Source organism: Rhodamnia argentea, chromosome 1, assembly GCF_020921035.1.
Source record: "Rhodamnia argentea isolate NSW1041297 chromosome 1, ASM2092103v1, whole genome shotgun sequence".
NCBI lineage: Eukaryota > Viridiplantae > Streptophyta > Magnoliopsida > Myrtales > Myrtaceae > Rhodamnia > Rhodamnia argentea.
The window spans coordinates 10,018,676-10,141,935 of record NC_063150.1 but is presented as its reverse complement, the minus strand read 5'-3'; the positions used below and the strand labels follow the sequence as shown (position 1 = coordinate 10,141,935).

Genomic DNA, 123,260 nt, shown 5'->3' with positions numbered 1-123,260 from the left:
GCCGGAATGGCGACATGCATACTCGGAGATGGTTGTGTAAACAAACTTATCCACATGTTACATCCTCAATGTTTTGAAAAAGTTTTGGAAAAATCATAAAAAATCCTAAATTTATTGTAATTGTGCCAATTCAGTTCTAAATATTTATTTTTTGTCAATTGAATCATAAACCTTTTGCATCTAGACCAATTCAGTCCATCCGGCCTATTTTGGCTGGATGGCGCTGACATGAAATTTTTTTAATAATTTTTTTTAAATGTTTAGAATTATATATTTGTTTATTTATCTTTAGTTTTTTTCTCATTCTTCCTCCAACAGGTTCATGTCGGTGCCTGTTGACTAAAGTTGGTCGGATGGATTAAATTGATACAAATATAAAATTTTTAGAATTAACTTGGCTACAAAAAAAAAAAAAAAGGTTTGGCGTTGAATTGGCCCAATTGCAATATGTTTATGACTTTTTTGGTAATTTTCTCAAAAAATTTTACACCCGTAATGGACGTAATAATTATCCAAATAAATAATCTATGCACACATACAAAAATAGAGTTTTTATTCATTAATGATATACAATTAAATAGTTAACAATTTGTTTAAAAAAAAGTCATGTGAAGAGGCTTGTTGAAATATCCGATATGGCCATTTCAAGTTAATACAACCCTATGGCGGAGGGTCTTTGAAATTTGGAACCTGAGTTGCTTATGTGGACATCCAAAACGCAAACTCTAATCTATGCTTCCCAAGATCAGAGTAAAATAACAATCCCCAATTAATAATAAAATGAGAATCCACCATTATCTGGCTTCTAAATACATGCAAGTTAGAGAGTTCCACTGGATACAAAGAAACCCGTTTGACAATACTTTTGGAATGGAAATCCGTTTGGTTACATAACTTCATTTTTCTACTTTTAGGGCAATTTTTTTTTTTTGCTTCAGAAGTAGTTTTGGAGCTACTTGAAAAAGTACCAAAAATTTATTTCTCTCCGGAAGTACAAAAATCAACTTATGCTCAGAAGCAGAAATAGAAAAAATAAACTTTTGATCAAAAGTTGATTTCTAAAGTAGAAGTATTGCCATACACGCTCTAAAAAGCTAGTGGAAACTACACATGGTTGAAAGATTAACATATATTCTCAAAATTAATAAATTATTGTTCTTTAAATTTTATGTTGTGTAGATACTAATAGGTGATGTCCAACTTTGGCTCATTTTATATCGGCCCTCATGAATTTCTTTTGGTATTACCGAGGGGCAAGGAGGCACCATACTAACAATGCTCTCAACTTTAGCGAGATTAGCATTCGCATTACAATTTTAGTCCAACTCATTAGGTTCGCTTCCACATATATATATAGAATGTAGCCGGTAACACTGTGCGGGTGTCAAATATGCTTATTGACTTTGTCCTAGTCTCTCTACCATCCAAGAAGGTACCGAAAATCGCTGCACTTTATCCCATCTCTTCGATTGCGACAAACAAGTACTCTCTACCCTTGTTGGACAATGTTGTTACGAGCGTCGTCATATGGTGCTACGCATGGAAGAACTATGATATAAGGATAATTCGGGGTGCGAGAAACTCGGCCGTCTTTAGTTAGAGCTTATAATCTCAGATATCAGCTACTTGATCATTAACGCTTGTTAGCATTTGAGAAAGCAATATTTAGCTTATGACTCCTAAGCTAGTGTTTTTCTTTCTTCGGGTTTAAAATAGTAATTTCTGTATAGTTTTGACCATATTACCAGTCTTTCTTGTGCCTGTGAACCTTAACTTAGAGTATATCGACGGTCATTCCGGATCAAGATTAAACACCAGAAACAAATTCTTTTTTTTTGGCCAGAGACAACCTAGAATTAGGCTCAATTTGCACGTCATAGACTATTCTCCGGTCGGGTGAAGTTTAATTAACCCCGTTAAGTGGTCGGCCCAATCGTTCTGCTCTTGCGAGGCCTCTACAGAAAATCACGAAAAGTCATACGTCAGTCCATGAAAATACAATGACAAGCCCACGTACGGTAAATAGTTAACACATCATGCAATCTTTCGGGCCACCGGTCTATACTATTCACTCATCCAAATCAGGATCCCCAAGCTAGAAATTCTAGTGGGGTTTTGATCTAGATTAGTCTACCCGTCATACAGTCGATGCACGGCTAGCAAATTTGATCACGTTGGTTAGAAAGGATGCGAAATTGCCCCCACCCTCAAACTTAAAAATACAGACTATGCATAATCGATATGTTTGTCGAAGGGTTATATCCTCAGTTACCTTAATCAGATGACCATGTTTTTCACCATCTCTAGGGCTGCGTTTGATCGTCTGAAATTCTAACCAGGATAGGATTGAATAAGATATGATATAAAGTTAAGAGATTTTGCAATATCTTATCAACTGTTTGGTAAATCGTAGTTTTAAAGCTGGGTATATATATATTTTTGGTAAGGAAAGCTGGATATTTTCCTATCTTATTCTGTCCATTATTCCGCATGGACTAATATTAGTATAAATGAACTTGAAAATGCGCAAAAGAAAATCGTAAGAATATCTCATTTCATTGCTAAAGATACCATAAATGCGTAAACGAAGGTAACCTCCGTCAACCAATCCATGCCTGTTGTACGATCTAGATTTTAAATAGAAAGGAGCTTATTCAAGCATTCTAGAGCCACATGTTTGACTATGACAATAAATTTAAACAGGCTACAACAACATCAACGAGGTTGATCACTCAAACGAATGCCAAATCTAGTAAGAGTGAACAAATATGGTCATTCACCTTCATGATTCTGAAAAATATAGTTCTTCAGTTTTATTAAGGGTCAATACCACAAAGAATGGCCATTCACCTTCATGATTTTGAAAAGTATAGTTCTTCAGTTTTATTAAGGGTCGATATCACAAAAAACCATCAACTAAGCCCACTGTGACACAAATAGTATTGACTTTTTTTTTTGTCACTAAAAATCCTAAACTTGCCACTATGATACAATACTCCCAACTTTTTTGTGTCATGAAAAAACCCAAATAGTGATGTATATAACCTCTATTATGATTCCATCTAGGGTATATTTGTCACACCGGTATAAGTTCAGGATTTTTTATGGCACAAAAAAAGTTTGGGCTGTTTGTGTCACAATAGGCAAGTAGGGTTTTTAGTGAAACAAAAAAAGTTCGAGGTACGCGTGTCATAGTGGGCATAATTTGGGATTTTTTTTTTGTGGTATTTGCTTATTTAAGAAGTATGTTATGAAAACTAATTTTCATACCATGAATATAATAAATCCTATCCACCTTTATCCCAACTTCACAAGGGATATTTTTATTCAATTTATATAACCCATATATCAAACTTTATCCGGTCTTGTGCAGGAACCAAACATAAGATAAATTTTGTTCTATCCCAACTTTTATGTTAGCTACAAAACCTCGAGTAAATAGATAAAATTTCCGCCACGTACTTTAATATAACCAACATATTCTTTTGTTGGGTTGTTGAGTTTGGTCTCATGCATAACAAGTGCGCCGTGTATGTATTGTTAATGGAGAAAATAATGTGCAAGAGCGCCATGGCTTGTGCAATTCAATTATTACCTAAATTGCCGTAATTTCTCTTTATGATTCGGTCTGAGAGAAAGTTTGTTAGCGTTTGAAGCCATGGGAATCCTATGATAAGATTTTGTGTGTTTTTCTGTGAGATTGATGTTCACACGGGATAACTGTCCAAAATGTCTTAAAACTATTATACGGTAGCCAATTCAATCATAAAAATTTCAATTGTGCAAATTCAGTCTTAAAACTTTTGATGATTTATCAATTTAGTCATAAATCTTTTAATAATTTGTCAATTTACTCATTTCTTCAATTTTGGAAGTAAATCGCTGGCATGCCACGGTCTAGTCACCATTTACTGTCTTACGTGGTATGGTTGACACCGATGTGGATGATTTTTGCAATCTTTTTAATTTTGTTTAACTTTTATGGATTTATTGTCATTTTTTATTTTATTTTATCTTTTTTCTAGTTACGGGCCTGCGAGGGTCGCGGCCATTGTCCGGATCTAGGCGAGGGTTGCCAACCTTGTCTGTGGCCAACGAGTGTCAAATAGTGACCTCTTCGACCTAGGGTTGAAAAAATGAAAGAGAAAGAAAATAACAAAAAAAAAATTAAAAAGTTTAAAAAGTCACAAAAAATGTCCATGTCACTAATTTCTAGCAAAAAAAATGATCGAAAGGACTAAATAGGCAATTTGTCAAAATATTTAGGATTAAATTGGCACAATCGAACGGGTTTTGACTAAATTGTTAAATCGTTAGAATGTTTAGAACTATATTAGCATAATTGAAAGATTTATAACTGAATTGTCCCCTGTACAATAGATTTAGGAATTTTTGGACAATTTTTCCTTTCGCAAAGGATTGTGAGACTAAAAACAATGAGATCGTTACGTGTAATTGGAGACTTCTAAATACTAAGAGGGTTTGAATGACTTGGATATGCCTGTAATCTTTGTGACATTGCTTGATTGTAGTGGAATCTTGTACTGCTATTATAGTGAAATTGAGTACACAAATGGAATCATATAAATTTGATATCGATTTATTTCCTCGTTTTGGTTTATTGTCGTGTTCATCACTTATTTTCGCAACACCACGCACACTGAAAATATCATAAAAAATGAAAAGTTCGGTTAAAAACTGTATTTAACCCACTAAAACCCTTAGAACAAAGATCCAAATACTAATTGCATACGTTGGATGCATGAGAGTTCATTCTTTATTGTGTAAATTGAATCGACCTAGTCACCAAATATCGAGATATGTGGCTCTAACTCAAATTTAAAACATGTACGTGGGCCGCTTCATAAAAAAAGTTGCACATCTGGTTTTTGCCCGATCAATCGATGCTCCTTCTCTGAAATGGAATTTGCACAAGTTCAAAGTGAGTGATTGATACCGTCTTTTATAGGTTGAAAATTGTATGTCAAAGTAGCAATTGAAGGCAACATAGTGATGGTCGGGGCCCTGCTTAGATCTCTCTAATGCCTACAAAATTGTATGACATGTGCAAACATAGAAAGTGGAGGAATGAATCACACGACCTAACATTTTAAATTGAAATGCGAATTTTTCCATAAACCAATCAAGAAATGTGGTTACTACCTTTCTCAAATAAATCAAAACATGTCGTCACCACCTTCCTAAATGCGGAAATGCGGGTCGGAGAAAACCTAGGAGAACGGCCTCACCTCCATGACGCGTTAGCTTCCCTTCACGAAACCACCAAAAGTCGATCAGCTCTCGTACCAAAAATTAATCCTTTTCTTTCTTTGATTAGTATATCAATTTAGTGGTAAATCGAGTTTAGTACACCTAGTATTTATTTATTTTTTGACCGGGAAGAAAAGGAACCATTTTTTTTTTTTTGGGGTTAAATGGCCAACAAGCCTCTATAAATAAGCCCTTGAAGCCAAGTTCCAGAAGCAGCACAAGTCTCATCCAGAACAGCAAAAAGTACACAGACTCCTCTCCAATGGAAGAAGAAACCCAGCCATCATCTCTCTCGTCTTTGCCTCAAAGCCATGGCTTGTGACAAGAGTTTCTGCAGCAGTTACTTGCTGTTGAGCCCCGATAAAGCCGGTGCCGTCGATCTTTTTCACATTTTGACCTGCAGCGATGCGCGCAGAAGAAAGTTTGTGGACTCCTCCGAGGAAGGAGAGGAGAGCTTCGGGCGAAGACGGCTCATGTTTGTATCCGTTCTCGTGCAGAAGCTTCTGCTTCTTGTGGCCAAGCCCATGTATTGGATCGGGTCGGCGATTGTGTTTTGGTTGAATCTCTTGCCAAGCAATGGGAACTTCGGAAGGCTTCTCGTCAACTGCTTTCGAGATCAGTGTGCATATTTGTGCTCCATTTGTTTCATGAAAAAATGAATGATTTGAAAAATATTTTCCTAAAAACGATGGCTAGTATCACTTACGAAAATGAGTGAACACATAGTATTTTCATTGCTTACGAAAATTTTTAGATATAAATTTTTATCGATGATAGAAACCTTTGTCATTGGCTAGTTATTTAAGCCATACAAGCGATCATTTTTTCGAAAATGCTTTCTAAACCATTCATTTTTCATGAAACAAATAGAGTCTTAGTTATTACAAATACGGCACGACAGGGCTTTATTAAAACAATTCCCAATGAGTTTTTGTAGTTATATTGTTGCTTCACTAGTTACAATGGTTGCTTAAAAGTCTCTAGTTATTTTTGCTTTTAACGTCGGAACCCTGACTTTTTACTAGTTACTTAGCATGTAAAATGTTGAGGTGCATTCACGTACAATTGGTATATCTTAGTTGGTTAATAATTTACCGGTTAATTTTATATTGAAGGTGGGTCTAATTTAATATAATAACTAACGACTCATTTAAATTCAATTGATTTAGAGTTTTTCACAACTATTTCAGATAAAAATACATTAATAATTGTTTTTCAATTGGACTAGGTGAAAACAAAGGGACATTGCGCATATCTTTCGAAGCCTAGATTCGATAACCATAGGCATCAAAATGCCTAGGACTGAATTGGCAAATCGTCAAAAGGTTTAGGATTAAATTGACTCAATTGAAAGGTTTAGGATTAAATGAGCCATTGTACAATAGGCTTAAGAATTTTTAGACAACTATCCCGAAATTTAACTAAGAATGGCTAAGCTTATCCGGAACGTAATTAGACTCATCAACGCCCGTATATTGATCATGTCTTCAGAGAACAACTTCTTATGATTTAGATTAGCAACCAACAGAAGTTTTAAAAGACTCAGAGGAATTGCTGTGTCTTTTGGGAATCATATCTAGTTGGAGATATTGATCAAGCAGTGCCACGCTAAAAAAAAGAAAAAGGATTAGTCTCCCTAATCTTTTGACTTTCCGCTGGGAAAGATGTTGACTTACTATGTGGGGCTGTGGAAAGGGAAGGTGGTGATGCCGGACAGAGAGTCGGGGAGCTTCATATCTTTGGTCGGTAATTCGGACACGAGAGTGGAACTGGTCAACCGCATCAGGCCCTGCGACGGCGAGTACTATGCGGCTCTCACCATGATGGCTTCAAAAGCATGCTACGAGAGCGAGGCCTACCTACGAACCAGAGCCACCCACCATTGGCAGGTCGAGAGGTAGAGATCGAGTTAGAGAGAGAGATCTAAAACACAGATGAACATATAATTAGTTTGAGGTTAATCTGTAAATGAAAGCATGGATCATGTCGTGACCACGTCAAGTCTTAAAAGCGATGACTGGAAACAAGAAATGGTGTAAAAAAATTGAACATAATCTATACTGAAGAAGTTAATTGACTAAGTTCCTAATTCTGACTGAACCTGGCCATACGTTACTGAAAATAGTGGAATTAGCCCTTTAGAACAATTGTGTCCGCTCATTTGTGCAGATGGAATTCTTGGGTCCTACAACTTTTGGAATGGTAAGGAGCTATGCTGTCATCTCTAAAGCCGTGGATAATATGCCAAGATAAACAATTGATAGATGCCTGTTCGTCTTTCTTTTGCAGATTATCAAAGGAAAGCAACTACGCAAGCCTTCATGCTACGTGACCGGGACACCATCGTGGTCGCCTTCCGAGGCACGGAACCTTTCGACACATACGCGTGGTGCTTGGACTTGGACCTCTCGTGGTACGAGTTACCAGGTGTCGGAAAGATCCACCGTGGGTACATGAAAGCCCTAGGGCTCCGAAAGAACTTCAGCTGGCCAAAAGAGCTCGCCCCACGTCTAAAAACGCCTGTGCCGTCGGCTTACTATGCCATAAAGGAGAAGCTGAGGTCCTTGGCCGTGCACGGGGAGACGTGGCTGATGGAGAGATTGGAGGGGGTCTACACATTTGGTCAACCTAGGGTTGGAGATGACAAGTTTGGGGAGTTCATGGAGAGGGCCTTCAAGGATCATCGGATAGACTACTTTCGGTCCGTTATTGGGGATGACATTGTGCCTAGGCTGCCTTACGATGATTCAGCTTCCATGTTCAAGCATTTTGGGCGTTGTTGCTACTTCAATAGCAAATATCAAGGGAAGGTGAGGAACTCTCTTTCTCTTAACCTCACATAGCATGTTGTAATTGGATAAGACTACTCATTCAATTCTCTTGGTTGCTTGGCAGATTGTCAGGGAAGAACCGAACAAGAACTACTTCTCGCTTCTGCGCGCGATCCCGATGATGATGGACACCTGGTACAAGCTCATCCGAAGCTTCGTGATTGCTCGCGAGAAGGGACCGAGCTACAGAGAAGGGTGGTTGATGAGGATTTTCAGAGCGATTGGCCTGCTAATTCCAGGGGTACCTGCTCATTTCCCTCAGGACTATGTAAATTCTGCAAGGTTAGGAGCGTCGCAGCTATTCCCACACCAACAATGACTATGAATAGTTATAGCTTTACACAACGTGATATTGTCTCCTAAAAGATTGGATCGCCAAGGTCCATCAATCGCGTTGTAAGAAAAAGATAGAAATAAATACGCAACTACGCGGCGAAAACTGTAAGTAATAGTGCATCTCACTCTGTATATATGCTGCTTGCGCATTTTCTAATAATTTAAACTCCTGTAAAGTATATAGTCAATATTCTATTAAAATATGACTCGAGCTTGAGGTGGGAAACAAGACCCGACCCGAGATTAATTAAGGAAGCCCCAATTATTGAGTGGGAAACAAGGAAGTAAACCTCCTTACTTCAGTGGGCGCCTGGTTGATTTTGTGCAGAGACTTTACATCCAATTGAGACGTTTTCTTCGCGAAGAAGTGAAATGTTCTTAGCCGCAAGGTAACACTTCGTGATTTATTTTATCGAGAAATTACGTGAGGCTTAATACTGTGAGTACGAGCGCAATCTAGGTATGGGAAACATTTTTTTGATTGTATGATCAATTGTAATCCTGTGATACTCCGATTGATTAGAGGATATTTTGTTGCTACTCTTCTTTGGGAGTAGGTATCGACACTCGGATCAAAACACATAAATTCCCAACATGCTTTATCGTTATTTGTTGATTTTTTTCTATAAATTTCGTTCCTTTCGCACTTGACTTGAATTGCAACTTTTGTTAGTTTTTGTTCGGTAAATTGAAGAGAGCAAGAAACATAAAGGTACCTAAAATTGGAATTGACCTCATTATCCATACTTTGACTTAAACACATGATTTTACTTTAAGCTCATTTTGTTTTGTGGAAAATAAATTATTTGAAAAATATTTTTCTAAAAATAATTACTTTTATCTTTTAAAATAATTAGTTAATGAAAAATATTTCATTTTCAATAACAATTGATGTCTAATTATTTTTGTGGATAATGAATTATTTTCTTCTTTTTTTTTTATGTAAGCTATATAGGCGATTATTTATAGGAAATTTTTTTTCAAATTGCTCATTTTTAGCGAAATAAACGGAACCTTGATCGATGATCGACTGAAAAACGGATAGCCCGTTGATGGAGAGCTTAATCCTTGCCACATCTCGAACTAGCAAATCTCAATCGAAGTTCATGAAGATTGCATCGTGGAATCCTTACATATTATCAAGTTCATATTGTACACATAGACTCCGAGCTAAAACCACATTTTGAGTGAATTCTAAGGGAAACAAGCCTACGTTAGGAAAGCCCGAAGTTGACTCTTGCCAACAGAATCGCTGGTGATGCACGAGTGAAAATTAATTTCAACACAAGACTTCTGATCCTTATTGGAGTTGAAGTCGATTGTGACGCCGGACAATGGCTTAACTTTCATGCCAAAAAGTAAGATAAGAATACTGAAAAGAGTATATGGAGCTTATTTATAGGCTTTATTAGAATACTATCTAAATAAATTAAGATCAAGTGTGCATAATCGAAATAGATATCAAATATGGGAAGAAATATCCTAAAGAAGATATTTAGATATCTCTAAGAATTGAAATGATTGCCATGAAATCAGTCAATGAAAATGGTACTGCGCTGCATGGACATCGAAACTAGCACCGCACCACGTCGAGCATGGGATTTCAATACGTTGATCATCTGATGGTGGTGTCAGCTCCTCGAAATGTAAAGTGAAAAATTGAGGATTGGAGGCCAACAACATATGTCCTTTGCGGTTGACTTTGTTGTTGGAAGAGCAACTGAACAAATGCAGGCTATACCTCCGTGAAAAAGAAAAGTTGCTAGAAAGTAACTGAGCGAACTCAGGCTGTACCTCCGTGAAAAAGAAAAGTAGCTAGACTAGGCGACGTAACACGACCACCGTGGCACTTGGTCAGACACGAATGAGGCACTTGGCCTAGGTGGATGGATTTAATTTGCTACGGGTAGATTTATTTCGCTGCGGAAGAGAGGAATATGGAATGCATTTTCATAAATAGTACATGAGCCTTTATCTATATAAACATAATACTAAATATAATCAATCAAGATATGCTGTTCCAAAGAAGACATATGGACATACTGATTTTTATTCTTCAAAGAGAACAAAATCAGAGGGCCACAGAAAAATAAACGAGCATCAAACTACAGATGCCTTGACAAAAGCTAACTAAACCGCTTTGATGACCTAAGATAAAAAGCAATCTTCCCTTCCCAAACATCTACTAATCATCCTTATCCTCCTTCTCCTCATTGCCTTCCTCATCTTCCTCATTCATCGATCACCTCAGACCTAGACTTCTCAGACTCCTATCCATCTTCTTTGGTACCTTCAGCCCATTTTTGTTTGTAATCTTTCGTTGTAAGCTTTCATGTTCTTCTCGTACTCAGCCTTCCTTTCATCAGCCTCGGCTACACAAGGACCTTTCTCAGCATCGGACAATGACCACCACTTGTCTATCCCAGCTTTGCAAACAGCAGCAACGGATTTGATATGAGGGCGTTTCTGCTTATACTGCTTCCCGAACTCTTCCCTGAAGACGAAGAAGGCACTGCTAGGCCTTTTAGGCTCGTTAGGATCCTCCACTTTCTCCATAATGCAGAAGACAAAATTGTAATCCTCCTCCTCATCACTGCCTTCATGGCCTTCCTCTTTAATGATCAACTCAGACCTAGACTTCTTAGACTTCTCTGCACCTTCTTTGGTACCTTCAGCCCATCTTTTGTTGTAAGCTTTCATATCCTTCTCGTACTTGGCCTTCCTTTCGTCGGCCTCGGCTACATAAGGAGCTTTCTCAGCATCGGACAATGACCTCCACTTGTCTACCCCAGCTTTGAAAACAGCAACAATGGATTTGATATGAGGGTGTTTCAGCTTATACTGCTTCCCGAACTCTTCCATGAAGACGAAGAAGGCATTGCTAGGCCTTTGAGGCTTGCTAGGATGCTCCACTTCCTCCATAATGCGGAAAACCAAATTGTCATCCTCCTCCCCATCACTGCCTTCATGGTCTTCCTCTTTAATGATCAACTCAGACCTAGACTTCTTAGACTCCTCTGCACCTTCTTTGGTACCTTCAGCCCTTCTTTTGTGGTATGCTTTCATGTCCTTCTCGTACTTGGCCTTCCTTTCATCAGCCTTGGCTACGTAAGGAGCTTTCTCAGCATCGGACAATGACTTCCACTTGTCTCCCCCAGCTTTGCCAACAGCAGCAACGGATTTGATTTGCGGGTGTTTCTGCTTATACTGCTTCCTGAACTCTTCCATGAAGATGAAGAAGGCACTGCTAGGCCTTTTTGGCTTGTTAGGATACTTCACCTTCTCCATAATGCGGAAAGCAAAATTGTCATCCTCCTCCTCATCACTGCCTTCATGGTCTTCCTCTTTAATGATCAACTCAGACCTAGACTTCTTAGACTCCTCTGCACCTTCTTTGGTACCTTCAGCCCTTCTTTTGTGGTAAGCTTTCATGTCCTTCTCGTACTCAGCCTTCCTTTCATCAGCCTTGGCTACATAAGGAGCTTTCTCAGCATCGGACAATGACTTCCACTTGTCTCCCCCAGCTTTACCAACAGCAGCAACGGATTTGATATGCGGGTGTTTCTGCTTATACTGCTTCCTGAACTCTTCCATGAAGATGAAGAAGGCACTGCTAGGCCTTTTTGGCTTGTTAGGATACTTCACCTTCTCCATAATGTGGAAAGCAAAATTGGGCAACTAGTAAAGTGAGGCCTCGGTACACCAACTACTTCCTTGGTCTTCGATTGCTACAGAACACACACAAAATTGAAGACTGGACGAAACATCGCATGCTAAGTTTGTGCTGCCACTAGTTACTTTGTTAAGAAACAAAGGGCACGGAAAGATTGTACTAAGCCACATCAAGGGAATGCAGACCCAACGACTGATCACAATCAAATCATAGCATTCAAACAACCGACTCATTCACATTATTCACTTCAAGAAGCTCTTGTTTCAATGTTAGAACATAAAACACTCATAATTACTAACCTTTCAATTCTGCTGTGTAAAAAAAAACAAATGATTTCCTCAGATAATTAAGCAACATCAATGGAAGACGTAAATATGCAACATAATGCTTTCAACAGCAGAGCCATCAATGTAGTACAATGAATCAGTCTCTCAAATCATAATCACAAGCGTATATTTCAGGCTTCAAATGCGCACATATGCCCATATAAATTCATGAAAGCACAGGTACACATCCACGCGCATGTGCTTGCAAAAAGGATGATCACTGGAAATGTAATACTAGCTGTTGTAAGGGTAACTTCATGTGTTCTTACTCATTGTTTAATAAGATCAACTTTTCTCTCTACATCCTTTGAGTTCTAAATGCCTCCATTCACGACAAGTTTGACGAAGTGTTGTTTTACTTAATTTGGTCGGTGCAGAGAAAAAGTTCAGCAAGAGAGGAAGAACAATCCTCATGGCTGATGGTGCAAAAGTGGAAGAAATTGATGCCTTGAGAGAGAGAATGATCATTTGTATATCTTTTAGATTCATATGTAGATGACCAAGATAGTTTTAGCATTTCTTTTTTCACTAAGCAATCCTTACCAGTAGGAAAGAGACAAAAGTCTGATACAAAGAAAAGCAAGACAGCGAACTTAGACTTTGAGATAGAAAATGCCATCTTCTAAGCACGTACATGAATCAAATCCCAGAAAGAACATATTCATCAAAATGCCAATGTTCTATTCCAATAACCCGCACTGCTCGCTGCACCACAACTGACTCATAATTTCCAGAAATTCGCTAAACTTCATCAATCTGCGCAACCGGCTTGATTACGCAGCACAACTGAATCGAGCAATTTTAGTTCGAGTGAAGAAGCGCACAATCAAAACAAAAATAGAAAGAGAAAAAGGAATTTGCCCATTCGTCGTCCGCCCATTCTAATCGAAGGAGGATGAATAAATTAAGTCATCGCCCCAAGAAACCCACAGAAACCGAATACCCTCGCCACATCAAACCAATGTATGAGCATCTTCAGACACCCTTTCCTTCCAATCAGCAAGAAACAAAAGGGGATGCTAGATCAGGGCATTTTCTTTAAAGGTTTCGTCCGCCTCAGACAAGACCCTTTTGGTCTCAGACGACCCTTACTTGCGCTAGACCAGCGCATAACTCAAAATCCGACAGCCCTATTGGTCTCAGACAAAACGCAAATGGGAGAAAAGAGCACCCAAAGAGAAAAGAGCACGCAGAGAGAGGAAATAGCGAGGGGAAGAAGAACCTGCAGAGGAGCAGTCGCGATGGAGAGAGCGAGCGAGCAAGAGCAGTAGAGAAACGGTAAGCGAAGCGAGTGACGATAGGGTTTGTTTGTTTTTTTTTTTTTTTTTGGTCAATATAGGGTTTGTTTGTTTGTTTGTTTTTTTGGTCGAAGAGGGTTTGTTTATTGAAAAGGGGTAAACTTGGACTTCTAAGTTTTTTAGGGCAAAAAAGAAAAGTGGCCAAATTTCATTAATTCCTGATTTCAACATTATAAATAGCGAAATGTTTCCCCGAGAGTATTGTCAGAGATGACACAATCTCGATTATAGATTGACACACCATCACCTCGTGCTTTACATACAGCACTAATTGATTCGGAGATCGTGTAGTCATAAATAACAGACAAGATTGTTAGGCTAGCGACTTTCTTTCAAAAATGTTGAAAGCTCAATACTTGTCCGTACCGGTATTGAGCTTTCACCCCAAAGTCCTGGAGAATGGTTGCCAAACAACCCCAAATTTTCTCTAAGGAGGCTTTAGGGGACCAAAGAGTTTTCAAAATGCTGAATCAAACGCACCTTGTAAATAAGCCTTTGAAGCCAAGTTCAAGAAGCTACACAAGTCTTATCCAAAACAGTAACTACACGGACCCCCTCAAATCGAAAAAAGAAACCTAGCCATCGTCTCTCTCTTCTTTGCCTCCAAGCCATGGCTTATGACAAGAGTTTCACCAGCGGTTACCTGCCGTTGAGCTCGGAGAAAGTCAGGTGTCGTTGATCTCTTTCGCATTTTTGATCCATAGTGATGTGCATGATAGAGAATTCATGGAGACCTCCGAGGAAGGAGGAGAGAAGAGAGGTTTGAGCGAAGGTGGATATTGACCATGTCTATGCGAGAACAGCTTTTTATGAGTTAGTTTGTCAACCATAGGAAGTTGTAAAAGACCGATAAGTTGCTGTATCTTTTGGAAAACATATGCGGGTGAAGATATTGATAAAGCAGTTTTCCTCTGCTCAAAAAGTAAGATTAATCTATGAATGAGAGCATGGTTGAGGTTAATCTATAATTGAGAGAGAGAGAGAGAGAGAGAGAGAGAGAGAGAGAGAGAGAGAGAGAGAGAGAGAGAGAGAGAGAGAGAGAGAGAGAGAGAGAGAGAGAGAGAGAGAGAGAGAGAGAGAGAGAGAGAGAGAGAGTCTAAAGCAAAAAATAAACACTTATTTAGGTTGAGGTTAATCTATAAATGAGAGCGTCAACACATGCAAACCGATGACCAGAAACAAGAAATCACAAGCCAATCAATTCGATGTCGGCTTTGTGCAGCTTAACAGTTAGCTAGAATTAAGTTCAAAAGGTGTCGAACAATTTATCAATACTTGATACTAAAGAATTCAATTAACTAAGTTCCTAACACTAGATCAATTAGCAGTCGAATTACTCACTTATTAATAATTATGTCCCTTCTTTTGTATAGATGGAATTCTTGGGGTTCTACAACTTTTGGAATGGTGACGACATCTATGTAGCCCTAAACAAAATACCAAGATATTAGTTGCCATTATGTCTTGCTCGTTCTTCGTTTGCAGATTATCAAGGGAGAGCAACCACACAAGCCTTCATGCTACGTGATGGCAACATGGTTGAGGCACGGAGCCTTTCGATGCGGATGCATGGTGCTCGGACTTCGGCCTCTCGTGGTACGAGTTACCAGGCATTGGGAAAATCCATGGTGGGTTCACGAAAGCCCTAGGGCTCCAAAAGGACATTCGTTGGCCGAAAGAGCTCGACCTGGATCTAAAGATGCCCTTGCCGTTGGCTTACCATGCCCTGAGGGAGAAGCTCAGGTCGCTGCTCTGCGAGAACGACAAAGCGAAGTATGTGGTGACGGGCCACAGCTTGGGAGGCACGTTGGCAATCCTCTTCCCGGTGATCTTGGCCAGGACGTGGCCGATGGAGAGATTGGAGGGGATCTACACATTTGGTCAAACCTAGGGTTGGAGATGAGAAGTTGGGGGAGTTCATGGAGAGGGCCTTGAAGGAACATCGGATGGAGTACTTTAGTTACGTTTAAGGGAGCGACATCGTGCCTAGGTTTCCTCACGATGATTCAGCTTTTATGTTCAAGCATTTTGGGAGTTGTTGCTACTTCAATAGCAAATACCAAGGGAAGGTAAAGATCTCTCTCTACTATGTATATATATTCAAGCTTAAATTATTTTTAGCGAGGTTAATTATATTAGTTGGTGCACAAAATATTTCCTGTAGTCGATAAATGGATGCATTGCATGATTTACTGAATTGAGACGTGGATCAATCATACATCATTGTATTAGCATCGCTTAAGAAAAGGAATTTTCCATGCGCAGTGTCTATGCAATAAAATTCCTCCAAAGCAAGAAACATGGCCACGTCCATGAACTTCATCAATTGGAGCATCAAGAAACATTTTGCGGTGTTGTTTTTTTTTTTTTTTGGGTCGAACCAGTTTGCGGTGCTGTTTGCTAATTTGGATTAGTCTACTCATTCAATTCTCTTGTTTCCTAAATTTTTTTGGAAAAAAATGTCCGAAAAGTTGTGAATCTATTATATGGCGGCCAATTCAGTCATAATAAATTTTTTAATTTTGTCAATTAAATCCTATTTTGACGATTTGCCAATATCATCCTTCTAATCGAAAATGACTGACTTCATTGCTAGTCATCCTACGTGGCGATCGATGCTACCTTGAATAATTTTGCATTTTTGTATTATTTTTTGTGTTTTTTCCTTTTCTTTTCTTTTTGTTCTTTTTAGCTCTGGGCCGAAAAAGAAAGAAGAAATAGAAAAGAAAAGAAAAAACAAAAAAAATTAATCCTTAAAATTTAGAAATTTTGAAAAATGCAAAAATTATCTATATGACTTCGCCGTCGCCGTGCCATGTAGCATGGGCAATGTCCATGTCAGCTATTTCTAGCCAAAATTAGTCAGAATGACTAAAATTGCAAATTGAAAGGTTTAAGACTAAATTGACTACCACACAATGATTTATGACCTTTTTTTAATTAGTTTTCCCAGATTTTTCATATGCAGATTGTCTAGAAAGAACCAAACAAGAACTACTTCTCGCCTTTACGGGCAAGGCGAGGCCGATGATGATGAAAGCTGTGGTATGAGCTCATGAGAAGCTTCGTGATTTGCTCGCGAGAAGGGACCAAGCTATTGAGAAGGATGTTTGTTGAGGATTTTTAGAGTGATTGGCCTGCTAATTCCAGGCTTACCTGCTCATTCTCCTCCGGACTATTTTCAAAATCTAAACCAAGTAACGTAACGTTTGATAGGAAGTGTGGAGCGATAAGGGCGAGAGAATTCTGGAGAGGATTGTTAGGAGCTAATGGGAGATAAAAGAAACCAACTGCAAAGATGAGAGAGATTGTAGATAAGGAGAGTTTGAAAATTAAAAATGGTTGTTTAGTCGAGTAAAGAAATCAGATCTTTTTGAACAACTTCGTGGCCACATCTTTGTTATTCGAATTCTAAGTGTCTGTGCCTATAAATATTGAGGAGTTCTCAACGTAAACTGAGAAAGAAACACACGTACCATCACCATCAATCGCCCGCGAGGGAAAGCAAAAACTCTCTGTGGCTTGCTCCGTTCCACACCATCCCTTTCGTTTGCTCCATCTACTGGAATTGTCTCCCCTCCCTCCCCTGAGCCATGCTCTTCTGCATTCCCCCCCCACCCCGACACAACTTCCGGTGCATTTGGTCGCTTACTAGGCCCTTGGTTTCTCTTGCCTTTTCACATAGCGGGCTCCTTTCTTGCACAATCATGTGATAACGTATTCTTTCTTACTTGCTCCAATGGAATTATGGTCGAAAAGATCGTGAGCATGTCGAAATAGATACTTTGTTTCTCATTAGCCTATCAGATCGCATGGTAGGCCATGACGAAGTTTCTGCAATTACGAAGTAAACTTTGAGCGCCAATCTCCCTCCGGCCGAGGAAACCTTTGCTTTTTCTTTTTATTCATTTATCATTTCCAATTATGAAACATGGTTAAGTGACCCTGCTCACTGGATTCCGATTTAGAGTATGCTCCTATCTCTCTACTTTATCTGTGTTTATACCCGACCATTGAGGAGTGTATAAAGGCCATTTGGAGTATCCAGGAGCACTTCACTAGCTAGGGGATGGGATTCATTCACTTGCATTCCTGCTATCTTTCTTCATTCAAGTAAGATGGCTGTTCTTCATCTTAATTTACAGAAAAAAAAAATAAGAGTAATTAATCGTGACACATTCACTAAAAAATAATCCTTTTGATTTTTTATGGGCAAAGCAAGAAACCGCTCACATTTTAGCCAAAGCTGCTATCTTGTTCTAGGACAATGCCTCTTGATACTCCAGATTTCCAAGCATTTGAAAGGGTAATTTTTTTTTTCAAATTTAGAAGATCATTTACTTCTGATGCATCTATGTTATCACCTTAAGCTAAATCGTCATCTCTCCTAATTGTGTCGCACTAGATTGACCCTCACGTACTGAGGAATAACGTTAAGTTTGTACGCCTAAATATGATAATCGCGGCTCATCAAAATCCAAAAATTGTATTTTTTTTTTTATAGTCAGAGCACATTTCGCTCCGCAATGTTTGTTTGCGTGAACCACAATTATCATATCTAGGCCTACCATGTATGGAGAAGAGCGACAAGTGGCACTTGTCATCCAAAGCTTCCTTATCATATGAAACTTTTAACATTTTTTTTTAAGGAACTGGGTTGTTTTCTAATTTTTATGCAATAAAAGACTAAGTATTTCGTCAAATTTTATGTACTTGTAGCCGAAATTTAGGTGTCAAGACCATCTTACTAACTGTCTCAATCCCACACGTTTGCCTATAGGACGATGCAATTTTAATCTCACAAATTTGAGGGAAACACTAGTCCGCCGAGGAAGAATTAACCTCGAGAAAACAACTTGGTGACACATAAAATAATTTCGACCGCCCACAAATTACTTGTGCTGCCTTCCAATCCTCATCACTTGACGAGCATTTATACTGAGACTTAGGCTATTTTGATCATAAAACAGTCCAGTCAAAGCTTTTAGTTTTGCTTTTGGAACCTACTATTGCTGAGCCGGTATTGTTTGCGCATTCCCTAATTGTTAGCAAATTAATGCGGAAAAATATTGGATCTTACGGATTAATCAATGCGGATCGCCGGAGAAATAAACCAGGGGCATTAAAGAACACTGAAGATTTACATGGTTCGATTCGATTGTCGGCACCTACTTCATGGGGAGAGTCGGCGATAGATAATCCGCTAATTGATAGGAGAATTACAGAATAATAATTGCATACGCACTCGAGTGTTTTCCGAGCCTAAATTTCATCTAAATAAAAATGTAAATACGAGTGTTGACATCTAAATTTTGGCGATATATGTTAGTCTTCACTACATAAAAATTAGGAAACGGCCCCAGTTCCGATATAAAAAATCTAAAGTTACATCTTGGCATTATTAACTTATTTGGAGCGATAAGGACGAGAGAATTCTGGAGAGGATTTTTAGGAGCTAATGGGAGATAAAAGAAACCAACTGCAAAGAGAGAGATTGTAGATAAGGAGAGTTTGAAAATATGCTAATGATATTTTTGTTTAAGGGTCGGATCGATTCCCTAATTTTCTTATGTACTTGTAGCTAAAATTTAGGTGTTAATACCGTCTTACTAATTGTCTCAATCCCACACGTTTGCCTATAGGACGATGCAATTTTAATCTCACAAATTTGAGGGAAACACAAGTCTGCTGCGGCATAATTTGCCTCGAGAAAACAACTTGGTGGCACATAAAACAATTTTGACCGCCCACAGATTACTTGTGCTGCCTTCCAATCCTCATCACTTGATGAGCATTCATACTGAGACTTAGGCTATTTTGATCATTAAATAGTCTAGTCGAAGCTTTTATTTTTGCCTTTGGAACCTGCAATTGCTGAGCCGTTTGATCAAACTTTTCCTCTCTCTTTAAGTGTGGCTGTCCCGCACTTTCTCTAATCTCATCTATTCCATCACCAAGAATTCCTAACCCTTTCCTTAACAATCAAATTAAGTACCTTATGAGGTGGTTTTATGACTCCCAACTGTTAAGTACCACACATGTCGGTTGTTACCACGACTCTTCCTTCATTCCGACCCACCATTGTCGTTGCAATCTCTTTTGCACATTCGAAAACTTTCGAGAAATTGCTCTCCGATAGTCTTCCTAGTGACCATTTTGAAACGCGGATTGCACCTATTGACAAATCTTATAAATCCAGTGTGATCAACAACGGAAGATATTCATGCATGATTATCATTCTCGCAATCTTCTTTTGTGATGTCTCTTGAGCGAAGGGATTGGGAATGAGATTGAATTTGCCTATGTTCATACTGGCCTTGAGAACCCGCATCCTTATGCCCCCATTTTCCCTTTTAGAACATTTAACCGGATGATCATGCGAGTGCTTTGTCTCTTGCCTACTGTCTTCCAAGAGTTTCCTTCCACCATAGTTACACGCCGGTTGATCTTTGCATCTACTTTAATCTTGTGAAAATGCTCCCAAATAGGAGTGAGTAGTCCTTCTACCTTTTCTAGCATTTGGTGGTTCAATATCGCTTTGATCAAGAGGTGGAATTGGTAATGGTAACTCACTTGCGAGCAAATCGGTTTGTACAATAGCAGAATCCTAAAGGCTATGTTTGGTCGTCTGGATTTTTGTACAATATTAGATATAATAGAATCTAGAATTCACTACTTTGCTATATTATATCCACTATTTCATGAATCTCTATAATTTGACCAAATTTTTTCCTATCATATTCTGCCTATTATCCGGTGAAACTTGCGCATCAATGTAAATCATATAGATATGCCCTAATGTACTTCCCATGAAAAAGTACCATTTTTATCATTGGTTAACTCCCAAATCCGTAGACAAAAAACAGTCTCGGAAAACAACTTGGTGACACGTAAAACAATTTTGACCGCGCCCACAAATTACTCGTGCCGCCTTCCAATCTTCATCACTTGATGAGCATTTATACTGAGACCTAGGCTATATAGATCATAAAACAGTCCGATCGAAGCTTTTATTTTTGCCTTTGGAACCCGCAATTGCTGAGCCGTTTCATCGAACTTTTCCTCTAAGTGTAGAACCCTTCACCATGAATTCCAAGGCCAGAAAAATGGCTCCAAAGTAGCAATTTGAATTTGGAATAAAATTGATATATTGCCGGATTTTCGTTTTCAAGCATGGAGTATTGTCCACCTTGTCCGTAGCGTGAACTAATTTTATGATGTGGCTTATCCCCACTTGATGATTTTACCAATTCCCAATTTGTTCACCCGTTGCACTTAGATCCTTCCAAGCATGTCACTGCACTCGTGTTATTCAAGTTGTTCTCCTTCTATTGGGTTGTCCCAACACCTTGACGATCTCACATCCCTTGGTTCATCATCAAAATCCGAAGGGCCTTCAAACTCTAGTACTTTGCACTAGTTATTTTGTTCTCCATTTGCGGACAAATGAAGATCTCCAATAACACAAATGAACTTGTGTATGTAGAGGATATTTCATCTTTGCCCTCAAATACACCACTTTTGTTCACACAAGACGTTTTGTCATACTCGAAATGCATAAGAAGTTCTCTCGACAGACTTACGAGGAAGTTACATTTGGACATGACACTAATGGTGAGGTGAGAGTAACCAAACTTGTCAATTTTATTTAAAAGCTCTTCCTTTCCTCGAGTTACTTAATAGATTTCACTTAAATAATATTTTGTAAATATTTAGGTGGACACCAACTTCAAAAGTTGACTTGTGTTGTAGTATAGATAGATAGAATGAGATTTTCTTTTCCTTATTAGCCATATACTTACCTTTGTTGGTGACAGACCTTCATACATTTTCAATTGTTGAACTTTTCATGGTTCAAAGTTCGAATTTTTAGATCATTCTCGTTAAATTTTGTCATCGCGATAGATTCCCATGATTGTTTTCTTATATTGTTTGAAGTTGGATCGGAAAATTCGAATGTCATTCTTGTCTACAAACAAATTAAGAAAGTTAAAAAAGCGACCTTTGATGTACACGAAGATGGCTTTATATAGCTTGAAGAGACAAAGGGAGTCATATCTAGCCAACTTTTAAGGATAAGTGAGAAAATGGTTTGCACGAACATGGAAGACGCGCAGACACCATCGGGGAAAAATTGCTCGCGAAATGTATACGTAGTCTTCTTTCGGGTTGGGGACATGATCAGCCGTGCCTAGGACAGCGTCACGGGTTAAGAATCTCTCTACTCATCCCTTCATCTCCTCCATCAGAACAATGGCTTCAATGGGCAACCATCATTTCCAAGCCCAATCCCAAGACCAGATTCGGCTTTAGAGCCCAACGGGCAGCGAGTGGCCCTCATTTGATCGGGAGCTCCATTAGAGCTGGGGGGTGTGATCACGTGGGACGGCTGTTCCGGGCGAGCGAGCGAGCGAGGGAGGGAGAGAAGAGGAGAGAATCCGAGAGAGCTATCTAGGTTTTTTAGGTTCTTGAGAATTTGTATCAAATCCGAGGTCGGTGAGCGTCTTTTTCTCGTTCTCGTTGATTTTGGTACCTTGTTGTTAAACGTTGGTTTGAGTTGTTAATTTCTCTAGATGGAAAGGAAATGGAGAAATCCATGGGCTTGTTTTGGTATTCGATGATGATGATGATGATGATGATGATGATGATGATGATGATGTTTGTGTGTGAGAAGGAGGTGCTGTGCTCTTTACGTGCGGGAGATTTTTATGTCGAGTGTGAGGAGGAGAGGTATAGAAGAGTGTGTCTTGTGAGGCCGAGACGAGAGTGAGGTTAGTTTTAGGGTTTGTATATCCTGCTGCTGCTGCTGCTCTGTTTCTTCTTCGATACCCCTCATGAAGCGAAAACTTGTGGTAAGCACTTCCCGCTTTTGTTTTTATCGATTGTTCTTATGTCATTGCAAATGTTACATTTCAGTTTTATTTTTATCGCTCCAAGTTTCTTTTGATGGTATTTAATCTCAATGGAATTGCAATCTTAGGTTTTGGGTATCCCGTAGGAGGTTGACACGGACGGATTGAGAGAATATATGAGCAAATTTGTGGAAGTGGAGGATTGTGTTGTGATGAAGGTCTGTCCTTGCTTCCCTTTTGTGATGGAAATTTGGATGTCATATTATGTGGAATCTAGTATGAATTGCACTTCCATCTTTTTATCTTACGGGGTTTTGTGCTTGGGTTCTTTTTTCTGATGAAACTCCTACCTTTGTTATCTTGTTTAAGTTACCACTACAATTTATCTCTTTTTTTACTGTTGGTGACAGTGTGGCTGAGCATGGCCTTTGAGGGGTCAAGAGTAGATTGATGGTAGCTCAAACTTTGTAGGATTTCAGTCCAAGTTGATTGGACTCGAAGCTATCTCTTTCTTTGTTTTTTTCATTGTCCGTTTCTATAGCATAATGCAAAATTTGGTGAGCGTTCCACCGGCGGTGCCCTCGGGTTTTGCACTTATCACAGGATATTTTTCACTCTTTCTCTTCTTGTGGAAACACTAGTTTAAAGAATCTTTGTTTCCATGATTCTCCAAGAGAGGTCAATAGGCAGATCTCGTGGTTTTGGGTACATAACATTTGCAACAGAGGAAGATGCTCAAGTAAGTGTTTTCCGAATAAGCATATGTTTCTGAAAGCAACGACATACATTTGATGAGCTCTGGTCGTGTTGTCAATTGTCTGTAGAATGCACTGTTAGGCGAGCACTTTCTAGGAAACGGAATGCTAGAAGTGAAAGTAGCTACACCAAAGGTTGTCTTTTACTCTCTGTTACTCTTTGTTACATTTAATAGTCTTTTGTCTCCATAGAATGTCTCTTATTCTGTAAGATTTACCTTTAAAGTTTACCATCTTATCATAAGTTCCTTTTCCTCATCTAGGAGGAGATGAGAGCACCTCCGAGGAAAACTACTCAGATATTTGTGGCTAGGATCCCACCATCAGTTCTTGAAGCCACCTTTAGGGGGTACTTAACCTTTCCGGAATATTCATTTCTTTTCTCTTTCTATCCCCAATTTGATGATCAAAATGGACAAGCTAAGATATAACGAAAAAACTTATTTCTTTTGAATGTGCAGCCACTTTGAGAAATATGGTGAGATAACGGATTTATTTATGCCCAAGGTGCTCTCTCTCTCTCTCTCTCTGGAATATTCATTTCTTTTCTCTTTCTATCCCCAATTTGATGATCAAAATGGACAAGCTAAGATATAACGAAAAAACTTATTTCTTTTGAATGTGCAGCCACTTTGAGAAATATGGTGAGATAACGGATTTATTTATGCCCAAGGTGCTCTCTCTCTCTCTCTCTGGAATATTCATTTCCTCCTCTCCCCCCCTCCCCAAAAAAAAAAAACATGTGCTTGTGCTAGTGTGCTATCTACTCCTATGTTCTTGTGTATGACATGACCGTGCGCATGCGCATCCGTTACTTTGCCTTAGCATGCAGCTCAGCTTTTTCTGGAGACACCGCTTATTAGTGACAGTTACTAAACACTGGTCTCTATTCATATTCTGCAGGATCATGCCACAAAAGCACATCGTGGAATTGGCTTTATCACTTATGCAAGCGAGGGTGAGACCATGTTACATAAGCCTTTTACTTGCGCGCGGTTCTTCTTGTATCATGCTTTCTCGATGTGGTGCCGTTAGATTGAATTGTTAGAAGGAGCATTTGGTGCATAGCACGATTGTAAGGGCTGACACTTCGGTGATGTGTTTCTCATGCACTTTATACTATAGAGTTTATGTATTGTGTGAAGTGTGCATTCTATAAGTTGGAGTACATATAATTCCATAATTGGAAAATAACAATCTCTCTTGTGTGTATCTTGTCCATCTTGGATAACAACGTGTATAGGGAGAGACTGAGGATGGTATAGTGTAGCTCCTTTAAGATTTAGAATGTTGAACATCAATGGAGAGCAAAAAGGAAGAGAAAATTATGAAAAACCGAGGCTGTTCTTTGGAAACTTCATATGAGATTTTGTTTGTTCCGCCTTTAAAAAGCTTGTTTGTATGTATTTTGTCTGCTGAACTGGTTTCGATGAATCAATTTTGCATAAAGTAATGTGCGTTTGTGTTAGCTGTAGAGTAATAAAGTGAATTTATTTTAGGAGAAAAAGCAAGGGCATGCACAGTTGTTTAAGTTTCATCATCATTGTCATCTACGTGAATCTGCAAAAGAACAAGACAAATCAATGTTAATGATTATCTAACTATGTGGATTTAGTGGTGCTATCCAATTTTTTGAAAGTTTTAGAATTGATTAAGGTAGGAGTTGTAGCTGTACTGGTAGATATTACCTTTCAGAATGTTCTCTATGGCTTTTCTTGTGTTTCTCATAATATTTTCAGGAAAAAAGTAATAGCTCATTCTTCAACAATAGGCTGTGTAGTACCCCAAACCTATATCATAACTTAGATGTCCTTGGTACTTCTTTTTTGAAATTATTTATTGATCACTTGAAAAATTGTCACGTGATTCTCTTCAATGAGAAACTATTGCTTTGTGCAATAGGTACCCTATGTCGAATGTCTAGAAATATTGTGTACTTTTAATCTCTCGCTATGTTTCATGTGGGATTGAGGCTGTCATACTTAAACCATTCCGGTTCCTAGCTTGACAGCCAAAGTAGGAACAAAAAGTGCAAAAAAGTCTAATCCGAAAGCTTAAGTTGTTGGGTGAAGTGATGCTATTTACTAATAATGCCACGATAAACCCCGGAGACAAGTGATGTGGTATAACATTTGAACATCCTCACTCACTTGTGAAGTGAAGTAAAGCCAGGGGAAGAGCACTTGCGGAGCCAAAGAATGTGGAACCCCAAGGAAAAGAAACTTAAATGGCGAATGATGGATTGAAACTTGCTTTTGATAGTATGTTAGAAAGTCAAACTTAGGTGGAGGAAAGATCAAGTGCATGTGAGGCCAAGAGAAACCCCTTGAACAAGTGATGTGGGATGATAACACTTTACAAAAAGAAAGTACAAATTTCAGTCAATCAAATGTAGAGATACAAAAGATAATCTAACCTTTGAGACATGTGATATCCATGCTAGTGCTCTTGCTAACCCATCCTTAATCTCTGTTGTTACCTTCAATGTTAAGTGTTACCTTACATTGGTCCTCTTTTGTTGTGTATATTTGACATTTGAGACGCAAAGAATCAAGTTGATGCATTCATATGGTGCCTATATTTTTCAATTTTGCTTCCCATCTACCACTTTATCTTCATCTCTCCTCTTCGCAAATTATGTTCTTGAATCTTCTTGGGGATGTCTTTTTTACTTTGATGCCAGATGGATAGGGCAATGTGTATCATCCGGCTGACCCATTTGCTTATATTGATCGTGTTTACCTTCGGTGTTTTGTATTTGGGTGCTTTCATCCCGATTATGGTAATATGGAGGTCATAAAAGTCGACCCGCCTTTGATTGTACAGACTCTATAGACAACTTGATGGATGATACACATGAGCTTGGAGGTTCTGCAGTAGTTGTTGACCGAGCAACACCAAGGGCAAGTTCTTGTCATGATTTTGTCATTTGACATTTCCTTCCGGAAGAATTTTCTCTTTTATTTTGAAGAATTGCTTCCAAATATGTCATCTAGAGTCACATCAGGTACGGATGTATGTGCACAAGATTTTTGACTCCATTTACTAAATGTACTATCGGGAGGATGATTTCGGACCAATTGGCAGAAATGCACGGGGTGGATATGGTGCATATAATACTTACATTTCTGCTGCAACTAGATATGCAGTTGTTGGTGCTCCTACCTTGTATGACCATCCGGGCTCACTTTATGGAAGTAAGCTATGTTAAATTATTGCCTTGTATCTACTTGCTTATGGGGGCAATCATAACTCTGTTTGGTTATGTGTTCGGATTAGGAGGGGAACCCGTGCGAGGTCCGGGCGAAAAGATTTTTGTTGGCAGGCTCCCGCAAGAGGCTACCGCCGATGATCTCCGCCAACATTTTGGGAGGTTTGGCCGTATTTTGGACGTTTATGTTCCTAAAGTGAGCAGCTAATTAAGAAGTACAGTAAAAAATGTGAACTCAAATTGTCATCTAGCAATAACGGTATGTGCTTCATTCGGGACCCAAAGAGATCTGGCCATAGAGGCTTTGGTTTTGTAACGTTTGCAGAGGACGGTGTAGCCGAGCGCGTGTCTCGAAGGTCTCATGAGATCTCGTGGACAACAGTACGGCAAATGGATTTATTAGTGTCATAAACACATTCGTGTATCTCTTCTAATGAAATTTGTATTAGTAATTATGGGATTTACTCTTAGGCTTTGCTTGGAGAGAGGGGAGAGAAAATAAGTGGTGAGGATTCGAAAATTGTGAAAATTTTGTGAGAGTAAATTGGAGGGTAAGTGCAAAATCTTCTTCAACCACCTATGATTTTCTTCTCCCGTCTTCCAAACAAACATCAAGATTGTGTTGAGAGATGGATCAGCCTTTCTGTCATGACAAATTGTTCTAGTCGGATTGACTTAACAAAAAGAACAGTTCTTGTCTACGATTGCACATGATTGCATCTGTCCTTGATCTCCATAATTTGATACTAAAATTCTAGAATAGGGGGATGCCCGATTTCTGTTGCCAGCTACATAGGTCAGGTGGTGATTATTGGATGGTAAAAGAAACTCACCTAAGTCTGATTTAAATTTTAAGAGTGGTGTGGACTATTGGTGTAGGGACACTCGTTATTAGCCCTTTTGGATTCTTACATTTTCCCTGGCCTCAAGCTTCCGGATGTCTCTTGCAAAAAACTTATACGTGTGAAACTTTGCAATCCATGTTTGTGTGACAAGAATGTGTCAAGGAACAATAATTCTTTTGTTAAAGCTGTGAAATCTTTGGAGAGACACATTAATCATCAATTGGCCTCGAAGAGTTTTCTATGGCGACACTATATTCCTCTTTTTTTGCAGAATGCTCGAATTCCAATCCTACTGTTACTTGTTTTTTTTTTTTGGTAAGACAAGTATGTATAGATCTTTCAAAAAGCTAGATACAAAAGATACCGGGCACAAAAACCATGAACTCAATATGGCACGAGGGGTGTCATGGAGAGTTCAACGGTGACCGGTCGCAAAATACATCCAAAATACGGGCAAGAGCTAAAAGGCTAACAAGCTAACAGCGGAAAAGAAAGGCCAAACAAGTGGCCAACCAAGAAAACCAACCAACAAAACAAAGGAACTAAGCTGAAAGATAAAGGAGACTGCAGAAAGTGGCAGCTTCCGAAAGAAATAGCGAGAACAGATGAACACCGGGAGACAGAGAGTCGCCAAGGAGACTATGTGGAGACATCCGCAACAGCAGATCACGCGGGTAAAGTGTTGAGAAGACAGCAAGATAGGGGCAGCATCAATGAGGGTGGCATCCGTCGGAGGGATCAACATTACGCCAGCAGCATCCGTGGAGGCAAAGTTCCCCGAGTGGCAGCAGTAGATGGGCGGTACAGGTGGAAATATGTAGACCTTCAGAATCCACCCGGGTAGAGGGTTGGGGAAGCAGCGGTGGAGTCGGCATATGGTGAAGAACTCACAGGGAAACCAGCAACAGAGCAGCAACAATTTCCAAAAAAAAGGACTGGCTTCGAGGGAAATATACAAAGAAACAGAAAAAAACAGTGGTAGGTTCGGTAGATCAATGCTCGCATCGGCCGACCGAAACCAAGCTTGAGGGGAGCCACATAACATCGGGAGGTTGCTGAATCGATGATGAACTCCAAGACAACAGGTACCACGGGGAGAGAAGGCAACACCGGTTTTGGTAGGGCAACTTGAAATGTCCAAACAACAAGAAGGCCTGGAAGTTTGTGAGGTATACAAAACAACCAGTGAGGGATATACAAGATGCAAAACAAAGGCCAGCCTACAATCCCGCTGTTACTTGTTAGTCCCTTTTCTTTCATAGTTCATTGATAAGTTAATAACGGAGTTCGTCTTTTCCCACACTTGCTGTTTAGGTTGCAATTGATTCGGCAACACCTCTTGATGATGCTGGCTCCAGTGGAACCTTTATGATGGGTGGTGCAGAGCCCTTTGGGGTCTATGGAGGTCCCATGCGTCCTTACGGCGGGATGTATGGAAGCTTTGATTTCAATGATGTAAGTACCAACTCTGTTGTGTAACTCAATCGAGGCTTTTGCTGTTTATTGTGCCACCTTTGCTTTTTCTTTTTCTTTTTTGATTTTTTTTTTGCCGTGTTTCCGAAAGGGAAGAAAGTAGTGATTTTGATATGTTCGCTGATTCCTATTTATCTTTTGCAAATGACTATTTTTAAGCGATTAATCATGTGATGAATATTTTTTAGAAGAGAGGTATTCGTGTGATTTAAGTCGCTTTGCGGTCTTTGATGCAGTGGGGCAGCTATGGACTTGGTGGAGGGAGACCTTCAAGAGCGGATATGAGGTACAAACCGTATTAGGGCTTCACGGGGTTTTGGCATTGTGTGGTTGGGGATCAAATGAGGATGACATGCCATGTGTGCGGAATATCTTGGTTAACTTGTTGAGACCTTTTGAACATATAAGATAGCCATCGGGAAGAAATAGTGTGTAATTAACATCATGGTATTATTGCACCGCTACGGTTTGTGTGACTTGTTTTTGAAGTATGACAATGTTCATTACCCGATTGATCTAGTTGACAGTCTACACAATCAGTAGTGAAAAAAGGACATGGCCCTAAGTTTGGATGTTTGCATTATTGCCGGTATGAAATTTGGTAAAGATCTTGTTCTCAAGCGCCCTGAGGGCATTACTAAAAGTAGAAGGTGCATATTATGGTTTACCTTACAATCTGACAATTGGGAGGTAGACATTTGGAGAGTTCTATCGGAACGAAACAGGAAAGCATCGTACATTGCTAACGATTGAATAAGTTTAGAACGCCTCTTCGGTTTGAATTTGGTTGTTCAGCGGTGCATAGGGAAGGCATTGCATTCTCTTATACATGAGATGATTTGGTGTGTTGTCTTGTGTCATGTTTTGGATCCGAAGTACCACTAACCTTGTGACTAGCTAAATTTAGTGTTTTCAACAGAGTAGACAAGATGTTAGGTGTTGTTTGTCATCCGAAAGGGACTTTACCCATGGCTCCATTGTCATCTACGAACTGCATAGAGTAATCAATAACTCCTTATTTGGCTTCGAGAAATCCTGGCTTAGCCGGTCCTGGTACGTCCGATCGGACATTGCGAATTTGGAGAGACATAGGGATAACTAACTAAGAAATTAAGGATGAGCTTGAACAAGCTCTTGTTCTTATGCCTACATGGTGAAGTTGATCGTTGGCTATTCTCGAGAGGTCGGAGTGAATGGGCATGACTTCAATGAGGCAAATTAGCATATTGGTTATTGCTTCTTTCTTCTATACATTTGCTGATTTTAGGAACTCTCTTGCTAAAACAGCACCTTGCATATCTAGTCACAGCTGAAAATATTTGGAATGAAATGCCTCCAATCAAAAACTATTTTCTTCTTGCGTTTATGAACGAATATTTACTAATTCAAAGGTTTCAAATGTTAGATATTAAATTTCGAAGGCCATCAAAAATAAAAATAGCATGAAATTAAAGAACGTAAAAGCTATTTTTAATTGACGTTTTAACTTCACAAATTGTAAACACCCGAGGTGGTTAGACCATAATGTGAGGAGCCACAAAATGTTAGAAGTTCGAATCAATTTGCAGTGATTATTATTATCTTGTTCAAACAAATGAATAGAGATGCCTAATCGACTAGAATCGATAACAACATTCGAAAGAATTCAAATCCCAGCAAATTCAATTCTCATAATCAGTTTGGAACCCGAAACAAACTCATCAGCAATTTTTTTTTTTTTTTTGGTTGAATATCAGCAATTGGAATATAAGGAAAATGGAAATTGCATAAACAAGAAGTTATATATGTATGAACAAACAAGAACAATTTTACATTTTATCATTATGTTTAGATATAAATTGTTATGGCTGATAATTTTTTTATTAATTAATTATTTAAGTAATACAAGCGACTATTTAAAAAAAAAATCATTCCATTTTAGCGCAATAAACGGAACTGAAATCTGTACATCTTATTTAAGCACGTGTCATTGCAAGATTGAGAAATGGATCTTAAAAGCAAAACGCCGGACCCAACCTGGGTGGGTCCCTCTTGTCTTCTTTCTCTCTCTCTCTCTCTCTCTTTTTGGTCAAATCCTGTCTTCTTTCTCAGTCCCCACAAACAGTGGCAACTGGCAACATCGTCCCTCGATGTACTGTCCCTGGGCAAAGTTCGGAGCTCCTCTGTCAGATTTTCTCGGGAAAAAACCTCCGCATGCTTTCCCGATTTCCTAGGAAAAAGAGCATCTTCCTTTCTTTCTTTCTTAACCCTGTGTCTCCCACATTCTAACCGGCCTCTCAAAAGAAGAGACTTTTCTTTCCTTCCATTTTTCCCTCCAAGTCAACAGTAGCTTCCCCATTCCGGTTTTGGCGGAAAAAATGTTACCTGTCAATGTTATTTTTCTCCCCATCTTTAGTTTCACAGAAAACATGTAATGTGCAAAAAGAATCGAAGCTAAAAAGAGAATGTCCTCATCATATGAACGCTTGGAAGGTAAAAGGAAAAGGAAGTGCCCACTGCAATCCTGCTCTCAGAATTTATTCTTAAAACAATAAGTGTGAGGGGTTGAATGATATTTGACCTTTACTGTTGCCTGCGTGATCGGTGTTATGCGGCCTTGTTGTGTCCCCGTCCTTCGATGAGCACAGCCACCATGGTTAGGAGCACGACCACCTCGATGATGGTCACCGTTCTAGATTCGGGGGAGATTCCTCTAGGATTTGCCGCAGCTTGGCATGGTGATTGTGGCCGTCATCACTATCGTCCATAGGAGATCCTTGGCATAGTGGATAGCACATCCCGACATCTATGTTATATTTGGTTATTTATCAAATACATGATGGGATTTTTTACAATCCAGTTGATTTCTAATCTCCTATCATGTCCCAACCCGTATTTAGACAATCAAAGATAGCCTAAGTATTAACGGGTGCTCTTTGTATACTTATCATTCATATATGAATATATTTTTGTTTTCGATACACTGATTACATTTAATGCGAGATAGACAATGGATTGAAAACTATACATTTTTCTTCATTGATGTGTTCAAAAAATGTTCTCGAAACGCTCGTTAATAAAATCAAAAAGAAAAAGCTAGTAGAGACCGATTTAGAAATTGTCGGACTAAAATTCTCACACTTTGATTATTTTTAAATTAATATATTTAGAATATTTTAATATAACTAAAAATTGGTAAGTAAGAATTATCTCTAGTTCGTACTTCAGTAAACTTAGAATACATTTTATTTTTTTAAATCTTGATGCAAAATATTCGCAAGACCAATATGTAAGAATAGAGGGCAAGATTTATTTATAATCCTCGCTTCGGCCGCTCTCATGATTTTGGGCCTTGCTACATGATACAACTCGTTTTAATGAGCTTTCACAGTTTTTAAGATGGTTCTTTTATAAACATCTACGATCAATGTCTTGGAGACAGGTTCTGTGACTACACAACACCCATGATAGAGACGGATACCGATAAGGGTTAATATCAATAATAGTTTTGGCAGTCGTCCACAATGGATCACATGCTTAATACCTCACACCTTAGTCACTTGCACACCCATATTGACCTCGCCAATTTTTGGTGCGAACGATTCAAAACTGTTAAGTCTTTCATGAAACCTAGTACTAAGAAAAAGAGAGAAGAATTTAAAGTCAAGTAACCCATCTCATACATTCCGATGTGATTGGCTCGTGATTGTTAATTACCAACTATCAATCTAGTAATTCCCAATACTTTATCAATTATCTAAACAAAACTTGGTACACTACTCACACTGAAAACAGCTATCTCTATCTACATTATATCTTATAATTCAAGACGGAAAAACAGATTCAGTGTCTTTAATCATGGAAAACAGTGTATGAACAATCGTGTAATCAGCACTCACTTTGACAAAGCCACGTGTCTCCACACCATGACGCAATCGAGCCATCCAAATGTCAAAAAAGGTCAAAAGAACCAAAAAAAAAGAAAAAATGAAAAGAGGAATCTCTCTCCCATCCACCGCCAGCTACTGGGAAACCGACTCAGCCAGTCGCCCGAGCCGCTCAACGAGCTTCGGCGCCAGCTTCCTGGCCGGTCTCTTCTCTTTCCCCGGTCGAAAGTCGAACCCGAAAAAAGCGTCCGCCACATCTTCGGAGCTCCAACCCGCCCTCCGGAGGCGGTCCGAGAACCGATCGGCTTTCAAGAGCAGAGAATCGAGGACCGCCTGACGATCCACCATCAATACCATCTCTTCCCCGAAAAATTCATCAGACGCGGAGACCTCCAGTAACTCCGATACGTCCGATTCGCTCCATCCTCCGCCTCTCAAGACCGACCCGATTCGCTCCATGTACTCGTCGACCCAATTGGGGAACTGGGTATCTGTTGGCAAGTCGAAGAACCTCTCCGGCGACGAGGAAGACGACAATGACGACGACGAGATTCTCCGACGGCGGTCGAAGGCGGCGTCGCTCCAGAACTCGACCCACCTCGTCGACCTCCCTGCTCCGCCACCGCGGCCGTCCAAGCTTCTCCTCGCCCCGAGAGACCTCTGCCTCTGGAGCGCTTCTTCTTCTTCGGGTTCGTAATCAGAGCTCCGGAAGAGCGACTCGCGGTGGAAGAAATCGGAGAGGTCCGACCCGCAGCAAAAGACCCGATGCTCGTCGACGAAGAAGATGGGGTTCCCCGCGAGCGACGGAGCGGAAGGGATGTAGCAATGGTTGAAGATCGGGATCAAGATGGGGGCTTTCTTGAGGGCGTTCCTCGCGACACGGAGGGACTTTTCCGGGTCGGGCGGCTTCGGGCCCCAGGATTTGGGCCAGAACGCGTTGCGGGCTACTTGGAGGGAGACGGAGGCGACGGGAAGGTCGAGGGAGGCGCGCAGGTGGAGACGAGCCGGGCCGGCAGCGGCGCGCCAATCCGGGAACCCCGGGCCGACGGGAAGGCCGGCGGAGAGGACAGCGCGGAGGTCGGGAGGGAAGGAGAAGCCGAACTCGGCTTCGGCTCGCGCGAAGTCGGCCTCGGATAGGCCGGGTTGGACCCGGACGCCGGAGTTGCGGAGGTGGACCATGGCGTGTTCGGAGAGAGATGAGAAGGAGAGGAGGCCGTTCCGGGAGGCGGCGGCGGAAGGGGCGGCGGCCGCTCGGGCTGAGAGACGGCGGAGGCCGGCCACGTGGGCCGGGGTTATGCCGGCGATCCGCCGGTCCACATCGACCATTGTCGGGTAATTCGGAGAAGATCTCACTTTCCCTTGTTGAGGATTTTGGGTGCAACTTCGAAGCGGAGTGGAGCAACGTCGAGAGTTGGGAAGGTAGGGAGCAAGAGAGAGGATGCGATATAGAAATGGATATTTATAGCGGTGTTCATGATTTGCTTAAGAGGTGTTTCTCAATCCAACCCGTCTGATTTGAGAAAATTCCAACACAAATCCTAATTAATAAATTTCGAATAATCTTTGATAGAAAGAACTCATTTGGTCAGGTTCGACTATAAACTTTACTACAATAAAAAAGGAAGTAAATTCATTTATTACTCTTTTCGGTTTGCCATCTCAACGGACTAATAATATAAAAAAATCTCTCACCAAAACCTAATCGATAACCGGATAAACCGAACTTATCGATTTGGTTTGGCTTGGCATGATTTTGGAGTTTCGGTTTTTCACGAACACCCGAGAGAGAGAGAGAGAGAGAGAGAGAGAGAGAGAGAGAGAGAGAGAGAGAGATTGGGTTATATTTCCATTTTAGTTTTCTCAAAGAGTTTAATTAGCTTATGGAAAGACAAAAATCAAGACCATTTATGTTGTGAGATTGCAACAAACATATCACCTTAAGCGGAGTTAATTTCATTTAACTTTAGATAACTGACAAGATCAACTCTGGAGTTGTGTTTGTGATGATCATGATATGTTCTCTTATAGTTCCCTCCTAATTTATTGAGAACCTTACATCAAAATAGAAAATTCAATGCCATCGTGTTGGCTTTTAATTCTAGACATCAGCTCTCGAGATTTTTCTAGCGATTTAACCAGCAATGCAACATAAGATACACTATATATGGCTTATACTGGAAGATTAAGCTTTCTCAACATAATCGAATTAAATTAATCTTCGACATGCTCTTCCTCATGCGAATTTGTACATGTTTGAGAAGTTATCACAATTCGAGAAGGCCTTCCACCTTGGAGGTGTTACCTCATGTAACTACCATGTTCGGGTGCACGTCCCGTGAGGGCAAAATTACCAAAACAGTTTTAAAACTATTGCTATTGTACCAATAACTTTTTTTAACCGATTGGGCCATAAACCTTTTCAAATTTTGGCGGTTGAGTTGATCGGCCCAAATTTTGGTAAAAAATTAATGACATAGATGTCGTTCATCCCTTGACCGTCCTACGTGACACTGTTGGCACCGACGTGAGTTTTGTTTAATTTTTTTTAAGAGAATTTTGTCTTTTTTATTGTTAAGGGCCATCGGAGATCGCCGGCCACCAGCCAAAGCCCAATTCTTGCCCAATGGCTGGCGAGGGTCATCGGGCTCGGCCGACCCTTAACAATAAAAAAAAAAAAAAAAAGAAAAGGCAAAAAATTCATAAAAAATGAAATAATTTCATATCAACGTCAATGCCATGTAAGACAATCGATGGACGGCTGATGTTCATATCTCAATTTCATGTCAAAATTGATCAAATGGACTTAATTGGCAACAATTGAAAATGTTTAGGATCTAATTGAAAAATAAATTAGGATTGAATTAACACAATTACAGTAGGTTTAAGACTTTTTTGATAATTCCCTCCCAGTATGAGTTAGGTGAAAGAGTCCCATATTACAAAAGTGATGTGGTATTAAGCGACTAACAAGTCGGCTGCTAAGTAAGTTTGGACTATCGATTTGTTTTTTCCCAATGTGTCAATGAATTTGATGTGCGAATCTAGGATCCAAACTTGTGGCATTGTCCAACTTTTTTATTGGCGGCGGCTTAAGTGAGTTTGGACCATCGATTTGTGTTTAGTTGGGACAGAGCCTTTGTTCAACGGCTCTTTTCATTTGGATTTGACGGGAAAGGAACACGATGTAGTGAACCGACTCTCTCTTGGCGTTGCTCTTCGAAATTATTCCTAATCGGTCTCAATTGGTCCAAAGTTAACACTGTTTAACTTTTGATTTTCTTACCCTTTTGATCTTAGTGAAAAAGTTCCCTTTTGCAATCATCAAACGTTGAATGGGAGGAATGAAAAGGCTAAGGGCAGACAAGGATGATTGCCCCTTGTTTGTAGGCTAACGTTAACCTCTCTCTCTCTCTCTCTAAATTGTTGTGTATATTTTAAGGAAATTGGAGGGGTCAACTTCACTAATGAAAGTTATCAACAAATCATTGGTCATCACCGAAGGATTAGGACATTGCCCATGCATTTCGGGATTTAGCACTCTCGAGAACCAAAGACATTACAAAGCAACACGCTTTAAATGATGAAGTTTTTTTTCTTTGGTCGAATAAATGATGAAGTTTTGTGTCTACATGCTTTGGAGCGAAGAAGAGATCATTGGACTGCTCAATTACCGGAGTCTTGCTATCTAATCGGAGCTCGAGCAAACACCATGCATTTCTTAGGATACTTTGAGGAACTTTTTGGGTAGTGTAAGAAGAGTTATCACAATGGCGAGTTCCTAGTATACTCTTTCAAACTCTCCTTTTAGGGTTTTGTACTGGAGAAATTTCGACCAGCTTCATGATAGGTGCTTATAACCCACCAATCAAAATGGGTTAGCGAAAGCTTTCTCCGCCGGAAGTCTTAAGAGATTTCTCGGTATACTTATGCAGCAAACGCTAGACAGCTGCCTCATCAACGTCCGCATCAACGCCCTTTGTGACCGTGTCCGCTTTTTGGAAGCATCAAATTGGTTTTTGCCGAAACGGAAAAGCTCGTTTCCTTTCGAGAGCTGCCCCACCGTCGTTGTTGTTGTTGAATGGATCCCGTTCCTGAAAGCGATAGCCACTTATCAAAAAGCAGAAAAAGCCAGAATTCATGCGTCGTACCAAGACCCCTTGAAAGGTTAGAGAAAAGCAAAGAAAGGTTTCGGATTGGATTTGATGTTAAAGAGATGCCTCGGTGCCGCTTCGAAAGCCGGCCATGGCCAGTTCTAAAACAGGATTTTGTGTACTGATTCTTCTCTATGCACCCGATTTGATGACCGGTTCCCGCGAATGGATGACAAGGTGGCCCGATAATATTCCGTTTGTTTATCAAAAAAATTTGACATTTGTGAAAAATTTGCATTTTAAGAAGTTGTTTTTCGGGAAAAATGACAGTATTCTCTGTTATTTGACTGAAAATTTTGAAAACGAATTGAAAATTAGCTTCTGTCGCTTCACTTTTCTTTTAATGAAACATGTCCTACCCGTGTGATAAGAGGATCCGACCTAAAGTGAATCGTTGCACGACAAAAATGACACATCAATTTGCAATAACACGAGAAAAATAGAAGTACTAAGTCAATTGTCAAACAGATAAAAACAGAATTGTCAAAAGGAATTAGCCAACTCGTGCTGCAAATGCGACAAACTACAGAACGTCTGCCCTCCATAATCGCAAATGTTATATCCAATCCGACTGCCTAATGAACGATTAAAGGAAGGTGCTATGAAGTGACAGGGAAAGGCTGTACTGAGTTAGACAGCTAAACAACAACGAAAGAAAGATTAGTGGAAGCAAATACTTCAAATGAATAAATGGAGAAGGCAAATTGGACATCCTGGGCATTTGTATTTACAAATTGGTTGCGATGTGAACCAGAGTTTCGGATATGTACAAGTTAATGATTCAGAAAGGAGACTATATAATGAATAGGTCCTTCGTTTTGCACTGAGGTCTTGGGCCTAGCCCCTTCGGATATGCGCATGCTAATAATTCGGAAATAAGACCATACAATCTATAGAACCTTCATTTGCACCGAGGTCTTGGGCCTGACCTCAAGGAACTTGAGGCCTGCCGTTGGGGTCCCGAGCCCGGGTGCCAAGGATCTCCCAACTTGAGCTCGGGGTGCTAGGTCCCGACCTTGGGGACCCGGGCATCGACCTCTATGGTCCTCAGGGCCAAGGGATGGGGTCTGAGGGTGCAAGAGTTGGGTTTCTGCAGCTCAATCATTGGGAACCTGGGCAAGACTGCCGGGAAGTTGGGTTCGGCCTCAGTGGACATGGGCTCCGGCGCCGGTAATTCGGGCATGGAAGCTGGGTGCGGGGGCACAGCCGACATGGATATGGGCAAGGGGACCGGGGTTCCCGACATAGCCTCAAGCGAACCAGACCCAGGCCCAGCCCCTATGGACTCGGGCTGGACTGCCAAGGACATGGATTGGTTTTATAGAATTCATATATTAAAACAATTTGAAGCATGATTAATACTGACCAAGCTCAGATTGGTGTTATACAAAGACGGAGGAATTTGTCTGGGCTGAACAACAACTTGAAGGGAGGCATTTGCGCGCTCTTCCTACACGAACCGACCTGCAGACTTTCAAAGACATTATCAAACTCAAAACAGCCAGACTCAAGTTGAATGCTCTCTCGTGTCTTCTGGTAAAGAGAAACTTGAGGGTGTCCGCCATGGCTAGGGTTTCAGCTTTCATTTGCAGAGGAGAGGCGAGTTAGAGTTTGCCAACCTCTCAACCAGAGGAGTTACGACATGCAGCATGCTATGGCTCCTTCAGTTGTGTTGGCCTCTGGCCGAGATCAATAACGATAAGAGTAACAACAATTGATTCATGAATCAAAGTCACGATTAAGTACACAACGAGTCTTCATCGCGTCGATAATCAGTGAAGAAATGGAAATGTTGCAGGACGAAGCAATCTCACCAAATATCTCATCCTATATCTTGTTAAGAAAAAACCCATTTTCTCTATTCTTTTATGATGAATCAATCACGAGGGACTAGTTGGCCTGAAAGAAATTATCATAGCAGGTTCCAACATACGCGCGCACCATCACATGATGAACTGCACTAGAACTTCATTACATGAGGATATCCACCAATGCCTCGATCTCTCACGCTAAATGAAACCCCATGTGTCCAAAGTTGTTCCAAATTGGTGGACCCAGTTCTCCAGAACTGGCTTGGCCCCAGCAAGAGTGAAGAAGCGAAGGCCAATCAGATGAACGTCTCTTACTGATTCCCGAAAGAATATCCTATGGTCTATAAATTACATGGACAAAATCCATATGCACCGTTGATCATGAATGTGTACGTGAAAAATGACCCGATCATATTCGTCGTGAAGCAAGGAAAACAAGTAGCTTATCGGAAAAATAAAAATATGATCATGAAGATCTCTTATTTTTCGGGTCTTTTTCATAGTTTAGCCAAACACCAGAAAACATTGTCATTGTCTTGGAAAATAACTTTCCGGAAAATATTTTCAAAAATCTCGTATTTTTTGTGAAACAAACGGAGCCTTGTTGGAAAGAAACAACGGAAGCTCCACAAAATTCATATCATGGGTGGATTACGTTGCACACGATACGCCTTATCGAGCTCCTCATTCTGCAAGTCCATCCACGTTTAGACACCTTTTATGTCCAATACCTTAGTCACCCTCGGTAGAAGCAGAGCATTCCTAACCTTAGACAATCCTGTTGCTAACACCATCAAAATATGAATTCGTGTATGCAGGGAAGTTCTTCTGCACAGTGAATTAAACAAGTTAGTATCCTTAGATTATTTTGTCATTATGGAGACTAGCGACTGCCGGAGGGAAATAAGGAAAAAATGAAAAAAAAGAAAAAGAAATGAAGGAAAAGAGGAAAAGAAAAGAAAAGTAAAAATTGATAAAATACTTAAGAATATTAACAATTAAAAAAAAATCCACGTCGGTGCATATTGTGTCACGTAGAATGACTGATATCCATGCCAACAATTTTTTTTACCTAAATTGGCCATATGATTTAATCGGTATCGCTATGAAAATGTTTAAAACTAAGTTGATCTAATTAAAAGGTTTAGGACTGAATTGGTACCAATGCAATAGATTTTTAATTTTTTTATACTTTTTCCAGCTCACTACATGAGCTTCCGATGTTTTTTTTTTTTTGGTCAGAAAAACACACCACTTTATTTATCCATAAGAGTTCTTAGACAACAGGCCCACAAAAGGGGCGTCGGCACAAAGCAAGCTCCATAAAGTTGGAGGAGGCTTATCTAGCCAAGAGGAAGGAAGGGAATTAGCCCGATGGAAGCTCTTCCAATGTTGGCTTTCACACATTTTCTCGTCCATAATATGAGTAAGCTATCTTATAGTATACTTCTTATTCTACCTGTTTGATGTACTACTATAATTTTTTGGGGCCACCATATACTTTTATCATTAAATTTAAAAAGTTTAACCAGTTACTATAATATACTATTTACACTAAAATCTATTGTGCTTTGAAAATGAATATTAATTCGAATAGGCACAAGGTGATTTCACTGTAGTATAGATTAGGGGTGATCGGTTCCCGATCCTGTCCTGTTTCCGAGCAGTCCAATCATTGGACTGGTCGCAAGAGAGCAAATATTAGTTTCGACAAGGTACGTTAGTTGCAAGTGAAGCAGCTTATTACAATTCTTGGCAGGATATGGCCATGCATTTACACGCAAAGTCAGAAACCTTCATCATAAATCCTCCTTCCCATTAGGTAGCTGTGTTGGAGCTCTTTCAAGGAAATAAAATGAAAAAAATAAGAACGCTGAGTTGAAGAATAGCGATGCATAAGTTCTTGGACCTCCATGTTCTCACCGGATCATTGGGCACAAAGCAACACACGCAAATATATTGTTGGCTGGAAGGACAATATTTATTACATTGCAGAGTGAAGAAGGGCGAGCGAGAGTGGAGGGTAGAGAGGACACGCACCTCTTCCTTGGTTCCTCTGCTTCGCCGAGCAATGCCTGAAAGAGGTAAAGAAGACGCCACCACTAAGTTAGTGAGTATTAGATTTAGGTTTAATTTTACATTTAGGAAATTAAAATATATGTATGTTATTCGGTCGGGTCCAAGGGGTCCAATCGATCCTTGTTTCTCCGGGAACCGGACCAAATCGGCAGATTTGGCTCGGTCCGAGGGGTTCTCGGTTCAGTGAGTCCATTATGCTTAGCCCTAGTATGGATGAAGGCGATAAACCTTTTGTGTTACTAACCACATGTATTATGGGGGATAATTACCAAAAAAGTCATAAACATATTGCAACTATGCCAATTCAGTCCTACTTTTTTATTTTTGGCCAATTGAGTCCTCAACTTTTTACATTTACGCTAGTTCACTCCATCCAGCCAAAATTGATTGGAAATTGCTGACACGGACGCCGATCATCTTACGTGGGCGACCGGCGTTGATTTGAATATTTTTAATAATGTTTTGACATTTTTTTTTCTTCCTTTCCTTCTTCATCCATAGAGGCAAGGGTCGGCGAGGTTGGGCCATTAGCGAGGGCGAGCGTTAAATTTATTGAAGTCAAGATTTTCCGCTTTACATTAAGTTAATCAAATGAAAAAATGTTAAAATATGTCTCGAGTTTGAGCTTAAAGTGAAACTGTGAATATTCCGAATCCAATATTTTACGGACGTTCGAAATCGAGCAAAATATATTATGCGTGTTTTGGATATCTTTTGGCAAGAGGATAAGATTTTGAAAAATTAGTTATATTCTTTCTTGGATATACTAGGATGTGCATAAATTTGCGAAGTCTATCTTGGATCGTTATCAACTAAGACGTTTGTTGAAGTTTAATTACTGAGAAGAATACAAGAAAAAGGAAAGCTTGGGCCAGAGAAAGAATAAAATATTCTTTCCTAGTTCCTGCGGAGGTGATGATCAAAATTTGAAAAGTGCCATGTGAACTTGAGGATAATATTTCGGTCAAGCTTGGGTTTCCTATATATATGCTTCCCGAACTTGGCCGTGGGTGTGCTTAATAAAAAAAAAAGGACGCCATTGTTGAGATATTCAAGTCTTGAAGAAGCGCCGCTTATGTGAGTGCTTGTGCGTAGGTCTTCGCATCGTTCATCCGACGAGTAAAGTTTATTCCGCGGAATTACATCAAGTATTCAAGTGTTAATGCCGATTAAATCTTGTGAGTCTAAGATTTGTTTTAATTCATTTGCGAGATTGAGAGATTATTTTGTTAGGAATTGGGATTATTTCGTTAGGAATTGAGAGCTAAACACTGTGTGCGTTTTTGGATGTAATTTGGGCTTGGGAAACACTGTGAGTGTTTGAGTTACTCGCTTTGATATGTAATCTCCATGTATCGCTCGTTCTATAGTGGAATTCGTTGCTGCTTTTCCCATGGACGTAGGTCTCTACGACCGAACCACGTGCATCCGGTATCCGATTTTTTTTCTTGTTCTGTCTATTTATTATTCGATCGCTTGTTCTGCTCAACAAAAATTAATATTGTCATTTCTTAGAAACATTATTTGCAATGCGAATCTACGCAACAAAAATGTCATTGCCCAAAAAAGTCATTTCACCAAACTATTAAAAAAAAAAGAAACCTCTTGTTCCCACTCTCAACTACTCAATCTCTGATTCCCACTCTCTCAGCTCCTCTATCTCTCCACTTTCCACTAAGCCACAAATCGGAAACTCTGATTGTTCGGCGTTAGTTTGGCCTCCACTAGAAGCAAGTGTCGCTAGCGTTGGCACCGATCTTCACCCGTTCTAAGTGACCAAAATTATTGAATTCTTGCGGTAACAATAGCACAAATACCCTTCTTTCTTCTAGGGTACTCAAAACAAGAACTTCATGCATCTTGATTAAGTTGTTCAAAATGGAAGTTGTTCAAAATGGCTTCGCATGTTACGGTGACACTCTGCTATTTTGTTTTTGAAATTGAAGCTCATTTCGACTTGGGAGATAGATAAAACAGGAGAACCTTCGCCCATTTCTATTCTATATATCCAAGTATATGCAAAATTCTAGTGTTGCGGGTCGAGTCCTTACCCGCACGGCCTTAGGGATTTCTTCCTAAGTCAGCCTTTCGCCACCCTCACAAGGATTGTAGAGAGAAAAACTATTTCTGAGAGAGGAGCTATGAATTTGTATTAGGAGATGATGATACAAATTAGGGGGAGGAGAGCTCTATATATACAAAGACTCATCTGATTACAAGCGTAGATCTCTCTTTAAACTAATGGTGGAATTTTCATCTCCTTATCTCTCAACTATCCGCATTTATTTTAGGAATTCTCTAGAATATGATACACTTATAATATTGTCCATCCCTAGAAATATTCTAGAGAACTCAAGAAATTATAGGAGACTTGCCCAGTCTTTTCGGATCATTTGTTGTCCTTTACACGGTGGAAACCTCTGAACCATGACATTAGGTTATATGAAATCCAATATGGCCCCGAACTTACATGGCATGGTTTTGATCTTGTGCAAATATTGCCGCCAATATATCGCGGTAAACATTTTATGATAGTTGAATCCACTATAACACATGGGCCAAGTTTTCCTCCATGTCAGGGTCGAGAAATTTTCTCTCACCAGCAATCATGTTTTCGATTGGTGGGTAACCAATATAGACCAATCAAAAGCATGGCTGAGAAGAGGATGAAGGAACATATAGCCCATAAGATAAAGTTTTCAAGCTGAGGAAGAATAAAAATCTTAAGAGAAAGAAAATAAAATACCAAGACAGGAGATCCTCACGATAAGAGGAAATGACTTTTGTGCATCTGTACATTATGAGCATGCTTCCATTGTGTATTCTCAACGGACGTAAGATGATTGCTTTCTTAAGGGCTGCTCCTTCGGTGTAAACAAAGCTTATAAAACATTGGATGGTCTGTGAACTATACAGACCGAGTCCATCTCAATCCTCATTTACCTTTGACCTTTGCACACCTCTTTATTCTAGAAAAGCAGAACAAAGAAGATGGAGAGACGGCAAACTCCTCAAATCTCATGTTATTTCACATTAAGAGCATATGCTCCATTCATTCTAAATTATCGTGAGGGCTAATTGGCCCGAACTCCACAGAAGGAGTCGATGAGGTTCTCGCCCTTCATGCGGTCGTTGACAGAGTCATAGTAGCAAAGGAAATCCATGTGAATGAAGGGCCTGTATTACAGAGGGTGTGCCTCGTCGATGAACTCCTCCGGCGTCTTGATCATCCCTGTGATGTAAGAGAACGTAGCAAGAGAGTATCTCACTTGACTCTCTGTAACCGCCACTCGGTGGTCACAAGCCTTGATCCTCCCATTGCTCCATGCCTAATCAAGAATGAACCACACAAAATTAGGGATGATCGCTATGAACCAGCGTGAACTAGTACTAAGGAAAAATTTCCAAGCAAATAATTGACTCACCACACATGCTTCACCGGCAATGACCATGAAAGTTGAAGCCGAGGGCTCAAAACTGAACCATTCGCCGTCTTTGGTCCTCACATCCAAGCCCCTAATGTTGTGCCGGTGCAAGTAGGACAAAAAGCTCGTCTGTGTGGCTAGTCGGGTTCACGCTGACCACGACATCTTCCGGTTTCTTGGACTTCAAGAATCGCAGGAGGTACGAGCTGGAATCGATGTAAGGGTCACAGCATTTCTCGACACCGTAGCTCTCGCAGACCATCCTGAACACTACCTTCTCCATCTCAGCTATGAACTTACCGTAGTCATGAACAGCTTTGCTGCAGCCAAAATGAGAAACTATATTAGAGAAGTCAACTTTAGCACCAACTCTTTATCTATTTTTCTTGATACCATGTTAAAGCTGGTTGGAGAAACGTGTTTGTCATGCTTGGAGTCGTTGTACAAAGCATATACGATTAGTATTATACTAAAACGGGAGAAAGATTAGTACCAGAAGCGGTCATTCCCAGAGGGCCACATGAGAGAGGTGAACTTTTCGCACTCTTCAAGCTTCTCGGGGCCGACAATGGCCAGGGCCTCGACGACGGGAGTCCCGGGGATCTTTCCAGTATACCCAAGGGGAGGCTTTAAGTTGATGTTCTTGATCTTAGTCTCATGGGGGAGGTTGAAGAGATCTTCGGCGACGCTGAAGATGGAGTCGTGAAGGCCGACAGGGAAATCGGGGTGATCGACAATGAAGCACCCATGATCCTCAAGAGCCTGCGCCATCACTTTGCAAGCTTCTGCCCTGGAGCTTGTCCCTGGTTTCAAGCATTCTTCGGAGAACACTATGACTGGGACCTGGGTTGTTCCTACCATCTCTCTTAGCTCTCGATGTCTCAGAGCACACACCAAGATCAAGACTCTGATCTTAAGCTGGTCTCTTGATCGGGTACTCCTTGCGGGATGAATCGCCTCAGCGTGTTTGAGCTTTTCATAGGCAACCGACGGAGAGGATGTCTGTCGAGTTTTCTCAATCCACGCTAAGTGGGGCTGAAAGAGACATACTATATGTTGGTGTCTCCAAGCGAGGACAAAGCTGTCTCGAGTGGAGAAACTCTTCCGTTGAACCAGTGGATCCGCTAAACTGATCTAGAAACCGCTAGATTTGCTCGGATCTACGTGAAAAGTATATGAAAAATAACTATTTTCGATGATCCGGATTCATTTTAGTATTTATGCTACACTCATGTAATAATTTCTCCTCTAGAGGAGACTATTTGTAAAGTGAAATATCCATAATGACTTCTTATACTAGTGTAATATCCTTTCACCTAATAATTTAAGATGGACGCCCACGTGAATTTCCTCAAATATTAAATCGATACAGCTTCACAAAAATAAACCGTCAGCACTAGGATTTGCTTCAAATTACACCAGATCTCTACAATATCTCAAAAGAACTAAAAAAGTGCACTTATTCTTTGTTTTTCGTTCTCCGGTCCCACTCCAGGTCACAGATTCTTGATGTGCAAAAAGCATCTAGAAAGCAGTGCCAAGGTGAGTGGAGAGTGATAATGTTCACCACTTGAACGTAATCATTCGCCAAAGACTTTTAAGATTCAATGGGGATATGCACTGAAACTTGCCAGTTTGAAAAGGAACAAAGTAGAGCACAAACCACATAATTTTCGTACGTCAATCTTTTTCCGATCACTTAAATATCATAATTTTTAAAATACATCTACTTAAGTACCTTAATTTTCAATTAATTAATTAAGTGCTAATTTATTTATTAAAATATTCATCCAAGTGCCATAAATCTAACGTGGGATAGCACTTGTGGTGAATATTTTTAAAAAAACTATGATACTCAAATGATCGATTGAAATGTTATATGACATTCAAGTGATCGAAAAAAAAAGTTACGGCCTTCAAATGAGCATCGAACGGAAGTTATAATACTTGTGGTATCCTTATCCCCTTTGAAAATATTCAAACAAACTCAAATAAAATCCTTGCCATTACATTCAATTAGTCCTCGACAATGTTTTTATGGCATTTTCATAGCACTAGATTTTATATATATATATATATATATATATATATATATATATATGACATAGCTAATTGAATGTAGCTGCCACATTCTCAACCTATTGTACAACAAACCATAACTCATCCACACAATATCCACTTAACATTGCATTTTAGAAGATTAGCAAAAGAAAATCAGAGATAGGAACGTTTCCGTCTTTGTTCGATTTGTCTTTGAAACCCAACCAAACTGGAGTGAAAGGTATGCTTTGAGAAAATGACAAATTAAATCAAATTCAATAAAGCTTTCCAACTGAATTGATTCGGTGGTTTGCTTAGACTCCTAACTAAATTGCGTACTTACTATCCGTTGTCGCAACTTCTTCTTCTTCTTCTTTTTTACACTTGAACAATATTAAATGCGACAATATTAAAAACTATTCTAGACCTACAACAAAAATAAGAAACATTAAACAGTGAATGAATTCTAATGGACTTAAAATTAGATGGAAATTCATAAAAGTCATAAAGAGAAGTTTAGAACAACTATAAATAGTGTCATGGCTAAATGTTAATTAGTGAATATTAAAATGATATAAAACTGAGAAAATCATTCTCTCCAACAACTAAAATGAGTGGGGCCTCTATTGCACCATTACTCATCAGAAGTAACGGTATCGTCTCCTTAGTACTGTCCTTAAATATAATTTCATATAACAAAGCTAGACTTGCCACAAGTATTAAACCGAGCGATCTGGAACGGTGACCATCCTTGCGCTTGAAAGATTTCAACATCACCGTTCATGATTTTATCTCCTCAAGTCTCCCGTAACTTATCGATGTAACTCAAGCTATCATCTTCGCTCAGGCAATTATCGTTGCTATGTATTCTTTCAAAATTTAAATAGTGAAGAGGAGAAAAATGATAATTTTTTTTTAAAACATCAACGAATGATCTAAATCAGAAATTGTCACACCAGCATATCCGGGAAAATTATCAAAATAGTCGTAAACCTATTGCAATTGTGCTAATTCATTACTAAACTTTTTTTTTGGGCCAATTGAGTCTTAAACCTTTTACAATTGTGCCAATTCCGTCCACTTTGCCGGCGTTTGACATGGATAATTTTTAATGATATTTTTTTTCTATTTCTTTTTTTTTTCAAAACTTATCGCTATCGTGGTCGGCCCTTGCCTAGTGGCCGGCGAGGGCTTCAAGGCCCCCAAATAGCCTCGGGCGAGACCCCCTTGCCCGGATCTAAGCAAGGGCAGCCTTGTCATGGCATCGTCTACAGCGAGTGAAGGCGGCTGCGCCTCGCAAGGGTTCCGTGAGGCGCGGCCGCAGGCAAAGGCGGCCATGGCCTCGCCCAACCTAGACGAGGCTAGTTGAGGAACATGAAGCCCTCCCCGACCATAGTAGCAATAGGTTTTGAAAAAAATAGAAAAATAGAAAATAGTTAATTATAATTAAAAATTATCAATGTCGCTGCTAGCAATGCCATGTCATCACGAGTCGGCAATGCGGATTAAATTGACATAATTGAAAAAGGTTTAGGACTCAGCCCGCAAAAAAAATTTAGGACTGAATTGGCACAATTGCAATAAGTTTAGAATATTTTCTGGCAATTCTCACCACAAAACTTGACTATAATAAAACTCATCTCTTCCCATAAGCGACATTTGCAGGCCTCACAGTGTACATCTATACCCACTAATTAATTTCCTTCAAGCACAGCATTTAAATCATCTTCTAGTTGCGTGCATCTTGTCGCATATCCTAGCTTTTTCACAGTATCACATGATACTCAAGTCTAAGGCTAATTCGTAAAAGCCACTCGTTAGATTAACCAAAATCAACTCCTCCCTCCGAGACTCCCCACAATCTATTTGATAAGAGATATTAAGTCCTCGTGTGATCCGGATCAAATGAACTGAGAGTATTCTAGACATGATCTTCTATCCTTTATTAGTAATTATACACAAAAATTTACAAATCTCAAGATTATAATCATAAGCACCATGCAATCATGTGCTCCTATCGATCCACCATCTTTATCTTCAACTGATGCGCCGATACTCCTCTACTTTGTTCACACGTGACACTTCTTCAACAGTTAGCGAAATCTGCAATAGTTTGTTGTCGATGACTCATAATCATCGATTTTCTTGTCAAGGCTTTTGTGTTAATCTCTGATGGCGATGGCTCTATTAACGAGTTATCGATTCCTTCTAGTTTTCCATCGTTTTGTTAGCTGATGACTTTTCCTTTGATCAAAACTCTGCTCTCATTGAGTGAGTTTGCTTTTCATTTTATCACCTTTTTTTTTTGTCAACATAATAACTTATAATCATCTAATTTCTGAAAAATGAGCGAAGTTCGCACAAGTGGGGCATTGGGCCATCGCTGACCGGTCAATTTCATTGGATGCTTTTTTTGGGATTTCATTTGCTTAGTAATTTAATTCCCAGTCAAATCAAATGCAAGTCATCAAGATAATTGGATCCGTTGAAAGAAGTGCGAAGTGACCCATTCGATTCACATCATTCAGTCCAAAATGGATTTCCACGTTAAGTCTTTAAAGACCAATGGGATTTCAAAAGTGGAAAGTGTCCACTCACGATGGGATAGACATTGAGACATTGCGTCGGTGGTTTAGCTTTTTTTTTTTTTTTCATAAATGAGTTAATTAATATAACTATCTCAAACCAATCATAAATAGATTTTTTTAAATATTTTTAAATATTAAAACATTTTAGATGCCTGTTTTTTCTTTCCTTTCTTCCTTTTTCTTTTTCCTCCTACCTCCGCTGCCACTAGCCAGCGATGGCCACCCGAGAACCTCGAGCTCGTTGGCCACGGGCAAGCTCCTGCTCTCCGGGATTTGGCGAGTTTAGAGCTCATTTACCTCAAGCGAGCTCTCGCTCATCGGGATCGATTGCGTCTGTGACTTGTTGCCAGCCGCCGTTGAGGCTTGGTGACCGATGGAGGAAGGAGAAAGAAGGAAGAGAAAAAGAAAACAAAGAAAAAAAATGAAATTGAAAATTTAAAAATTTAAAGAATTTAAAAAATATAACCTCGATGAATCTAAGCACGAGCATTAAGGACTTGGGGCTAGGCCTCAATATTATGAGGCTTGGCGTCCCAATTACTGTGAAGCCTTCGCCGATCTTAAAATAAAAAAAAATAAAAAATAATTAGTTTCTTTTAAAAATAAAAGCTGTCCACAATGTTTTAGGTATATATATTTTCAAAAAAACATAAAAAAAAAAATCATGCTAGATTTGATTAAATATGAAAGTATTTTAATAATATTAGTCGGATTGGGTATGGGTCGCTAGATTTTTATTATATGAAAATGGGTTAATTTGGGTTGGACCATTTTTGATTTGACTCGACCCACCTGTTTGACAGCTCTACTTATGAGACTACGAACATCACCAATGTTAATCAAGCGTATTAGTTACATGGATCATTATGAGTTCAATGTGATTTGATCATAGGTCTTCATCAATAGGGAAGTGGGTGGGTAACTTGATTTACATCTTACCAAGCCTTGCTCGACCACATATCAACTGCTTGATAAGCACAAACAAAACTTCTTTATTTCTTATCCTTCTTGCTAGGATCCAAGATTGACTAGATAATGTGCCTTTGGAGAAATTTCATGAATTAACGAGTTTTAAGGTTTTTTGGTTAAATTATATTGGAAAATCTTTAGTCTAGCCGAATACGAGAAAACTAAACCTCAACTTAGACTCCGTTTTTTTGGTGAAAAATGAATGATTTGAAAAATATTTTCCTCGCTTGTATTGCTTAGAATAATAAATAAACGAAAAATATTTTCATTATCAATAATTATTTATGTATAACTATTTGTCGACGACGAAAATACTTTGCATTGGCTGTGGCCAACGAGCTCGAGCCTTGCCCTCGCCTTTGGCACCATCATTGAGGCTCGGCAACCGGCGGAGAAAGAAGGAAAAGAAAATAAAGAAATAAAATAATTGAAAATTTTGATTTTTTTTTTTTTGCCTGAGATAAGTCATGAAATTGAAATTATTTTTCTAAATGAGATTCAAACACCAAAAAATATTTTCAGTCACATATCACTAAATAAAGAAAAACTAATCATTTTTCTAAAAAATATTTTTTAAAAGGTATTTTATTTTATCATGAAGTTTCCCCCAAATAAACACACCCTAAAAATCAATTGCATCTTTAAATAAGATTTGCAACCTGATTGCAACTTTTAAGAGTCGTGCAATTTATATAGAAACTACCCAAAAGGCGCCGCCTATGGTTTCCCCTTCTCTGAAAAAAACAGAGCCACCCAACCCCCACCTTCTGTAGTGACTTTTCTGAGAGAGAGAGCGGCCTCTCTCTCCCTCTTTGTTTCCAAATATCTCTATTTCATCATCTTTTTTAAGGCTCCTCCGTTAGTTTTGCGTACGATTCCGTCGACTTCTTTCACGTTGAGGGTTTTTTCTATGAATTCACAAGTTCGAAGCACAAGCACCTCGAAAGAATTTGTTATTTCGAACTTGCTAGTGCGCTCTGAATTTGATGCTTGCTCCATATAATTGAGCACAGTTCCTCTATTGCTTCATCAATCGACTTATTTGAAAATGATTTTGTGAACAATTGATATCTTTTCTGCATTTCTTCCCTCCCGATCGAGAGTTATATTTTGATTTGGGTTCTCTTCTTTTCCAATCTAGATATAAATCTAGGATTTACCCGTTTTTTTTTTTTTTTGGGTGCTTTTTCAACATGGTTGTATTGTTGTTGTTGTCTCTATACGGTGATAATGTTAGGGATGCCGAATCTAGGCGGGCACCGACTTTTGGCAAAACAATAATTACTAAAGAGAGAAATTTTAGTGTGTACTCGTCGTTGGTATTGATGCAAGATTTAGTGATCAGCCGCTAGTTATGCTTTGATGTTATGACAAATCCGTCTTTGTGGAATAAGCGAGTGTCTGCAAGCTGTACTAAGTTAATTTATCTTTGAAATTTACTTGCTTTGTTTGATTTGCATCTTTATCTTGAAGTTATGAGAGGGACCTCTCCCTTTTCTTCCTATTTCCTTCTTCCCTCTTTGAAGTTTTCATTTTGTGTGCATGAATAAATTTCTGTGACTGATCTTGAGTGAATATGGAGATCGGTTTGGCCATCCGTTCAGCCGATGGCCGTCGAGAGGATGTTCGTGACAAGGCTCCACAATTTGTCCAAGATTAGATTGCTTTCCTCTCCCAATTTAGATTTAGATCAAGATTTGGAAATTTTACTATCATAAACTAGATCTAGATATAGATTTGTGAGCTTCCTACATATATTTGATCTGTGATCTTTCAACGTATTGATATTGGTGTCACAGCGATGGTAATGAGAACATTGAACCTAGAAAAGCATCACAAGCCGTTGCAAATGGAGTGAGAGAGATTAGCGTGTGCTCATCACTGAATCTAGTAGTCGGTCGCCGAAGTTATATAGTGACAGATTTGTTCTGGAGGATGAGAGTGTGCGTCTAGCTGCAAATTATTCTTTGTTATTTGCTTTTTGACTTTTGTTTTGTTCGGACGTTATTTAAACTTTGCTTGAGTCGGAAGATATAACTCTTGAACTATTATTATGATATATGAATGACATCTTTCTTTCGACATAAAAAAGAGTTCGGTTCCAAGCTAGTTCTTGGTAAAATCGGTTGGCTTCCCCCATTTTAAGGCCGACACCGTCTGTTCTACCCAAAACCTGATCGCCCTTGGTCGAACCTATTTTGAAGCATCTTTTGAAAAAAAAAAAATTTGCAACCTCAAGATTTGCACTATGGTTTTTAATATGACCCAACCATTACATAATACTTAACCAAAGAATTTTTTATAATGAAATAGTGAAACTTTTATGTTGTATCCATAATATTTGGATTTTTACCCAAAACAAAGAATGGGCCACTTAGGTTTCATTACGTGTACTTTGACAAACTATACCATATCCATCAACTAAATATATGCATTTGCCAAGTTGAGATGTGAGTATAGTATATCCTTGTTTAGGAAAAATGTTCATGGTAATATGAAAGCCACTTTTGCCTATTAGGCATGATCAACATCGAACTTAAAAAAATTCCACCAATTGAAACGAAACTCTATTCAATTTTAGTATTTGTAGTATCTAGCACTAAAATGTCATGTACATTTCATTTTTCCGAGCTCTTTTACCCACTAACCCTGGAAGTTATATGTGTGGTCTCTTGTCAATCACTCTAGGTAGATTCACCAAACAGGCATTGAACAAGAGAGACCGTTTACTCAAATTGTGTTGGACTAGTGGACGGAAAAGGTACAAAGAAAAGTCATAAACCTATTATATTTGTGCTAATTCAATCATAAAACTTTCAATTGTATCAATTGAGTCTTTAATCTTTTGAGATTTTCCATTGTAGTCCAACCAGCAAATTTTGGCTGGAAATCAATGACATGGACGACGACCGCTTTACGTGGCATAACCGTCGTTGACATTGATAATTTTTAATATTTTTTCTGAATTTTTAATTTTTAATTTTTAATTTTTTTTTTTTTTGTCTTTCTTTGTATTCTCTTTTGTACAACTTTGGGCCTGCCACAAGTGAGGGCGTCAGGCTCTCGCCCAGATCCGGGAACTTGTCATACAAGTTTTGTGAGGCCATGAATGATATGATACTATTGTAAACAAGATTGAACTCCTCTGGCATCTCTACTCCAAGGAAAACATTTCGGTAATTAGGAGAAATTCGAGAACAATGATACTTCGGCCCTATTTGAATCAGCATTTCAAATGAGCATTAGGGCTCCAAAGTCCCTTGGCCAAATGCAAATGTTGTTTGGTTCATTTTTTGGCTCACTTTGGGGAGATGCAATTGCATGTCAAATGCTCTTCAAAGACTTTTAGCCCAAAGTACCTCTAGAGGTACTTTGGGCTAAAGGATTTTTGCGAAATGCAATTAATTTTTTATAATTTTAATTTTGTCACCTTCACTTGCTGCCGCCGGTCGCCTCTGCCGCAAGTTGCCGGTCGTCGCCGCCGCCGCCGCCATGGGTCGCCGCCGCCTTTTTTTTAAAAAAATATATATTTTACAAAGTTCATTTTTCACCAAACAACATTTACATCAAAGTTGTTTTCCAAATGTGTTTTTAAAATGCACTTTACCAAACACTACTTGCATTTTGAAAAAGGCCTTTAGCCCAAAGGTATTTGCATTTTCTCAAAGTCCCTTGGCCAAATGCTAAATCAAATAGGGCTCTATTATCATGCTAAATTGCTACAAGCACTCAAGTTTGTTGCTATCATGCTGATGATCGGTAATTGCATGCGAAGATTGGACGAAGGCCGGCGAGGCTCACCGGGGCGGGCGACGGCCGGCCACCCTCGGCCGCAGACCTCTGCTAGCTCCTCCGGCCATGGGCGGCAAAAGCGGCGGCTAGCCCCTACCCTAGCTGCAGTTCTTTGTTTTTATTAGTTTTTGCTTTTTTACAATTAAAATTTTAGAATTTTCTTGATTTTTTTAATTAATTTAAATAAGATTTGAAAAAAGAAAATAATAAAATATGCCACATAGGAGAGAGAAATTAATTTTAAAATTTCATATCAGTATTTTTCATTAGACAAGTTGACGAGATTGCACCAATTTGACAAACTAACTTTCAGTGAACATATCCCTTAGTTCAAGTAGAAAGTATGATTTGAGCATATTTCTTGCGATTCCACCAAACTAGTTTTATAATAACGAGACATATATATCTTGTATAATAATTAGACATTCGATCCTTTCCTACATTATATAGGACACTCATGCCATAAAAACCATTCCCTTGCAAAACCAAAATATGTTAAGAAGGGAATACAGGAATCAATCTCCAAGCAATCTACTATTAATAAATTGCATCCACTAAGGTCTGAAAGCCATACCATTAAGGAATCTTATCTTTGTATGGGGATCACTCGAATCCTTCTCCTTCTATAGAAACTTGTTAGTGTTGAGCAGCCATACCGTGTCGATGTTACAAAATTTCACAACAAGCAAATTCTGGATGGAAAGATTGAGTAGCCATGTCCGACAGTTGCTGCACTAAGTTACATAAACTATTTTCCTCTGAGCCAGTTTTGTTACCTAGTAAATCTCCTGTTTCTCTTTAGCTTTCTTCCTCCATGATCATTTGACTATCTTCATGCGAAACCTCGTAGAGTAAAGCTGGATCCAGCAACTGATCGTCTTGAAGCAAAGCCTCCAAATCGTTCTCTAGTGGCTTGCATATTAGTCGGAATCCGCACTTTTTGACAATTACACTAGGCGGTGCTCTAATGATAAGCTGGAAATGACTCCAGTCATTTGGACCAAAAGGATCTCCTTGCCACAGCACCTCTGGTACGCAATACCCAAACCACACATGACCCAAATCCAATGAACCGAAAGTGCTTGAGCCTTCCATCGTCTTCTTGCCATTAACGTACGCTTGAAGGTTAAATTCTTCTTTCCTTTTTCCTTCTTGGAACACAACACAGAAAGCTAGTCCTAGGAACTTCTCATACAAGTCCTTTGAAGCCATGAAAGAAAGAGAACCCTCGTTATCCGGGAGCAACCACTTTGGCATCTCTCCTCCAGGCAGAAGAAGGTCGCAAATGACTTTGGGACGAAATTGCTGCCATAGATGTAAACTGTTAGATAGTTTTTCAAAATTGGCACCGAAAAAGTTAAGTGGGTAGTCCTAGAGTTTAGCTATATTAATCACACACACATAGAGAGAGAGTGTGTCTAACCTCAAGCTTGAACAAATCATTCATAGTGAATCCAGTGCGGGGCAGCTCATGACATGAAGAGAAGTCAACAACATCAACGTCACATATGTTGGAGGGAATTTTACTCAGAGATTTGCAACTCACTGCTGACAGATGTTGCAGTTGCCTTGGAATCTTGAGGATCTCTTGTAGATATTGGCAATACGAAACATCCAACCATTTCAACTTATATAGATGCTCGCAAGCAGGAAGGTAGGTAAAATTGTTTCCCCTCAAATACATATTGCTTAAGGAGGGAAAACAGGAATGGCTCTCCAGAAACTCTACTTCTGACAGATTGCATTCACTAAGGTCTAAAAAAGTCAACTTAGGAAATCCCGTCTTCGTATGGGGATCACTTGAGTCCTCCTCCTCCTCCTTTGGAAACTTGATCAGTGTTGTGCAGCCTCCAAGCCTTAGGCTTGTAAGATTTTGCAACTTGTAAATGCTAGACGGAAGGACTGCCAGTTTCTTGCAATAGCTTAAATCCATTTCCTTTAAAGAGCTGAAATTTTCTATGGATGCAGGAAGTTCCTCTATTGAAGTCCCTTTTAAATTAAGGACTTGCAAACCCTTGATTTCAACCGGAATATCAGGGAATCTTTGCAACTTTGAGCAATTTTCAAGAAGAAGATGTTGAAGATTCATGGAGTGGAGCAGAGCAGGAAGATCATGTAGGTTGGAGCACCCACTTAAATTCAACAATTGTAATTTGCCGTGACAGGCAACTGATGCGTGGGCACACTCTAAGTTTTTGCACCCATGAAGATCCAATTGCTCAAGATTTGGAGTACAATCGAGGTCCGGCATACAAACCAGCGACTGGCATTCACTAAAGTTAAGGAACTTCAAATTTTTAAATTCCTGCAAGAAACATTCCGGACGAACGGAAAAAAAATTGAGATAAATATTCAATTCAAAACCTAGCTCTGATTTTTCGATTAAGAAACTAGTGGTATGTCCATTCACTATATACAAAAGTCTTCACACATCTTAACTCATAAGCATTACCGCAAAACTGGGATGAACAAGTAACTATTTCTATTTGACCACGGGCAAATTCCAACAGCAGCGGTAAAAGGGGCTATAGGTGAAAAAGGCAAACTCCATTCGGAAGTGCATAAATTATCTAATCAAGTCTCCCCATTACCGAATGTAGCCAAACCTAACTGACGGGGCCATTGGATGACTCCCACAGTGTAACGTGAATTGAACATCGCACATATGGAGGCACCCATTCACTATCTACTGTGGGTGCCCATGAAGGCAATACACAATCCACATCACACTCGGACGGCCACGTCAGCCGGATTTGGTCAAATTTGATATCAGAGATACTGGATTAGATATTTTGTATAAGTAGAATGACTTGATCAGTTTGAAAAATTTAAATCATATGGACTTGATTTAAAAAAAAAAAAAAAGTAGTTAAAGTACAAGTATGAAAAATGATATCTTTCCTATATGCATTTCGTACATAACCAACAAGCTATCGGTTAGAAGACAGATTATTTACAACGTGAAGATTTTAACTGCATTGGTTCATATACTAGATTGACAGCCTACATTTGAAGATTTAACATGTGTAAGGAAAATAGTAATTGCAGATTTTTTCCTAAGGACCATAACAAACATCATCAGATTAATACATATACGTAATGAAAAAAGGACCAAGTAAATACGCACCTTAAATTGTTCCCCCATGACTTTGATCTTACTCTTCCGCATTTCAAGTCCGACTAACTTCTTTGGACCATAGCTAAACTCTGGCATCCAGGCACAATTAGGCCATTCGAACCACCTTAACTCATTAGGGAGATGGATGGGCCCTGGGAAAGAATTATCTACGTTAAGCGGGATGAGTAACCTCAACTTTCTCATGTTTATGAAAGCATTAGGACCAATATACGTCTCTTCCGGCTTCGGTAGCTCCAAAACGATGGCTTTTATCGCATCTATTCCCCGTATATCAATTCGAATATATTAGCTTTGCTTTGTAACTATAGTGTACAAAGTCAAAGATAAAGATTGAATATAAATTCCTATAACAAGTCTTACCACATCTCCCGATAGAACATCAAGAACATCTTCATAAAGCCATAACCTACTGCGTTTTCCGGGATCATCACGACATTCTTCCCTAACAATATCCATACCCATTAATTGCACTAAGTCATGCATTTGTAACTTCCAAAACTCTTCACCGATCAAGCAGCGCTCAATGAGAATTTGCACTCCAATAGTCGTGTCAAAATCACAACTATCAAGAACTTTCTTAACATACTCTGTTTTCTGCCCCTTGAAGAAACAGGCAATGTCCAGAAAAATCTCCTTGGCATAGTCCTCCAACCCATCATAGCTTACCTTTAACACACCATTGATCTTTTTGTCAGGATTTTTGGCAAGTTTTTGCAGGGTACTTTTCCATTCGTGTTCTCCTCTACCACACAAGAAAGCACCCAACACCTCAAGAGCCAAAGGAAGGCCTCTCGCATAATGTAAAACCCGATCAACAAGATCGCCACTTATTTGTATTTCTTGATTTCCTAGAAAAGCATGCTTTCTAAAAAGTTCAAGAGCTTCCCCATCCTCAAGAGCTTTAACTTCATACATATGATCCCAATCTATCCCATGAGAAGTCAACAGATGCTTATTTCTTGTTGTGATAATTATCCTACTTCCTTTCCCGAACCACTCACAATTTCCAGCTAAAGCATTTAACTGGCATGCATCATCAACATCATCAAGAATAATAAGAACTTTCTTATTACAAAGTCTATCTTGAACTAATCGACTTCCTCCACCGACACTATAAACTGTTAATTTCTTCCCTAGTAATACCTCCGATAGCAATTTTTCTTGCAAAGGAACCAAATCATTGGAATTTTTAGAATTTTCTCGAACGCGTTCCAAGAAACTAGCACCTTGAAACTCTCCGAAGAGAGCGTTATAAATGGCCTTAGCAAGGGTTGTCTTCCCAACACCACCTTGACCCCACAATCCTACCATAAGAATATCATCCTTGGACTGTAGATTTAAGATTGTTTTAAGCTCTTGTACTCGGGAATCTATCCCAACCGGATACTTGGCTACATTTAATGGCGTTCGATCTAGTTGAGTTGAGATCTCCTGCACAATATGTTGTATAAGCCCTGCTTCATATCCGACAAAGGAAAATTAGTTGAAACCGCTTATAGAGCAATCCAAAAAAGTTAAAAAAACAAAAGTAACTAAAGAGAATTGCTGAGTAAGAAACTAGTCCGCAATATATCTAGAGATGGATGTCCAAATATGTTCAACTAGTCATATTCCCGCGGGGTCGAAGACTATATTTTTCATGTTATTCTAAATGTAAAGTGTCAATTTGTTTTGCATTTTTTAGATGTTCAAGTTAATTATTAGATATACTAAATGTTGATCGAAATTCTCTAGATCTCTTTACAAAGTTCATCGAAATTATCTTGTTTTCCCTTCAATTGTCCGAATGCCTACCCTTTTATCTGGTATTTCTCTCGGTAAAGTAGTAGCAGTGAAGTAAACCAACAACGTGAAGTCTAAGTCAACATTACCATGCGGTAAATCCTATTAACAATGGGACAAATATGGCCAAATTAGGCTCCGTTTGTTTCACGAAAAATGAATAGTTTCAAAAATTCTTTTTAAAAGTAATCTCTTGCACCGCCTACAAAAATGAACAAAGAATATTTTCATTATCCAAAAAATGTTTTGGCATAAATAGTTGTCGATAATGAAGGCTTTTATCATTGGCTAATTATTTCAAGCGATATGCAGTGATTACTTTTGAGAAAATATTTCCTAAATCATTCATTATTTGCGAAATAAACGGAGCCTCATCTTGTAGACAACTATCTTTTAATTACCTTCTTGCTATTTAAAGCTTCAAGCATTTACAAGAATGTCAGTAGGGCTGTATTTCCTTTCAAAAACCTAGTTGTTCATTCTTTATTCTTATTAAAAAAAAAAAATTTCTAAAAGAGATTGGAAATCAAACAAAATACTTAAAATATTACTTATTAAGTTATTTCTAGCCAAAAATATGTCATACTTCGTCACATGCTTAAATTCAGTTATAAAAAAAACTCGATTAATAAGTAATATTCTAAGTATTTTTTTTTATTTCCACTCTCTTTTCTAAATGTGTATTTTTTATTTTTCTTGGAATGATGTCATTGTAATAGTTCAATTAGGCTAATGCAAAATGATGTTAAATCACAGTATTAATTAATCTATATTTAGAATCTGGAGTAGTTTCCGTATGATTTATGTGCATTGTTTGCGTAACTATGTACAGTTCGATATCACAATTATTTGCACTATCATGTTACTGCAATTAGTTACATTTCCCATAATTTAAACCAAATAGACATTTCTTGGGTCATAAGTCATACTTAAAAATAACATATGTTAGTTAAAATTTTGCTTCAAGAAAATGTCAGTCATATCACGTGTTGCCACATGTCTTGCCAGATGGTGGGTTGCCACATGGCGATGGCATAGCAAAGTTCCCTGCCACATGGTCTACACATATGAGTGAATTTTCTCTTAGCTTTAAATTATATAGAAATCCGTGCAATTTTCCTTTTAAAGACTATGCCAATTTGCAAAGTCTAGATTTTGGGTTTTGTGGATTTTTTCTTTCCTTCATACTTGTCTGGAATCTTAATATTTTAATTTACTTTTTTTTTTTGGGTCATAATATTTCAATTTACTTAGAAGAACGAAAAGGGGTATGGGCTAGCGTGCCCGGGCCTGCCCGGGGCACGGCCCATTGGGCCCCTACCCACTTTAGCCCAAAGTCAAACCCAAAATTTCCCCCACCCCTCTCTCAGCTCCCCTCCGCCTTCGCCACTGCCCACGCAGCCGCGTGTCGCCACCGTTGTGACCGGCCCGTCGACGTCGCCTGTCCTCGCCGCTCTCACGCCTGTCTCTCCCTGTTTTGTTCCGAAAGTTTCAGCCGCAGTAGCCGGCCTCGGGCGACCATCGACCAAGGCTACCAATCCCCCGATCTGGGTTCGGGACACCCCAGATCTGGGATCGGGAGTTGTCGCTTAAGCCCCTTGACACTGAGAGACGGAGAGGGGAAGAGGCGAAGCGGTTGGGGCGGCGTGGGGACGTAGCACTCGTACGGCGGCGTGGCCATCGGGGGGCTCTGAGAGGACGAACTGGGCTCGCACGTGGTGCTCTGTTTCGTGTGCTGGATAGGTGTGAACAGTGTGCTGTGCGAGGGTCTGATGAAAGTGCGTTCGCTTGAGAGAAAATTAAGCTTGTGAAGATTTAGACTAATTGAAGCAGTAGAAGTGTTGTCACGTACCCATCAGTAAAGTGCCACCCAGACAAGCTACCAGCGTCAACAAGAGCTTTCTTCCATCTCTTTACCTTCTCTGAATCCTTTCCGAACTTGACCTCATGCTTAGCCATGGCTTCACCGTAACCCTGCCTCTGCCCTCTCACCTCTCCTGGTTCCACTTTGTAAAATACCGGAAAGACCGCGAGATCTCTCTGCTCCATGCACTCCATGATCTTCGCCACCTCTTCCAAGCACCAAGGCGAAGAGGCGTAGTCCTCGGAGAAAACCACGATCGCGATGCTCGACTCCTCGATCGCCTTCATAAGTGCCGGCGATATCTGTTCCCCCTTCCTCAGCTGTTCATCTTCGATGTAAGTGTGTATCCCAATCTGGTCTAGAGCTGCGTAGAGATGACCGAGGAACCGATTGCGGACGTCTGGACCTCTGAAACTCAGAAAAACATCGTAACTCCTCCTGGGCTTGGAAGAAGAAGAAGAAGAGGAAGAAGAAGCCATTGGAATCAGGAAACAGAGGAGGCGAACCGAAGTTAGCCACTAGAATAAAATCTTTAGTCCTTTGTTTGTCTTCTCTTTAAAGAAAAAGTTAAAAAGAACTTCGCGAGGCTTCCAGGAAACGGCATTCGCAATCAACGAGGTTTCGGGGCCTCTCTTTTCGTTGGATGCTTTTCTGAAAATTCATTTTGCTTAGTACTTTTTATTTTGAAATTATGAAAATTTTGGATTTTTACCAACACATAAAAATTGAGCCGATGCCCTTATAAAATCAGGAACCAACCTGAAAATGGTAGTCGTGCTTTCATAACTAACTAGTTCGGTTCGTGATTCCAATTTTTTGGAACCCACGATCATAAGACCCGTTCTCGATTGTAAGTCGGAAACTGATCCACCGAAAACCCATCACACTTCAGAGCTATGTCTGTCCATGTATGAATGCCCCTAGGAGACAATAGCTGCGTTTGGAAAATACTTTCTCAAGGGACTTTCCTTGGACCAAAATGTGAGTGCTTGGGAAGATATTTTAGGTCCCCCCACCCCACGTCAAAAGTTAGCCTTGAGAATGATGAAAGCCCAAGATAGGTCCTAAGCTACCTTGGGCTTTCACGTTCCTCGACAAGCATGGCTAGGGTTACTAAATTCTTTTTTCTTCCAAAACTATTCTTGCCAATTTTTTGGTTTTTCGATTTCGCCCTGGTTTATGATTATTCATCAACTTCTCAATTCAAGTCGGCCGGCGTGATCGCTGATCGCTGCGAGGGGATGGCATCGTTACGAGACTCGGGCGACCCTCTCCGATGGTTGCTAGGGGTCGTCCGAGGTCGTGTGACCTCAGACAATGACCTCTAGCGCCAAATTTAGGTTTATCGCCCGTCCTTTGCGGACTCAGGCAAAGAGATTGAGTTTTTTTCTTTCAAAAATAAAAAAAGAATAAGAATAAGTTTTTCAAATACTATTTTACTCACAGTTGTTTTGCAATGGACTTTTAAGGTACAATTTAACAAATACATTTTGCACTTCGAAGAACTCCTTTTAACTTAAAGTCCTTTGCAATTTAGCTACAGTTTTCACCAAAAATCCAACCAAACACGGTTAATATAAAAATTCTTAACGAAATTCTGCGAGTAAATTTGGAATTTTTTTTTTGCCTCTGCAAAGCTAAAATAAAAATTTACAAAAGGACAGGTCATCATTGACTCGGGTCTGGACCGACCATCCACCATAACCCTCATTAGTATAAGCCCCGCCACCATCTCTCCAAAAATATCTGAAGACTTAGCTCGGAAGGTACCGCACTCTGTCTAGAGCGCCTCCCCCACCAACACCCCCGTTCCGCGGGGCAGGGGGGCCGCGCTCCTCCGTCTCTCCAGCATGTCAGATGCCGACGCGCCACCGCCGCCGGACGATCTATCGTTTCTAGCCTCGCCGCCCCCGCCGCAGCAGCAGCCGCCTCCTCTGGCCGGACGCTCGTCTTCCCTGTACAAGCAGCGATCGTGGTCGCCGGACGTGTGCCGCGAGGAGGCGTGGCTCCGCCGCAAAGGGAACAGCAAGATCCGCCGCCCCCGGAGCAGGAGCGTCACGGACGACGACCTCGACGAGCTGAAGGCGTGCATCGAGCTGGGCTTCGGGTTCGACTCGCCGGAGGCGGATCTGCGCCTGTCGGACACCTTGCCGGCCCTGGAGCTCTACTACGCCGTCAATAGGCAGTACAGCGACGGCGTCTCGAAGCCGGCGGCCACGCCTTCGCCGTCGTCGACCGTCCCCCATAGCCACACTTCTCCTCGGAGCAATATATTCAGTCGCGGTAATTCCCTTCCTCCGTCACTTTTTGTCCAAACAAACGGCCCGGCAAAAGACTCGCCGGCCGCCCATGCGCATGAGATCCTTCGATTCGATTCGAGAAGGCTTTACTGCGTACTAATCGGAAAGTGGGAACGTGAAAAACTTTGATTTGCAGGCGATGATCCTCAGGTGGTGAAGACGAGGCTGAGGCAGTGGGCGCAGGTGGTGGCTTGCTCGGTGAGGCAGTCGACTTGCTGAGCCCCTGGGTGGGGATAACCCTAACCGGGGTTAAGGATTAGCTAACCCTCGATTGGCGACCAAACATGCTGTTCCCAACTTGGCAGTGGAATGATTCCTCCACCGACTTTTGTTTGGTTGGCATTATCATTAGAAGAATGCAATGCAAGAAAAAGAACATTGGGACTTTTTGGAGTGGGAATTTTGACTTTTTCTCTTTCAAGTTATGATTTGATTTGGGTTGGGTTGGGTTCGCATAACCGTATCTTGTGGCCTCCTAATTATGATCTTAATAGGCGTTTTAAATAGCTCTTTTTCGTCTTTGTTTTTTTTTTTTTTTTTTTTGTTGAGGATGATTAGGGTCTATAAGTTTGTGTATGGAGCCTAGAATGAACAGTCTTGAAGAAAATTTATATATGCATGCGAATATCGGGTCAGCTCGATCCATGCGCGCCGACAGATTTAATGGTTCTCGCCTGAGATTCGAGTGATGTTCTATGATTCATATGCCGAGGTGTACGTTGTGCGCATCGGCGTTCTTCTGCTATGAGATTTCTGGAGAAAACTAATCGGCGGGCGCGGCCAAAACATATGATGAATAAAATCAGCGTGCGCCTACGCGAATCTCTGACTTCGGGGCAATTGTAGGGCAATTGCATATGGTCTCTTGATTCCACACTTGATGATGAGGGCGCGTGAATATGGCCTTGGAGAGTACGGTGAACTGAAATACATGGAATTGAAAGGACAATGAAACGAAACGACATGGAAATGTGAAAATGAAGTGGTCGGAAAGTACGAGGAAAAGCGGAGGCGGTGCTTCCTCCGCGTTCCTAAAGATCTTGCAAGGCCGACTTTCGTGAGCCCATGTCCTTTGCAAATCTCCTTCACATCCGCAAAGAAGCTTCCCACGTTTGTCACTACTTCTCCAGACGGGTATCGGTCGTTCGACCCTCGTATCCAATCTACCATTTCTCTCGTCGGATCGCGACAACGCGTCTTTTGAGATTTTGATCCTTGCCGCACCCAAACCAACTTGATCAACAACACCTAGTCCATCTGTTCGCTTTCCTCTTTCTCCTCCTCCACCCTCAGCCGCCTGCATGCCCGATCACTGTCGCCTTCGCTCGACATCGCCACCGGCGAAGCAGCTTTCTCGATTTCTCAGGACGCACATGACAACATTTCTGCTCTAGAAATCAAAATCTCGCCATAAGTTGATTTTTTTATTTCTGCTTCCGAGCAAAAGTTGATTTTTCTACTTTCGAAAATAAGTAATTTATTTTTTTTAATTCTTTAAGTGACTCCAAAACTACTTCTGGAATAAATAAAAAAACTCTAGAATTAGAAAAATGAAGTTGAGTAGCTAAATGAATTTTTGCTCCAGTCTGGAGCAAAAACTCTACCCGATAAGTGTTGTCGTGCGTGCCCTTAATGTAATAGCCATGGCCCATAGGGCCAATTCGTATCGAGAACCGGATACTTTGGCAATACTCAAGATCGAGTCATTCTTTGCTAGCCATTGCATCGGGGCCGTTCCTTTGGATCGATTCCTCCAAAGCCCAAATCAGGTCTATTGGTCCTCTCTCTAGAATAGATATTACATAGCGCTCGAAAAATGGAGAAGACATTGTCAACAGTAACTTTGTCCCTTCATCCTACCATTTCTTATCTTCTTTTTTCCGTTTTAGGAGGAGAAAATCTCCATTGGAGAAGAACCTTAAGAAGAAAATCATGCTGTGATCTGTAAGGATCACCATAGCAAAGAGGAACTCACGCGCTCAAATAGCTCGATTACTCATGCTCCCGAAAAACTTTCATTTTTTTTCCATGAGATTTCTCTCGAAAAGTAATGTAGAATCAAAACAAATAACGTACAAAAAAAAAAGTTGTCGAAACGATGAGATATGCGCTTTAGAAGTTTTGCCCTCTCAAACTCATCGCAACATGACAACTGAAAAGGTCGAACACTCCGACGATGCAACGGCCAGACGCATTCTTCTCTCTCTCTCATGTGAATACTTCAAGATTCCCGAGGCATGTATAATTCCAGCAAAATGAAAGGAAATGCAATATTTTGACCAAAAATGAAAAAAGGAAATGTAATATGACCTGTTCGTTTTTCGGGGCAAAAAAAGGTCTATGTTATTTGATCTTGGAGTTTTTGAAACCTATGAATAAAAAGAGTATACATTTTTCATAAAACGTTTTAGAATGCCGCTATTTCCAACCATAATCGGTTACACTCAAAATCATCAACAATCGCACAATGTTGTGCTTCTTTTCTTTTTGCTTCTTATAATGATCGACAATTTCAGGCAAAAGTCACGGTCTTACACGCCAAATCTTGAAAAGATAATATTTGTGCTCCCACTTCTTTGTATGGACTCAAAGTTCGCCGAAAAAGTACTTCGGCGGTTCGGCTAAATCCAGGACATCATTTCTGACACGGCAATAGATTATCCAACCATATATTGTCCCCCCCAAGTTCCGCTCTTGACACGAAACTTTCCAAGTGCTCTCCATTTCAATTTCCAATTTGCAAAAATATAGAAGTTTTTGCCAATATTTATCGTGAAAACCCGGCTTTCCAAGAAGATGCGAGACATTAATCTAATTATGATTGAAGCCAACAAAGGGTGCACATAGTGTATTGTACTTATTTTTATGATGAATATTGGCACATACCACCACATCTCCAAAACTTTCATCGTCCAGCTTGCATTCATCGTCAGACAATTGGTTGATCTTTGGTCTTTGTCCAAAGGAAATCGATAATAAAATTGCTTCAATTTGATTTAGAGCAATCAAAATGGATAATGAGACTCTGACTATTACTCACACCAATCGAGTTCCTTCTCTTTGATGGTTTAGGGAAGTTGATAATCAAATAACATAAAGCCAACATTCTCCAATTCCCCACCTTAGTACTAAAGTAAGGATATGCTTTCGTAGCCCTTATACTGGCTCTCACGTAGAAGTTACAACTCTTTTACCAAGATATATTATGTGATGGCACGACCGGATCAGATGTTTTGCCTATCATAATGAAAGAACGATTATTACCGTCCTTCAACTTTGCAATTACTCGGACTCGGGAGAAGTAATACACTACAAGGGTCATAAGTTGTGTACGAGGTTCATTTTAGTGCGAAAAGTTTCAAAACGATTACTTAAGTGCCAAAATTGGATAAAAACGATTATTTAAATGTCAAATCGAAGAAATTTCAGCCAAACAAAATACATGGCTTTTATATTTAAATTTATTTTCTAACATGGCATATTTTTAAATAAAAGTCCAACCATGTGGACTTCCACGTAGACTTCTAAGCTAAAAAATTTTTAAAAAATAAATTAAATAAAAGAAAATAAGCTGAATTTAAAAAAAAAGGGGGGAGGGGCTTGTTCAGGCGAGGGCTTACACAGCCCTCGCCGCCACCGCCTCACCATCGCTGACAAAGGTTGACGAGGGTGGGGGATGGCCGATGGGGCCTTGCCCAGCGACGTTGAGGCTCGACCTCACCTAGTCACGGTGAGATCTCACTCTCGCCGATTTGGTTGAGGTCGCTCGCCCTGACCTCCTCACGTACAAACTTCTCCAGGAAGGTCCTTTCCTCGGCCAGCGCTGTAAGGGTCAATGGGGCCATCTCAATCTCAGGTCTCCTGTTTTTCTTAGGAATTTCAACAAACACCTTTTAGGTCTTCTCTTTTCGGTGCTAAACACTCAGAAGCTAGCGAGAGTTGAGTGAGGGAGAGGAGGTGGGGAGTGAATGATCAACATTAACTACTACCCATTGCTCGTGAGTGAAACAGCTCCTGCAGGCGCCAACAACACCCATCTAGAAGCAATCGATCTCGTATCCTCGTCGTGGCTAGCCTTGCCTAGCAACGGTGAGGCTCAACCTTGTCTAAATCTGTGAGATCGAGCCCCGCCTACTGTCGGCGGGGGTTGCCTGCCATTGGCCGGGGCTCAGTGACCCCCATCGACTAAACCCCCACCCTTGCGGGGGATGGTGGGACAGCGGTGGCAGCAAGGGTTTTGCAATCACTCGCCGCCTTTAACAATACCTTTTTTTTTTTAGTTTTCAGCTTATTTTTCTTTTATTTAATTTAATTTTTAAAATTTTTAGTTAAATTTTAAGTTTAATTTCATGTGAAAGTCATCTTGTACTTTCGACAACCCACGTTAGCCTAGAAATTAATAAAAATAATTGCCACGAAGGATTTTCGGCGAGTAGATCGGAGTTGGCACTTGACAGACTGTTTTGAAACTTTTGGCAATAAAGCGAGCACCATACACAATTTATGGCATTTATAATCTACTTCTCCCACCTAGACTCCATCTTCAATATTGAATATAGTGGAAGTTTGATGTTTGGTTTTCTTCATTATCCTATAAAACATCGCTTTATTCACGAAATGAAACTGGTGGAGAGTGTCATTCACGATTACAAAGATATATGCATTCTTGGCAAGATTCCTTCGGTGGTTTCTTTTTCTCCTCTTAGCACTCAGGATCCTACTAATTTCAATTTCAATATTTTTAGGCTCTCGTTAGCTCGACAGTATGACAATACCGTCATTATTTCTGACCCCACAATTTTCTAATTAATTAGTGTTTTATGTAAAACATGCGGTGATGGTGTGTGAATTTACAGTTAGAAATAACCGACAATGCTGTCATAATGTCAGGAAAGTATTTTCCATATCTTTATCAACTTTATGTACGGCAATATTCTCCTTTGGAGCCTCTACGATCTTTTTTGTTTTAAAAAAAGCATCATTCAAAGGAGAAAGATAAAGTGAGAAACAAAGTAAGCTCTAAAAATATGTAGTCATACCCATTTATCCCCAGAACTATTAAGCTAGTTTAAAGCATTAGTTAGTGACTTCAAATTTTTTTGCATATACATACTTAGGTTCAGTTAGGAATTCCAATCAAATTTCTTGCATGCTTTGTCTGAACATGTTCATATTGAAAAACGGCGGGTCATTGCATACTTATATTGTGCGAACTGAAAATAGTGAAAGAAAGTATACTATCCATTATAGTCCAAGTGACTCTACCTTTACATGTAGCTGCCAGTTATTAGCAATGCAAGGATGGTTGTGTGAGCCTGCTTTATGCATTGACACATTCGGTAAGTGTCACAAGCATTCAATCGCAACACACTGTGAAGAGACGGGCAAAAGCAGCAAAACAAGTGGCTTATGGTGATGAACATGATGCTGTCAAGTCAAAGACATCAAATTAGAAGAGGTTAATGCGGTTAGCTTTCAGTGTAATGAACTTTGGTCCGAACTGTGATCTTGCAAAGGAGCTTGGAGCTATAGAAACCTTGTTGTGTTTCGATCCAAATGACGAGCAAAATGCAATCTTTAACGAGTAAAGATCATGTCGATTTCTTGGTAGAAAACGATGAATCCGAACGCGTAGAAAATTTTGGAATTTGAGTACTCGGTCCCATTCGGAGAAGGTGGAAAAGTGTACCAAATACTCAGTCGAAGGGCATCAGGCGGAAGCGAAAGAGAGAAGCACTTCATGCATGGGCACAGCCTCACAAAGAGGTAGAGATGCTTGTTTAATGTGACAAAATCCTGCAGTCAAATTCTTCTTGTACTTATTTATATGCACTTGTCCATTGCTGAGCAAGTAAACTTACGAAGTATCCTTTTGTAGATCATTTGTAGAAGACTTCCTTTTGGGTCCTTCAGTTACTGATTGTGGACTTTTGGTTCCTTTCGTCGTGGATGGGATTACTTTCTTAGCTTGAAATCTTCCTACCGTGACTAGAATTCGAAAAAATTCCAAATTATGGATGAACCACCTTTCGAAATACTTCGAATTTTCCTTTTTGATGTTTAAATTTCGTCTAGGCTTTCTCGAGTAATCATGGAGCCAATCCCAAGCTACTCACGTGTAGTTTGACGTGCGTTGGGTTTATCAACTTATCTAAGGGTGCGCTTGTTTCAAGAAAAAACTCCATGAAAAAGGAAACTAATTTCGGAGATATCATTTTCCAAGAAAAACGGTTTATTTTCCTTTGTTTTTGTGACATGTGATCGAAAACGTTTCGTGGTGTTTGGTTCTCGTTTGGAAAATAATTCAATCTCATGACTTTATTTTAAGCCAAAAAATAAATTCAACTTTCTAAATTATTGTCAAATATTATTTTTTAATTTTTTTAATTTTTCAATTTTATTTTTTTCTTCTATCTCACCGGTCACGGGGCCACGAGCTAAGCCTCGCTGGCCCACGTTTGTGGCTGGTCACCAGCCATCGCCGAGGCTTAGTGACATGCCGAGGGAAAAAAATATATAAAATATAATAAAATATTAAAATGTTGAATATTAATATAAGATATTAAAACTTTACCAAAAAAATATAAGGTATTAAAATATTAAAAAAATTCGAGAGGATTAATTTTGAAAAGTGTTTTCACCTCTTCGGATCGGGGAATTCATTTTTCTAATTTTACGCATGAATTTTTTATTGATCAGAAAGTATTTTTCGTTAACTAAGTTATTTTCGACATACCAAACATATGAAAGTATAAAAAATTAATTTTTCGAAAAACATTTTTTCTCATACAAACGCACACTAAGGGGGTGCATGAAATCCATCCAGAAACAGAATTTCTGTTTCAAACCTATTTCTGGAACAGAAATCCGTTTGGTAACGCAATTCTATTTTTCTATTTCTGAAACAAAAAGTTGTTTCAGAAATAGATTTGAAGAAGAAATGAGAAACAAAAAATTTTTACTTTTTTGAGAAATAGAAATAGAAATCTCATTTTTTCTCAAATACCCGCCGCCGGTGGCCGGCCGCCGGTCGCCGCCGCCGCCGGTCGCCGCCGTCGGTCTCCATAGCCACCTCCTGCCGTAAGCCGACCAACACATTTTTCAGAAGTAGAAATTTTATGTCGTTATCAAACACTTTTTTTTGCTCAGAAACTCATCCAGAAACAGAAATAGAAAAAATTATTTCTAGCCAGAAATCTATTTCTGAAACAGAATGGTTATCATTCATGCCCTAAGTTTCGTGGAAACTGTAATAATGAGTTGTCTGTCTCTCAAGGTGTTTGATCTTTTGCCAGCTCGTGAACCTAATGACTGCCATTGAAGCCCAGTACACGACTGTACGGGCCCAGAAGGTAATGTATTGGGCTTCCATGGCACGTTCACTCTGGATCTGGAAACGTCCGACGCGCTTTTGTTGTCCTATAACAGAGAGAAGCTCTCGAAAGTCCTTGCCTTTTCAAAGTTTTCACATCCCCACGAAGCCCTTTTCGATCTCCGATCCCGTCTAGCTTGGACGAAGATCCTCTGAACCTCGATCGTCCGGAGAAGAAGCCATGGTGAGTCCCTTCCTGCTAATGAAACCGAATCTTCGTCCGCTCTCCGATGTTGTTCGCTTTTTGATGTTCGAGTCTGTCGACTCGAATGCTGACGTCGCCATTTGGCTCTTTTTGTCCCTTGCGAGTTTGTAATTGTGAGCAACTGTCGGCGAGGTTATCTGGGGTTTGCACCTGAAAGTGTTTACGTTTGGTCGATCGCAGTACGACGGATCGGTGTACGCGGTTGAGATTATGTCTTATTGCGGTTGCGGTGGAGAAATGTCGAGGTCGATTCTTGAAATGTGCCTGATAAGTCCAATTGTTTGGATGGTTCGTTGCTGCGTAGCGGTGAAATATAGTGGGAAGGGTTCGAATCCTCCCAATTTGGACGGGAATTGTTCTTTTGAGCAGTTCACAGTTTGCCTCTCAATTTGAGAGTAATTGGCTATAGAGGAGACCTTCAGGACGAAAAAATTGGCTTAAGTAATCTGAACATATAGAAAGCTCTCATGGTCGTTTTTTCCTTTTCGTTACAGTACTAAGTTCTTATTCTTTGTTCCACGCACTGTGTCATTTATGAGAGTTAAACTGCGTTGAGTTGAGTTGAGTTGAGTCGAGTTGAGAGAATGTTTGCTAAGTTCTTCTTGCTTGAACTCTTTACAAATTTCACACTTGTTGCAGAATTTAGGCTTTAGTTGGCTTTCAGTAAGGCACCTGGGTGAGTCTATGCTCCTGTTTTAGAGACATTATGGGCGTTTATGTTTATGCTTCAGCGAAAAGCAACCTTTTTCTTTCCCATAAATTGCCTCCTCGTCCGACCCTACCAAGTTGGGTTGTCACCAGCCCCTCATTCCACACTCCCACACTGCTTCAGGATGATCTTGTCACAGGGAGTATTATGCAAATTTCAAAAAATTATGAAGAGATTTTATGTTTTTCTACTTGTCAATATTTTTGTATTGTGAAAGTTTCAGGCATTATGGGTTAAGAAAAATTTCAAAGTGTAAAGGTAAAAGTCTATCCAGACTTGCCCTTAAGTTATAGCAAAGGAAGTACTAATTGTCCTTGGCAGTAAAAAACTTAGCATGGCTTTTCATTTTTTATAGTAAAAGGAAATCTCTTATCATGCTCTTTGAAGTGACTTGATCCCTAAAAAAATGCATCAAAACATGAGTGCATGCCTGAAGCTTGCTGTTTCTTTGATTTCTAATGTTGTCGCGACCATAAAACACAGCATGACATGAATGAGGAGCATATGAAGGATTCTTTGAAGATGAGTGAGGGTTCTAGTGTGTAAATACATGAGTTTAAGATAATTATACTGCTCAACTACTTGTTTAACGGCTATTGTGTCTTTTGAAGGATGTGTGTGTTACATATGAAAATTTGATGATTGTGAATTCTATTTTACTGTTTCAACAGACGAATCTTCATAGAGCAGCCTCTAGGAAAGACAAAAATAGAGGGAGGCATCATAATTTAACTCAACAGAAGAGGCAAGAGATCAGAGAAGCATTTGAACTTTTTGATATTGATAATTCAGGTATTAAGATAATTTTCCACTTGAGTACAGAGGATTTGTCTTGTTGACTTTTCCCCTCGGTAATCATATTTACTATCCTTTCTAGGCACTATCGATGCCAAAGAGTTGAATGTTGCAATGAGGTAATGAGCTAAGGTTGCTTTTACAAATACTTCCACATTTGCAATTTAAAAATGTAACTAAACTCATCTCCCCACAGGGCGCTTGGTTTTGAGATGACAGAAGAGGTGATTTCTATCCTTGCATGCATTTTCTGAATTTCTCTTAGCACATATCAGATCATGCCACATGCAGAAACTGTATGCAGTTGGGGCGAAATGCTAGAGCATAACATGTTTTGTTTCCATTGACTGTGACATGGCTGGTTCATCTAACTGAACTGTAGCCAAAAAGATGCTCTAGGCCGCTGTTTGACACTGTATCATACCTTGTCAACCAAGTAGTCAAACCATGTAAAAGGGGGAAGTTCACTAGGAAACTTGGAGAAGAACTTCACCGTGCTAAAAGTGTGAATATGCTGTGTATATATTTACTTTGATGCCTGAAAGAAAGTTCCTCTGAGAAAAGAATGACTTTATTGATTTTCTTAGATAGTTTTGTGAGCAGACGATGTTACATGGCATGAAGTATAAATGGTGAAGTCAATTCTGAACAGCAGAAGCAAAATATATGTTTTTTATCCTCCTGTTATTTCCAGTTCTGTGGTAGTACTGTCAGACTAAAATTCATGGTATTTGTGATTCATGTTCTTGAGTACAGGATATAGGCCCTGTCTATTCCACTGTAGTTTTGCTGTATTTACCAAGAGTAATGTGAAATTACTGGGGTGAGTTTAGATCATTGCATTGCTAATTTGATGGATAGAGCTGCTTTTCATGGCTTTGCACCCTATTGTCGTTTCACCAAATTTTTGACAGGAGAGAAACACTAATTTGGCAATGAAGTTACTCCTTTTTTTTTTGGGGCCACTCTGCTGTTGTTTTCCATGGTTTCTTGCACCCACTAAAAAGAAGTCCCGTGACAGAGATCTGTTAGACAATATTCTTTAGAGCGGGACTCCCTTTTATCTTTTGTGGTTGTAAGGAGATATTACTTCTGCGGATCATTGAATGCATAAATAATACATTATTCCTTGTCACGGCAGCAAATCAATCAAATGATTGCCGATGTAGACAAGGATGGAAGTGGTGCAATTGATTATGATGAATTCGAACTAATGATGACTGCCAAAATTGGAGAAAGGGACACAAAAGAGGAGCTCATGAAAGCTTTCCGCCTTATTGACCAAGATAACAATGTGAGCTTCTGTGCTTTTGGACTAGAACATTATATTGTGATCATCTCTTTGTTCTGATACAATGTGTTCACTCGGAGATCAGGGAAAAATATCTTTTGAAGATATCAAGAAAATTTCAAAGGAGCTGGGCGAACACTTCACAGAGAGAGAGATTCGGGAGATGATTGAGGAGGCAGACCGGGATCGTAAGTTCAATGCTTCCATAATTTGTTTTTAACTAGTCTATTCTACAATAATGCCTGTCAGATTTGACATTGGATATCAGATTTTTCTCCCCGTCTGTGGTTGGAGATTTGGTAGATATTGAATAATCTGAAATGCAAAGCTTTCATCAACTACAAATGCAGTAAAATCACAATAAAATTATTTTTTGTCCCATCTAAGTGCATAACAATGAACCAAAACATGCTTTAAACAGATACAGGGTGGGTTGGTTCAGTTGTTTAAGCTACTATCCTGTACATGAACGAGACAAATTCTGTATTGATTCCTCTTCAAAGCATCCAAATTGATGCCAAGGGATGAGTGGTTTTTGTTTTCTGTTGTTTTTAACCTTTGAGCAAGTTTGACCCCCCCCCCAAAAAAAAAAAAAAAAAAAAACTTTGAACATTGCTAGGTCTTTCTGGGTGTTGTGATACTCTTGACTTAAAATTTTTGGGTTTCATAAAATATGTTTTAGAAGATTCAAATAGGTATTAGTCAGATTTGGTACTTTGGCCTTATAGATATGCTTTGATTTGATGTTAGACAAGCCAAATACCCGAGAACATTGGGTTGGTGGCCCTACATCCTATCAGAACACTGAATAAGAATGCACTCCATATGCATCATTCTCCAAATGAGAGACTGTACAGGGGAAATCTGAAGGATTATTTTTGCATTACTGTTATATCTGATGTGAAGTTTGATGTAAGTAGCTGAATGCAGCCTTAGGCTTTTCAGGGTAACGAGAAAAACTTTGTGCATGCCACTAGTATACAGACAGAAGAAACAGGGTTTTCAAATATTGGGAATTCCTCACTACTGCTGTCATTGTAACTCTTCACAGAGTCAAGGCCGTCCAATTCCATCACTTTTTGCTTCTTTAAAGCTCAAATTTTTCTGCAGTGCAAACAAGATGCTTATCCCTCATACTGCTCTTTTATTTCCCAAAATATGCAGACGACAGCGAAGTTAATATGGACGAGTTCATTCGGATGATGAGGAGGACGTCATTAGGCTATTAATGCTTCCAGTTTGTGAACCTCTGCATGAGCTGGAGGTTTCCTACTTAGAGCGATGGATGTGTGGCATTCCGTGTGTGGTCTGTTTGTACATACAGTGCACATTTAAAGACAAGGGGACTTGTGTGGTTCGAAACCTGCTAGATTGAAACTTCTATCTTGTATCTTGGCAAGACCTACCTCTGCCACAGCTTCTTTATGTCGTGCGTTGAAGATTATGCTGTGTCTGGTTTAAGTAGAACAGTATCCTAGCTATGTATGCTTCATATGATCAACTGGATTCACACGGACGATAGGCTTGCAAGTACGATTTAGCTCAGGAATTACTCCTCGCGCTATAATATCACCTTTCATTTCGAGGAAAGAATGTGAGACAATTCCCGCTCTTCTGCTGATTTTTGACTGGAGACGGCATAAATCTATTCCGGGCTACTTTGCTCATTTGCTCATATTGCGGTCCATCTTGTTGCTATTGCACCGTTTGAAACGTTGCTTGCTCCATAATCGTTCATCAGGAAACGTTGGGTCAAGTAATTTGAAGTTGGAAAAGATTGGCAATCAGAAACTAGGTTCAGTGGCGCTAGTTTCTTCTCGGCGATGCGCTTTCTTTCCATGATTTTCCTCTCGTTTTCAACGTGCTTCCTTCTCTTTCTCTGTGTTCTTTGACCCGCCACGACTCCAAATTGGCTCTTTTCCGGCTCGCCCGACGGCATTACTAGTGACAATTCATGACTTTGTGCTAACTATGTTCGTCTAAAAATATTAGACGACATATTTAATTATTTTGGGGGAATTTAAGGTCAATAGAATTGGGTTTTTCTGGATTAATATCACGAAAAATTTCAAATTGGTATACTTGTTATAAATGTATCCCAAATTAATTTTTTTATCATAAAAAAAATTTAAACTTGTATACTTGTGATAAATTTACTCCAAACATCAAAAATCTCAAATTGTGATATATCCGTGATAAATTTACCTTAAATTAATTATTTTGATCACAAAAAATCCTAAATTTATACACATGTGATAAATTTATCATTTGTTAGTTTTCGTTAAATTGCATTAATACCACAAAAAATTTAAATTGATACAATAGAGGGTGAAAGCCTCAAATGTGTATATCCGTCAATTGCAACGTGCTATTCAATTTAGCAATTTGACAATAAAATTTAACAAAAACTAAGGAAAGGTAAATTTATCACAATTGTATTAGTTTAAGCTAAATTTATCAATAGTGTACTGATTTAGGATTTTAGTGGTAAAAAAATATTTTAAAATAAATTTCTCATAAATATATCAATTTAAAATTTTTCGCGATATTCATCCATTTCGCTTTTCATAATCTAGGTTGTTGGCAAAGTTGTCAGCGGCGGCACCATCTCCATCTCCATCTCCTCCTGTACCTGCCTGAGACGGACAAAGATCTTCTAGACCTTTCCTAATGAGTAAGTTCAGGACGAATTCTCTAGAAGTTCAGAACCCCACGCGACCCCTCGTCGCTCCACGTGTCCGCCCATGACGCACGTGTGCGGGTCGTCGCACCTACGTGGCCACACGGGGCCAACAATGTCATCAAACACATCATCCTCCCCCACCGTCCCTCCACGTGCCACCTGGAAACTTCCAACTCAGTCCTCCTTCCACTTTGGGTATCGGCGTCCAGGCTGGGGCTCCGACGCCACGTGTTCTCTCCCCCCCCCCATGAACGCCTTATCAGACGCCACGTGTGCTCTTCCCACGAAACTCCTCCTTCGTGTGTTTATTTGTCCCTCGCCTCGTGTGCATAAAAACTATCTAACGTTAAACGTTTGCACAAACTCTTTCGCATTTTTCCGAGGGATGCAACGACCACCCAAGTCGACGAGACGCTCTCGAGCATGTCATATCTGGGACGGGCCCCACTCAGCCAGATCGAATCCGGGCCTTCCCATCGTCCACGTCGTCACTCCCCTCCACCAGTGGGACCACGGCGGAGCAGCAAGTCCCCTCGAGGGATTAGGATCCCTTAACATTGGAGATCTATGTTAAAGGTAACATAACCCCTCATCGGACCGTCCATTTCTCATCGGACCGCTAATAATTAGTCAATTCAAATTTTGAGAGAGGGAAAATTTTGGGTGGGAAATTTTTTTTATTGATGCAATTGAGAGGGGGAAAATTTTGGGTTGAAATTTTTTTTGATTGACGTGATTGATTGTTGATCGTCACGATGAGAAGTGGACGATCCAATGGGGAGTTATATTACCCCTAACATGGATCCTCAATGTTAGGGGATCCATTTCGCCCCTCGAGCCTACTCTCCCTCCCCGGTGTGCAAGATCAACGGCTGCCTTGGGTGCAACTTCTTCGCACCGGGCAAAGCCGTGGTGACGCAGGGCAACAACATCACACCGGCCAAAGTAGATATTCGATAAGTTACTCAAAGTAACAAGCAAATCAGTAAGTAAACAAGAAAATTAATGTCTGATTTAAATATAAATATGTTAGCAAAAATATGTTGAAAACGTTAAAACATTTGGTAAAACTCAGCATACACGAGAAAATATTTAACTCAAGTGAATTTCAAATCTATCACTTGTTTGATACATAAACCCGGAGCGCATCAATCACCGTTAACGACTAATGTGGCGCTTACGTGATTTGTCGTCCCTATAGAAAATCCATACGAAAACACATATCTAGCAATCCAATTCTAAAGAACATATTTTTCAGTAATTACGGACACGAAAATATACTTCGTGCCTCTTCTACTACCACGTAAACCACCCAACTCGAATTCACATGTGACATTTCTAATCTACAAACTCCAACATGATATAAATTAACATAAGAATTTTCAGGATATCACAACTCTTCATCTCTTAAAAAACTTCATCCTCGAAATTTAAAATTACATGTTCATTCAAAAGCTGTGAATAATTGTGTCTCATATCGTCTTTGCTTTCCCACATCGCTTCTTCCAAATCGTGGTATTGCCACAAAACCTTGACTAAAGGAATGGTTTTGTTCCTAAGGACTTGTTCCCTTCGGTTCAAAATCTGTAATGGCTTTTCCATATAGGTTATCTTTTCGTCTACCTCGATCGTTTTGAAATTCAATACATGCGTAGGATCCGGTTCATACTTCTTCAATATAGAAATATGAAAGACATCATGGACATTGAAAAGTCTTGGGAGTAGTGCTAATCAATAAGCTAAATCACCAATCTTCTTGAGAATTTTGAAAGGTTCAATAAATCTTGGACTTAACTTGCCTTTCTTCCCAAATCGCAAGACATACTTCATCGGTGACACTTTTAGGAACACATGATCATTAACATTAAATTTCAATGGCCTTTGACATTTGTCGGCATAACTCTTATGACGACTTTGTGCGCTTTTGAGTTGATATCGAATTACTTTCATCGTGTCGATGTAATTTGGACTTACCCCTGGCCCCATAAGTCTTCTTTCTCCTACTTCATTCCAGCAAATAGGAGTCCTACCTATTCCATACAATGCTCTTCCATACAATGCTTCAAAAGGAGCTATGCTAATGCTTTGTTGGAAGTTGTTGTTGTACGCAAACTCTACCAAATGCATGTGGTCATCCCAATTACCCTTGAAGTCGATCACCCACGCTCGCAACATATCCTCCAACGTTTGGATGGTTCTTTCTGATTGACCATCAGCTTGGGGATGAAAAAATGGTATTGTATTGAAGTTTTGTTTCCAATGCTGTTTGGAGACTCTGCCAGAAATTTGCGATGAACCTTGGGTCTCGATCATATGTGATGATTACCGGCATTCCATGCAATCAAACTATTTGTTGGACATACAATTCTGCATATTTTTTCCAACGTATAATCTACTTGCATAGCTAGAAAGTGAGCTGATTTAGTCAAATGATCCATTATCACCCAAATAGCATCGTGATTTTTTGGTGTCCTTGGTAACTTTTGTAGAAAATCCATTGTTACGTGCTCTCGCTTCTATTCAGGTATTTCCAGCCGTTTCAACATTCCACCTAAGTAACGATGTTCAGCTTTCTCTTGTTGACACGTCAAACATCTCAAAACATGTTTGGTAATATCAACCTTCATCTCATTCTACCAATAATGTTGACGAAGATTTTGATACATCTTCGTACTTCCCGGATGAACATTATAATTATTCCAATGGGCTTCTGACAAAATTTCGTTCCTCAATTCAATGTCATTGGGCATGCAAAGATGTGCATGATATTTTAGAATTCTATCCTCCGACACCTGAAAATTGGGCCTTTTTCCTTCTAATATCTCTTCTCGAATTTTGAAATTTCAGGACTTGTTCGTTGCAGCGCCTTGAACGTGTAGTTTCTTCTCGGCAAAGCGATTTCTTTCCGTGATTTTCCTCTCGTTTTCAACGTGTTTCCTTCTCTCTCTCTGTGTTCTTTGACTCGCCAAGACTCCAAATTGGCTCTTTTCCGGCTCGCCCGACAGCATTACTGGTGACAATTCATGACTTTATGCTAACTGGTTTCGTCTAAAAATATTATACGGCATATTTAAATATTTTTGGGGAATTTAAGGTTGGCCACAATTGGGTTTTTCTTTTTCCTAGTTCAGGGTCGTTGGCGAAGTTGTTAGCGGCGGAAACATATCTTTCTCCTGTACCTACCTGAGACGGACAAAGATTTGCCATTCTTCCAGACCTTTCCTAATAAGTATGTTCAGTAGGAATTCTCTAGAAGTTCAGAACCCCACGCGACCTCTCCTCGCGCCATGTGTCCGCCCATGACGCACGTGAGCGGGTCGTCGAACCTACGTGGCCACACCGGGCCGTCTATGTCATCAACACATCATCCTCCCCCACCGTCCCTCCACCTGCCACCTGGGAACTTCCAACTCAATTCCTCCTTCCCACTGCTGCATGTATCGGCGTCCGAGCTGGGGTTCCGGCGCCACGTGTTCTCTCCCCATGAACGCCTTTTCAGACGGCACGTGTGCTCTCCCCACGAAGCTCCCTTCTTTTTCATGTGTTTTTTCCGCCTCGTGTGTATAAAAACTATCCAACGTTAAACGTTCGCGTAAACCCATCCGCATTTTCCAACCTACCCTCGTCAACCAACAATGCAACGACCACCCAACAACCTCCGTCGTATAACCCAAGACCAGGAACACATCATCATAGTCGACGCTCTCAGGCATGTCATATCTGGGACGGGCCCCACTCAGCCAGAAAGAATCCCGGTTTTCCTATCGTCCACGTCGTCACTCCCCTCCACCAGTGGGACCGGGGCGGAGCAGCAGGCCCCCCCGACCATGCTCTCCCTCCCCGACGTGGCCACGTGCCCCGTGTGCAAGATCAACGGCTGCCTCGGGTGCAACTTCTTCGCGCCGGGCAAAGCCGTGACGACGCCGGGCAACAACTCCGCGCAGGCCAATAAGAACGCCACCAGGAAGAGGAAGGGTTGTTACAGGGGAGTGAGGCAGAGGCCGTGGGGGAAGTGGGCGGCGGAGATCCGGGACCCGCGGAGGGCAGCGCGGGTGTGGCTGGGGACATTTGAGACAGCGGAGCTGGCGGCCCGCGCCTACGACAGGGCAGCGCTCGAGTTCCGCGGCGTGCGGGCCAAGCTGAACTTCCCTCAGCCGCCGCCGCAGAGCGAGTGTGGGAGTACCGTCGCCAATACGGGTGGGGACGTGACGGAGGACGGCAAGGCTGATCAAACGATCAAACCGAAGGCCGAAGTGAAAGTGGACAACAATGCCGGTGAAGGAGCTCCGTGGCTTGAGCGTGACGACGGGAGAGGAGTGAACGAGTTCTGGGAGAAGCTAGAGGAGGAGGAGGAGCTCGAGGAGTGGACGGCCATGCACTTGCCTCCATGAACGAAGAGAGAGAGAGAGAGAGAGTTGCATGGTTTCCACAGACCACGTGGACGAACGTCATTCGAATCGTGAATTATTGTGGGGCCATTATGGGGTCCCACGTAATTAACAATTCTTATGGGGCTCGACCTACATTATCCATGCAATATACGAGCATTTTAAAAAACAAGAAAAGAAAGTTTGAACATGAAGTGGTTAGTACCAGTAGGACATAATCGGAGTTTTATGTTTGAAATTTAATTTTTTGTTACTTTTGATTGTTTATTTTTTTATTTTTTTGGAGTTTTTTTCTGTATATTTAGAGGGGTTAGAGTTTTGGTGACTAGAGCACTTTGTGGGATGGAATTAGAGAAATTGGAATTCTTTTTTTTCTTGCCACTTTTTTCTAGCGAACTAGGATGCTCCTTGGTAATAATTTAAAATTACAAGTGCTGTCTGTCCTTGTCCTATCCAATCCGGCAGTTTTATATAGTTAAGATAGATAGGAAAAGATCACCTTGAAGACTTGCGACTCGGCGCTTCGGTCTGAAATCGGACGGCCAGACCCTGGCCGTCCGATTTCAGATGGGACAGCTTGTCTTTCTTATCCTTTTGTTTGTATGCTAAGAAATGGACAGCTTCGTGCGGGCAGTGTGCAACATTTTTCTTTTCCCAAAGCAGTTTTATTGTCTTGACATTGTGGATAGATAGTCCGCGTCTAAAGACAATAACAAAAAAGGGGTCGATTCAGATGTAAAATCAAATTTTAGAAGACGTAAGGAAGTTCATGAAGCTGATATACTAGGTTTGAGTTTAATATGCGTTGCCACCGAGGTGCACCTTTTTTTTTTTTGGTCGAAACACCAAGGTGCACTTACAACACTTAGATTATTCATGGGGAGATACATTTGTAATTTAGATGATTAAGGATCGTGATTACTCTAATTGTCTGTTATTATCCCGATTCATGTGAATTAGAGATGAGGAATAAGTTTCAGGAAGACTTAACAATGTGGTCGCACCAATAAATTGTTAAATGCTTGTGGAGCACTATTGTAGATGATTGAGACGCACTTATACAGTAGGCAAAAAAAAAAAAGTTGGTCGAAAATACGGCTTCTTTCATGGCATGATGCCCTAAAAAACTTTTAACTTTAACACTTATCGCAATTCTATTTTTTATCTCATGAAAAATCTCCAACTTTAGGTGTAGTCTCAACTTTATCACAAACTTTTTTTGTTTAGTTAAAAAAAATCTCGACTTCAAGTCAAGTCTTAATTCTATCCTAAAATTTTTTTGACTTATATAAGTCCTCTATTTTCATTCTAGTACCAATTTTACACTAAACGTTTTCTTTTATCTCATAAAAAAGTTCTAGCTTTAGGTTTTTTTTTTCAATTTTACTATAAATTTTTTTGTCCCATAAAAAGATCATCAACTTTTATTTGAGTCCAAAATATACCTCTATTAACCCTCCGTTTAAATCTCTCTTAGTGATTTTGCTCTAAGTCTTCGATCTCTTGTGCTTGGGAATGTTCCATACCCCTCATTCGCTGAGCTCGTGCTTGAGAGTTTTCATTTCTTGGTTATCAACGAGAATTTTAGACGGAGGGTTAATAGGGAGGTGGGGACAGATTTGTGACTCAAGTAAAAGTTTGTGATTTTTTTATGAGTGTAAAAATTTTAAGATAAAATTGGGACAAGACCTAAATTTGAGGATTTTTTATAAGATAAAAAAATAATTTACGGTAGAATTGGGATAAGATCAAGTTGAGGATTTTTACAGTGCAGGGTTGTTGGCAAAGTTGTTGGCGGCGGAAGCATCTCCTTCTCCTTGTGCCTACCTGAGACGGACAAAGATCTGCCAATTCTTCTGGACCTTTCCTAATAAGTAAGTTCAAGACGAATTCTCTAGAAGTTCAGAACCCCACGCGACCCCGCCTCGGTCCACGTGTCCGTCCATGACGCACGCGAGGGGGTCGTCGCACCTACGTGGCCACGCGGGGCCAACTTTGTCATCGAACACATCATCCTCCCCCACCGTCCCTCCACCTGCCACCTGGGAACTTCCAACTCAATCCTCCTTCCCACTACGTGTATCGGCGTCCAAGCTGGCGCTCCGACGCCACGTGTTCTCTCCCCCATGAAGGCCTTTTCACACGCCACGTGTGCTCTCCCCACGAAACTCCTCGTTCTTTTTTTTTTTTTGTCGCCTCGTGTGTATAAAAACTATCCAACGTTAAACGTTCGCACAAACTCGTTCGCATTTTCGGAGGGATGCAACTAGACACAGCCGGTTTCGTGGAACCGCCGATTCGGGTTCAGGAACCCACGGTTCTGGTTCCACGAAAAGGTGGAACCGGAACCGGCCGTTGGAAATTCCGTTTCCGGTTCCGGTTCCGAACCGGAATCGGCGGTTTTGGGCCGGTTCCGGTTCCGATTCGGAACCGAAGGTTCCGGTTCGGAACCGGCGGTTCATTCCGGTTCCTTTTTTAATATTAATTTTTAAAATAATAAATAATAAAATAAACATAATAAATTATAAATTATAAAATACAATTAAATTGTACATTGCAATAAAATATGGGGAAAAAAAAAAGAGGAGGAATGGGCTTGAACTTAATGAATTATCATTAAGCGCCTACATATCTTCTTGGGGATAGAAGAATTAAAGCCCATGTAGTTCTTTTACCTTTAAGAACCCCAACTTACCTCATCGTCAATCGTCGCTACCCGTTGTGGTACCCGTGGCGGTGGTATCTCCAATATCATCGTTAAAAAATTCGTGTTCACGATCTAGCTCTTGGTGTCAATATTTCGCCCTCGTCCAATCGTCGACACAAGCTTGAGCTTCCACAGAGTCCGGGCTTAATCTTGAACGGCGAGAGTCCAAAATTAATCCTCCAAAGACTAAATGCTTGTTCAACCGCAACCGTTGAAGAATGTGTTGCTAATATCGACGAGCGATGAGGACGAGAACGAATAATCGATTTGGTGACTCTTCCACCACTTCAGATTTCAAATCGTACTATGTTCGCATCACGAAACTCAAATTGAGTGGTTAAATATTTTTCTAATTCAGAAATACTACATGTTGCCATTTTTTATTTTTTTTGCCTACTCTTAAGCATATTATACCCTTTACTAAGTGAACTACCACCTTCGCTACGTGAGGCAGTAGATTGTAAAGATCCAGAATCACTTAAACTATATCTACTACAAAATTCTCCATATAATGCTACTATAGATTCTTTAACATGTCCTAGTATATTTGAAATATCTATTAAATCTTCCAAATGTAAACAATCATGATAATACACGTTCAAATAATATATTAAACCGTTTAATTTAATACGTGGATCAAAAACAATACCAACTAAATAGACAAGAGTAATTTGTAAATAATAATGCAACCATTTTTCTCGCATTACTAAAATAGTTCGAGCTAATTCGGTATCATTTTCATATTCACTAAAAACACTACCAATATTAACACACTCTATTAAAAATAAATGCGCAGTAGGATAATAAATACCAGATAAAGTCTTAGTAGCATCATTAAAAATTTTCAAAAAATCTAAAATTTTTTTGCAAACGTCTCAATGTTGAGGTAGTAAAGTAATTTCGGGAATATTTTGTGAAATAAACATACATAATAAATCTTTATAATCAAAAGTTTGCCGAAGCAACTCGTACGTAGAATTTCAACTAGTCGGAATATCTTTTGGAAATCTTCTTGCCCTTTTCCCATTTTGTTTACAAAATTTTCCCCATGATTTCATAAAATGGGGACGACTCCATAAAAATTTAATTGCATCCTTTATTGGGGCGAGAGAAGTGTCAAGAGTTCGTAAACCATCTTGTACACATAAATTTAAAATATGACAAGCACATCTAATGTGAAAAAATTGTCCGCCAAAAGTGGGTTTGCAAATATTTTCTAATTCGGGAATAGAAGCGGTATTTGCGGCGGCATTATCAAAACCAATTGAAAATACTTTATTTATCAAATTATATTCTTCTAAAACTTATCTAATTATTCTATAAATATTATGAGCCGAATGTCTTTCATCAAAAACTCGGAATGCAATAAGTCTTTTTTGCATCGTCCAATCGTCACCTATCCAATGACACATGACACCCATATAAGAATGAATTTGCCAAGGATCACTCCAAATATCGCTACCTATATGCACGCGTCCATTGAATTCCGCAAAAAATTTTGCTAAAGATTTTTTTCCTTTTTTATAAAGATGAAAAAGTTCGCGTTTAAGAGTATTTTTCGAATAGTTGGCGCTTGCGGAACCAACGTAGTATTTATCAAATATTTCATATTAAAATTTTCACCAGTATTAAACGGAGCATAATCAAGGGCAACATATTCAGCTAATGTTTGTTTATAAAGTCCATCAGTGTAACGAAATATAGGATGAGGATTAGAAGTGGCGTACTCGGAAATTTGTTGTTGCGTATTGTCGATCCCCGCTTGCGTTGGATGTTTTTTCGTCAAATGCCGACAGAATGTTCCGTACCCGTCTCCTTTCATAAATTTATATGTTTGCGAACAATATTTACATTTTATATTATACTTACCTTCGCCTTCATCACGTACCTTGTCGAAGTGTAGCTACAAGTCGGATGTGTTATCTCGGCCCTTCCGTTCCGGCTCATTTGCCGTTGACGTTTCTTCGACACCGGTGGGAGGATGAAGACTTTCTTGTGTTGAGATGTGCTCGACGTTCAGAATCGGGACATAGTTGATATTATCGTCGTCATCTTCCCAACATGCATACTCACAAGGATCATATTCAGGAATGGGATGCTCGGAATCTCCCATAGTCATCTTGCCATTGCTAACATTTCTGCTTCCACTTGCCATTTTTGAGAGAATTGATCGGAAATCCGATTGAGAGAATTGAGTCGGGATTGAGAGAATTGGGAGAATTTGAGCGATTTGAGAGAATTTGAGAAAATTTGAGAGATTATTCAAAGAATTTGTGACAAAAATGAAAGGGAGAGCATATGTATTTATAGGCAAGAATTATTTTTAATTCTTTTTTTTTGTCCCAACGGCCCAAAGAGTCGTTGGTTTGGGGGAGGGGGGAGGGGGTGGGCCGGGGCCGGGCGGACCCGCAAAGAGCCGTTGGGCTCTCTGCGTCCCCCACGGCCCCCACGGGCCCATTTTTTTTTTCCCGGTTCGGAATCGGCCCAGAACCGGTGGTTTCGGGCCGGTTCCCACGGTTATAGATACGTGGGCCCGGTCAACGGGCCGGTTCCGGGCCCAAATGGCATTGTCTAGATGCAACGACCACCCAAGTCGACGAGACACTCTCGAGCATGTCATATCCGGGACGGGCCCCACTCAGCCCGAACGAATCCCAGCCTTCCTATCGTCCACGTCGTCACTCCCCTCCGCCGGTGGGGACCGAGGCGGAGCAACGGGTCCCCTCGAGCCTGCTCTCCCTCATCGGTGTGCAAGATCAACGGCTGCCTCGGGTGCAACTTCTTGGGGCCGGGCAAAGCCGTGGAGACGCAGGGCAACAACACCGCGCAGGCTAAAGTAGATATTCGATAAGTTACTCAAACTAACAAGCAAATCAGTAAGCAAACGAGAAAATTAACGTCTGATTTAAATATAAATATGTTAGCAAAACTATGTCGAAAACGTCAAAGCATTTTGTAAAACTTAGCATGCGCGAGAAAATATTTAACTCAAGTAAATTTCAAATCCGCCACATGTTTGATACATAAACTTGAAGCGCATCAGTCTCCATTAATGACTTATGTTGCGTGACGTGATTTATCATCCCTACAGAAAATCCATATGAAAACGCATATCTTGCAATCCAATTCTAAATAACATATTTTCTAGGAATTACGGATACGAAAATATAATTCGTGCCTCTTCTACTACCACATAAATCACCCAACTCGAATTCACATGTGACATTTCTAGTCTACGAACTCCAACATGATATAAATTAACATAGGATTTTTCGGGATGTCACAACTCTTCATTCCTTAAAAAACTTCGTCCTAGAAATTTAAAATTATATGTTCATTCGAAAAGCTGTGGATAATTGCGTCAATTATCGTCTTCGCTTTCCCCCGTTGCTTTTTCCAAATCGTGGTATTGCCACAAAACCTTGACTAAAGGAATGGTTTTGTTCCTAAGGACTTGTTCTCTTGGGTCCAAAATTTGTAATGGCTTTTCCACATAAGTTATCTTTTAGTCTACCTCGATCATTTTGAAATCTAGTACATGTGTAGGATCCGGTGCGTACTTCCTCAATATAGACATATGAAAGACATCGTGGACATTGAAAAGTCTTGGGAGTAGTGCTAGCCGATAAGCTAAATCACCTTGAGAATTTTGAAAGGTCCAATAAATCTTGGACTTAACTTGCCTTTCTTCCCAAATCACGAGATGTGCTTCATCGGTGACACTTTTAGGCACACATGATCACTAACATTAAATTCCCTTGGCCTTAGCCGCTTGTCGGCATAACTCTTCCGACTAGTTTGTGCAGTTCTAATTTGATCTCGAATGACTTTCACCGTGTCCGTTGTAATATGGATTAACCCTAGCCCCATAAGTCTTCTTTCTCCTACTTTATTCTAGCAAATAGGAGTCCTACAGGCTCTTCCATAAAATGCTTTGAAAGGAGCTATGCCAATGCTTTGTTGAAAGCTATTATTGTACGCGAACTCCACTAAATATAGGTGGTCATCCCAACTACCCTTGAACATGATTACCCACGTTTGCAACATATCCTCCAACATTTGGATGATTCTTTCTGATTTGAAAAAGCTGTACTGTATTGAAGTTTTGTTGCTAATGCAGTTTGGAGATTCCGCAAGAAATTTGTAGTGAACCTTGGGTCTCGATCATATGTGATGGTTACCGGCACTCCATGCAATCGCACTATTTGTTGGATATACAATTCTGCAAACTTTTCCAACGTATAATCTACTCACATAGCCAGAAAGTGAGTTGATTTAGTCAAATGATCTACTATCACCCAAATAGAATCGTGACTTTTTGGTGTCCTTGGTAACTCTTGTAGAAAATCCATTGTTACGTGCTCTCACTTCCATTCAGGTATTTCCAGCAGTTTCAACATTCCACTTGAGTTATGATGTTGAGCTTTCACTTGTTGACACGTCAAATATCTCGAAATATGTTTGGCAATATCAACCTTCATCTCATTCTATCAATAATATTGACGAAGATTTTGATACATTTTCGTATTACCTAGATGAACACCGTAATTACTCCAATGGGCTTTCGACAATATTTCGTTCCTCAATTCAACATCATTGGGCATGCAAAGACGTGTATGAAATTTTAGAATTCTATCCTCCGACATCTGAAAATCGAGCATTTTTTTCCTTTTTTTCTAATAACTCTTCTCAAATTTTCGAAATTTCAGGATCCGTTGTTGCAACGTCTTAATTGTTGGCACAATCTTTTGTTCAATTCTAAGAGTAGCTCCTACACTTGAACGTGTAGTTTCTTCATGGCAAAGCCATTTCTTTCCGTGATTTTCCTCTAGTTTTCAACGTGTTTCCTTCTCTTTCTCTGTGTTCTTTGACTCGCCAAGACTCCAAATTGGCTCTTTTCCGGCTCGCCCGACAGCATTACTCGTGACAATTCATGACTTCATGCTAAACTGGTTTCGTCTAAAAATATTATACGACATATTTAAATATTTTTGGGGAATTTAAGGTGGCCAGAATTGGGTTTTTCTTTTTCCTAGTTCAGGGTTGTTGGCGAAGTTGTTAGCGGCGGAAACATATCTTTCTCCTGTACCTACCTGAGACGGACAAAGATTTGCCATTCTTTCCAGACCTTTCCTAATAAGTAAGTTCAATACGAATTCTCTAGAAGTTCAGAACCCCACGCGACCCCTCCTCGCTCCACGTATCCGCCCATGACGCACGTGAACGGGTCGTCGGACCTACGTGGCCAGACCGGGCCAACCGTGTCATCAACACATCATCCTCCCCACCATCCCTCCACCTGCCACCTGGGAACTTCCAACTCAATCCTCCTTCCCACTGCATGTATCGGCGTCCGAGCTGGGGTTCCGGCGCCACGTGTGCTCTCCCCATGAACGCCTTTTCAGGCGCCACGTGTGCTCTCCCCACGAAACTCCTTTGTTTTTCTTTCGCCTCGTGTGTATGAAAACCATCCAACGTTAATCATTCGCGCAAACTCATTCGCATTTTCCAACCTATCCTCGTCAATCTCTCTCTCTCTCTCTCTCTTTTTTGGGTCAGAACCCATTACTACAAAGTTCCACGGCATCCCAAAAATAAAATAAAATAAAATGGAGAAGGGCACTAATCCTTAGTGACAAAGAAGATGACAAGATATATTCCTTATGGCGCACAGGGGCATAGCTCTAGTTCCTTTGATGAGAAGATATAATCCAAATTTGAGTCAGGAAAGTTCGTTGGGCAAGCTCCGGAAAGTCCCAGAGGAGTTGGTACAGTGGAGTAAAGAAGAAATCCTCTAATGCCTTCCGTCAAATTGAATTTTTAAGAAAAAGCGATTCATTGAATAGAAAAAAACAAAGGGGTTGGGGGACTCAAATCACGAGGCAACACAGATGATCAAAGAGCAAATTGAGAAGCTATGGATACAGCAAGAGAGGTATTAGGGAATGGAAGTCACTGGCCAAAGTGGAGAGATAGGAAGTCCAAAGTATTTTCATGCCGACACACTGTGCAAAGAAGACAGAGGAACAAGATTTTTGTGCCGGAAATTAAGGAGTAGGATTGGTATCGAGAGCCTAACTTATTGAAGCAACACGGGGTTAACTTCTTCCAAGCTCTCTAGAGTACAAGGGGGACAAGACACTTTCAGCTAATACGGGCTCTAGCAAGATGATCCTCTTCCCCATTACTTGTTCATTATTTTGACTAGCCTTTTTCTCCCATCTTTTGAACAAAGCGATTGAGGATGATAACATTGAAGGAATTCAACTAAAAAGGATGTTGCCTACTTTATCTCGTTCGTTGTTCGCTGATGACGCTAAATTTCCTTATGGATGGGAAGATCAGGGACAGTTAGAATCCACCTGCTATCCTGATTCAATATTGCTTCGCAGCGGGTCAAGTCATAAAACTTGAACAAATCAAGAACCTATTTCAGTGATGTTTGCCTGCGGAATCTACACATGAATATGGTTTCAGAATTGCGAGTACTAGTTATCGACAAAATGCGGAAGTACCTAGTTATTAGGGGTGATCGGTTCTCAGTCCGATTCGGTTCCCCTCAAGAATCGGGAACCGGACCGGTGGTCTCGGTTCCCAATTTGCCGGAATTGAGAACCGGCCTGAACAAGACTAACCAATCCGGTTCGATTCCTGGACGGTTCCATTGGACCGGTAACATGCTAAAAAAAAAACATGCACCATTCCCGCTCATCGATCATTCTCTTTTCACTCTTGTGCAAAAACTGTTTCCTCCAAAAACTGTATCCTCCATTTTCTGCACACGCACAAGAGTCTTCCATTTTGCTAATAGAAAAGAGACTGTCCTATTGTGGATGAAAGAACAGATGCCCATGGACACATGGAAAAGAACACCAAATGAAGAGGCAGGGAAAAAAGGGCTGCGAAGTGCAAAAAAAAGAAACAAACCCTAAATAATAGGGTTTCTTTAAAAAAATAATTAGTCCAAGATGATTCGGGTGTTTCAGTTTGGTCTTATGTCCCTGGAACCGCGAACCGGACCGCCCGGTCACCGATTTCAATTTTAAGAATTGGGAATCGAACCAGATTTGCTCACCCCTACTAGTTATTCCTTCTGATTGAGATTTATATATACATATATTTTTGTCAGCATTCTAGCAAGAATAAATATGAAATTGGAGGGTTAAAAGGAAAAGTTAATGTCTAAGATCGGGAAGAAAATCCTAATTGAAACTGTTGTGGAAGCCCTGCCTCAATATGCTACTTCCATTTTCAAGATCCGAATTCATAAATGCAAAACCATGGAGTTAAAATATAGCCTTCTTTTGATGGAAATAGATTAAGTACAAGTCTGGATTGCATTAGAAAAGGTGGGATATCCTTACGATCGGGAAAGATAATAGGATATCCTTGACATAGGGTCTCGAGTTGAGCATGCTACGATTACTAAGGTGGCGGTCGAGAGGTCTTGGAAGAATGAATTTCTAAAATTGTTACTCTTTTTTCAGAGTTAGATACGAATTTTTGTTGAAGGTGAAAATATTTTTGGCGCGACTTTTTTATTTAGTAACGTCGGAAAATGAACGGAATATATATATATTGATTTTCCGCAGATTGAACGAATTGACAAAAACGCGATCCTTGTGTTCTCCAAAGAGGTCGGTCAGAGAATTGGACAGGTGAAAGGAAGTCGATGGCCATAGATGCAGTGGAAGATTCCTCGATTCCCTCTCCCTCTTCTTCGTATTCCATTCCCAGGTACTCTCTTTCCCTCTCTGTCTCTGTCTCTTTCTCTCTCAATATCGCTGACGTCACCTCTCTCTCCTCCTCCTCCTCCTCCTCCATGCAAAGTCAACCGCGTCACTTCTACGTCGCCGTCGACCGTCTCCAGTTCAAGATGGTACCTTCGTTGATCGAATTGTTGGGGGTGTCGTTCGATTGCTCGTCTGCTGTTTGTAGAAATGCCAAGCGACAATCTTTGCGTGTGTATTCGCAGGAGACGCTGGTGGATTTGCTGGGCGTCGCGGGTCGGCGGCCGGGCCTGCCGGTGGTGGTGTCCTGCAGCTCTCGCGACGAGCTCGACGCCGTCTGCTGCGCCATCTCCAATCTCCCTTTCATCTCTCTGGCCTCTCTGGTGCTTCGCTCCCCCTAAACCTATTTTGATTTTCGGCTAAAAGTCCAGGCTTGATATCATTGTTTTGTCCTAGTCCGACTTGGTTTATCCACAATTGTCGCGAACTTGTAGATTGAGATAAATGAATTGTGTTAGATCCATCATGCAATTAGCTAATTCGGGAAATCTTAGATATAACCTTACTGCATTTCCTATTCTCTTCTCAGAGACGCAATGGAGATATATTGGCTACTTGATTGGACCTTCCATGTTCTCCTTTACTGAATTTTGCTAATAGATCTGTGACTTCTACTTTAGTGGAATTTATATCTCTAGAAGCCAAATCTCAGCTTCTAGAATCATATATTAGCAAGTCATCTTATGATTGCTTAGCTTCTGAATCTTTGTATGCTCATATTCTTTAGGGGATATTACAACTAGACCACATTATTTATTTGCATGAAGGAAGAAAGATTCAACCATAGAATTTGTTATCATGAACATCGTCAACTAAATAATATCCTAAGACTGTATCCTTGTCAGTTGAATACATCTCAGGAAGCATCTAGAAACTACAGAGATTAGAAACTCACGATTTGTAATTGTTTGTCTTTCTAGACTGTGATAATTGCTGAGAAACGCCCCGTCCATCTCTTTTCTTTCTACCAGTACAGTGACCTGGCTGAAACCGAACGTGCTCTTGTTCTTGATGGGTTTCGGCAGTCCACTTTGCATTGGAACCAAAGTGTTGTTGTCCAATCTGGAAATGACATAAAAGCAGTTGAAGACGTTGAGCAAAAGTCTCATATTGTTGTTGTTACGGATGCTTGCCTCCCACTTCTAACTTCTGGGGAGTCGCCACTTTCTGCGCGAGTTTTAATCAATTATGAGTTGCCAACAAAAAAGGTGCATTCTTACATAATGATGTTGAAGTTTATTTTCCAATATCAAATAAAGTTGCTTTTTTTGGCTTGCACTCTCCTTGAGGCACGAAATACCCTTCCTCTAAACAGAGTTTATAGTGTTCTTTTACCATTAAAAACATGCCATGGCTGCTCCAAATTATGGCGTATCACGCATCTGTGCTGCATCTTCTCTTGGTTTGAACAATGTACTCATCTGTAACACTGACGATGCTTCTATGCAGCATCTTTGAACATGCCCTCGTTTGTATTCACTTGCAAGAAACTATATCTGGTCTTTGAGAGTCGCATCATGAGTTCTTTCCCCGACTGAATTACTGCGAGCCTGAGATAGAGTTTGATGAGCTTGTAGACATTGAGAGGCTGTGAACCTTGTAAGTCGAGTTTCCAGTTGGGTTCCCACAAAATGAAAGTGGAGCCCATAGGATTTTCAATCATAGATGTCCACCTTGTAGTTTGCTTCTCTCATTGTGAGTCTCTTCTATATAACCCACTCCGGCCAGTCATTCTTCTGCGTTACACATATATTCGTGAGAAAGTAAGGTGATTTTGTCAAAATACTTTACCTTGCAAATACTAGGGTCGACAAATACTTCGTGTTAGCCAAGAAGTTTTTCCCCTTTGCTTTTCCTGCTTCCTTCGCATTGTTGGCCCATTGAAAAGACCCCAACTGGTGTGGAACTGGAATTGTTGATTGAGTGTTAATTCCATGGATGATCTGCTGTTCGATACCTTGGTTTACATTTTATATAAGATTGAATTACAACCTTTTGTTCTATGGTTGTCCTTTGAACTGGTTTCATGGTACTGATGTGCGTCGTACTTTGTCATGCTGATGTCAGATGTCAACATTGTTTTAACCTATGGAGGCTAATAATAAATACAATTGCAAGATGTGTGAGTGTTGCAATATCGAGCCTTTCCTTTTAAACAATCAACCCCTCAACCTTTCTAGTATTGCAAAGCACCAAAAACATTCTTGTTCTATCTTAAATTAGAATTTTGTTTACCGTAGTACATGTGACGATAAACGTGTAGACCTTTTGGAAGCAGCTTCCCTATTAAGCAAGATAAATTATTGTGACTTTGTAAGAAACTAAAGTGACTTCAATTTCACAAATTTTTCTATAATTTTCGCTTCATTAAGCTCTAAACATCTGTTTATTCGACCCCAACCCCCCTCCCCCCCCAAAAAAAAAAAGGCTCTAAACATCTGTTTACTGTCAGAAGCATGGTATTGCTGCCAAATACTCAAAGAAAGTCTGACTAAGTTGACATTCCAGTGGGAATAAAGTGATTTCAGTCTAGTGGTGCAACTCAATGTCAAAAAGCTTTGTTTGTTGGAAAAGATGTAATGGCAATTATAATACTTGCCAAGCCTATGCAATTAAATGTGATTGAAATACTAATTTGTGGGAGCAACTTGCGACAAGTTGAAAGCTTGGGGGTGTAATTGCATCAATTAAACTGACATGTAATGTTATAACAGATATCAGAGGGTGGCTTGCGCTTGCATTGATTACTTATTTCTTTATTTTGGTTCTTACTTAGCTGATGCTGGTTTATGTGCTTGATGTCAGGAAACATATATGAGGCGAATGGCAGCTTGTTTGGCAGCTGGTTATTTCCGCAACTACCATTTGAATGAGTCATCTTGTGTTGCATTCTTATAGTAAGTGCCAATGTATATTTGCAGATGGGATTGTCATCAACATGATTGTTGGGGGTGAAGTGGTAATTCTGAAAAGCCTGGAAGAAAGTAGCAATATTCTCATAGCTGAGATGCCTATCAACGTAAGTTCTGTGTTTGTGTTATTTTGCCATATTCATTACTAGCAAGCGATACGACATGGAAAATAGGAAGCCTGTTCTTCGTTCATTGTGTTTCTTTGTACGATTCTATTGCAGGTTTCGGAGATATTGTGAAGATCTTTGAATCAAACCGAAATGCATGCGACTTCCTTTGGCTGCAACTGGTTGATGAGGTTCTTGTGCTCACAAGTGTTGCTTTATGAGCAGTTGCTATGGTGGGGAGCGTCTTTCGGACTCGAGCAGTTTTAGTTTATCTGATTAACCAGTCCTTTTACCAAGGTTAGAAACGGATACTATCTAATGACTACTGAGGCCCATAGTGTTACATATTCCCAGAATCGTTGAGGCATAAACGTGTGTAGACTATGTATGAGATTGAATCACCATGTTTTGGTACCATGCATAGTTTTTTGCTGTTCCTCAGTGGATTCACATCGCTCTCTCATGGTGTATAAGCTTTGTTTCTGGTCTCCAACCTAATGACGTCCAGAGAATGTCAAGCTGCGTGTTAAATTGCTCGTCATAGTCATTGCCATCGCCATCCCTATCGCTCTACCAATACAATGACTTCTCTCTTTTGCCATGTACTTCTACAGTGCATGAAGATCCTCCATTGTCTCTTAGGAAAGGACGTTGTTTTATTGGCGTTTTGTTGTGATATGGGAAGTTGTTCGCATATTTGATTTTATCTTAAGTTTTCATCGGAGCATTTACTATTAAATAAGCCAAAGCTCAAAGAGTCAAAATGATGTCCGACTTTGAAATAGAAAATGTTTTGTTTGTCATTATTAGAAAGTGATTTTGTCTTTCTGTGGTATTAGATTAATGGAGGGAAAATTTTTGACGTCAAAAGACAGCAAATCTCTTCTATTCAAGAACGTGCACTTTTGTTCTTTACAATGAAATTGATCGAGATTGTTTTAAACTATTTTGAAGATCATTTGGAAGAAAAAGTTGTCCTGAAGTTTCCATTTTTTTTTCTCTCTTAATAACCCCGTGTTGTAAGAGTTAAGTTGAAGTAAAATCAGTGAGAAAATTGTTACAGTATGTATCTTATTTAAGTATAACTCATAGATTTTGTTAAGGGTACTTGTTAAAGATCCAAATAAAGAAACTCTATCATTCTCGAAGCATTGGTTTTGTCCTGTTGTTCACAATTAGGGCATTGAATATGACAAGTTGTCTTGGTTTAATACGATTAATTAGTGCCGTCTCGTTAACAAATCCATAAATTATTTATGGTCTACTTTATATTTCACGTAGACTTATGTTAGTTTCCAAATCCACTAAATATAAATGTAAAAGTATAGCTTATTCGGATATAACTTCTTTATAAAGGCTTTGTTTGTTTTACGAAAATTGAGTTTTTGGAAAAATGTTATTCTAAAAATAATCGCATGTATCGCTTGAAAAATTAGTTAATAAAAATATTCTCATCACAAGCAACAATTTTGTGTCTAAATATTTGCGCATACAATGAAATTTTTTTTGGTTCATTCATTTTTGGAAATAATATGACCGATCATTTTTTGAAAAATAATTTTCAAATCACTCATTTTTTGCTAAACAAATGAAGCTTATGTATTTTTTTTCCATGTTTTTTTAGATTTATTTAATTTCAATATAAACACATCGATAAAAGGATTTCTACTTAATCAAAGCATAAAGCACTTACAGGTATTTTTAAATTCACTTAAATTAGTATTTCCATTAGAGAATAATCGAAGAGAAGTACTTATCTTCGCATCAGTTTCATTCAAGCAATTTAACTGAAGTTGATAGAGAAATTCGTAAATAATAAGGATATCCAATCAAACAAGTGTCAAAAGCATGTTTTATTTCAAACGTCAATTAGTCAAGTACATTTCTTCTAAGAAACAACTCCTTTTATGTCAGTCAAATAAAAAAATCCGGTTAATTCAAAATCCAAGTACAGTGATAGATAAAAAGCAGTAATTTCTGTTATTCATAATTAGGTTATTTACTATGTCAATTCGGTAATATAGAGAGTAAAAATACTTTTAACTCCATCCAACACAACATAAAGCGAAATGCTAGCCTGGAGTTAATGTTACATAATGATGATTACTTAAATAATGAAAAAAAAAAAACATTTTGTCAATTTAAATGATGAATTTGCTTTTAGCGAAAGACGACATGTAAGACATACGAAATTAAGTTTGGACCCTCGATAGCTACAATTGATTCTCAAGCAATTTCAGTTATTTGAAACTCATCCAAACCGATGTCCTATTTCTCCCTCGCCCCCATGTCTCCAATCCATGTTCTCTCTTTTCGGATATCATCGAATTTAATTAGCATCGGTTCTAAACTAAGATTCTATTTGTGTTGCAAAAAATAAATAATTTAAAAAATATTTTCTTAAAGATGATCATTTGTATCACTTATAATAATTACACTACATGTACTTTTTTCCCTCCGAAATATTCATTATCACAACTATGAATATGAGCTGTGTACACGGAAAATGAGAAGTCAAACATCACTTGAGCTTAGAATTCCAGTTCTGAGCTTCAAAAGATTAGGATGACGCATAATTTTTTCTAAAAATTAAGTAGAGAATTAAGTTAAAATTATATTCTGACAAAAATACCCTTGGCAGGTTGGAATATTTAGTCCGTCGGTCAGCCGATAAGGTCGGACTCTTATTTGAAGAAATCATGGCCACTTCAAACCCTTCATTGAATTTTTTGTTTTAACTATGAGGCAGATCTAGTAAATGGGAGAACAGGCCAAGGCTACTTGGGCTCGAACTTTTTGGGCCATTTCTGTGCTAGCCCCAGTTCAAACTTACGGGGTTAGTCTAGTGCCTAGGCCCACCCACATGGGCTATGTGTATACGTATCAATTTAGGTTGTGTGCAATTTTATTTTAGATGGGTTATGCATGTATTGTTGTCCTTTTACTATATCAAAACTTCGGCCTTTTATTCCTCTTTAATGTTTGTTGATTTCATGTTTTAAGCTAGGAGTATTACGATACACTAAGCATATTAAATGAAAAGGCCAGGCTTAAAAGTTCTTCATGACTGCCAATAGCGAGCCAAAAATCCACCAGCCAAGCCCACCCATTTTCTAGGTGGACTGGCCGGGCCACCCGCCTGTTGATCGGGTGAGCAAAATTGATATCGAATGTCGGTAGTTTGGTAGACTTCAACAAGTAGCTAATAGTATGAGTCGGTAGGGATGATCGGTTCCCGAGTGCCTAACCAACCTTTTGTTCTCTTAATGGTTTTGAAGTAATGAAAGGCAGCGTGTCTCCTTCCTTGCGAATCCATGTGGGACAAAATTTTTAGGATGACTAAAAGTGCAAAAAGGGAAAAATAGAACCCAAGTGTGATGAGGATCTCCTCTTCTCTTCTCTTTTGGTGTTTATTTTCTTCTCTTAAGATTTTTATTCTTCCTCTGCTTGAAAAACTTTACCTTGAGGGTTATAATTTCTTTCATCCTCTTCTCAGCCATGTTTTTGATTGGTCAATATTGATAACTAGAGGTGGTTGAGTTGAGTTTGGGTCGGGTAGAATATGATCCGGCCCGTATTGACACTTCTCATCCCTTTTGATCCATATTTAATGACTTATACTAGACTCGACTTGTTTTGACCCATATTATCAAAACATACTAATATTCTAGGAAAACCTATACAATTCATTTAATCTACTTTAAGTTCTTCACATATATATGTTACGTGGATAAAAACTTCACATCAAATAAAAAAAAAAAAAAAGAGTAAAAAATTAATAAATAAAATAAAAATGTAAAAAATCTATAAATTGAAATGCTTATAAAAAAAAGAGCTAACAAAATGGGTTGTGACCCTTTTTTTTTTGGTCAGTTGTGACCCATATTTAATGAGCCCAGTTTTGTATGGGTAGCTCATTTTTTGAAAGCAGATATCTATGTGTTTGATGAACTTAACCGACCATCAAGCATGTTTGATCCAAATTTCCTAACTCGCTCTCCGACCGAATCTCAGTTCCCGAATTCATGTCCTGGGGCAACATCACGCATCAAGCCCTGCCCCATCTTTAGGAGTTGTTAAAAAAATGATCCAATCTGGTCATTAGACCACAATCTATGGCAAGCAACAAATGCCCAGCAGCACAAACCTCGAATCTATTTCACCAAGCAAACGAAATTTCCCGAGTAAAGCTACGTCAATCAAAATCATCACCGGGAACCAACTTTTCTGATATAAACCGCTAAAACCGAATTTGAAATACACATGATACGACTAAATCTGAAGGAAGAGCTTGCAACGATAAACCCAAGAAGACAGTCATATGACAAGAACTCAAATTATACACAACATTTATGACCCCAGTGATAACAAAAGATGTTCTTCACGGCCCTGCTGCTTCTGAATCTGAACTCTCCCTGTTCATTCTGTTCTTCTTTTCTTGATACAGGTCGAGTAGAATGTAAGTAGAGCGAAAATGAATTCAACTGCAGTATATTGCAACAACCATCTGCTGAACTAGTATATAGTGACTTCGGAAGGTTAAAACCCAAGAAGCAGAAGATAGATGCTAAAGATAAAAAAAAAAAAAAAAATTCACTTGTGTAATGAGAGATGGCGATATAATAGAGCAATACTACTGTAGTTTAATTAGCAATCAGATGCAGGGTCGATGCAATTTCGATTCTTCCTTCCAATATAAAGAAGCTGTAAGCAATCAAAGCCTACTAGCAGCTCAAACTTCAAAACCGCAAAGCTACGGAGCTGACAACTGAACACACACCTTCGCCACAAACGTACCTTTCGGAGCCAAAACTGAGTCGCGAGCTTCACCGCAAAGTTAAGAAGTAAGCACTTCTTACTCTCTCTTTCTTCCATTGAAGTAGGACGATGGCTTACCTCTGGCTGAGTCCAGAAGGGAGGCGTCGGGAAAGAGAGGGTGATTCGGGGGTTGATGACGGTGGTGATCTAACGTGAATGGGAAGGAGAGGATGAGGATCTAAGTGAGGGGAAGAGAGACACGACCAGAGACAAGCCACAGAGGCGGGCACGACGGAGGCGGGAGACAGCTGCTTGCTAGTTGCAAGGGCAAGAGGTGCTCGTGAAAGCTGGGTTGGGCCACTCTCACGCCCACACTACTTGACCTAACCTTTTTGATGACTTAACTTTTTGGTGGATCAAAATGGGTTCTATGTGTGATTCATTTTTGACCCATCAGAGTTAGCCTTAATTTTTTGGACCCATTTTTGCTGGATCCTCTAAAAAATTAACAACCCATATAGAACCCATTTATACAAAATATGGATGTGAGTACTTTTGTATCCACGAGGAATGCAGCTGCTCCAGTATCTATAAGAGCTATGATGGACCCATATTAACAGCTCTATTGATAACCAACCAATAAAAAAATGATCGCCGGTTAGAGAACAATTTCTCCACCCCGACACGGAGAAAAAAGTGGCCCATGTGTTATAGTGTATTCCACTAACATAAATGTTTACGGCTATATATTGGTGATGATATTTACACAAGATCAAACCCGTGCCATGTAAATTCGGGGCCACATTGAATTTCATACCACCTAGTGTAACGGCCCAGAGGTTTCCACCATATGAAGGACCGTGATTGATCCGAAAAGACCGGACGAGTCTCTTGGGGTTGTTTTAGTTCTTTAGAATATTTTTAGGAGTGGGCCATATTGTAAATGTACCATATTCTTGAGTATTCCTGGAATTAATGCGGATAGTTGAGAGATTAGGAGATGAACCCCCACTATTAGATTAAGGAGAGATGTACAGTTATAATAAGAGAAGTTTTTGTACATATAGAGGTGTTCCTCTCCTCATTTGTATGATTTCACAACTAATATAAATTCACAACTTCTCTCTCTTAAGAAATTCCTAAGGCTGCACGGGTAAGAACCGACCCGTGACGCTAGAATGTTGTGTATAAGATATAGAATAGAAATTGTAACGCGAGAGTCCTGGCAGAGGTTCTCTTGTTTTTACCTATCGTATTCAGAAACAAGATATCAGGAGCTAGTAGAAATAGTAAAAATCTAGTTTTGTTTTTTATGTCTTGAATGAGAGAAGCGAGCGTCCACCGTAAGACGCAATGCCGCTTTGAACTACCTGAACAAGATCATAAACTTAATTAGCATGCATCAAGTCCCCATTTTGAATTCCCTGAAAGAAAATAAGGGTACTCACACAGTTGTTACCGCAATAATTCAATGATCTCGATCACCTCGAACGAGTGGCAATCAGCACCGATGTCGGCAACACATGCGCCGCTTGCTGATAGAGGACACCGAACAATCAGACTTTTCGAGTCGTGGCCCAGTAGAAAGTGGAGAGAGAAGAGGGGTTGAGAGTGGAAATCAAAGGTTGAGTAGCTGAGAGTGGGAACAAGAGGTTTTTTTTTTTATAAATATTTTGGTGAAAACTATTTTTTTTTTTTTTGGGCCAATGACAATACCGTTATGTAGTTACGTACTACAAAAAGTATTTCTAAGAAATGGCAGGATTCAGTTGCATTCGATTAACAAGGTAAAATATGGTAAATCTTGACCTTAGAAAAATTGAAGATAAGGGTAAGAATCGCCCTTGCCGGTGGCCCACAGGAGCGAGCTAGAGGTTGGCAAGGTCAACTTACCATCCCTTGCCTTTGGCCAGTCACCAAAGTTTGGCGATCGGTTGGAGGAAGGAGGAAGGGAAGAAAAAGAAAAGAAAAAAGAAAAGAAAAATAAATATTAAATATCATTAAAATTTATTCAAGTCAGCAACGGGTTCGCCATAAAGGACAGTCAATGTCTATCTCAACGATTTCAAGTTGGATAGATTGAATTGGTATAAATGTAAAAGGTTTAAGACTTAATTGAAAAAAAAATTATGATTGAGTTGACACAATTACAATAGGTTTAGGACTTTTTTGGTAATTTTTCCCCGTAACACATGTGGTTAGTAAGACAAAAGGTTTATCGCCCTTTTCATCCATACTACAGTGGAATTACCTTGTACCAATTCAAATTGATTTTCATTTTCAAGGCACAAATGATTTTAGTGTAGATAATTGGATAATCTTTATACATTTAATGATAAGAATATATCGTGGCAAAATAATTATAGTAGTACATCAAACAAGTTTAATAAGAATTATATTATAAGATAGAGTAATCTTACTCATATTATGGACGAGAAAATGTGTGAGAGCCAAAACTGGAAGCTCATGTATTGATCTAGGAAAAGTATCAAAAAAGTCCTAAATTTATTGTATTGTTATCAATTTAGTCATCAACATTTTCATTGGTATCAATCCAATTATCAACATTTTCATTGGACCAATTTATTCTTGAACCTTTTCACATTGATACTAATTGAGTTCATTTTGCCAATTTAGGTCATAAATTGCTTATGTGAATGTCATCTCTTCTACATGGCACATGGCACAGCTTGCATTGACATGAATTTTTTTTAAAAAAATATTTTTTGAGTTTTTTTAATTAATTTTTGCATTTTTTTCCTTTATTTCTTTTCTCTTTTCTTTCCTTTTTTTATTTTTTTATTTTCCTCTACGCGTCGCCAACCTCCTTGATGGCTGGCGGTGGTCGCCGACCATTTGCGAAGGCAAGGGCCAAGATGCCTCGTTGACCATAGGTGAGGCCGGCCCTTGCCTAGTCCTCAAAGGAGGCAAGAGACCTCCGCCGACCATCATGAACGCTGATGATTAGCGGAGGGAAATAAGGAAAATGAAATAAAAAAAAAGAAATGAATGGAAAAATAAAAGAAAAGAAGGTATAAGGCTAAAAAATTAATACAAATTTTGAAAATATATTTACATTTAAGAAAATATTCATGTTAGCGTCGGTCATGCCATGTAGGACAACTAGCGCCCATGTCGGTAAATTTCAACCTAAATCGGCCGGATGGACTCAATTGGTACCTATGTGAAAAAGTTAAGAATTAAATTTATCCAATTGATAGGTTTATGATTAAATTGGTACCAATGCAATAAATTTATGACTTTTTTGGTACTTTCCCTATATTATGGTGCATGCCTTGATAACTCTTGTAGCATCGGTGCATCATTTAGCTTCTATTAGAGAGATGCATTGAAACATAAAATGAAGTATTTGTTTTCTTTGACCTACAAGCACAACATAAAAATTGTCTATAATTTCCTCAAAAAACAAGAATGTTTGAAAACGCATATGAGAAAATCTGTGCTGAATAGACAAAGTTCGACCCCCAGCATGTTTTAGTTGTTGGTATGCTTGTGTGTCGATATGTTTAAACTTCTTCTTCTTTTTTTTTTCAAATGATATATTCAAACTTCAAAGGCGTGTTAATGCGCCTATAAATGCGTAAACAAGCTCGCAAATGCGCACTCAAACGGTGACAAGTATCCATAACGCTCTTCTCTGCATGCGTAGATGGATGTGTATAAATAAAATAGCTCATTTATACAGAATGGCAAAGGTGCCCAATGAGCATAGGAAACTGACTAGAAAAACGAAGGAGACCTTCAATCACAACAAAGGTTTTCTCACTTGAAAGATATGCTCCAAAATGCGTGTAGAAAATCTATGATGAATAGGCAAAATTGAACCCTCTACATGTTTGACTTGGCGGCATGTTTGTGGGGGAGGATTACCAAAAAAAAGTCCTAAACTTATTGTAATTGTGCCAATTCAGTCATTAATCCTTTTTTTGCCAATAGAGTCCTCAACGTTTTGCATTTATACCAATTTAGTCTATCCGGTACTGACGTGACAATTTTCAATAATATTTATTATTATTATTATTATTTTATTTTTAATATATTTTTTCTTTTCTTGACTTCCAGCCTATCCGGCAACCAGTTGGAGGAAGAAGAAAAAAAGGAAAAAAAAAAGGATAACAAGAAAATAGATAAAAAATAAAAAAATATTATTAGAAATTGCGCCTTCAATGCCGGCCCGCTAAAGTTGCCCGGATGGACCGAACCGATGCAAATGAAAAATGTTTAGGACTCAAATGGTAAAAAAAAAAAACGTTTAAGATTGAATTGATACAATCGCAATAGATTTAGGACTTTTTTTGTAATCGTTTTTCCTAAATAGTCGATGAGCTCCTATTGTGTCGTTTTGTGAACGAGTGTAAGTACAAAAGAACAAAAAGTAAAGTACCCTTATTTACCCAAGTATGTACACAATTTGCGTAACTTTTTCTACACATCCCAGATCTCTTACGGTAGAGATGATTAATTTAGCTATGACCAAAAATAAAACTGCCAATTCCAAGATGGTTAGCTGTGAAATGCATTTAATTAGTTTTCTTTGACGAAAAGTCAAACCTTCTCACGTGCAAACTCGAACGTTCTATTTCGGGGAAAAGTCGAAGCTTCTCACGTGTGTGGATGTAGCAGACACCCATACCACCCACGAAGAAACATGCTGAGACCATGCAAATTCCACGGCAGGCACCTGGAGCAGTCTCCTGCCACTCGTGCGTAACAGAAGTTGCAGAATCAGGGAACCGAGCCATTAATACCCAAAAAAAGATTGACAAGTATCGGGGCACACCCCCTATTAAATGATAAGTCTTACCTTTGGTTTAATTATAAAAGAATCAAATCTCGACAAGTATTTTAATTCGTCAAAGGGTATCTGAATCAATCCAATTCATTGTCTCATTATGTCAAGAGTAAATATATTATTATTTCAATATGATTGTTCAGTTTTTTTTTTTATAAAAAGAACGGGATTAGAACGAGAATCGAGCTGCACCATAAACATGACGATAAAAGATAAGAAGTGTACTGGATTGAGATTTTCTAATTACCTCGAAATTTCAACCACAATCAACAGGATATGAGACAATTAAGATTATTAGCCACTCCACTTCACGTCGATTTTTCGTTATGCGATCTTTCTAACACGATTCACGGGTGTCGTTCAACGACATATGTCAAACAATTTGTATTCAAATAGTATTATGGTAGAATGAGTTTCGAATGGTACGTTGACGGGTCCTTATGAAAACCTTTTTTGAATAAAACTCACGAGTCTTGTTAATATCGGTAGGTTCTCCACCTCGCAAGTTGCCCAATCAATTTTATACCATTGATGAGTACGGGTGAGATGTGAATCAAAAGGTTAAGATTGATTGAGATACCGAGAGAAGCAAATTAAGGAATCTTTTCCGGGAAAAAAGAAAAGAAAAGAAAAGGTGTAGAAAGGAGAGGCTTTATTGTTTGCCATGTTATGCAGACAACGAAGAACCCACCCTCCCTACTCGCATGGCCCCCTCTCCAAAGACTCGTCCATTGCTCGCCATGGCAGCCCTAACCAACCTTCTGCATGTGTCCGCATAAATCCTGCACATCCCCAGAGAAAGACTCGTATATAAATGCAGGAGTGTTGAAGGAAGAAAATCCCAGTAAGATCGTACAGACAGTGAAAGGAATTTAATGTTGTTTTAGAGGCAAAGATTTACTGTAAGTTTCTCTCTCTCTCTCTCTCTCTCTCTCTCTCTCTCTCTCGCCTTCTTCTTCGTCTTCTTCTTCTTCTTCTACCGTAATTTTCTCTCTCCGAGTGGTTTTGCATTTACTCAGTTTTGTTATCTCTTGTTGACTTCTTCTTCGCTTGCCCTAGGACCTTTGCTTGCGTGTAGAAGGAGGAGGAGGAGAAGAAAATAGTCTTCAAGTGCTTGGTTTGAGTGATCAAGTCTCAAGAATCTCAGACAACAACCCAAGATCAAGATGCATGGCCAGAGTGAGAGAGAGACATTTTCTGCACCGCTTCTGGGCGACGATCATAGCTCTGATATATCATCCCATGTAGAAAGTTTGGTGGGTGTATCAAATGAACAAGATCAGCCAATGAGACGATCAAGTTTTGAGGTTAGTGTTTCAAATTCCGATTACAGAAGGAAAATTAAGTTCCTAGTTTAGTTTTGTGCTCCTTCAATGTATTGACTAAAGCCAATTAATATGATATCATCTCAAGATTTAGTTTTTGGTTTGACCTTTTTAGGTGTTTGAAGAGATCAGAAAGCTATACGCCATAGCCCTACCTCTCATTGTCACTGCCCTAGTCGTGCACGGGAAATCGGTGATATCGGCGCTGTTCCTGGGCCGGATCGGGAAAGAAGCGCTGGCTGGTGTCACACTCGCTATCGGTATCGCCAACATTACCGGGTACTCCGTCATCACAGGCCTTGCCCTTGGCATGGAGGCCATCACCTCTCAGGCCTGCGGCGCCAGACGATGGCCTCTTATGGTCCAAACCCTACAACGCACGATTACTATCCTGACCCTCGCCTCCGTGCCCATCTCCGTCCTTTGGTTCAATGTCGAGCCGATTCTCCTCCTGTGCGGCCAAGACCCGAAAATGGTCTCGGTGGCCGCGGTCTATCTCACCTATGCGATCCCGGATCTTTTCTTCCAATCTCTCATCAATCCCCTCCGGATCTACCTCAGATCACAAAACATCACAATCCCTCTAATGCTTAGTGCAGGGTTTGGGCTTCTCCTCCATGCCCCAATTAACTATCTTCTTGTCCATCACTACAAACTCGGCGTGAAGGGCATAGCAATGGCACTGTCCACAACCGACCTAACCATTTTGGCCGTCCTTGTTCTGTGCATCTACTTCTCCAGCACCTGCAGAGAGTCATGGCAAGCTTGGTCACTCAAGTGCTTCAAGGAGTGGAGTACTATCCTCTGGTTGGCCATCCCGAGTTGCATCTCGGTGTGCCTGGAGTGGTGGTGGTACGAGCTCATGATCGTCCTCGCCGGGGTCCTCCCGAATGCTGCTGAGGCCGTTGGCGCCATGGGGGTTTTGATCCAAGCCACTGCGTTGATCTACATCTTCCCCTCGTCGCTCGGGCTAGCAGTGTCGGCCCGCGTTGGGAATGAGCTCGGTGCAGCCCGGCCCGAGTGCGCCAGGGCCACCTCCCTGGTGGCCCTCGCTTGCGCCGTCGCCACTAGCCTCGTCGTGATGCTGTTTACGGTCGTCATGAGGACCACGTGGGGCCGGTTCTTCACGAGGGACGAGGCTATCCTGGCGTTGACCGCTGCGGCATTGCCGGTGGTGGGGTTGTGCGAGCTTGGGAACTGCCCTCAGACCACCGTGTGCGGAGCATTGAGGGGCAGCGCGAGGCCCGCTCTGGGGGCGAACATCAACCTGGTGGCCTTCTACTTCGTCGGGCTGCCCGTGGCGGGCGTCATGTGCTTTAAGATCGGGATGGGCCTCTTGGGGCTCTGGATGGGCCTCCTCGCAGCCCAGGGAGTTTGCGCCGTCGTGATGGTGGTCATGTTGATGAGGACGGATTGGGCTGCGGAAGCAAGGAAGGCCCGAGAGCTGACGGGCGACGCCGCGGAGCAAGGCGACGGTGGAGGAGAGAATTGCGACGAACGCCCAAAATAGCGAAGGCGCACAATATGTACAGCTAGAGATAGTGAAATGACAATAAAAGGCAAAGAATAATGATTGATCACAGCGTACAAATCTTTTCAAACACAGCTTCTTCTTTTTTCCTTTTTCTTTTGGGTAGCTTTCAATTTCCATTGAACTGACTTTGGAAAAGAGTTCTCAATTATAATCACCAAGGATCTAACAATTGTTTCGCAGAAAATTAAACGTGGGATCGAATTTGGAGAAACTTTTTTTATCTCGGAATTAATAAGAGACGGCGTTACGAACTACAACATACTTACACGTATATGTGTCTATATTAATGTGAAATACTTGGTTTTGGTTTGGCATTTATGCCCGTTTGTTTCAAAATATACTTTTGGAAAATATTTGGGAAGTCATTTTCAAAATGACTTCCTTTTCCGGTGTTCAAAAACTGAAAATGTTTGAAAATGTTTTCCGCCATTTGGTAAGGAAAATTGTCTTATTTTTCTTCAAAATAGACTCGTGGTCACTTCTTTAAAGTCTCCTCTCTCTCGCCCATTTCTAGAGATAGAGAGAGAAATTAAAGAGATAGGCGTTGCCATAATATAATCCCCGCACTAAGCAATAGGGATTTTGATTTTGGAGCACGCGAACGCCAGAGGCGACGGTGGTCGGAGCGAGCTGTCAACGTTCATTGGGAAGTAGGTGGTCCCCGTCGATGCGTCACGAAACACTTGGAATTGGCCACCGAGTGCCTCGCCGACCCACTCGTCAACGTCAACTATGTCGTAAAATCCCACTCTCAACACGCTTCAATTTTTTTTTCCTTAAATTTTTCATAAAATTTCTCTACACGAACTCCGCACAAAATATGGTGTAACATCAAGAAGACGACGATACCAAAACGGGGAAAAAAAGGATGATAAAGACATCCTCAACAGAATCGTGAAGCGTTCACGTTATGGGATGGCGGGATCTCGAAATGCCAGAGCCTCCCCATGCGCCCACCTTGTACTTCATGCACGGGAACTCCTGCGTCGCCCTCTCCACCGTTCACGTCGGCAGGAACACGTGCATCACCCCTCCCCCACCCGCCTCCTCACCATCACCACCGCCGTGAATATCGGCCCCATCCTCCCCGGCGCCTCCATGGCGAGTCGGCCGCCGAGGTCCGCGTGGAGCACGAGGAGTTTAGTACGAACGTCACGGCTCTGCTCCTCGCTATAACTTTCCCTGCTTGAGGCTGGCGACGCCGCACTTGGCCCCATCGGCGTGGCGTGTCGCGAGGAGAAGAAGGAATATTAAAAAAAGCAAAAAAGAAAAAAAAAGAAAGTAATTAAAACATAAATTTTATCCAAAAATAAAATTGAAAAAATAAATAAAAAAAAAGAAAGCAAAAAAATAATTAAAAGAAAAATAGTTGAAAGAGGAAGAATGAAAAGTGTAGAAAATGTTTTCCTCTTCTCAAAACGAGAAAATCATTTTCCTTAGTTTTAGAAGGTTTTTTTTTGTTGACCGGAAAATATTTTCCGTTGACCGCTAATTTTCCGCCCCCCAAACACCGGAAATTGGGGAAAATATTTTTCAGAAAAATATTTTCCGTGAAACAAACGGAGTTAATCTAAATCAATTTTACACTAAGAAAATTGATTGATACCATGAGGGTTTTTTTGTTGTTGGTTTTTTTGGCCAGGAAACTGAGAGTGAATCTCAACAACCCAAACGGGTTAAAATGGTCAATGAAAGCAACACAAAACCCAGATTTCAAAAGGTTGAAAAATCACACAACATCCATAAACCGGGTGAATTTGGTTAAGTGCCCCTCAAGGAACGCAAGCATCAGATGCACCGAAGGCACGAGAGGAATCAGAACAAGAAAGTGTTCAAACGGCCGAAAGGCGAAACGAATTGAAGCCATCGTCGAAAAAGAGCATGTGAAACGCGCGAAACCCATCAACGAAGCCGGAGAGGTGGCAGCCACGTCAGTCGGTCGCGATTGCGTAGTCGGATAAAGCCGCAAATCCCGTCAGGATTTTCCCTCCTTTTGCGGTCGAATTGAGCTTAGGGAAGATTGTCTAAAAATCTTAAACCTATTATACAGCGGTCAATTCGGTCCTATGTTTTTAATTCGTGTCAATTTAGTTTTAAACCTTTTTAAATTGAACTTGAACTAGACAGATAATGAAAACCCTAGAGAGAGAGATATGGGTTTTTGTTTATGTGAGAGAGTGCGTACTACGAAGCAATGGATCGATTTTAAATACGGTCAATTCAATTACCTCTACGTCTCTTCTTTCCATTTTTGTGGATCGCATAGATCTATAGTATTTGATTTCTTATTCTCTAGAAAATCCTTTGTTGTTGTTAATTCTGTTTATATCATGATGATCGATTTTAAATATGGTGCACACTATGTAGGGACCGTGGCATGTGGGGACAATTATCCTAGATGTCTCTAAATCTTTTAGGGGGAGGATTTATAGAGGTGAATATCCTTGACCCTAAAACTAGATTTCATCGAATTACAATCTTTGTCATTGTAAGTTTTATTCCTACCACTAGATTAGTTTGATAAGAAAGATTTGTTTTTTTTTTTTTTTGGCCGAAATGATAAAGAAAGATTGAAAAGCACAAGTTTTTGTCCCACCAAAAACTTGGAATAATGAGGGAATTCCTAAGGATCCACGCGACAAGCGGGAATATGCCTTGTGTGGACGAAAAGAAAGTCTTTTCGAGCAATTCTAGCAACTCTAGGTCATTTTAGAGTGCTTATAAATCAAATGGACTCAATTGAGGATAAATATTGCAAAATTGTCTGAAGGTTTCTTCTTTGCAAAGCGTCATGTCTGTGATGATTGCCTTTACAAGTTGAGTGGCAACATTGGATGGAAAGATTGTACGCCTACACAAATTGGAGAGGTTGAGCTACAGATAGTCCAAGGTCAACGTATTGGGTATTCTCCCCCTTTCCATTTGCTTTTGGACTTTAATTACAATTATGGGTGATCGGTTTCCAATTCAATCCGGTCCCATCTAGGGATTGGGAACCAAATAGAATCGGATCCCGGGCGGTCCAATAGAACCGGTGGATTATTAATAAGGATGAGTAACATGGACTTTAACTTTAATATATTCATTAAAATTAGATTTTTTTTTAAGGAATTAAAAAGACAACCAATGGATTATTAGGTTTACCTCTAAGAAATAATAAACAATAATAAATAATCGATCCGGTCCGGGTGGTTCGATTCCCCCTGGAATTGGGACTATACTGAAAATCACCGATACCAATTTTATGGAACCAAAACGAAGATTGATGCTTCCGTGAACTGGACCAAACCGGCCGATCCGGGTGGTTTCCGGTCCGGGTGATCCGATTGCCCCAGAATCGGGAACCATACCGAAAATCACCGGTTCCAATTATATGGAACGGCAAACCGGACCAACACTCCCGTGAATTGGGTCAACCAACTAGTCCGAGGCGGTTCTTGATTTGGTCGGTCCGTTTTGCTTAACTCTAATTACAACAACCTGATCTTTTCAACAAAATATCCAATTTTGAGTCATGAGCATAACTAAGCCTGTAAAATGTCCAAGTATGCTGTAGATACGCTCAAATGAGGGATGTAAATGCAACAAGCAGACAAATCTCACATCAAGGAGTTTGGCTTGGTACTCTAGCTCTATACTTTCTATCTTATTTACCATTGTTTTTGTCCCAAAATATCCTGACCCAAAACAACTAGTCTTTTTCCCACTTTATATTCACAGCCCAAGCACCTCGTCCAACTTACCACCCGCCTCTAGCCACCACCGCGCCGGCTTTGTACCCCCTATCTTCGGTCACCACCACGAGTCACCTCCCTCTCTCTAGCAGTCTGCAGCAGTTGAGGTACTCGGCCTAGGATTTGAATTCAAAGACCTCTATTGCATCCTCCATCAAAATTCTCACAAGTCGCTAATAGAAGCACCGCGTCGGTGACGGTAATCAGGCACAATTCCTCCGATTGATGGGGTGGACGGTTAATGGAAGTGGGGAGGGAGGTGGCAGCGAGGCCTCAGGCAAATGGTTGCCGGTCGACGATGGCGATGCATAGAGGATGTGGTCCCTAGTGTTTTAACTCCGACCAGTGCAGATCAGATACATTTTGTGGCAAAAGGTTGAATAAGGGAAAAATAAGAGATTGGTAAGAGCACAAATGAATTTGGATTGAATGTGTTCATGAGTAATTATCATAAAGAGCAGGTAAATAACAGATGTTAATTTACCCTTACTTGAGAGAATCTCAATCCATAAATGAAATGATTAAACACACATAATTTGTTGACAAAGTAGCTTAATACATATTAGATGTGAAATGGTATTGACAACGATTTCAGAAATAGACGGATAATCTGTAAGAGAAGGTAAGAAGAAGAAGTGGCAAAACGCCGTAGTCTTCCCTGTGCAGATTGTCCTCAGTTCTCAGCTTCACCGATTCATGCCTGATATTACAGTGGGAGCATTTGCCATCCCCCTCTGTTGCCGGTCCATGTTTGCTTCCCAACCTTCACATTCAATCAGGATAGATCACACATCACAACCGATAGGGCAAGATCGGGAAAGCGAATGCGCAAGACCATCAGAAAACGAATTTTGACAGTGAAAAAGTTCATGAAAGATGAAGATGTTCGACTTACCAATGCCCATGTCGAAGCCGCGGTTCTTGAGCTCTCGGTACTCCTGGCAAAGCGAGCAAGGCTCGCAGCAGAAGTGAACCAGGCAATCGGCGATGGGCGCCTCCTCCAAGTCATACTGCCCTCTCATTCTTGACCGGTAAAAGCACGAATACATGCATGGCAAGCCCGTCAGAGCCAACACTGCGTACACGAACCCGCTCGCTGCACAAGCTGTACCCCGAAGACCAAAAGAATCATGACATGTTTAATCATCAAAAACGTAAGCTCGGCAAAGAAAACCTGATCAACTAAGTTAGAAAAACTAACTGTCGGGTTCACAAATGTTACGTGTTCTAAATAAACTTACAAACGGCACCCCTGCTCACGATCTCGGCAATTTGTCCAAACGTCACGCAAGGGCAGAAGCCAGTGATCAGACAATTAGCAGGGTCGTCGCAGCAGTGGCAAAGTCCCGTCGACCACCGTGCCGTCGTGCCACGAGCAGCAGCAGCGGAGAATGGAGGTGGGCAAGGGGAGACGTTCATTGGACCCGGAAACCCACTGGTTTCATACTTAACACCACCATCATAAGTTGAAGGATACATCTCCTGCGCGAGATCTGTGTATTGGCTCGCAAAGAAGATTAAGCCGGTAATTGATGAAGACGTCTCCTGCCTAGCGCATGCCTCAACGAAGAACTTTAAAACCTTTTGACTTATCACTCCAATGTATCATCTCAAATTTCATAATTTTTGCATGTGAAAAGTTCTATTTCTTGGTGAATTATTTGAAGTTGTCAATACAGCAGGTACGACCTTCTTCCTTGAAAACAATTCATTGGGGAGCTTGTTCGAGGCAGGTACTACCGGATGCGTTCATTTGACCCTACGTTTTGAAGATTTCTAGGGACGCCACCTCTTTTAATCTTCTGTCTTGGCAAATACAAAAGTATGCTTTAATGAAAGGGCGTTCAACGTTTGCATACTTCATGGCCTTCTACTGCTGGAGTTACTGCCTTGCAAATAAATAAAAGATATACAGATCGAAACAAATGATGAAAAATAAAAAAAAATATCGTCCTAGTTTATCCTTCATGGATGGTGAGATGAACAGTGATGAACTGTTCCAAACATAAAATACAGAACATGCGTAACTTTTCCGTTTGCCCAGTTCATATCGGATGTAATCATCCTGTTCTAGCTTGTCTAAAATCCCGTATTCGTTTTCGCTTATGAACTAATCTATGTCCATGCGAACGGAACGATGCGTGTCGCAAATATCGTGAGATTTACTTAAACTTAGTCAAACGGAGTTATAGATTTGAGGGGAGGCAACGTTATTCTTTAAAAAGAAGAAAGCAACGAGATACATGATTAGCAAGAAGCAACTTGAATTATCCATTATTATATTTTTTTTTTTGTCGGAACTTGAATTATCCGTTCATTTGTTAACTTAAACTCTTGCTTTAAGCTAATGGTCTTAAGTATTAAGAAACACATGTGAGTGAGTTGTGTTAAAGAAATCCTATATCGAAAAATCGAAATGGTGTGGAGCAGTTAATATACACATATTGGCCTATAACTCATTAACTTAAGTTTTTAGTAAAGGTAGGTTTAATTGCATATATTAACAGGTTAGGACTTGGATTCCCTCTCGGTGATATCCACGTTCGAAGGTATTAGACTTTTACCGCACATTCCAATTCAATTCAATTGAAGCCGTTGGCACCGATGTGAATAATTTTTATAATATTTTAATATCAATCTAATTCTTTATTATTTTGTTTTGTTTTACTTTATTAATAATTTTTTCTGACTTTTTTCTTTTCTTTTCTTTTTTTTTTGTTTAGGATCGGAAGGAGGCCGTCAACCACTAGCCGCAACCCTCGCTGCAACTAGCGAGGGTCGTGAGCCCTCCCCTAGTTGTCAACGAGGGCTCGTAGGCCCTCATCCATTGGTTGGCGAAGGTCCTTGGCAGCCTCCTGTTGGCCCTAAAAAATAAAGACAAAAAAACTATTAAAAACTTTTAAATATTGAAATATTATTAAAAATAATCCACGTTGGTGTTGTCCAATCAAATAGACTAAATTAACATAATTACAAAAGGTTTAGGACTCAAATAATAAGAAAAAATTTGTAAGACTAAATTGGCACAAATGCAATGGGTTTAGGATTTTTTTGGTAATTTTCCCAATATCAAAGTACTTTAGGAATACGGGTCGGGTCGAGTCGGGTACAATTCAATATATATGCATTGCAATAAATGATTCTTAAATAGATTAAATGGATCTATTTGGGTTAGACGTTCATAACTCGACTCGTTCCACCCATTTGACGGGTCTAACCACGGCAAATGCATTTTAATTTTCTCATGCTTTTTTGGTATTCCAGCGAAAGAGCTTCATGGCGTGGATTTAAAACGTGCGGATTCTAATCAATACGTTAATCTAGGGCCTATACTGAAGCAGTGGCAGCAGACCAAATGCAGCCGACGCGTCTATTGAAACTGGTGGAATTGTGGCTGTAACGCAAGTTCGAATATAGTACTATTGAAACCCATTATAGTTCCCAAAATCGAACGGAATAAAGTTGCATGGACTCCAATAAAGAGAGAAAGATGCCCACGGAAACCAGAAACGAGTAAAAGATAACCAATGAAGATTGTCCGAAGGAGTGTACGAGGCGCTGTCGATAGATTCTCCTGTCCACTTCAATAAATTGTAACGACTGTGCACAGCAGAACTCATCAGCCAATCTCAAGTTCATCTTCTGCTTCCCACACCAAGTCGATTTTGACGTTCGGTCATCAATCAAAGGGGACAGTTCGCTATGGCCTTCACATGTTATGTTCGGGTGCGCCCGGACCAGGAGATGACGGTGGAGGAGTTCAAGAACTGGATCCGCAGGTTCGACGCGGACCACGACGGGACCATCAGCCGTGAGGAGCTCCAGGAAGCGGTCCGGAGCCTGAGGGTGTGGCTCGCGTGGTGGAAGGCCCGTCGGGGAATGGAGGAGGCCGATCTGAACCGCAGCGGCCGCATCGACAACGCGGAGGAGTTCGAGAGGTTGGTGACCTACGCGCAACAGCGTTTGCACATGAAGATCAGTCAAAAGTAATTGGTGATGTGAGGGAGCCCAACTAAGAATTTGGCTTTACATTTTCCTGTTTTTAGGGTTTCTGTGTTGACTTTGGAAAGGAATATGATTCGTAAGGTAATAAAGTTTTTCGTATTATTTATTTTTAGGCTTAGTACTCCTTCATCTATAGGACTATTGATTCTAAGGGATCAAGGTTGATCCACAATTCATATTCGTAGGTATAAATTTTAGCTCCATACTAGCATCGACAATAGAAACATTCGAGGTTGAGTCGGCCGGGAATATGAAATGGAATGAACATTTTTGGTAAGGTCTTTGGTTCGAGTATAGGATGGCCGATTGTGGGATGGGCTATTAGCTCAATGATAGAGCGTGCCGAGGACCCTTGACACAAATGAACGCATTGCGATGCCTATTCACAACAACTCCATATGTCTTGGGAAAAAAAAGTTCGAACTTTTTCAGACCTAGACCTAGTCCTAGTCCACGATATGCGACGACCAAAATTACGGGGCATGCACCACGTGTCGTAGTCCCCATTTGGTTGACCATTAGAAAAATGTTTTGACCTTGTGAGCATGCTTCACATGGCTTTAAAAGCCTGATTCCAATCAGCCTATCTTCTCTGCTCTCGAAGTGAATGTCATCGTACTGCGTTCCTTCGTTATTTTGACTCGGACAATTATGGTTGTCGAACCATGTATATTTACTATGTATTAAACAAGTTGAGAAAATTGTTCAAAAAGTTCTGAACATATTATAGTTTTTGCTAATTGAGTCAAAAAAAATTTTAATTTTGCTAATTGAGTCATGAACCTTTTCATATTTTAATTGAGTACATCTTATTGATTTTGACAAGAAATCATTGATGTAAACGCTGGTTGACCTTCGACCAAACAAAAAAAAAACCGCTAATTGACCTACGTGATACCACTAATGTTGACGTGAATAATTCTTCATAATGTTTTAATTTTTGTTGAAATATTATTTTTTTTCCTTGTCTTTTTTATCTTTTTTCGTTGAAAGGGTAGACAGGGCCGCCGACTAACCTACATGGTATGACCGGTGTTGACGTGAATAATTTTCATGATGTTTTAATTTTTGTCAAAATATTATTTTTTTTCCTTATTGTTTTATCTTTTTTCCCGAAAAGGGTCAACGGGGCCGCCAGCCACTGGCCGAGGGCCAACAACCACTGACCGAGTGCCAACAAACCCCGTAGGCCCTAGGGAGAGGGTTGCAAAGCGCTTGTTGGCCGTGGGTCGCGGCCCTCACTCGCCCTCACTTTGGCTAGTGAGGGCCGCCACTCCCTCGCCTAGCTAGATTTGGTGAGGGTTGCGTTGCCGGTCCTCGCCCAATGGAAAGTGAAAATCGTTGGCCCTTTGTGCCAAGAAAAATAAAAGAAAAGAAAGAAAATAAAAATATTAATAATTGTCCACGTGAACGTCGACCATACCACGTAGGACGGTCGGTGTTAATTGGGCTTTAATGCGAGTAATTGTTGGTTAAAATTGATCGGATGGACTTAATTGAAAAAGTTAGTATGTATACATGTACTACATGTCCATATATGTATGTACTTACTTTGACCATTGTAGGGAAGACATGGAAAGCTCCAGTTAGTAATATCTTTTAGTCGTTGGCCCGGGGTTTTGCTCTCTAGAGCCTTCACGATCTCCCAGCCAAGCACACCCCTCTAAATGTCCAGGGCTTGATGGGACAGCATCATAGAAAAACTAGGTTGCTGCAAGGAAGACACAGAAGTACTAAAAACGTTGATGAATTAGCGCGGCAAACGTTGTTAGGTTCCTGCGTGATCACGTGACTTCATGGGCCTGCATCGCCAGCTCACTTCTCTGCCAATTTCTTACAAGTCAAAATGCCTTTCGGTCAACGAACTCCAATGCATGCCCATCTTCTCTGGATTCTGCAACCCGTTCCTCTGTCTCTCTAGAAAACAAAGCATTGTGTCTCACCAACGGGGAAAAGAACAAGGAGCTGTGAACTTTCCTTCCTTGTTTTTGGGCAGATTGTGCACCCCTTATTCGCAAAAGAACTCAAAAGAAGACGATGGAGTGCAGTAGATTCCTCACGGCTTTGGATAAGGTTTTATTCATACGTGCTGAGCCTGAATGAATTTTGTGGATTTATTCTATATGTTCACATACTTTGTGACGAACTAGATGAGTTTGCGGGGAAAATCACCAAAAAAAAAAAAAATAAATTTATTGAAATTGTGTTAATTCGATCCCAAATACTTATTTGTCAATCCAGGCAACCCACAAGAAACCAGCTTTGAGAGACATATTCCATGTATTCCTCAACATCCCACACTACATGGAAATGTTTTTCCGATAGTACTGTTGGGGATGGTACAACCTCAACCGTAGATCCATGCACCATCATCATGTGTTTTGCATAAAACACTCTTTGATTGGGAGATCGTATGATCATAAATGATCGACAATATTATCGACTGTCAAGTTTAGCAGCCCTCCAAATAATATTCCATTCCATAATCCTCTTGAGACCTAAACATCACTCCAAGAACTTTGGCTCTCCTTGCAATTTCAACAAAGCCCTTCCATTATTTTGAATTTGCAGCACACCTTGGCTCCATATGTTTGATCACTATCTCGGGTGAATAGACACTACATCAGCAGTTAACCAAACTTGGGACACTGGCACTGAATCAAGCTTGAAATGGCTGAGATCAAATAACTTCCTGTAACATATCAGTGCAAATCCCAATTGAGATGAGTTCAATCCTTTGTGGATATTGCTTCAACCCAGACAAATAATAAAAACTGCCTGAAGATACAGAGAACTGATGCGGAAGGAGTGCCTATCACCATTTAGAAAGATCATAAGGTCGCCCGCAAAACAAAGATGTGCGAGCTTAATCTGCTTACACATTGGATGAAATCTTAACAGACCTTTCTCAGCAGCCGCATTTAGAAGCCTATTAAGAACCTCCATTGTCATTACAAACAGGTAAAGAGACGAAGGATCCCCCAGTATTAGACCTTTTTGCCTCTCGAGATGACCAGCAAGCTCTCCATTCATGTTAATAGAGAATCGAGGATTAGTCACACGGTGCTCCGACCACTTCAAGAACTGAGGAGGAACATTTATAGCTGCAAGAAGATTAAGCAGGAACTTCCATTCGACAGAGTCGAAGGCACTTCGTGATATCAACCTTGGTAGTCCATCTTGGACTGACACTTTTCACGTGATAACCCTTAACAAGTTCATGGGCAGGCAATTCATTGTCACCAATCTTTCTACCTTCTGCAAATGTCGAGATCGCAGCCCCACATCACATGTTTCATTGTTGTAATTGGAAACCGTTAGTTTTTTTTTTTTTTCTTAAAACACTCTTATGAAGCTTTTTCACCTACAAGGTAATAGATAGGATAACCCCTTGGCCTGGATTTGCAATCCAACCATGCAACCCTAAGAAAAACATGCATGTGTCTCAAGAGTTTATTCTCTGTCCTAATAATTTAGTGTCCGGAACTTTTCATGATTTCTGTCTGTGGGGAAATGCATAGGAAGTCCTAAATCATGTATGTTGGATGCAATCAAGTCCACAATTTTTGAATTCGCTCAATTTAATCCTAGACCATTCCTAAAAAGGACAATCAAGTCCTTTTGATGAACATTGCTAAATCTGTCTTCGCATCTCTTAAAAAGTGCTTATATGTCATCCTCAAATTACACTTTTCAACGTAATTTTAGTACTAAATTGCATTTTTTATACAAATTAAGGGCTTAATTAAACCTATTGAAAGGTTTAATTAGTAATATGTGCTGCAATTTTCATCTTGTATGGAGATTCAAACTCAATCCCTGAGTTGGTTCAACATACAAAAGTGCCATTTGAACAACCAACTTAGAATTGCTGAGAGTTAACTTCCTTTCTCCAATTATAACAATTTATAATTAGTACACATCGTGTCCAAACCTCGTCATTTTTGGTTGTAATATGTGAAAGGCCACTATCAACTAGTGCAGTGCATATCTACTTGCTTTCTAGATGCGCCATCCCATCTCACGTGAACTATATTCACCTATTTATATAATCACCTTTTTGTATATAATACCTAAAGCAACCCAGAAGAGCACTCAGATGTCAAACACAAAACTCAAGATAGACAGCGAATTCCTCAGGCGGATCCTCGACCGGATCTTAGTTATATTAATTATCACATCAAAAGATGAGACTTAATACCGAACAGAGAATAAACATATGTATCTCCGTACTAACCAAGTTGTAAAACTTTATATAGAAATAAAAATCCTAGGAATCTTAATTTGTATGTAAAAAGTGTGTTTAGTACAACAAAATGGAGAAACGACAGATGCAGAAAGCAGAAATAAATGGAATAAAAATTTCAGATGTCGAAAATGTACATGAAGTAGTTGAGATTCCGTTTCAAGCACATAACTTGAATATAAAGAGTTCATCAACCAGAATCGGAACTGAAGAGAGGGATGTTAGTTGATTCCATTTCTTTTCGCTCTAGAACAACAAACGTTGTTCCACTGATTTCCTCCATCTGTGAACCTGGTGTTTCCTTTTAGAATATGAAGAAAGCCACAAAAAGAGAAGCACTAGTTGATTCCATTTCGTTTGTACTTTAGAAGTAGAGAGAGAGAGAAAGAGAGATGCACCACGGTGGGTGGTTCTCACGGTTGTGCAAGCGAGCCACACAATGAGTGGCGGCCTCTCACACAGATGGCAACGTCAACGAGAGCGGCAATGGCAAGCAGTGACGAAGTCGCGGGGCATGAGAGAGAGAGAGAGAGAGAGAGAGAGAGAGAGGATTCTAGGGTTTTGATTGATGCATGTTTTCCCTCAAAGTATGAAGGCATCTGCGTAAATTCAAGTACTCTTAACTAGTATTGAATGAATGTGGGCAGATAAATTTTAGCACCTTAATTCTCGAGTGCTAATGTATCAATCATCTAAAGGGTAAAATCAATATGTAAATTTGTCCCTTATATTTGGAGAAGTACAGTACATTTTAACAATGAAAAGGAGACTGACCAATGAAAATATATGCATTATTCTATTCCCCGGTCTCCGACACGATTTAGATGCTTTCTTCCTGTGAGAAAGAGCAGCCGGATACTCCCAAGTAGCCCGGATACGAACACCAAAGCAAAAGAACAAAAAGGTTGATTCTTTTGGGGATAGTGTTTGAATGCCCATTGACCAACCTTTTGAACGTAAAATCCCATGTCATGACAAAACATCACATCCGCGCATGACATGCATGCATGGCATGCCCCCTTGTCCAAATTTAAATAACCAAATAAATTCCAAACACGTAAAATACCTCGCTAACCTCGTTGGATACGCGTTATTTGGACCCTAATCGTTCGCCTAACTAATGTACACAAGCCCATTTCTTGCCATACCTGGAAAAAAAAATGAAAAGACACATTAAAGAATAAAAAGAGTGCATTAAAAGTCCTAAAACTTAACTCGAAAGTAAAATGGAGTACCAAAACTTTCAAAAAATACAATTGATTCCTAAAACTTATCACCAAAATATAATCGAGTTCTAAAATATAGTGCAATAGAGTCTTAAAATTTTAAAATGTTGCATATTTTGAAAATTTTAGAACTCAATTATATTTTTATGATAAGTTTTAAGATTTAATTGCACATTTTTTAAATTTTAGAACGGCTCAGTTTTTGAACTTTCAGTCCATTTATCCTAAAAAAAAAAAAAGGAGGCAAAAAAGTTGCATCGAGCACCACTCCAAAGCAAATCCTTTCTCCTTTCACACACACACACTATCCCTCTCTGTGGCTCCGATATAAATACAGACATCTACTTCGGTAGGTTGCAACAGTTGGAGAGGGTCCCTTGCAAAATAATTGTGTTTCGGAGCGCGCTCTGTCTCTCTTCAATTCCATACGTTTTTTTTTGTCGATCATCATCATCATCATCGTCCTCTCCTTCATCTCCCACCTTCATGTCCCGCTGAGACTCTCCCCCGACATCATATGGCATTGGCATGCACGCACAGCCATGCACAACTCCGATCCACACAGCAAGAACCACCACCACCACCACCTAGTAAGCCCTAGGATCTCCTTCTCCAATGACTTCGCCGAGTCGCAGTACACGGCGAAGCAAGAGCGGCAGGCCCCGGCCCCGGCCGCCGCCGCCTCTTCCGACTTCGAATTCTCCGTCTCGAGCAATTCGATGATGAGCGCCGACGAGCTCTTCTGCAAGGGCAAGCTCTTGCCGTTTAAGGAAAAAGCAACGGCGAAGAGCAGCACCACCACCACCCTGAGAGAAGAGCTCCTCGCGGGCGAAGAAGGCAGCGGCGGTGCTGGCTCATCGTTCAGGCCTCCAAAAGGGTCTGGCAGATGGAGGGGCTTCTTGGGTTTGAGGAAGAGCCACATTGGTTCCAAGAAAGCTGATAAGTCGTGCGAGGCATCTTGTGATAGCAAGAGGACAGCTGGTTTTGGACCGGTTCCTGATAACATGCACTATCATGGCAAGACTTCACAGGTAAATATATATTAAGAGGTCCAATCCAAGCGAGGTCTTGAATTCGATACACTAAATGCATCTTCAAAAATGAACTAAAAAAAAAGTTGGTTTTGATCTATTCCATTTCCATCTTTTCTCCCTTTTGACATTGGTTTCATGGACTTCTCGCAGGAAATGATGAGGCAGGGAGGGTCGAATAGTTGCAGGGATGAGGAGATGGAGATGTAGTAGCTCTTTTAAGCAGAGAGATATGCTTCAAGGTCTTGAATTTGTAAGAGCACCGAGGGGAGAATTTGAACTTTTTGCTTTTTCCTGATTTTTTTTTATCTTCCTTTTTCTGCGGATGAAGATTACTTGGAGGAGGTCATGTTCCAAGATTTAGAGACAAACAAATTTGTGTTTCCATTTCGGTTGTTTTAGGTTGAATCTTGATATTGTGGTGTCCTCCTTTTCTTGGCATCTTGCCGTTTCTAGTTTGCTTCTGATGTTCTAATGAATTTGGTTGGTTTTTAGCTGTTCTTTGTATAATACTATTTCGATTTGGTGGTCTTGACCCATCTTTGTGTGTTTGACCCGGATACATTCTTGGGGGGAAATAACTGCTAAAGAAGATACAACTATTGTTAAAGAGAGACATCTATAAAGTCACAGACACAATGTTGGATGAAATATATTAATAGCAGACCACGCCATAAAGAAGTAGAGAATCAAATCAAAACCATGCGCATGCGCAACCGAACAGTATCCACATCTTGTACTCGATTTAATATTTTTTTCATAAGTAAATTTTTCCATGACAGTTAGGGACTATACAATCTCTACCGTAGAAATAAGTATGAGTATTGTCAAGCTAACAGCTTCTTTTTTCAAGAAAATAATAATTTATTGCATGTCCTAAATCAGATTTCCAAGAAATTACCCTTTTTTTCCTCACCATTTATTAGTAACGTAAAGTGGACCTTTTACGTAAAAATTTGCAAGAAGACTTGCAATAGTTTGGGTCGTGGTCATCTCTTTATTGGCGGAAAAACCCTGCTCACTGCAAGCTGGCAAGCTGGCCATTCAAGAATTTTTCTTGTTCTTGTTCATTTATTCGTTTTTTTTTTTTTTTTGGACAGTCTGGTCTTCCACTTCGATCGAGTGCACGAAAACTTCAAGAAAAAAAAAAAACAAGGAAGGAAAAATTTATTTATTGGAGGAGAGGATCAGATAACGTGACAGAATTCCGATTTTCGATTTGATTTTTTTTTCCTTCCTAATTTTTTTTTTTCAGACAATCAATAAAGACAGCTAAGCATGAGATTGGTGTGGGTTGGTCAGAGCAGTCAGAGAGACCAGACTTGCATGGTCAAATGCAAGTGGCTTCGATTTTTAAAAATGTCGGAGAACGACCATTTATTGTAGTGGGTCGCTGCTACTAGGATGCTTCTAGCCTAGTACAGTTCAATACGGATGAAGGAACTACAATTCTTTTTTCCTTTTTTCATAAAAAGACTATTCCATTGTGAAGGCACGATAAATTTTAGTGCATTTAGAGATGCAAAGATGCCACGTTATTTTATTGGTTACTAAAAGTATCCAATGCGTAAAGATAATGTTACATCATATCGTCAGTAAGACTCCGTTTGTTTTGCAAAAAATGAAAAAAATATGAAAAATATTTTGCTCAAAAATGATTATTCGTATTGCTTGCAATAGTTAGTCAACGAAACATGTTTTCATTATCGATAACAATTTGTATCTAAATATATTTGTGCACAATGTTAGTTTTTTGTTAGGATTATTTTAAAGAAAAGGTTTTTTTAAATCGTTCATTTTTCATAAAATAAACCAAGCCTAATGATCAATAGCAATGTCATGGAAAATGTATCGGGGTGCTTGTTTGAGCTTGTGTTCCAGCGCAAAAGGCGGGACGCAAAGAAGACGTTCTCATGCTCCAAGATCCCGAGTACCTTGTGTTAGGAAAATCCCTTAGGATGTTTTGAATATGAAAAAATAATCACATGCTCCTAAGGTGTTTAATCGGTTGAATTGAACCAGGTGAAAGATGCACAAGCCGTTACGCAGATGGTGTCCCAACAAGATGTCTAAAGGTTGTTTCATTGATATCATTAGAGGAACAGTGTGGATTATACGCTAATATCATCGTGTTCAGATTTCTACTTTATGTATATTTATTCAAACTCAAATCCCATTGCTTATTTCGTCACAGCTAGTAATCTGGCTCGGATTTTCAATATAGAAAATATTCTAGTTCACAACACCTTGAACGGGCATGCCCACGGTGGTACATGATTATGGACGTATGTTCTTATTTAGACTGTTTTGTTCTAGTCGAAATGTTTGAGTTGACCCGAAACATGTGGCGTAGATATCAATGTAAATTTGAAGGTGACATTAGTTACGAGCGCGATCGGGTTTATCGTGCATGATAAGATACGTAACAATACAATTTCCAAGTTCCTTGGAGTCGACGCGAGCCCGGATTGTATGCGCTGCATATGCGCGAGCATGTCCGATTGAGATCTCCACCCCACCCCACGCCTCACGAGCCGAGCCCAGTACGTTGCGGCCCAAAAGAAATCTGTAGATGGTTTGCCTTGATCTCCCACTCGAAGTGGCACATGAGTTGCTGAAGACAGATTCGGTTATGTCACTTGGACAACTTCGAGGAGTTTGCATTGTAACATGGTTCTATAGTTATAAAAGTTATGTTGGGTTCAGATTCTGCAAGTGCTTGGACCTCTCATGGTTGTCGTCTTTACCGAGCCGACAACCAAATCGTGTTCGGGCCAGCATGAGAGCCGAGGTGGTTGATTGCATAAACAGAGTATATTCATGTCGATCATGTGTTTCAGCTTTTTTTTTTTTTCCTTTTTTCTTTTTGCATTAATCCAGCTTAGAAAGCCTGAGAGAGAGAGAGAGAGAGAGACCTACATTCACAAAAGTTTCCTAGATATTCACTCAACT

The 123,260-nt window shown here is 40.0% G+C and overlaps 11 protein-coding genes and 3 pseudogenes across 19 annotated transcripts; 9 read left to right on the top strand and 5 right to left on the bottom strand.

Moving 5' to 3' along the window:
* The first annotated feature begins 5,478 nt into the window (after window positions 1-5,478).
* On the top strand, window positions 5,479-8,606 carry LOC115740224 (triacylglycerol lipase OBL1). Its single transcript, XM_048272361.1, is given in 6 exon segments — window positions 5,479-5,886; window positions 6,967-7,179; window positions 7,441-7,473; window positions 7,561-8,081; window positions 8,167-8,459; window positions 8,587-8,606. Coding segments are annotated over 5 exon segments (1,326 nt in total). The 5' UTR covers window positions 5,479-5,582; the 3' UTR covers window positions 8,422-8,459; window positions 8,587-8,606.
* A 1,906-nt stretch (window positions 8,607-10,512) lies between these two features.
* On the bottom strand, window positions 10,513-12,334 carry LOC115740323 (high mobility group B protein 3-like). 2 transcript variants are annotated; one of them, XM_048272291.1, is made up of 2 exons: window positions 11,538-12,321; window positions 10,513-10,805 (listed from the first exon to the last, which is right to left on the bottom strand). In XM_048272291.1, the coding sequence occupies exons 1-2, from the start codon at window positions 12,090-12,092 to the stop codon at window positions 10,731-10,733; spliced, it is 630 nt and encodes a 209-aa protein (XP_048128248.1). In that variant the 5' UTR covers window positions 12,093-12,321; the 3' UTR covers window positions 10,513-10,730. The 2 variants fall into 2 exon arrangements, with proteins under 2 accessions (XP_048128248.1, XP_048128244.1); XM_048272287.1 differs by lacking the exon at window positions 10,513-10,805 and adding an exon at window positions 10,844-11,024 and having other exon boundaries at window positions 11,108-12,334.
* Window positions 12,335-14,345: 2,011 nt separating this feature from the next.
* On the top strand, window positions 14,346-16,941 carry LOC115740322 (annotated as a pseudogene).
* A 5,046-nt stretch (window positions 16,942-21,987) lies between these two features.
* On the top strand, window positions 21,988-29,454 carry LOC115740227 (annotated as a pseudogene).
* Window positions 29,455-32,681: 3,227 nt separating this feature from the next.
* Window positions 32,682-34,160, bottom strand: LOC115740223. Its single transcript, XM_030673692.2, has one exon. The coding sequence runs from the start codon at window positions 34,061-34,063 to the stop codon at window positions 32,873-32,875; it is 1,191 nt and encodes a 396-aa protein (XP_030529552.1). The 5' UTR covers window positions 34,064-34,160; the 3' UTR covers window positions 32,682-32,872.
* A 9,515-nt stretch (window positions 34,161-43,675) lies between these two features.
* On the bottom strand, window positions 43,676-45,165 carry LOC115740230 (annotated as a pseudogene).
* An 8,831-nt stretch (window positions 45,166-53,996) lies between these two features.
* Window positions 53,997-60,993, bottom strand: LOC115740217 (disease resistance protein RPV1-like). Its single transcript, XM_030673683.2, has 5 exons — window positions 60,366-60,993; window positions 57,092-58,196; window positions 56,720-56,995; window positions 55,016-55,897; window positions 53,997-54,897 (listed from the first exon to the last, which is right to left on the bottom strand). The coding sequence occupies exons 1-5, from the start codon at window positions 60,854-60,856 to the stop codon at window positions 54,391-54,393; spliced, it is 3,261 nt and encodes a 1,086-aa protein (XP_030529543.2). The 5' UTR covers window positions 60,857-60,993; the 3' UTR covers window positions 53,997-54,390.
* Window positions 60,994-62,100: 1,107 nt separating this feature from the next.
* LOC115740233 lies at window positions 62,101-63,183 on the top strand. 3 transcript variants are annotated; one of them, XM_048275523.1, is made up of 3 exons: window positions 62,101-62,247; window positions 62,302-62,660; window positions 62,814-63,183. In XM_048275523.1, exons 1-3 carry the CDS (start codon window positions 62,228-62,230, stop codon window positions 62,894-62,896), a joined length of 462 nt encoding a protein of 153 aa, XP_048131480.1. In that variant the 5' UTR covers window positions 62,101-62,227; the 3' UTR covers window positions 62,897-63,183. The 3 variants fall into 3 exon arrangements, with proteins under 3 accessions (XP_048131480.1, XP_030529565.1, XP_048131475.1); XM_048275518.1 differs by having other exon boundaries at window positions 62,133-62,247; window positions 62,299-62,660; XM_030673705.2 differs by having other exon boundaries at window positions 62,108-62,660.
* Window positions 63,184-70,099: 6,916 nt separating this feature from the next.
* Window positions 70,100-74,385, top strand: LOC115740232 (caltractin-like). Of its 3 annotated transcripts, none has more exons than XM_030673703.2 (7): window positions 70,100-70,233; window positions 71,635-71,755; window positions 71,841-71,877; window positions 71,955-71,982; window positions 72,900-73,052; window positions 73,135-73,237; window positions 74,214-74,385. In XM_030673703.2, exons 1-7 carry the CDS (start codon window positions 70,231-70,233, stop codon window positions 74,276-74,278), a joined length of 510 nt encoding a protein of 169 aa, XP_030529563.1. In that variant the 5' UTR covers window positions 70,100-70,230; the 3' UTR covers window positions 74,279-74,385. The 3 variants fall into 3 exon arrangements, with proteins under 3 accessions (XP_030529563.1, XP_030529562.1, XP_030529561.1); XM_030673702.2 differs by having other exon boundaries at window positions 70,102-70,233; window positions 71,626-71,755; XM_030673701.2 differs by lacking the exon at window positions 70,100-70,233 and adding an exon at window positions 71,249-71,495 and having other exon boundaries at window positions 71,575-71,755.
* Window positions 74,386-79,333: 4,948 nt separating this feature from the next.
* On the top strand, window positions 79,334-80,294 carry LOC115740321 (ethylene-responsive transcription factor ERF109-like). Its single transcript, XM_030673808.2, has one exon. It carries the CDS (start codon window positions 79,368-79,370, stop codon window positions 80,121-80,123), a length of 756 nt encoding a protein of 251 aa, XP_030529668.2. The 5' UTR covers window positions 79,334-79,367; the 3' UTR covers window positions 80,124-80,294.
* A 10,113-nt stretch (window positions 80,295-90,407) lies between these two features.
* Window positions 90,408-94,237, top strand: LOC115740229 (eukaryotic initiation factor 4A). Of its 4 annotated transcripts, none has more exons than XR_004015360.2 (8): window positions 90,408-90,564; window positions 90,658-90,706; window positions 90,803-90,940; window positions 91,589-91,825; window positions 93,423-93,462; window positions 93,539-93,636; window positions 93,751-93,869; window positions 94,079-94,237. XR_004015360.2 is itself a non-coding variant. In XM_030673699.2 (7 exons), exons 1-7 carry the CDS (start codon window positions 90,500-90,502, stop codon window positions 93,766-93,768), a joined length of 645 nt encoding a protein of 214 aa, XP_030529559.2. In that variant the 5' UTR covers window positions 90,408-90,499; the 3' UTR covers window positions 93,769-94,037. The 4 variants fall into 4 exon arrangements, 2 of the variants coding, with proteins under 2 accessions (XP_030529559.2, XP_048131441.1); XR_004015359.2 differs by having other exon boundaries at window positions 93,991-94,237; XM_030673699.2 differs by lacking the exon at window positions 94,079-94,237 and having other exon boundaries at window positions 93,751-94,037.
* A 10,136-nt stretch (window positions 94,238-104,373) lies between these two features.
* LOC115740319 (protein DETOXIFICATION 49-like) lies at window positions 104,374-106,042 on the top strand. The gene is made up of 2 exons (XM_030673806.2): window positions 104,374-104,514; window positions 104,648-106,042. Exons 1-2 carry the CDS (start codon window positions 104,374-104,376, stop codon window positions 106,040-106,042), a joined length of 1,536 nt encoding a protein of 511 aa, XP_030529666.2.
* A 4,388-nt stretch (window positions 106,043-110,430) lies between these two features.
* On the bottom strand, window positions 110,431-111,283 carry LOC115740188 (cell number regulator 1-like). The gene is made up of 3 exons (XM_030673638.2): window positions 111,042-111,283; window positions 110,696-110,905; window positions 110,431-110,563 (listed from the first exon to the last, which is right to left on the bottom strand). The coding sequence occupies exons 1-3, from the start codon at window positions 111,277-111,279 to the stop codon at window positions 110,487-110,489; spliced, it is 525 nt and encodes a 174-aa protein (XP_030529498.2). The 5' UTR covers window positions 111,280-111,283; the 3' UTR covers window positions 110,431-110,486.
* An 8,343-nt stretch (window positions 111,284-119,626) lies between these two features.
* Window positions 119,627-120,847, top strand: LOC115740187. The gene is made up of 2 exons (XM_030673637.2): window positions 119,627-120,308; window positions 120,462-120,847. Exons 1-2 carry the CDS (start codon window positions 119,820-119,822, stop codon window positions 120,516-120,518), a joined length of 546 nt encoding a protein of 181 aa, XP_030529497.2. The 5' UTR covers window positions 119,627-119,819; the 3' UTR covers window positions 120,519-120,847.
* The last annotated feature ends 2,413 nt before the right edge of the window (window positions 120,848-123,260 follow it).

What these genes read in the sequence shown, in the direction of transcription:
- LOC115740323 (XM_048272287.1), bottom strand. Translation starts at nt 12,092, where the DNA reads ATGGAGAAGGTGAAGTATCCTAACAAGCCAAAAAGGCCTAGCAGTGCC. An exon ending in CAACAAAAGATGGGCTGAAG is followed by an intron (nt 11,025 to 11,107) that starts GTACCAAAGAAG and finishes GGCAGTGATGAG; the next exon opens with GAGGAGGATTACAATTTTGT.
- LOC115740223 (XM_030673692.2), bottom strand. Translation starts at nt 34,063, where the DNA reads ATGGTCGATGTGGACCGGCGGATCGCCGGCATAACCCCGGCCCACGTG.
- LOC115740217 (XM_030673683.2), bottom strand. Translation starts at nt 60,856, where the DNA reads ATGGCTTCTTCTTCCTCTTCTTCTTCTTCTTCCAAGCCCAGGAGGAGT. An exon ending in GGGTGGCACTTTACTGATGG is followed by an intron (nt 58,197 to 60,365) that starts GTACGTGACAAC and finishes TTCCTTTGTCGG; the next exon opens with ATATGAAGCAGGGCTTATAC. An exon ending in ATGTTCTATCGGGAGATGTG is followed by an intron (nt 56,996 to 57,091) that starts GTAAGACTTGTT and finishes ATTGATATACGG; the next exon opens with GGAATAGATGCGATAAAAGC.
- LOC115740233 (XM_030673705.2), top strand. Translation starts at nt 62,228, where the DNA reads ATGTCAGATGCCGACGCGCCACCGCCGCCGGACGATCTATCGTTTCTA. An exon ending in GAGCAATATATTCAGTCGCG is followed by an intron (nt 62,661 to 62,813) that starts GTAATTCCCTTC and finishes TTTGATTTGCAG; the next exon opens with GCGATGATCCTCAGGTGGTG.
- LOC115740232 (XM_030673701.2), top strand. Translation starts at nt 71,602, where the DNA reads ATGATTGTGAATTCTATTTTACTGTTTCAACAGACGAATCTTCATAGA. An exon ending in TTTTGATATTGATAATTCAG is followed by an intron (nt 71,756 to 71,840) that starts GTATTAAGATAA and finishes TATCCTTTCTAG; the next exon opens with GCACTATCGATGCCAAAGAG. An exon ending in GAGTTGAATGTTGCAATGAG is followed by an intron (nt 71,878 to 71,954) that starts GTAATGAGCTAA and finishes ATCTCCCCACAG; the next exon opens with GGCGCTTGGTTTTGAGATGA.
- LOC115740321 (XM_030673808.2), top strand. Translation starts at nt 79,368, where the DNA reads ATGCAACGACCACCCAACAACCTCCGTCGTATAACCCAAGACCAGGAA.
- LOC115740229 (XM_030673699.2), top strand. Translation starts at nt 90,500, where the DNA reads ATGGCCATAGATGCAGTGGAAGATTCCTCGATTCCCTCTCCCTCTTCT. An exon ending in TCTTCGTATTCCATTCCCAG is followed by an intron (nt 90,565 to 90,657) that starts GTACTCTCTTTC and finishes CTCCATGCAAAG; the next exon opens with TCAACCGCGTCACTTCTACG. An exon ending in TCATCTCTCTGGCCTCTCTG is followed by an intron (nt 90,941 to 91,588) that starts GTGCTTCGCTCC and finishes TCTTTCTACCAG; the next exon opens with TACAGTGACCTGGCTGAAAC.
- LOC115740319 (XM_030673806.2), top strand. Translation starts at nt 104,374, where the DNA reads ATGCATGGCCAGAGTGAGAGAGAGACATTTTCTGCACCGCTTCTGGGC. An exon ending in TGAGACGATCAAGTTTTGAG is followed by an intron (nt 104,515 to 104,647) that starts GTTAGTGTTTCA and finishes TGACCTTTTTAG; the next exon opens with GTGTTTGAAGAGATCAGAAA.
- LOC115740188 (XM_030673638.2), bottom strand. Translation starts at nt 111,279, where the DNA reads ATGTATCCTTCAACTTATGATGGTGGTGTTAAGTATGAAACCAGTGGG. An exon ending in CGTGAGCAGGGGTGCCGTTT is followed by an intron (nt 110,906 to 111,041) that starts GTAAGTTTATTT and finishes TTCGGGGTACAG; the next exon opens with CTTGTGCAGCGAGCGGGTTC. An exon ending in CGGCTTCGACATGGGCATTG is followed by an intron (nt 110,564 to 110,695) that starts GTAAGTCGAACA and finishes TTGAATGTGAAG; the next exon opens with GTTGGGAAGCAAACATGGAC.
- LOC115740187 (XM_030673637.2), top strand. Translation starts at nt 119,820, where the DNA reads ATGCACAACTCCGATCCACACAGCAAGAACCACCACCACCACCACCTA. An exon ending in ATCATGGCAAGACTTCACAG is followed by an intron (nt 120,309 to 120,461) that starts GTAAATATATAT and finishes GACTTCTCGCAG; the next exon opens with GAAATGATGAGGCAGGGAGG.